Source organism: Ylistrum balloti, unplaced genomic scaffold (genome assembly GCF_031769215.1).
Source record: "Ylistrum balloti isolate Yb309-2 unplaced genomic scaffold, AGI_CSIRO_Ybal_v1 Utg371718, whole genome shotgun sequence".
Taxonomy (NCBI): Eukaryota; Metazoa; Mollusca; class Bivalvia; order Pectinida; family Pectinidae; genus Ylistrum; species Ylistrum balloti.
In genome coordinates, this window is record NW_026782865.1 from 74,950 (window position 1) to 201,803 (window position 126,854).

The following is a 126,854-nucleotide window of genomic DNA, read 5'->3' on the forward strand; positions in this document are numbered from 1 at the left end:
TATCAGCTGGGTACTGATCTTGTCTCCCGGTACTGCCAGCTGGGTACTGATCTTGTCTCCCGGTGCTATCAGCTGGGTGGTGATCTTGTCTCCCGGTACCCTCAACTGGGTGCTGATCTTGTCTCCCGGTACTATCAGCTGGGTACTGATCTTGTCTCCCGGTACTATCAGCTTGGTACTGATATTGTCTCCCGGTACTATCAGCTGGGTACTGATCTTGTCTCCCGGTACTAGCAGCTGGGTACTGATCTTGTCTCCCGGTGCTGTCAGCTGGGTACTGATCTTGTCTCCCGGTACTGCCAGCTGGGTACTGATCTTGTCTCCCGGTTTTATAAGCTGGGTACTGATCTGATCTGGGTTTTGAATGGATCTTTCTCTCCCGGCTATTTTGATATTCTCCGGTTTTATAGCTGGGTATCTGATCTTGACAGATTCTAAGTCAGCTGGGTACTGATCTTGTCTCCCGGTACTTCAGCTGGGTACCATTGTCTCCCGGTACTATCAGCTGGGTACTGATCTTGTTTATTCTGGGTATCTGAAAGCTGGGTAAAAATCTTGTCTCCCGGTGCTATCAGCTGGGTACTGATTTGTTCCCGGACATCATCTGCTAAAATATTACATCGGCGAATTTAGTGGATAACAGGCATATTATGTGATATATATAAGTATATGTGTTACAAAGAGAAAGTGTGATGTCTCCCGGTACTACCGAGGCTGGGTACTGATATTGTCTCCGATCCGAGGTACTATCACAAGGATATATATATTCCCCTACGGTAGGTTCACTTCATCATTCAACATGACACGTGTGAAGTACATCTCGTCTCAGTGAAATGTATTAGTGAAGATCTGTTATATAATTGCGTGTTATTTGCCCTTTAGATTAACAATGTTTGTGTATGTGTATAAGGTGTGAAATGTCATGATGTCAAATGGCAACAGATGCACAGAGATCAATTCCATTTTGTGTTGGTAATGGCTAAACAATCGGTATAATGTCACTGGGAAAGAGGTCGTTATATAATTGTCAATTTCATAAAACCTTTACTCTTTACTTTATAATGTTCAACCATGTACTTTAAAGATGATATCTCATCTGAGACATTCTCAGTACCGTATACTATCGGTACAGCAATATTCGTACATTGAACATTACAAATTTTCTACAAATATATTCCCCGTACCTACCCGTACATATACTGGCTACTTTTTGTATTAGATATGCCTGCAATACATTGGCACTCCGTAGGAAATAAAAGTACAAAAAGAATTATCAATGGTACGAGATTAAAACACTGAGTGTATTGGGTTTTTTTTTCAAAATAATGCTGTATAACTCTACCGAAAAAAAAAGAAGTTGAATTTTTCGAAAACATTATATATTGTTATCAATAATAAGTCTCCTCACGACCACATGGGGTTTTAAGGAAATTTCGCAATTGTAAACCTCTAAGAATATTAATTTGATTTTTTTTCAAATGATTGACGCCTGTGACCTTGAAAGTGGGTAAAGGTCATTTATATTACCAAACTCGATTGTCCATTATGTTAGCATGCTATAAATATGAAATATCAGGTCATCAGGCTTCACAGAACTCTAGAAGTTTCTAAAAGTTTGGTAGTCCAAATAGCACTTAATGAAAACTTTGACACCAAATGGAAAACGGAAGTTTAATTTCTCCAACAAAAGGAGAAGGAAAATTACCTAATTTTTTCACTGCTCTTCGGAAATGGCAAAAATGTCATGTAATGACTATAACATTATTATGTATCAGATATCAAGTCTCTATGTCCTTTCAAACTTGAGAAGACATTTCATATACATTGAAGTTTTGAACTTTGACCCCTATGGAAAACCGGAAGTTGGCTTTTTGTGGATTCTTTGCTTAAACAAATCAAAAGCAACTCTCTACAGGAGATTGTTAACCAAATCATGTAACTGTTTTACTCTTAAAAAGTAAGAAAACGTCATTTAATAATATTAATAAAAGTGACCCCTGTGTCCTTGAAAGTAGGTCAAGGTCATTCATATTAACAATCTTAATAGGCAATTACCTTAGCATTATGTGTGTGAAATGTCGAACGTCTAGACCTTTCCAAACTTGAGAAGAATGTCTGGTAGTTTGGTAACTTAAATTGCACTTTTGAACTTTGACCTCTACCGAAAACCGGAATTTGACGTTTTACACAAAAATGTCCATGAGAAGTGTCATTTAAATTTCAATTCTACATAACATATTCAAAGATTATTTCAAAATGTAACGTCATTATTGAGATATTGACGTTAGGGCAAAAATCAATTATGGCGTCATTGCAGCCGTTTGGTTTTTTCGACAAAGTTGAAAATCTCGTCAGAATTTAGAGGGCACGTTTCCAAACCTATTCCATTACAATTAACACAATGAACTATGGGATTTTTTTTTTTAAATGTCGTTAAACGTTAAAGAAAGACGTCACAGAAGAAATGTTCACACTTAAATGATCGGATTGACATTCTGCATTGAACTCTGGGAAAGAAAATCGAAAAATTGAATAACAATTTTTTTTCTATTTTTAGGTGACCTTGACTCCTTGGCGAGCTTTTTTATTGGGAAGAATTTATATTCACATGTATGAAAAAAATAGATATGACCCTCCTCTACATGAAATATAATGGTAGCACATTTGTAGAACAAAGAGTTTTCGAGTTATTGCTGTTTTTATCATTTCTGGTAATTGGGTCATGACGACCATATTGGATTTTTGACCTACTTAAAATGCGGCATTAACAGGTTCAGATGTACCTCCATAACATAATATATAGGTTGCATGCCAATCCCTTACCGTGTAAACGATTACGAATCCACAAATTCGGAAGAAAAACAACAAAAACAATATGGCCAGTTCACCTTCTGGTGAAAAGCCTTAATAAACCTAGGACATAATTTGAACAGAAGAAGGATTTCCTGTACAAGGAGAATAAGATCAGGTGTTTCCGAAGAATAAACGATCTTCTATTTCATCGATCACACATCACAAAATAAATATGATTAATCATGCTCTCGAAAGGAGACCCGAGACAGAAATCATTAACTAATCCGAAATACCTTAAAAATCTAATATGTTACAATTATCTTTCTTAATAATATGACACAATTACTTTCTTGTTCACAATGTAAGAGAACCCCATTTATAATGGTGTTTGTTGACATATCTAATAGATCAATCAGAATTTAAAGCTATGATGCCATTCTTATTCGTAGCTTATGGACAGTTTGTTTTTCCGATGATCAGATCCTTACGTCATTACATATGGATTAAAAAAATTCGGGTAAAAAATAGAAATAGCTAATAATCCTTTGCTACGAATACGAACTTAAATGTTGTGCTTATGAAGTCTATTTTACGACTTGTGTCAATATGCGCATTAACCAAAGCCCCGAAAGCAACAGCCTGAACAGATTATTTTCCGTAACTATATCTATACGGTAGGTGAATATTGAATATTTGATACATCCTTTCACGACCGGATTCACAATCGATACATATTTTTAGTGTTATTAGTAAAGGCCACACGCCGATTTCGGGTACATGTATATAAAAATGACGGTTAATTTTGCGCGGTACAATAACATCATTTGCATGAAAACCGTCTCAATATCCGTTTGGTAATACTCAGCATTTCCAGCATTTCTCGTTTTCCCTGTCGTTGTCCCTTACCGCACCTGTTTCCTATTGTCTCGTTGGTTATACTTTTTTTCTATTACTTTTGCATGTTGTATTTCAACGTTTCCTGTCGAGTAATTGACCGTTTATACCAACTTTCTTCTTGTCTTAATTTATTAAAAAAAAAATGCATTGATAAATATATGCATCAAAGGGGTTGAGCACAAGTTCTTACAACTTCCTAGGCACTCTCCTAATATTACAATACATAATAATCAAACATATCACGTGATGCTAATTCAGAGAGGGAAGTAAGGAAGGCGAGGAAAATGGAAAAAAGTAGAATAAGAAAGGATAGTTCTGGTTGTCGAGAATGTCCACGAATTAGTTTCAAACCTTTTTGCTGTTTTTATATAAGAAAGCACGGCATTGCTTTGGACAGAGTCTCTTCTGGTGTTGAGTTCGTACTTTATTTTCCATATGCTTTTGTTTCCTTCACTGTCATCATTTTCAGATAGCCTTTTTCTGATGATTGCTTGTTATTGTGAATCAAAATATCTAAAAAGTTGATTCCTTTGAGTAATTAAACAAATACATTACTTACATCTTTTTCAGGTCAATGTATTATAAATGCCGTATAGCTGCTCATTTTCCCTTGCCAAATTGTTCACTATTAAAAAAAGATCAAAGCATATTCTAACGAATTAAAACTTTGCGCTCTGTATGTAAAAAAGGTGTTTTAAAAGCACATGTCTCATTTTTTACGAACTGAATATTTGCGATCAATTTAATGTACTGTGAAATAGCGAAAATATCATCCGCTCTAAAATAGCCACCTGTACGGTATGTATTCCCTGTGTGTAATTGTGCTATGTATCATTGCTATTTAGTTACAGGCTGTAAAGAGGTAACGTCACAGCATGCTAGCTGTTGTCTGCCTGCTAGCGGTGCTATGTTCTACCTATGCCGAATCCGCTACCGCGTCATACTTCGACAGTGCAGGTATTAGTATCGTCCTTCCTCTATACCACTGTTAACAAATCTATGTCTTTTGAATATTCGACATAAAATTGTAAAATTATTGACGAATAGGTCAAGGTTTTTAAGTTTGTTTTACAAAACACTACGATAGAATGACTTAACTTCTACTGGCTTCTGACTAACTCAACTCTATTATAGAAATATAATATCAGTTAGAATTATGTCATTTAAATATCAAACTAAGATTGGAGAGTGGTAATATATAAAGGGTGTAAACCCCAATTTATTCCAATAAAGTAAAAGGTACTGAAGTCAAAAATAATATAAACATACGGTGTATATACAAGCAATTCACATTTTCTTTTGTTTGTTGATTTGATAAACGAATGTTTAAAATTACAAAATATTTCAAATTTGGGAATACTATTCTCTTATATCAAGGATGGTCGGTCCACATAAAGCACGTCATCAATGTAAACACCCCCAACAGAAGAAATTTGTATAGATTCAATTATATATCCGATACTTAGTATTCAAAACATTGTCGGTTTAAACCAGTACAAATCTACCCAAGAAAATCAATTTAAAGCCATTCTCAGTGACAGAAAAAATATTCATAATTACATGGATTATAAAACGGACAATAATTAGTCTTAAAGACAAACATTTTATCTCGAGGTGGCATATCAAAAGATTTGTCTGTATTTTTTTTTTTTTTTTTTTTTATAAACTGGCTTGAGATTATTTTCATCAACCGCATTATCAAATCTTGGGATGTAAGACGTTATTAAAACAGAACATGAAAATACTCATAATGATACAGATTAATCAGATTTCACACTAGACCCGAAATACTGACTTCGATAGAGATCACCCAGTTACATTTCTTGTTTTTGTAAAATAATCACCAGTAAGAAATCATTTGAGTTTAATCAGCCTATGTGCTTGTGTTGCCACAGACCACTGCAAGCCAATATGTCCCTGTCTTATGGATGGAATCTACCATGATCACGGGGACGAATGGACACAGAAAGACAAGCCATGTGTCAGATACAAATGTGAGGATGGATTTTATCAACCAATTTATCAAGGTAAGTCATCATTTTATATCTTATATACTCAAGTAAAAACGTCAAACATGATACCTATAGTATCTATATCTATCTCCAAAATCACGCCTCTTACATATATCAACCTGAGAGTCCTGATATCAGCCTGAGAGTCCTGATATTAGCCTCAGAGTCCTGATATCAGCCAGAGAATCCTGATGTCAGCCAGAGAGTCCTGATATCAGCCAGAGAGTCCTGATACCAGACAGTGAGTCCAGATATCAGACAGAAAGTCCTGATATCAGCCAGAGAGGATTGATATCAGTTACAGAATCCTGATATCAGACATAAAGTCTTGATATCAGCCTCAGGGTCCTGATATCAGACAGAAAGTAATGATATTAGCCTTAAAGTCCTGATATCAGACAGAGAATCCTGATATCAGCCTGAGAGTCCCGACATCAACCAGAGAGTCCTGATATCAGCCAGAGAGTCCTGATACCAGACAGACAGTCCAGATATCAGCATGAGAGGCCTAATATCAGCCAGAGAAGATTGATATCCCCCAGAGAGAGACCTGATATCAGCCAGAGTCACGATATCAGCCAGAGAGTCCAGAAATCAGCCTGAGAGTCCTAATATCAGCCAGAGAGTCACGATATCAGCTAGGGAGACCATGATATCAGCCAGAGAGTCCTGATATCAGCATGAGAGTCCAGATATCAGTCATAGAGTCCTGTTAAGAGCCAGAGAGGATTGATATCAGGCAGAGAGGCATGATATCTGACAGAGAGGCATAATATCAGCCAGAGAGTCCTGATATGAGACAGAGAGGATTGATATCAGTCAGAGTGTCCTGATATCAGCCAAGGAGGCCTGATATCAGCCAGAGAGGATTGGTATCAAACAGAGAGGAATGATGTCTGACAGAGAGGCATGATATCTTACAGAGAGGTCTGATATTAGCATCAGAGTCCTGATATCAGACAGAGAGGTCTGCTATCAGCATCAGAGTCCTGATATCAGACAGAGAGGTCTGCTATCAGCATCAGAGTCCTGATATCAATCAGAGAGTCCTGGTATCAGCCAAAGTGTCCTGATATCATCCCCAGAGTCCTGATATCAGACAGAGAGTCCTGATATCAGACAGAAAGTCCTAATATCAGCCAAGGAGGCCTGATATCAGCCAGAGAGGATTGGTATCAAACAGAGAGGAATGATGTCTGACAGAGAGCCATGATGTCTGACAGAGAGCCTTGATATCAGACAGAGAGGTCTGATATCAGCATCAGAGTCCTGATATCAACCAGAGAGTCCTGATATCAGCCAAAGAGTCCTGATATCATCCCCAGAGTCCTGATATCAGACAGAAAGTCCTGATATCAGCCAAGGAGGCCTGACATCAGCCAGAGAGGATTGATATCAAACAGAGAGGAATGATGTCTGACAGAGAGCCATGATGTCTGAAAGAGAGGCATGATATCTTACAGAGAGGTCTGATATCAGCATCAGAGTCCTGATATCAGACAGAGAGGTCTGATATCAGCATCAGAGTCCTGATATCAACCAGAGAGTCCTGATATCGCCCAAAGAGTCCTGATATCAGACAGAGAGTCCCGATATCAGACAGAAAGTCCTGATATCAACCTAAGAGTGCTGATATCAGCCAGAGAGTCCGTATATCAGCCTCAGATTCCTGACATCAGCATCAGAGTCCTGATATCAGCCAGGGAGGCCTGATATCAGACAGAGAGTCCTGATATCAGCCTCAGAGTCCTGATATCAGCCAGAGAGTCGTAATATTAGCCTTCGGAGTCCTGATATCAGCCCCAGAGTCATTATATTAACCAGAGATGCTTGATATCAGTTAGAGAGTCCTGATATCGGACACAAAGTTTTGATATCAGCCAAAAAGGCCTGATATCATCCCCAGAGTCCTGATATCAGACAGAGAGTCCTGATATCAGACAGAAAGTCCTGATATCAGCCTCAGAGTAATGATATCAGCCAAAGAGTATTGTTTTCAGCCAGAGAGATTCCTGATATCAGATAGAGATTCCTGATATCAGCCTCAGAGTTCTGACATCAGCATCAGAGTCCTGATATCAGACAGAAAGTCCTCATATCAGACAGAAAGTTCTGCTATCAGCCTGAGAGGCATAATATTAGTCAGAGAGGCTTGATATCAGACAGTGAGGATTGATATTAGCCAGAGAGTCCTGATATCAGCCCCAGAGTCCTGATATCAACCAGAGATGCTTGATATTAGACAGAAAGTCTTGATATCAGCCAATCAGGCCTGATCGCAGCCCCAGAGTCCTGACATCAGCATCAGAGTCCTGATATCAGATAGAGAGGATAAATATCAGGAAGAATGTTCTGCTATAAGACTCAGAGTCCTGATATCAGACAGAGAGTCCTGATATCAGCCAGAGAGGCCTAATATCAGACAGAAAGTCCTGCTATCAGCCAGAAAGTCCAGATATCAGCCTGAGAGGCCTATTATCAGAGGCTTGATATCAGACAAATACTCCTGATATCAGCATTAGAGTTCTGATATCAAGAGTACCTACTGATATCAGCCTGAGAGTCTTGATATTAGACAAAGAAGATTGATATCCCCCAGAGAGAGACCTGATATCAGCCAGAGAGGCATTATATCAGCAAAGAGTCTTGATGATATAATTAGGTATGTTTAGTTCTCAACTATCCTACATTTAGAGATGATGATATAATTAGGTATGGTTGGATCCCCACTTTACTACACTTATTGATGATGATATAATTAGATACCGTTCATTCCCCATTGTACTACACCTAGAGATGATGATATAATTAAGTATGATTGGTTCCCCACTTTACCTAACTTAGAGATGATGACATAATTAGGTATTATTGGTTCTCCACTTTACCTAACATAGAGATGATCATATAAGGTATGTTTAGTTCCCCGCCTTACTACACTTAGAGATGATGATATAATTAGGTATGTTTAGTTCCCCACTGTACTACACTTAGAGATGATGATATAATTAGGTATGGTTGGTTCCCCACTTTACCTAACTTAGAGATGATGATATAATAGGTATATTCCCCACTTTACTAACTTACAGATATGGTATGTTTAGTTTCCCCACTTTACTACTACATGATATTAGAGATGATGATATAATTAGAGATGATGATATATAGGTATGGTTTAGTTCCTCACTGTACTACACTTAGAGATGATGATATAATTAGGTATGGTTGGTTCCCCACTTTACTACACTTAAAGATGATGATATAATTAGGTATGGTTCGTTCCCCACTGTACTACACTTAGAGATGATGATATAATTAGGTATGTTTAGTTCCCCGCCTTACTACACTTAGAGATGATGATATAAATAGGTATGGTTGGTTAACCACTGTACTAAACTTAGAGATAATGATATAATTGGGTATGTTTAGTTCCCCGCCTTACTACACTTAGAGATGATGATATAATAAGGTAAATTTGGTTCCCCCCCACTTAGATGATGATATACTATAGGTACTTAAACTTAGAGATGATGATATAATAAGGTATATTTAGTTCCCCACCTTACTACACTTAGAGATGATGATATAATTAGGTATGTTTAGTTCCCCACTGTACTACACTTAGAGATGATGATATAATTAGGTATGGTTGGTTCCCCACTTTACTACACTTAGAGATGATGATATAATTAGGTATGTTTAGTTCCCCACTGTACTACACTTAGAGATGATGATATAATTAGGTATGTTTAGTTCCCCACTGTACTACACTTAGAGATGATGATATAATTAGGTATGGTTGGTTCCCCACTTTACTACACTTAGAGATGATGATATAATTAGGTATGGTTGGTTCCCCACTTTACTACACTTAGAGATGATGATATAATTAGGTATGGTTGGTTCCCCACTTTACTACACTTAGAGATGATGATATAATTAGGTATGGTTGGTTCCCCACTGTACTACACTTAGAGATGATGATATAATTAGGTACGGTTGATTCCCCACTATACTACACTTCGAGATGATGATATAATTAGGTATGGTTTGTTCCCCACTGTACTTAAATTAGTGATGATGATATAATTAGGTATGGTTGGTTCCCCACTTTACTACACTTAGAGATGATGATATAATTAGGTATGTTTAGTTCCCGGACTTACTACACTTAGAGATGATGATATAATTAGGTATGTTGGTTCCCCACTGTAAAACACTTAGAGATGATGATATAATTAGGTATGGTTGGTTCCCCACTGTACTACACTTAGAGATGATGATATAATTAGGTATGTTTAGTTCCCCACTGTACTACACTTAGAGATGATGATATAATTAGGTATGGTTGGTTCCCCACTGTACTACACTTAGAGATGATGATATAATTAGGTATGGTTGGTTCCCCACTATACTACACTTAGAGATGATGATATAATTAGGTATGGTTGGTTCCCCAATTTACTACACTTAGAGATGATGATATAATTAGGTATGGTTGGTTCCCCACTGTGTTACACTTATAGATGATGATATAATAAGGTATGGTTGGTTCCCCACTGTACCTAACTAATAGATGATGATATAATTAGGTATGTTGGTTCCCTACTGTAAAACATTTAGAGATGATGATATAATTAGGTATGGTTGGTTCCCCACTGTACTACACTTAGAGATGATGATATAATTAGGTATGGTTGGTTCCCCACTGTACTACATTTAGAGATGATGATATACATAGGTATGGTTGGTTCCCCACCGTACTATACTTAGAGATGATGATATAATTAGGTATGTTTAGGTTCCCACTGTACTACACTTAGAGATGATGATATAATTAGGTATGTTTAGTTCCCCACTGTACTACACTTAGAGATGATGATATAAATAGGTATGTTTAGTTCCCCACTGTACTACACTTAGAGATGATGATATAATTAGGTATGTTTAGTTCACCACTGTACTACACTTAGAGATGATGATATAATTAGGTATGTTTAGTTCCCCACTGTACTACACTTAGAGATGATGATATAATTAGGTATGTTTAGTTCCCCACTGTACTACACTTAGAGATGATGATATAATTAGGTATGTTTAGTTCCCCACTGTACTACACTTAGAGATGATGATATAACTGTACTACACTTTATGAGATGATGATACACTTAGAGATGATGATATATAGGTATGTTTAGTTCCCCACTGTACTACACTTATGATATAAGTATGATGATATAATTAGGATATATGTTTAGTTCCCCACTGTACTACACTTAGAGATGATGATATAATTAGGTATAGTTTGTTCCCCACTGTACTACACTTAGAGATGATGATATAATTAGGTATGTTTAGTTCACAACTGTACTACACTTAGAGATGATGATATAAATAGGTATGTTTAGTTCCCCACTGTACTACACTTAGAGATGATGATATAATTAGGTATGTTTAGTTCCCCACTGTACTACACTTAGAGATGATGATATAATTAGGTATGTTTAGTTCCCCACTGTACTACACTTAGAGATGATGATATAATTAGGTATGGTTGGTTCCCCAATTTACTACACTTAGAGATGATGATATAATTAGGTATGGTTGGTTCCCAATGTACTACACTTAGAGATGATGATATAATTAGGTATGTTTAGTTCCCCACTGTACTACACTTAGAGATGATGATATAATTAAATATGGTTCATTCCCCACTGTAGTACAGTTAGAGATGATGATATAATTAAGTATTTTTGGTTCCCCAATGTGCTACACTTAGAGATAATGATATAATTATGGTTTTTTTCCCATTGTACTACACTTAGAGATGATGATAAAAGTAGGTATGTTTAATTTCCCACTGTGATGATACTTATGTTTAAGATGATGATATAATTAGTGTATTTTTCGTCTAAGCCAATCAAGAAAGATATTGTTTTTAATTAAACATATATCCAACAGTATCACTGCACGAATATTGGCGTTTACTTTAAAATTTAATTTTTGGTAAATTTGTTTAAACTTCAAGTTTGAGGTTTATTTGGATTTACTGAAAAAGTTAATATATAAATAAACCTAAATTTACTTTTATGTTAAATCTTACATTTATTATTCAAATAAATGTGATAGTAAATACATTTCGATGCAGCTACAGAAAATAAGAAACAACCCTTATATTTACACTTGGTCACTTTGAAATTGAAAAAAAAAAAATTAAAAATCGCCTTATACACATTTTTCGAACAGCCGCCCGCTTTATAGAACAGCCAAGTAAATCCAAAAACACTAGGTGGCGCTGCCGTTGACAAGTACAGTAAACAAAATAGTTCTCAAAGAGTACAATCAACATATTTTATAATATTTATTTAAATATTTAGACATATTCTTTTAGTTTAAAGAATCAATAGTTCATCAATTACACAATATTCCTCTGTAATAGTAAACAAATTCATTATTTAACACCGCGCAGGTATATATCTATAAATACGTGATGAGGCCGCCCGATCACATGATCAAAAGAGCGAGAAAACGATGAACATGACACGCCATTTTCTCCACGTTGATAACGCTAGTGCGTGCTGTTGAATGTGAATGTGCATCCATGGAAGGATGAGTTAGATAGAAACCCTGATGACATGTTTGACTGAAAGGCTGCAGCAGAATAATTCATTCTTAGATTATGTTGTGTATTTTCTGAGGGCATCGGTACAGCCTGGCGACATTCGGTTAGGACATTGCAAATAGCACGTGCTACAGACACAGGTTTTTCAACATTTTTACCGGCCGCAATCTCGGAGAGTGAGATGGACATACTTTTCTTTTGTGTATCTGAACAGGATCGATTGCAACGACGATTCATTTCTGTGTCCAGACAGAAACATTATGGATCTGGAATCATATCCGAGATGGGACAGATATTCGGATATAAACTGAAATAAATCTGGAAATAAACAAAATATTATTAAAATTTATTTGAAGTAAATTTGAGATTTATTCAAATTTAACTCTTGAAGGTTTTATTTTACCTGAAATATACTCAAATTTACTCTTTGAATTAAATTTGACATTTACTCAAATATACTGATAAATGATTTTTTAATGTTTCAAGTTTACATCAGAAGTAAACAGAATTAAATTTGGAATTTAACAAAGAATATGCTAAAATTATTTGATAAATTTGAAATATACACAAGATTTACTCGGTGAATTAAATTTGACATTTACTGGACTTTACTTCTAAAATTAAATTTTATTAAATTCAAAAAGTAAATATCAGTTAAATTCCAAGTAAATCTCACATTTACTTGAGTTTAAAAGTTATGTATACTTAAGAAATCTCACATTTACTTGGGGGAAAATAGGGTTTTACTCATTAATTTAATGTCATTTTTCATGCAGTGTATGTCTCATGTCTCATGCTACAAGTGTTATTTAAAAAGCTTAAGTGATGTTAGACATTTCTATTCAGTTTATATAAATACAAGCAGCCGTTGGACACATTGTCATCTCGCTATTTGTTAACACTAGATCGATATGTTTAACTACAAAATACAAACATCTCGATTGATTTAAAAAAAAATATCAGAATAGATGTAATGAACGACAGTTTTCAATCCAAATGACGTAGATAAGGCATGGTGCCTATTTTTGTTTAAATACATTCCTCTCATGAAACAGTTATATGATATTCAAAACTTAATAAGTACGTATTACGTAACATCCGGGCGTGGACGATACAGAACATACTATATGAAATGTGAATATATGAAATGGGCGTGTAAGGTTTTAATCGATGATATCATTTTCTGTAACCGATAGGATAATTTTTATTTAATCCATATGATACTTATAAATATCGTGAATATAGTGCGATACCTGTCTAATTTTGTGGAACAATTAACCTTTGAGGCAGTAAGAATCATTAAACCTTTAAGATACTCATATTGTCACTGAAAGTTGTTGTTTTGATTAATATTGAGGTTTAAAGATGAGAACATATAAATATTAATAAATTAAAACGGCAATATTGCGACAGGTTGTGATTACAAAGGTCAATGCAAGGACGCCAACTCTACATGGACGGAAAAGTGTATGACATACAGATGTACAAATTTTGAAACCTACAACGACTACACACTTATAGAGGGAGGTGAGTTTCATCCAGACTTAAAGAATAGAACTAACAGGAAAATCTTGACTCCCTAACCCCACCCCTTTTTTGGCAATTATAAATGGGGTGTTGTGCACATACTGTAGAAATGTACATATTATCAGTGATAATATTACAGCTATCTTATGGAATTGCGCTAATTATAGTACATGTATGTTGTTAATATAGCAATAATTTTGAATTTTTTAATTCATAATTGCGCTAATTAGCAAAATAGTGATAACTATGGTTCATCTGATTACTATAACTCGATAACATCAAAAGTGATTATAAAAACATTGTATGTCATATTTTTATTTATTTTTTATTTTTTCTATTTTTTTTATATAAACGATTTTAAAATCCGGATCATGATTTTGCAACAATGATCGATAACGTAGCATTCTTTATATAAAGCAGCGCTATATTGAATAGCGACATTCAAAATGATAAATTGTATCTACTGATTGTCTACATGGGGTCCCCTCGTTACTATCGCTAGATATACTGTCACCTCGTTACTGTCGTGATATATACTGTCCCTTCGTTACTATCATTATATATACTGTCTCCTCGTTACTATCGTTATATAAACTGTCCCCTCGCTACTGTCGTGATATATACTGTCCCTTCGTTACTATCGTTATATATACTGTCCCCTCGTTACTATCGTTATATATACTGTCCCCTTGTTGTTATCGTTATATATACTGTCCCCTCGTTACTATCGTTATATATACAGTCCCCTCGTTACTATCGTTATATATACTGTCCCCTCGTTACTATCGTTATATATACTGTCCCCTCGTTACTATCGTTATATATACTGTCCCCTCCTTACTATCGTTATATATACTGTCCCCTCGTTACTATCGTTATATATACTGTCCCCACGTTACTATCGTTATATATACTGTCCCCTCGTTACTATCGTTATATAAATTGTCCCCACGTTACTATTGTTATATATACTGTTCCCTCGTTACTATCGTTATATATACTGTCCCCTCGTTACTATCGTTATATATACTGTCCCCTCGTTACTATCGTTATATATACTGTCCCCTCGTTACTATCGTTATATATACTGTCCCCTCGTTACTATCGTTATATATACTGTCCCCACGTTACTATCGTTATATATACTGTCCCCTCGTTACTATCGTTATATATACTGTCCCCTCGTTACTATCGTTATATATACTGTCCCCACGTTACTATCGTTATATATACTGTCCCCACGTTACTATCGTTATATATACTGTCCCCTCGTTACTATCGTTATATATACTGTCCCCTCGTTACTATCGTTATATATACTGTCCCCTCGTTACTATCGTTATATATACTGTCCCCTCGTTACTATCGTTATATATACTGTCCCCTTGTTACTATCGTTATATATACCGTCACTTTGTTGTTATCGTTATATATACTGTCCCCTCGTTACTATCGTTATATATACAGTCCCCTCGTTACTATCGTTATATATACTGTCCCCTCGTTACTATCGTTATTTATACTGTCCCCACGTTAATATCGTTATATATACTGTCCCCTCGTTACGATCGTTATATATTTTCAGTCCCCTCGTTATTATCGTTATATATACTGTCCCCTCGTTAGGATCGTTATATATACTGTCCCCTCGTTATTATCGTTATATATACTGTCCCCTCGTTACTATCGTTATATATACTGTCCCCTCGTTACTATCGTTATATATACTGTCCCCTCGTTACTATCGTTATATATACTGTCCCCTCGTTACTATCGTTATATATACTGTCCCCTCGTTACTATCGTTATATATACTGTCCCCTCGTTACTATCGTTATATAGTCCTCGCTCCTATCGTTACATATACTGTCCATTTGTTGTTATCATTATATATACTGTCCCCTCGTTACTATCGTTATTTATACTGTCCCCACGTTAATATCGTTATATATACTGTCCCCTCGTTACTATCGTTATATATACTGTTCCCACGTTACTATTGTTATCTATACTGTTCCCTCGTTACTCTCGTTATATATACTGTCTGATTACTATCGTTATATATACTGTCCCCTCCTTACTATCGTTATATATACTGTCCCCTTTTAACTATCATTATATATACTGTCCCCTCGTTACTATCGTTATTTATACTGTCCCCACGTTAATATCGTTATATATACTGTCCCCTCGTTACGATCGTTATATATACTGTCCCCTCGTTACGATCGTTATATTTACAGTCCCCTCGTTAGGATCGTTAAATATACCATTACCTCGTTATGTATACTGTCCCCTCGTTACTATCGTTAAATATACCGTTACCTCGTTACTATCGTTATATATACGGTCCCCTAGTTAGGATCGTTATGTATACTGTCCCTTCGTTACTATCGTTATATATACCGTCACCTCGTTACTATCGTTATATATACCGTCACCTCGTTTCTATCGTTACATATACTGTCAACTCGTTACTATTGTTATATATACTGTCCCCTCGTTACTATCGTAATATATACTGTCCCCTCGTTACTATCGTTATATATACTGTCCCCTCGTTACTATCGTTATATATACTGTCCCCTCGTTACTATCGTTATATATACTGTCCGCTCGTTACTATCGTTATATATACTGTCCCCTCGTTACTATCGTTCTATATACTGTCCCCTCGTTATTATCGTTATATATACTGTCCCGTCGTTACTATCGTTATATACACAGTCCCCTCGTTAGGATCGTTATATATACTGTCCCCTCGTTACTATCGTTATTTATACTGTCCCCTCGTTACTATCGTTATATATACTGTCCCCTCGTTACTATCGTTATATATACAGTCCCCTCGATAATATCGTTTTATAAACTGTCCCCTCGTTCTGATCGTTTTATATACTCTCTCATCATTACTATCGTTATATATACTGTCCCCTCGTTATGACCGTTATATATACTGTCACCTCGTTACTATCGTTATATATACAGTCCCCTCGTTACTATCGTTATATATACTGTCCCCTCGTTACTATCGTTATATATACTGTCCCCTCGTTACTATCGTTATATATACTGTCCCCACGTTACTATCGTTATATATACTGTCCCCACGTTACTATTGTTATATATACTGTTCCCTCGTTACTATCGTTATATATACTGTCCCCTCGTTACTATCGTTATTTATACTGTCCCCACGTTAATATCGTTATATATACTGTCCCCTCGTTACGATCGTTATATATTTTCAGTCCCCTCGTTATTATCGTTATATATACTGTCCCCACGTTACTATTGTTATATATACTGTCCCCTCGTTACTATCGTTATATATACTGTCCCCACGTTACTATTGTTATATATACTGTCCCCTCGTTACTATCGTTATATATACTGTCCCCTCGTTACTATCGTTAGATATACTGTCACCTCGTTACTGTCGTTATATACTGTCCCCTCGTTACTATCGTTATATATACTGTCCCCTCGTTACTATCGTTATATATACTGTCCCCTCGTTAGGATCGTTATATATACTGTCCCCTCGTTACTATCGTTATATATACTGTCCCCTCGTTGTTATCGTTATATATACTGTCCCCTCGTTACTATCGTTATATATACTGTCCCCTCGTTACTATCGTTATATATACTGTCCCCTCGTTACTATCGTTATATAAATTGTCCCCACGTTACTATTGTTATATATACTGTTCCCTCGTTACTATCGTTATATATACTGTCCCCTCCTTAGGATCGTTATATATACTGTCCCCTGATTATTATCGTTATATATACTATCCCCTCGTCACTATCGTTATATATACTGTCCCCTCGTTAGGATCGTTATATATACTGTCCCTTTGTTACTATCGTTATATATACTGTCCCTTCGTTACTATCGTTATATATACTGTCCGCTCGTTACGATCGTTATATATACTATCCCCGTTGTTGTCATCGTTATATATACTGTCCCCTCGTTACTATCGTTATATATACTGTCCCCTCGTTACTATCGTTATATATACTGTCCCCTCATTACTATCGTTATATATACTGTCCCCTCGTTACTATCGTTATATATACTGTCCTCTCGTTACTATCGTTATATATACTGTCCCCTCGTTACTATCGTTATATATACTGTCCCCTCGTTACTATCGTTATATATACTGTCCCCTCGTTACTATCGTTATATATACTGTCCCCTCGTTACTATCGTTATTTATACTGTCCCCACGTTAATATCGTTATATATACTGTCCCCTCGTTACGATCGTTATATATTTTCAGTCCCCTCGTTATTATCGTTATATATACTGTCCCCTCGTTACGATCGTTATATATACTGTCCCCTCGTTACGATCGTTATATTTACAGTCCTCTCGTTACTATCGTAATATATACTGTCCCCTCGTTACTATCGTTATATATACTGTCCCCACGTTACTATCGTTATATATACTGTCCCCACGTTACTATCGTTATATATACTGTCCCCTCGTTACTATCGTTATATATACTGTCCCCTCGTTACTATCGTTATATATACTGTCCCCTCGTTACTATCGTTATATATACTGTCCCCTCGTTACGATCGTTATATATAAAGTCCCCTCGTTACGATCGTTAGATATACTGTCCCCTCGTTACTATCGTTATATATACTGTCCCCTCGTTACTATCGTTATATATACTGTCCCCTCGTTATTATCGTTATATATACTGTCCCCTCGTTACTATCGTTATATATATCGTTATATATATACTGTCCCCTCGTTACTATCGTTATATATACTGTCCCCTCGTTACTATCGTTATTTATACTGTCCCCTCGTTAATATCGTTATATATAAGTATCGTTATATATACTGTCCCCTCGTTACTATCGTTATATATACTGTCCCCTTGTTACTATCGTTATATATACTGTCCCCTCGTTACTATCGTTATTTATACTGTCCCCACGTTAATATCGTTATATATACTGTCCCCTCGTTACTATCGTTATATATACTGTCCCCTCGTTACTATCGTTATATATACTGTCCCCTCGTTACTATCGTTATATAAACTGTCCCCACGTTACTATTGTTATATATACTGTTCCCTCGTTACTATCGTTATATATACTGTCCCCTCGTTACTATCGTTATATATACTGTCCCCTCGTTACTATCGTTATATATACTGTCCCCTCGTTACTATCGTTATATATACTGTCCCCTCGTTACGATCGTTATATATACTGTCCCCTCGTTAGGATCGTTATATATACTGTCCCCTCGTTACTATCGTTATATATACTCTCCCCTAATTATTATCGTTATATATACTGTCCCCACGTTACTATCTTTATATACTGTCCCCTCGTTAGGATCGTTATATATACTGTCCCCTCTTTATTATCGTTATATATACTGTCCCCTCGTCACTATCGTGTTATATACTGTCCCCTCGTTATACTGTCCCCTCGTTACTATCGTTATATATACTGTCCCCACGTTACTATCGCTAAATATACTGTCCCTTCGTTACTATCGTTATATATACTGTCCCCTCGTTACTATCGTTATTTATACTGTCCCCACGTTACTATCGTTATATATACTGTCCCCTCGTTACTATCGTTATATATACTGTCCCCTCGTTACTATCGTTATATATACTGTCCCCTCGTTACTATCGTTATATATACTGTCCCCTCGTTACTATCGTTATATATTTTCAGTCCCCTCGTTATTATCGTTATATATACTCTCCCCTCGTTACGATCGTTAGATATACTGTCCCCTCGTTACTATCGTTATATATACTGTCCCCTCGTTACTATCGTTATATATACTGTCCCCTCGTTACTATCGTTATATAAACTGTTCCCTCGTTATTATCGTTATATATACTGTCCCCTCGTTACTATCGTTATATATACTGTCCCCTCGTTACTATCGTTATATATACTGTCCCCTCGTTAATATCGTTATATATACTGTCCCCTCGTTAGGATCGTTATATATACTGTCCCCTCGTTACTATCGTTATATATACTGTCCCCACGTTACTATCGTTATATATACTGTCCCCACGTTACTATCGTTATATATACTGTCCCCTCGTTACTATCGTTATATAAATTGTCCCCTCATTACTATCGTTATATATACTGTCCCCTCGTTACTATCGTTATATATACTGTCCCCTCGTTACTATCGTTATATATACTGTCCCCTCGTTACTATCCTTATATATACTGTCCCCTCGTTACTATCGTTATTTATACTGTACCTAAGTTACTATTGTTATATATACTGTCCCCTCGTTACTATCGTAATATATACTGTCCCCACGTTACTATCGTTATATATACCGTCACTTTGTTGTTATCGTTATATATACTGTCCCCTCGTTACTATCGTTATATATACTGTCCCCTCGTTACTATCGTTATATATACTGTCCCCTCGTTATTATCGTTATATATACTGTCCCCTCGTTACTATCGTTATATATACTGTCCCCTCGTTAGGATCGTTATATATACTGTCCCCTCGTTACTATCGTTATATATACTGTCCCCTCGTTACTATCGTTATATATACTGTCCCCTCGTTACTATCGTTATATATACTGTCCCCTCGTTACTATCGTTATATATACTGTCCCCTCGTTACTATCGTTATATATACTGTCCCCTCGTTACTATCGTTATATATACTGTCCCCTCGTTACTATCGTTATATATACTGTCCCCACGTTACTATCGTTATATATACTGTCCCCTCGTTACGATCGTTATATATTTTCAGTCCCCTCGTTATTATCGTTATATATACTGTCCCCTCGTTACTATCGTTATATATACTGTCCCCTCGTTACTATCGTTATATATACTGTCCCCTCGTTACTATCGTTATATATACTGTCCCCTCGTTGTTATCGTTATATATACTGTCCCCTCGTTACTATCGTTATATATACTGTCCCCTCGTTACTATCGTTATATATACTGTCCCCTCGTTACTATCGTTATATATACTGTCCCCTCGTTACTATCGTTATATATACTGTCCCCTCGTTACTATCGTTATATATACTGTCCCCTCGTTATTATCGTTATATATACTGTCCCCTCGTTGTTATCGTTATATATACTGTCCCCTCGTTACTATCGTTATATATACAGTCCCCTCGTTATTATCGTTATATATACCGTCCCCTTGTTGTTATCGTTATATATACTGTCCCCTCGTTACTATCGTTATATATACTGTCCCCTCGTTACTATCGTTATATATACTGTCCCCTAGTTACTATCGTTATATATACTGTCCCCTCGTTACTATCGTTATATATACTGTCCCCTCGTTACGTTAATATATATCGTTATATATACTGTCCCCTCGTTACTATCGTTATATATACTGTCCCCTCGTTACTATCGTTATATATACTGTCCCCTCGTTATTATCGTTATATATACTGTCCCCTCGTTACTATCGTTATATATACTGTCCCCTCGTTAGGATCGTTATATATACTGTCCCCTCATTACTATTGTTATATACTATCGTTATATATACTGATATTGCTGATAAAAATATTGCCTAACAAGCTTGAACAATTTGATCGATAACACTGTTTGCCATCATTTCATATTATCTTTCAGGATGTCGCGCGCAGGGCGAGTGCAAAAAGTTAAGTTCGTTTTGGCATGATGGCTGTTCGATGTTTCAGTGTGTGGAGAAAGACGACGAACCCTTGTTCTACATGCTCACTGATGGTAATCAAGATCAAATGTGTATATCAGCTAGATTGTTCTCTAAAGATCAACAAATTGTGTGAGACAAAATATGAGTTTATTTAGAACTTTTCAAAAAATGTATCCAAAAAGTAGATTTGGCTATCACCCAACATGAAATAAAATGTTGCAGAAGATACGTATCTATGACATAATATCATGTCTTAGTTTTGTTAGCGACAGAAAATAAGTTGCCTACAGCAACACCTCAAACTTGGAATCTCGTTAACATATCTCATATTTTTTTTATTAATTAAGTCAATATTAACGTTTCCAATCAAATAGACAAATTACTTTGTAATAATATACAAATTCATTTCCCTTAAACCTTATTTCTCACGAGATGATGCATCCATATATGAAGTCTATCTTTTAAAATCGCTTTGATCTATCTCTACCATTTTCATTTTGTGAGGGTTTAAACTAACGGTAGAGATAATGACATTATATAGACATATCACGTTCTGTGTAGAAAAAGTTATATTGACAGACAACATTTGAAATGCAATGCTACTGAAGAAGCACACTTCTGTCCTTCAGGTTTTGATTAAGTACTGTAAAAGGTATTATTGTTTTCTTTAAAAAAAATACTTTTAACCTTTTTAGAGGATAATGAAAATCGCGAAAATAAAATACCTATAATCGAATACCAACATGAAAACATATATACTTTTGCTTTTGACTTTTTGGTATAAACAAAGTTTGCAGTAATTGATAGTGGTGTTGTTATCATCATTATTTACGTTTGTTTGTTTTGTTTGCTTATTTATCTATATTCCCGCTGTTGTCAGAGTTAATGTACTGGCCGACCGGGAACTACAGTTTATTAGAAACAGTTGGAGGATGTCCTGTTGATGTAAAGGAGGAATGGAAAACAGGCTCTAGATTTCATATGGGAGATGGTCAGAATTTTGTCTCCACACCCTTCAATCTTCATGGAAACTATACAAAGAAGTTTTTCGAGCACAGATTTTGTTCACATGTTGGAATGTCTGACACCACTCTCATTCCTCGTTATCAGACTTATTGGGACCCAGGCCGGTATTGTATTATGCGATTGAACGGGAATTGTCCAGAGGGTACGAATATAATGTTTGCTATTATTGATTTCTATCATCTCTTAACCATATTGTTGAAGTTTGCATTAATTTGATACAACATCAAAACATAGTTTCCCCTTAATATCATACAATTTGTTCCATTGGAGGAAACAGCCACTTTGGTTAGGAACTTGAAGACGATCTAATGATGGACTATCCATTCATTCTGTGTCTGATTTCCTGAAAATAAATCAATGAAAGAAGAATGATTCCTTAACTTTTCGAACGTTAACATAGTATAATAGTATAATGTATTTTACCCATTTAAAGAAATTTATTACCTTCGTTAACAAAATATCAGTGAATACATATGTGTCAAATTGTTGTCCTGTTCCAGGTTTTCATGAGGGGTATGTCGAAATGGATGACTTGAATGGTTTTGAACTTCTCAACTACGTCAATGGAACCGTTCCGGATGGCAAATATAAAACGAACACTGGGTTTGATTTCTGTTGTCGTACAGATGGGGATATAGATACTCCAATTATATTACCAAAAGAATTACCCTTCGCACTGTTTATGGCGTCTGAAGCGGACGACTGTCAGACTGTCCGAGGTTTGTTCGCATTTCGCACTTGTACCATTATTGTTTTGATAAAAGGGGAAATGTCTTCCCGTATGGTTAAATGGTATCACAAAGATGTCATTTACATGAAATCAGTAAATATTGTTACAGTTTGTGTTGTTATGTTGTAAAATATTTACCCAAACTTTTCAATTGTAAGGACTTGGTTCTATATTGCCTGGTATCAACAGAGAGTTTTGTTTTGTATATTATACAAACAGTACCAAAACAATGAACTCATACATGTCGATCGGGAAGCATTGGTATTTAATTGGCATGATGTGTAAGATGGACTTTCCATCTATGCTGCAATTGTTAATAACGTTAATTAGATATAATTTGTTCTTGTTTTCATTTCTACTCAGGGATGACCTACAAAAAAGAATTTTTTGTATTTGATGATGAGAATGTTGACGTCAATTTGAAGAAAACGGGCTCTACACCTGAAATTAAAGACTGTGACAACAATACCATGATGTACTTTTGCTTCTACACACCATTGGACTGCGGTAAATATTATGTGAAGCGATACATACTTATAATGTAGTTAACATCAGAGTTTCCAGCCTGAGATCGACATCTACATCGATCAAAACCATCACTACATTTAACGTACACTAATACTTACTGTAATCTCTTCGTTGATATCGTTGTTACTCAGTCTATTAATTAATTTAAAAACTAATAGTACTTAATATTACCATTTTTTGTACTTTTTTATATACGAAATCCAGTGCCCATTAGAAAATGGTTAAAACTTCAATAAAATATCCTAATAATTTTGGACATGCGACTGCGAAAATATTTACAGTGCGCGGCGGCAAAGAAAGAATCCAAATTTTACTAATATGAATGTTAATTACGAAATCTCAGTCTTTAGCTGATAGGTTTAAGTCACGAAGTCCCGAGACAAATGGCGTTGTCTAGCTAAGCTCTACATTATTCGAATGCGTTTCTCACTTGTGTAGTTTCAAAGTCGACTACGCCTGTCGTTCAGGGCAAAATATAGACTTGTTCTATATTTCAATCGTGAAATATCTGGCCGATACTACTAACTGATAACTATTTTAAAATGTTGTATTGCAGGCTGCAAGGATAACGACGGGAACTTTATAAAAACAGGAAGCAAGTTAACCACTGGTTGTGTGACTTACGAATGCAAAGAGATACAAAATATAGAGTACCTGGAGGTTTTTGAAGGCGGTACGTTCATGGATTTCATAATTTAAGGAATAGCAATGGTCAAATGTAACCACAAATTGTGTTCTAGAAAACACGTAGTGTAAAAAGTGATGACTATAGTTAGTCTAGTAAATGTCTAGAGTTCTGTTGAAAACATAGCAACTTGTGAACTTTTTTTATTTCTTGAACATCGATCAAAGCTCGTCATTTTCAGTTTCCAATGTAAGTCAGATTATGAATGTTCAAATTATTTCATTGTCAAAACACTTTTGTGCGCTGTCATTGGAAAGATCGGACAACGTAGAAATATTTTTAAGGATGGGGGTAGCAGGTCCTTGTTGTTTACGAAAAGAGGAGAGAGGTATCAATGTCGTATTTGCCTGTTATGCAATTTAATGTTAGTAAGTCGATAAAAAAAGGTATCAAAAGGAAGACAAATTGACAAAATAAAGATTATTGAATCAATATATTTGTGTCTGGTGCTTTCTTGGATATAGGTTGTAGTGTCGGAGACATCTGTAAGAAAGAAAATGAGACGTGGATAGAGACCCAGGGCGAGAAATGCAATCAGAAGATATGTCATAGGGATTTGGATGAAAGGGGACAAACGATCTTTGTCGTGAAATCAATTAAACTAGGTATACTAGATTGTTTACATCTAATAAGAACAGGTACATAATGTATGTTAGAGTTTTAAAAACATTACAACATGTGCATTCCAATAATACTACGTAATGTGTAATGTTATCAAATGAAAGAAAACACGTGACGTTTCAGAGCACTTGAATGTGCAATTTGGTTTGTTTACATCGTATTTTTCTATGATAAAATATTGGATAAAATTGTTTGCAAATAGCGTTTTACAATTTTAGACACGATTAGATTTTGACACCCAAAGTGTAATATGGGATATTGAGAACTTTAGTTTCAACTTAATAATAATGTTGATTTCAAAACTTACATAAATAAAGATAATATACATTTTTAAAATGCCGTTTATAATGTGATCGGTTTTTACTGATTTAACAGGATGTCAGGATGCTGAGCTATGTCGTGATCTAGGCTACAAAAAGGCACGCGGTTGTTACGTGTCGGAATGTCGACTGCACCCTACAACGTATATGCCCTATTTTTATCTGCAAAAAGCTGGTAGGTCATGGTTTCAAGAATAAGCAATACAATATAATGTCTTATTGATTATTGAGATTCAAAAGAAGAAGAAGAAAAAAAACTAAAACAGATAACAAAATAAAGTGATACATATTCTGTACCTTTGCCATATTTGGTTTTCGGTAATAATGAATGCTTTGTATGGACGAATACTGTGCCTATAGGAAACAAACCTCTAATAAAACTAATAGATTACGAATAAGCGAAATTGAGCATTCAAAAAAGGAATATCTCTCATCATACATATGTTTCGTCCTTTTTGGACTCATCAGCAATATCAAAGCTGATACTTAGGCAGCGACTGGGAAAAATCGCAGAAACATAGTTAGATGAGGAGGTGCACCAATAATTCGATAACTTCAGTGATTTTGATCAAGTACAAGAGAAAACCAAGACTCAGAGCATAAACTAGTTTCTCCGTTGTCGACCTTCAGATCTAGCGCCTTTGCAATGTAAAAATTGTCACAATATCCCTAAAACGATCTCAGTGAAATGCCAATCGAAGTGTTGTAATGTAATTCCGTGCGCTATTTCATCTCATCAGGTTGCAGTGACGGAACAGGAGGTTGCATCCCTATAGGAACAACATACACAAAGGACTGTATCACGTACAGGTGTCGAAGGCAGACCTCTAGATGTGGTAACGAGTTTGTAAAGGGAGGTAATTTATAGTTTATTTGACATGTCTTTGCATACGTATCTATTAGACATTGCAATAAATTAAACAATATTCCTGTTCAGTATTCAAATTTTAAAACTAATTTTAGAACGTGTGACAATTTTGAATGGTGTTAAAATCTCTATCAACTAATGTTATTTTTCATTTGTTTGACAATACACACATAATGATGGTTAAAAAATACAAAATGCGATTAGAACTACTTTTTGTAGTATCAGTATCAACAGAAATGATGCACTTCCTGGCGATACTATGGAACGTAGGATTAAACTGACGTATAATTACTTCTGCCTTTAAAGCTTGTAAGTATTATGGCGAGTGCAAAGACCCCTTCATGGCCTTCAAAGGGCACGGATGTAACATACTCCAATGTATGATGGAAAAGAATGGCACATCGATAAGATTATACGTAAAGACTTTTCTTTCTAGTAAGTTTCATATAGTCACCAAACCACTTATATTTTCAATTAAATTCGTTGATGTCCCCAAAATGTGAAAAAAACATCGATTCTCACCTTCTTCATATTGATACACTTGAACATTTTTTGAATACTTGTATACTTATCATATATAGTTTAACATTGGATATGATTTAATAACCTATACGCCTCGACTTCTTTTGTTATTATTACTATAAAATTTTATTTCTCTAAAACTTAAATTTTAAGTATATTCAACATCAATTGAAGCTCGTGAAAATACAACATACAATAGTATATCTAAATATTAACCGGGTAACATTTTAAATCATCACTCTGATATTTTCGCTTCAGTGTGTAGCTACAACAACCAGTGCTACAAAATAGGCCAGACAGTCCAAGATGGCTGCTTTTTGAGGAGATGTATGGCAGGTACCAATGGATATGCCTGTCACATGGGTCTCGACACAGGAGGTAAACATTCACATGGATTAAGTTATATTTCTTTCATTTATTTACGTACAAAATTAATACTATTTAATGTTAATGTTTTTGTTGAAAAAGAAAATTATTAGGATACAAGAGTTGCTTTTTGTTTAGGAGAAGACCAATAAACACAATTAAAACGAATTGAATGTATATCTTTCTTGTATAATGAATGTTGGTTTTCGTCAAATAGTCTAGAATTTAGCTATTGTCTTATATCTATGAAAAAGTATACAAATGTATCCGCTATACGAAAAAGACTGAAGGGATGAACAAAATGTTTGAAGTGAAAGTTTCCCAACATCCTTAATTTTTAGATTTCATCGGCTAATGCCTGGTGGATATTCGGTATATAACAAAACGTCAGATTTGATCAATGCTTAAGTTACAGGCATTTTCAGCATGGGATCTTCAGTATTGTGAAACTTTAAAAAGTTAAATAGTTGGCGATATCTTCGCTATCGCCAGAAAATAACACCAAAGTGTTCCTTTTCCTTTTTTATCAAAGGCGAAACAATACTATTATGACTTACCCCAATTCCACGAAAATGCGTGTTCTGTTACTCACGAGGATGAATGAGAGATATCGCAATAAAATCTGATTTTCTTTTCTGTTAGCTTGTGCTATGGGCGACGGGACCTGTTTGAACGTAGGAGATACATACGAAGATAGGAGACGCTGTGTTACCTATTACTGCAAGCAGGAGCAACGAGGATCAAGTTATACGTTTTCTAAAACAATCCAAAAAATGGGTACGAAAAATATCCACATTACGATACGTTTTGGCAAGACAGGCCGTTTAACTATGTTTATCAGTAATCCGCTTGTAAATTGTGATGTCATAATATGGACATTTACGTTACGTCATGAATTGAGGATGACGGAAGAAAATGGCCCCTTCCGTTTGATTGTGCTCTCCACATGAAAACTTTAATCCTGTAAAAAAGTAATTGTTCTTGGTAATGTGAAGAAAAGGTATTTTCAAATTTGTCTCATGACTTGCTAATAGAATACGTTTTTGGACACGTTTATGAAATCTCATATGAAGTGTAAACTCCTTTAGAATTCTATGTATATTAATGTCACAAAAACATATGAAACATTTACTATTCAAAGTACAAATTTACTTTCATATTATAATTCAAAGAGCTCAGTCTATTAGAACGTTGACCCACGTGATCCCAGACCGTGGTTCGACGCTCCCGTTTCCATTTGTGAGAATGTAATTTTCGCAGTCTACCTCGCAACTTTGAATAAAGTTCAATGTGTGTTTTTAAGATAATTTGACAGGAGTAGGACACTCTTTTTGCATATAGGTTGTTTGTTTCGTGGAACTTGTGTTCCGGAAGGAAGTTTTCAAAATAATTCTTGCTCCGAGTATGTATGCAGTGTAAAAAAGACGCCCGATAATAGGTACAGTGCCGCAATGAATCCTTACAAACGGGGTAAGTCTGATTTTTGTTTGTTTTTGTTTTTAATCAAATGACCGATACCTATAAAACCTCTTACTCAACATTTTTAACAACGATTTATACTTATCGAGAAAATATTTTTAATTTTGTAATTTGCGATGTATTCAAAACTAAGGATAATTTCTTACCAATGAAAATATTAAAATTGCAACATCAGCAAATCAAAAAAATGAACATTAAGTATTATTGAATATTGGGTTTCGTATACAGTGCATACCTTTTTTTAGGTTGCTAATTAAGGATATTAGATTTGTCCAAAAATTTAACGGATTTGTATTTCATAAAAATGCGTTTATTTTACAAAGTTACTGCCATGATATCACATGCATAATCGTTATTCAAAACTGTTATATGGCTTATTTGTGAGCCTTCATGATAGTATCCACATACTCACAGCTATTGCCAACTTGTTTTGACCTGCGCTATGGTTGATAATTGTTTTTCTTCATTTAGCATGTAGAGACTACAAAGGGAATTGTTTAGCCATAGGAGAGTCCATAGAGGAAAATTGCAGCACGTACACGTGTGATGACAACAATCCATCCCATACTCCTGTTCTCAAGTTCGTCGCACAAAGTATATCACTTCCACTATTCATTTGAGCATTTCAAAATTCATTTCATATCATTATTCGTTGCTTTTTATTTCGTTACTATATCTTCTAGGTGCCTTATCCTGGTTTATTGACAGTTCCTAATTATCTTTAATCAATAAATCAAGAAATTATAGCAAAATAGTGTTTCTTCTTCAAATCATACCCGTGTAGGATAAGCACATGTATATTACTAAAGTTTGACGCAAGTTATGTATGATATTTCCTATTTGTTTAATAACTTTAAACCAATATTAAAAACCGTTGATTTATTTATTGGAATTTCATTTAAGATTGAGACAAATTTTAAGTAAGGTATAACGAAAAATGATCACGACATATTTTCCATTTATGATAATGATAATATATTTATCAACTTGATCCATCAATCTGCTGTCAGTGTTTTTCCCTCAAACATGCAATGTCTCAAGCATTTGTAATTTGTTAAAAAAAATACAAGATGATCGTTCTAAGCATTACCTGATTCACAGCCTTGTAACATGTTTTACCACATTTATAGAATGCAAAGATAATAACAGAGTGTGCAGGTCCATTGGGACTGAATGGAACGACGACAAAAGGTGTATGGTGTTAAAATGTGATTCCTACAAGTTACCGAATGGCAAGCATGGTCTCCAAATCACGCCTTCAAAAATGGGTCAGTAAAATAAACAAATATTGTCAAGCACCGACAGTGCTATTCTAAACTCTATGTATATGTATTCAATATAGACAATGCGATAGTTGGTTATGGTTCCATATCAACAGCTCAGATATTTAAGGACATCCTAATTAGTTAGCAAAGGGATTGATGTATTTATGAGAGATTTCCCGTGCTTTTTATTGTTCATTTTACATAAATGTATACCATGCTTATAATCTTTTCTAGTTATCAATGACGCTTTAGTCTATAAAATATAGATTTTGAAAAATGTGAATTGTACACGACAGGTGAAATTGACATATGAAAAATATTCTGAAAATGACTCAGTCATTACAAGAATAGTAAATCTGAAAATAAAAAAAAGGTTTTGAGACCATATTTATTTCCGAATATTGTTGAACTTCCATGATAATCACAATTCCAAACTTTTAAGATCATTGTTACCTATATAGTTAGAGATGGTCTTCGTTGCATAAAAATGTCTATTTTCCGATAGAACAGAGTACAAAACTTCTCTATAGCCATACTTGAATACTACATTTCACTACTTTCCAAAAATGCCCAATTACTAATGAAGGAAACCCTGATCGGATTAATCTTGTAAGATTAACTAGAAAGCATGGCAACCATAGAGCTGTATTTAGCTATATACCCATATTTTCTACATAGCACATATAATGATGAAAACAACATCATCTTCCGTTTTGTTTAATGTTGCCTCGTTTTCGATTCACTTAGTCATTGTTATGAAGAAAGCTAATGATATCGCCATTTGTTAGGAAAGTATTCCCCTGGCAAAGCTGGACATTAAAAATCCGATACGGTTAAGGAAACGTAGACAGCTATCTGAATGCAATGCTTTTTTATATAGGGAAATTAAAAGTTCGCCTTTTATCTATTTGGAGAGTGACCACCGTCAAGGTATAACAGTAAATTTGTCGTTCAATTTTGATATTGTAATCAGTTTTCATACATACAAAATGCTAATTCTGCTAGTTAATCTTAGTTTATCGTGATAATCTGCATATAATGTCATATATCTGTCAAGGTATTTCATATATTGTCATATATCTGTCAAGGTATTTCATATATTGCCATATATCTGTCAAGGTATTTCATATATTTTCATAATATATCTGTCATTTAACGGATTCAAAGTTTTTAACGCTCAGAAATTATTTTCAAATTAGTTAAGTTTTAATACAAGTTCTGCAGAAGTTTTTTTATTGCAAGACAGTTTACCATTCAGTGTGTCGATGCTTGTATCCTTATTTCTTTAAGATAAAAAAAATAATGTGGACAAGAGCTTTTAAAAACAGGAATATTGTCTGAGAGGCAACGCCAACTTTTCTCGCGATTGTACTAAAGCTAACGCAGGGAAAACAACAAAGAAAATACTAGCATGTCATCAGAATCATTATCGAAACTCAATAACACTAGGAAAGAATAAAAGTAAAGATTCACTCGGAGACACCATGAAAATACCAGAAGAATAAGGCCAGGTGTTCCGGAAGGGTAGGTGTATTCATCGACGAGATCTTGGTCAATCAAAGTGAATAATGCCACTTTCTCAAACGAGAACACATAAGCATTAACAAAACCAATACGTATACCAACGAGCATCAAATACGCAGAACTTCATATCGTATACTCGAAATTGGGTAATCTGGGGGCATATTGGACCGCCCCCCCCCCACCCCTCCCGCCCGCCGCCGCCATTCCCCACCCAAATACAATGTCTGATTTATAATAAAATGATTTGTGATTTGATGTTGGTCTTTACTCATTAGCGACTCTTTACTCCAAAGGTTGCATGTACCGAGGAATATGTAGGCAATCAGGCGAAGAGTGGGCGGCAGGGAACTGCCTTGTAAGGAAATGTCTTGTTTCCTCTTCAAATGGCCGTTACAGCAGATCCATCCAGACTAAAGCTGCAGGTAAGACAATTTTGTATAGTAATTGTAAGTAAGTTAAAAGAATGTTTTCATTATATCGATTAATCAACTTCAAGGCTGTTGTTTGTTTTTTTATGTCAGGCGAGGAGATACGTTGTCACCCCTTTTCTTGAAATTGTATTTAAATTTGCTCGAATCGTGCCGCCAATTAGGCAGGAACCGAGTTACTCTTGCGGAGCTACTGCTCTAATTGTTTTGATGGTCCTCCTTTTTCACGTTGTTTTCTCGTTTGATTGATTGTATTGTTGTGTAAGGGTCTACGTAACTTGTTGCTTTTTTCAGGGTGTAAAGATCCCAGCACTGGTTTGTGCAGAAAGCCTGGAGAAGAATGGAAACATGCCTTTAGAAATGGATGTGCCATGCTTGTGTGTGTGACCTGTGAACGGGGAGGCTATAAACCTAGCGTTGCTCAATACTGTGAGTTTGATTATCGCAATTTGTTATTACATGGACATATATAACTGAGTAGTATTACTTGAATATCAATATAAGACACATTGATATTTTATCTTCCAGAAAATAATGTTTTGCCAATGGAATTTATCAATAGTATTTAATATTCATGGTGCAAACCACATAGCACAAACTTACTGCATTTTAAAATATGGAAAAATATATTGTGTTTTGTAGATCACGGTTACAAGTTGTATCCATGACTTTTGTGACTAGCAAAATGTTGGAATCAATCGATATTGATTGATTTGAATTTTAGCAAGCCAAAATGCGTGCAGCTTTCGTAGGCTTCCTTGATTTAACGTTTCTAGAGGCTAAAGTTTACTTCTGGCAATTTAGATTTGTTTTGTCTGTTTTTGCAGTATGTAAGGATGCAAGCGGGAAATGCCGACACATCGGAGATAAAGGTTTCACAGTCAGTTATAGAAACAGATATTATAGTGGATGCCAATGTAAAGCTTCCGGTATTCATGCTAGAGTTTCTTGTGGCGGGAGAAAATAAAATCAGCATATGTTTCTCATTCCTGAAATCGTGTTTTCTTTACGTAGCATTTGGACGAATATACGTAGTAGATGTTTTAAAAAGGTCAACATATGAATTGTAGTGCCAAAGTGTTACATGATTACCAGTCACGTCTTCTTTCGTGAGTCATTAAAACTATACTAAACGGATAAAGAAACGCAGGGCGAACTTTGAACCAGAAATTAAGTATGATATCGGGCTTCATTTAAAATGAAATTTTGTATACTTACAGATAAATTAAAGTTTAAAAATTTCCAAAGTCTGTATTTTGTATCTGACAATTGGTTTAGAGGTACTAAGGATTAAATTGAATGGACCCATAGGATTTTGAAATTTGAAATTGAACTGCGTCATCAATATCTTGTGTGTCCGCCGTTTGCTGTGGTCACGGCCCTTATTCTTCTGGTCATAGAGTTCATGAGAGCGTTAATCCGTCTTATGGGGATGTTGTCCCACTATTCAATCAGAGCTCGGTCAACTGCTCTCGGGTCGGAAGATGTCATCTCTATACTTAGCTGCTGTTAAATTGCCATCAATAACAACCAATTGTGATTATAACCCGTGTGAGATTCCTCCCCACACCATTACTGAACCGCCCCCAAACCTATCCCTCTCTACAACGCAAGCGTCCGTAAAACGTTCGCCACGACGTCGGTAGACACGTTGACGGCCGTCAGATCGATAAAGACAATATCGGGACTCGTCCGTGAAGAAAACTTGTCTCCACTGCCTCAGTGGAAACCGTCGTGGAGCAAGTGCAGCGACCCAGGCCATACGACACTGACGTCGAGCAGGGGTAAGGTGTGAACCTACGTAGGGGCGACGTGCTCTTACACCAACTTCTCGTAATCGATTCCTTACAGTTTTTGAACTTATAGGACGCCTATGATTTCCACGAACATTAAGTGCACTCTCAACGGCAGTAAGGCGCCGATTACACACATGAGAGACGACGATATAGCGATCCTGACGTCGTGACGTTACGCGCGGACGTCCTGACCTAGGTCGATCGGCCAATCGCCCAGTTTCCCGAAGACGTCTTACAAGACGTTCTATGGTGGAAACAGTAACACCGAAGTGCCTAGCAACTTGATTTTGCAGCTGTCCTTGCATCAGCATCTGAATGGTCTGACCCCTCTTAACTTCTGTGAGTCGTGCCATTCTTAAAACGTATCAAATTCTCAATTAATTTTAGGGAAGCAGTTGGTCTGTATAAAGACTAACGAAGAGTGACTTGACCAACGCTGCATGAGACCAGAAAAACACGGTGCACGAGATTCTTGTTTTTTCCTTCCTCCACTTACCTGAGCTGCGCACTCTACCGTGACTAAATTTTCGATACATGACAAGGTGTAATATGACCTAATCACTCATTCCACAAAGTTTCACTTTATTTGGAGAACGCGTTTTCAAAATATCGGAATAAATATTACCCCGCGTTTCTTTATCCTTTCAGTATATATGAAAAATGGAAGCCGTCAAATTAGGTTTAACTTATAAAGAAAAAGTTTAAGTTTAGATAAAAGAATCCTTTCAAATAAGTTTACATGTCAAAATAATGAAGCTCAATAGAATAAAACAGAAAATAAGGAAGGAAACTAATGAACTGTAATAAAAAATGTCATGTGATGTGTTGGTTGTCATGGAGTCCATTCCGTTTTGACGATATAATATATATATTACACACATATAGCTTTATACAGTCTGTTCATAGTCCTAATGCCAGAGAGCATAAAGGATTTAAGAATCTAGTCCAGAAAAGAAAAAAAATCAATGATGACTAAACACGTATCAGCGTTGTGTTGAAATAAGATCTTGTGATATGGAATGATACCAGCGGACTGTTAGAGGTGTTCTGATTCGAGTCAATCAGGAGAAGCAATATTTCTTCAACATCTGTAAAATCCTTTGAGTGTCTGTTCCTGGATAAAGCAGGAACCATAAGGTTTATAAGGCAATGATACAGGTACCTCTTCTGAACTTTAGATGTTTGGGTTTTATAACCACTGCCCAACAAGTCGTCTTTTTTAAATTTCATCTTGCAAGTAAATTCTATGTTAACTGAATATATGAGATATTTTTTTACTGTATTAGACCTGAGTTGTAGCATTAGAATGCATCCATCAGAGTGATGTGACCTTCCTTTGGTTCTACTGACACTTCAATTATAAGCCGACAGTGCCATTTTATAGGGGTAATTGTTTCACATTCTGTTGACCTTAACCTTCTCTGTCAGATTTAGTCTGAACGAAGGTATTAAATGATAAGAGATCCCAGAGGGATCTTGGCGCCCACCATTTGAGGATCTGTTTTCAGTTCTTGAAGATTTGTTTATTTTTTTTTTTTTTTGTTTGTTTGTTACAGGTGTTGTAAATGTTCATGAACTGGTCTTCATTGAATGTACTCAATGATGGCACAAGATATTTTTATTAAGCACCTATTAGCAAATATCATTTGAAAAATATCCCAAAGTATTATTAGATAGCAGTCAGTTACAGGTGGATAATGGACAATATGCTTGTGCTGTATTACTGTCGACATCCAAGATGGCTGCCTGTGGGCCACCTTGATTTCAAATCAGTCCAAAAAAGGTACAATGCACAACTAGGGACTAAGGGAAACCAATATCTATGAAATATCAGAAGGATCCATCCAGTACTTCCTCAGATATAGCAGTAACAAGATTTTACTCTCAAAATCCAAGATGGCTGCCTGTCAGCCATCTTGATTTCGGATCAGTCCAAAAAGGTATAATGCACAACTTGGAACCAAAGGGAACCTGCATATGAAATTTGAGAAAGATCCATCCAGTACTTTCCACGAAATAGCAGTAACAAACTTTTACTTCCAAAATCCAAGATGGCCACCTGTCTGCCATCTTGAATTCGAATCAGTCCAAAAGAGGTACAATGCACAACTAGGGACCAAGGGAACTGCATAAGAAATTTGAGAAAGATCCATCCAGTACTTTCAAAGAAATAGCAGTAACAAACTTTTACTTCCAAAATCCAAGATGGCTGCCTTTCGGCCATCTTGAATTCGAATCAGTCCAAAAAAGGTACAATACATAACTAGGCACCAAGGGGAACCTGCATATGAAATTTGAGAAAGATCCTTCCATTACTTTTCCAGAAATAGCGGTAACAAGAATTGTTTACGGACGGACGGACGACGGACGACGGACCACGGACGCAGGGCGATTTGAATAACCCACCATCTATTAGATGGTGGGCTAAAAATCAGTAACATCTAGTAATATTTTACCAACATCCATTACAGTTTAACCAGTCAAAACAGCATGAATGTTAAAAATACTTGCTTGATGGGTATATTCACAAAAACAAATATTTACAATAATCTGCATCTGATTCTGTTAATAGAAATAATGGTCATTTTGTCAAAAACTGTGTCCATTTTTATCAAAATATCGATTCATACTCAATTTCCTTAGGTTGCACACCCCTCAAACATTTAAATCAAAGGATCCTGGACAGAGTACAAAATTAGAAGTGCGTAATATTTAAGATTCAGCAATAAACATTGTAGAAGCATTACATTATGATCAGTTAAAGTACAAAACAAATATTTCACATGGATTTCACATATATAACACTGTTACAAATTAACTGTAAATTCATCACTGAATACAAGCGCTGAGACAGAAACCAGCTGACACAGAAACCAGCTGATTTCCAAATTGGCTCAAATTTTGAGTATTTGCTATGGAGAATTTTGCAGAAAGCATGTACAATTATGATCAAATAAAACCAATATGAGATATATGTGTCGATTTGAATCCTACGAAAGCAATTTATCCCACACTTTATACATAGAATGTCTGATGAACTACACCAACATGCAACAATATAATTATCTGATTAACAATGTACCATATTGACTGTAAGTCATGTTCCGTAGATACAACATATAAACAATTCAAATCATTAAAGCCATGAATAAGTTTCAAGGAACTAGGCGACATATTCGATGTCTACATACAACAATAACTTTATCTATCAAAATACAGTGTATTATATAGATTATAGGCAAAAGTATCTTGGATGTTATCCAGCGAAGTTAATAAGTAAATTACTCTGAGTCAAGCAGGTATTCAAATATAATTTTTGATATTTTCAAATTAAGTTGTATAATGTATATATATTACAATTTAAAACGATACTCCTGAAAACTAAGGGCATCCTTTGGGACCAAGTTATTCCAAAAGTCATTGATAGTTGCCTACACCATATATTTTCCTACAACTTGAGTGCCACAGCTCCTAATAATACCCAATAAGTGACTAAAGTGATAAAATTAAAATCTGATTTATGATATCTTACTACAAAGACACTTCAAAGACACGTACACTAAAACACAAAACATTTAGTCATATGATCATGCATGACAGGAATAAAATGATTGTGTCAAAGCTATCTAACATTTGCCGACTTTTTTCCTTTCCTATCTAAATGTATGACCATAACATTCCCATTAATAAGGTAAATTCTAGTATCAACATTCAAACATTGAATCTATGACAAGTCTTGATATCACAACAAAATCTAAATAAATTCTAGTATCAACATTCAAACATTGAATCTATGACAAGTCTTGATATCACAAAAAAATCTCAATACAATCTAGTAGCAACATTCAAACACTGAATCTATGACAAGTTTTGATATCACAAAAAAATCTAAATACTAAATGAGAAACTGCAATCAAAGATATCATAACATCAATGTTTTGTACATTCTATTGAAGACTTAATTGCATAATTTTTAATGCTACATGAAATCAATGTCAAACTTCCATCAATTATGTAACTCACATTTACACTGAATATATAACATGTATTTACTGATCTTCAATCAAACAAGCCGGCAAATGATACTACATTGTATTAAAAGATTTAAATGTTTTTCATACAGTTGAAAATTTCATTAAAACTTTCAAATTAAATTTCTATCAGTGTGTTTGATGGCCTTGAGGAGATAAGGAACATAATATCAAAATTGTTAAAAGCTACAGTAATACAGTAGCAGCTTCATTTCTTATCGCTTATCTTTAAAATTAGAATATGTCATAACAAAACCCAGTGACTAGCACACCAATAACATAGAACATATTTCTGTAAAAAGAAATCAATAACATTTATAAAATATATAGATTTTTCCAAAAACAAAGTAAAACTCTCTAAATGGTCTGAAGATGTTACTAGGGACATTTTATTTGATGATATAAATTGTGTTTTTGGGACCAAATTGTAATAAGTTAAAGCTAATTATTTACAGATCTTTAATCATGGATTTCTGTGGTTTCAACTTTCAAAAAGGGAATGTAAAACTTGTTTCAGCTAAAATCTTCTGTTTCAGTACATAATATCATTACATAATCTCCTGATCATTAATCATTGCTGACAAATGTCAGACAAAAAATTCAAGTATGGAATAATTCATCATATTTCATATAATTTTAGACCCATAGGAAAGATTTCCATCGGAATAATTTCCTCAACTGTAATGTTCCCCAATTAAGCCTCGTAATGTATGTAAGAAATTATTCTATAAAGCATATCAACAAAAATGAGAAACATACTCTGACCTGGTCCATTCATGGACATAAAAACATTTTGGCTACTCAGTTCTTCTTCTTTTCATCTTCATCCTCATATGATATTCCAAATTCATTCACTCTCTTTTTATCCACCGGATATAACCTGAAAGCAGAATATTCACTAGATTATGTATGACAGTAACAAAATCTTCATATAAACACATAGCTAAGTTGATCAAATGTATGATTATACAATTTCAAGTTCCACGAAACAAGTATAGCAACTTATACTAATCACTCTTGTTGGTGTAGATGTAAGCACACTAGGGGGAGGAAACCGGACTACACGGGGAAAACCCATATGGTTGGACAGGTGACCCCCTACCTTTTCACCTCCATTTCAGGAATCGAACTTCAGATTGCTAGCTGAAAGGCCAGTGGAAACATCCTCATCTCAAAGGCCCACATGGGGCATAAACCTTTCCTTAAATGTTATGCAGTTTTCTTATGTTATCAATTTGCATACTGAATCTATAACAGATGTTTAACAAGATAACATACAATGGAGACAGCACTCACCATCTTTGGTAAAGATAAACAACAAAAACTACATCGTCGCGGAAACAGGCAAGTCTATGGGCTGTTGGCATGGTGATGATGAAAGCAAATATATCATCTATAAAAGTGTTGAAAGCCTGAAAGAAAAAAAATATGTAAATTGATTTTAAAAATGTATAGTTTATTTTCATTATTAGACAATAAAAACAAAAAACAAAAAACAAAAACAAAAAACAAAACTCCCATTTGATGTCCAAAAGTGTCCAGCAATTTCCATACATGATGAAGGTGATTGAATCTTGACAATTTTATGGTTTGTCCCTAGGATAGTACTCTACAATTGGGGTGGATCCTGGGAAGAGTATAAAGTAGCATACTTGTGTTAATTTATTCATGGCTAATAAGTTGTTGTATAGTAAACAAGAAGACAATGAAATTATATCCAAGTAAAATACAGGCACTACCTTACATGGGTTAAATAAGCTGTTTTTATTTACAAGCCAAGTATTTATTGAAATGAATATTCGTTTCAAATCCTAAACTGTGCAACTGGTATATACATACCTTGTATGTGAAGGCTCTCCAAGGTAGATGTGCTACAGACTTCATCTGAATGATAACAGATGAACAAAAAGATTATTATAATTTTTAAGTTTTTCTTGTGTGACATTTATGAAATATCATGAGAAATTATATAGTGCTGATTGTCTCGGTAATTTAATGCCTATAAATATCTATCTAATTGTAAAATCTAATCTCAGTTTACTAAGTAGCAAATGTCTCTGTATTTCACCTGCTTCCACATATTAACTTCAATAAGTATAGATAACAACTTTCTATTAAAGACAGATGTGACCTGGTGGTGAGGGCTGCAGAAAAATTTCAGATAATGACACCAACCAATTCACAATAAAAAATATCATATAACTTAACCTAGTTATTCACAAACACAAAATTCACGAAACTTTACCTAGTGATTCACCAACAGAAAATTACCTATATTCACAAACAGAAAATTTATATAACTTTACCTAGTTATTCACAAACAGAAAATTCATATAACTTTACCTAATTATTCACAAACAGAGAATTCATATAACTTTATACCTAGTTATTCACAAACAGAAAATTCATATAACTTTACCTATCGATTCACAAACAGAAAATTCATATAACTTAACCTAGTTATTCACAAACAGGAAATTCATGAAACTTTACCTAGTTATTCACAAACAGAAAATTCATATAACTTTACCTATCGATTCACAAACTGAAAATTCATGAAACTTTACCTAATTATTCACACACAGAAAATTTATAAAACTTTACCTAGTTATTCACAAACAGAAAATTCATATAACTTTACCTAATTTTTCACAAACAGAGAATTCATATAACTTTATACCTAGTTATTCACAAAAAGAAAAATTCATATAACTTTACCTAGTTATTCACAAACAGAAAATTCATATAACTTAACCTAGCTATTCACAAACAGGAAATTCATGAAACTTTACCTAGTTATTCACAAACAGAAAATTCATATAACTTTACCTATCGATTCACAAACAGAAAATTCATATAACTTTACCTAGTTATTCACAAACAGAAAATTCATATAACTTTACCTAGTTATTCACAAACAGAAAATTCATATAACTTAACCTAGTTATTCACAAACAGAAAATTCATAAAACTTTACCTAGTTATTCACAAACAGAAAATTCATATAACTTTACCTAGTTATTCACTAACAGAAAATTCATAAACTTTACTTAATTATTCATAGACAGAAAATTCATATAACTTAACCTTGTGATTCACAAACAGAAAATTCATATCAGTTTACCTTGTAATTCACAAACAGTTGAGGTAGCATAAATAGAAATCCAAATGCATACACTCCTAAAAGAAGTAAAAACAAACAGATAAATGATAAATAGATATGATATATACTCATAAAATGTAAAACATTAAAACAAAATGTTATTTTCTAGAAAATTTTAACCAGTTTTACTTTCTACAACAAACTCACAACATCACTTTTAAGTTTTGGAACTACATTGAAATTTTTCACCATCCAAAACTGAAGGACATTTTCATAAATTTCCCAACCAGATAACAGTATGGTTTAAGTAGAAAATGTAGGTGTACATTAAGAAAGTTGTATGTACATACCATTTACAAGACTCTGAATACACCACGAATACCAACTGAAAAAATTGCATCAATAATACAAATATTATGTAAAAGGCAGCTAAGGCATTAGCTTAATTTATGTTATAACACTATACAAGATATTTTTATTGTCGAATAGATTCGAATAGCAACGTTATTTATTATAAGCAATTGTGGCGGTTTTTTTGTTAACCCCATATTGGCTTTTTATTATAATTACTTAAAAATAAATATTTTGTTCATTTTATGGTTTATGTAACTGTAAGATATGTTTTTAATTTCATAAATAAATACAAAGTCACACTCTCTGTAAGGGTGGCCTTTTTCATTCATATTCATTGTTGTGTCGTTTCTTTTCGTAGTGTGCAGATTCATAAATGTATATTATGTATAAAATACTATTATACTTACACTGTTTCATTATCATATTCAAATCAAAATAAACTTGCATCACTTTTTATTACATTTTGTTAACATACATTCCATTTAATAGCATATTCCATTTAATAACATATTCTATTTAATAACATATTCCATTTAATAACACATTTCATGAATAATTATAATTCACTTGTTTATAATAATTTCACATTTTCTCTGGCACATATGACATCAGAGGAAATTTAAGTTATCAGTTGTTTATTCTAACAGAGGTAATAATAAATGAAAAGTAATTTACCTTTTATGTGGAGTGTAGAATAGAGAATACACAGCTCCACACAAACACAGGGGTAGTAGTACATAGGAAAGGTATTTCATTGCCTATAACAACAACACATCAATACCAATTAGTGGTAAGAGTTTTCACATAAATTTAATGACAAAATCATAATGGGCAGAACCATGTCAGCATGACATCACAAAACTGTTTGTATATTTCACCAAATTGTGTTCATTGGTGAATTTTCCACTGAAAAGTCCAGACACTGTGAGGTTATATATAAAGCTGAGCTTATCATAAATCCTATGTGATAAGCTTAACCACAATGAGCATTGACTAGAAATTAAATACATGTCCACTTCCAAATATAACAGAGACATCATACCTACATGTAAGTAGAATGATGGCTTACACATACCTCAGAATCAAATGCTGCTGTTTCTTTCTCTTGGTCCGACGTCTTTCCAATCTGTGAATTGCAAAATCAGGTCACATTAATCTTTTATAATAATTATTTATAATAGCATCATGTAAGGGACTTTCTTTGGTAATTCTTTTAAACTGAATAGTTTGTAAAGTTTAATTACACAAAAGTTTTAACTTTCAAAATGTCAGGAAACTACAGTTGTGTCATTAATTTTCATGAGATTTTATTTTCATCGAATTTGAGTTTAGTCTTAATCCATGAATCTATCTGCCCAGGAAATGATAAACACATGAAAATTGACATTGGTTATTATACTAGAGGATTTCATGTCAAGGATTTATTCATGATTTCAAGTGTCAACACAAATATGTACTTTTGTAAAATCATAAAATTTGTACCCAACAAAAATTTCATGTCTATAAACAAGGAAAACAACTGGAATGTATATAATGTAACAATGTATCTTTTATGAAGTCAATATACATGAACAGCAAATCCAGTGTATAAAATAAAAGCTCCCTCAGGCTGAATCAAAATGGATGTTGGAAGGAATCGCTTACATCAAACCGCGGTCTTATTCCTCTCCATTGTATTGTTAATTTCAAAGCTTTCTTTACTTTCCAAATCTGTAAATATAATGAACAAGTGTACCGCAAAGCGGAACAAAATACGCCCATGAATATCCAAAACAAAGAAGATAATTCCAGAATTACAGTCCTCCACCAAGTCAAAGGTCGAAGGCAAGGTCACAGTGACCTACGTTTGGTACACGACACATCGTCTCACCATGGTGCACCCAGGTTTCAGTATCAAATGGTGTAGGACAAGGCTTTTCTTTGAAAGAGGTCAAAGTCAAGGTCACAGTGACCTACGGTTTGCATGGGACACGCTGTCTCACCATGGTGCATTCACATGCCAAGTTAAGTTCCAGTATGAAATTGTATGGGAGTAAGTACAAACAAGATTGCGGGGCGAACGGAAGGACAGATAGAATCGACACAAAACTATAGCCCCCTTCTTCTCATTGTAAGTGTACATGTGACTAGCAAAATGTTGGTTAAAATTTGGTAATAGAGAACTATGAATGGATCTTGGTGTCCACCAACAAAATCAAACAAGAGATCCCAGTGGAATCTTGGCGCCCACCATTTGAGGATCTGTTTTCAGTTCTTGAAGATTTGTTTATTTTATTACATTAATGTTTTTGTAACACCAACACTTAAATATTAGGAATTGTTAACATTTTTAATAAATCAATTCTTCTGTTACTTCTCATGTGTCAACCCATATGCCATTAACTCAATTCATTGCATGGTTTAGTATGCATACCCTAAACAGTGTATTTATCAATGTTTACTTAATTTAGAAAATCTGAAACTTGAGAATGACTGATCATGTAGGTAAGAAATAGCCATAAAACAATTACTCGCTGTTCAAATCCAAGATGGAGAGCTATAGGCCATTTTGTTTTTCAGATCATTTTAAATATGGGACAATGCTTAACTAGGTACCAAGAGGAAGCTAAATATGAAATTTGAGAAGGATCCTGTCACAGCGATAACAAATCAGTCCAAAAAAGGTACAATGCACAACTAGGGACCAAGGAAAACCAATACCTATGAAATATCAGAAGGATCCGTCCAGTACTTCCTCAGAAATAGCGGTAACAAGATTTTACTCTCAAAATCCAGCCATCTTGATTTCGAATCAGTCCAAAATAAGTCAATTAGGGACCAAGGGGAACCTGCATATGAAATTAGAGAAAGATCCATCAAGTATTTTCCAAGAAATAGCGATAACAAACTTTTACTTTCAAACTCCAAGATGGCCACCTGTCGGCCATCTCGAATTCAAATCAGTCTAAAAAATGTACAATGCGCAACTAGCGACGAAGGGGAAACTGCATATGAAATTTGAGAAAGATCCATCCAGTACTTTCCAAGAAATAGCGGTAACAAACTTTTACATCCAAAATCCAAGACGGCCACCTGTCGGCCATCTTGAATTCGAAGCAATCCAAAAAAGGTACAATGCACAACTAGAGACCAAGGGGAAACTGCATATGAAATTTGAGAAAGATCCATCTGGCACTTTCTCAGAAATAGCGGTAACAACCTTTTACTTCCAAAATCCAAGATGGCCATCTGTCGGCCATCTTGAATTCGAATCAATCCAAAAAAGGTACAATGCACAACTAGGGACCAAGGTAAACCTGCATATGAAATTTGAGAAAGATCCATCCAGTACTTTTCCAGAAATAGCGGTAACAAGAATTGTTTACGGATGGACGGACAGAGGGACCACGGACCACGGATGCAGGGCGATTTGAATACCCCACCATCTGATGATAGTGGGCTAAAAAACCAGACGAATAGGTATGCGAACTAATGTTGTCGTAAACAGTAGTAATGTGTCAAACCACGAGGTGATGCCGTGGACATTAATGCTAGAGACTTTATTTCTTCAAAAGACATACTTAATAATAGGTCTTCTTCATTATCCTGAAGTTCATTGTTTTCTTCTGACTCTGGTAGCTCAAGTTTGAAATTCCACAAGTTCATAGTTGCTTCAGAGACCAAGATTCTAAAGATGATGAATCTGAATCCATAGTTATCATTTATTTAACTCTGAAGCAGACGACGAATGAGGGGCAACAAATTCCGCAGCTTTTTGTTTTTATTTTTCAAAGGTATATTGTATGTGTAAAATATATGTATATCTTATTTTAGATTTATTGTTGAATTAACATTCATTGTATTGCATGTGTGAGGACATAGCATTACATATAATTAGTGTACATGTACAGGACTCCTTTAAAACCGGAAATGGTAGTCAGCCATGTTTGTTTACTTTTGGTGACACCTCACCTTGACTAAGAATGTGTATTCATACTCTTGGTCAGATGGGCATGTATAACCTAATATACTCCCATCTGGTTAACATAGAGTTACAGGGGGAAATGATAGTAGAATGGAAATATATCATGGTGATTAAGCATACAAACTTTCATAAAGATCAAGTGAAAAATGTTGGTGGAGATCTCTGGACAAGATTTCTATAGTGAAATAAACAAGGGGCCATAACTCTTATTCAAATCATCTAATCAAAACCCCGTTCAGGAAAACACAATTTCATATCATGGTGATTAAGCCTACAAAGTTTCATAAAGATCGGCTGAAAAATGTTGGAGGAGATCTCCGGACAAGGTTTCTATAGTGAAATAAACAAAGGGGCATAACTCGTTAAGGAAAACACAATTTCATATCATGGTGATGACGGCTACCAAGTTTCAAAAAAATCAACTGAAAAATGTTGGAGGAGATCTCCAGACAAGATTTCTATAGTAAAATAAGCAATGGGCCATAACTCTTATTCAAATCGTCTAATCAAGGCCCCGTTCAGGAAAACACAATTTCATATCATGGTGATTAAGCCTACAAAGGTTCATAAAGATCGGCTGAAAAATGTTGGAGGAGATCTCCAGACAAGATTTCTATAGTGAAATAAACAAAGGGACATAACTCTTATTCAAATCGTCTAATCAAAACCCTGTTCACGAAAACACAATTTCATATCATGGTGATTAAGCCTACCAAGTTTCATAAAGATCTGCTGAAAAATGTAGGAGATCTCCGGACAAATAAAAGTTTACGCCAGACGGACAGCGCCATATCATAATACATTCGTCTTTCGAAGGGCGTATAAAAACATAAGAAAACATTTGGTATCATTTTCTATCAATAACTAATTATCAGGAGGTTAAATGTTATACATTATATAAACATTTAAGAAACAGATGCATTCTTTAGTACTTGATCTGTGATCTAAATTTGAATTGGTCACTACGCCTTCAATCTTCAGGTGAACTATTAAGTTCTTCAATAAAAAGCTATTCAACATTTTCCATTTATTTATAATTTATAGCAATAACTATGTCCATTTATTAACTGGAAACAACTTATTAACCATTTTGTATCTTTATTACCAATGTTGTGAATAGAAGACCTCCCTCCCTTGTTATTCCCTCGAGCTCCTACTAACCTGATGATTTCTGATGATTTCTGAATCGCAAGTTTGTGTTAACTTTTGTGAAACAGACTATTTTACAATATGATAATAATTATTGATCAATCCTGTCTTCATCCTTGTCTTAACTCAGGGCCTTTCACAAATTTGTTCCTATCGCTTGTGAAAATAAATTGTTTATAAAATTCGTTTTCAGTATTACTTCCATGATAACTTATTGACTAACCTCAATGATGGCTCCTATCCCAGCTGGGATCAGTACGAGTAAACTAGTCTCCTCATCCATCAGGTAGAAAAATATGATTATAGTTGAGACACATCTCCACAAAACTGGAATAAAGATCACAATTTATCAGTTACTCCACAAAACTGATTTATCTCGCGTAAAATTCTCTCAGACACCACCAGAAAATTGAAAATGAGAATAAACATATATTCATATTGCCAGAAAAATGAAACAGGGAATACATTCTACAGGTAAATACTCATAGTTTTTTTCCCACTTCACACTTGAGAGAAAATACACATTATAATATGTTAATACATGTAATACTGTCTTGCCTGCTCTTGAAGATAAGCCAACCATTGACCTTCGACCTTTCCAATAACTTATATCATTCTTAAATGCAAGGAAGTCAAAGAGTAACTGAAAGGAAAATAAAAAACAGTTAAGTAGAGATTTTTAAAATATTATTTGATTTGTCATTCCATATAGTAATTTATTTTTTGTAAACTTAAGACCAAGAAATAAGATGCAGAATATAATTTATAATTAGATTTTGGGGTTATAGCACAAGTGTAAAGTAATACTTGATAAATTTCAGTGTCAGTGTTACAAAAAGAAGGTTCCCCACTCTAATACTGCAAACATGATTAAGTTGCAATTTTGTTTAAACTACAAGTTTAATGATTTATTTTTGACTGCATCGATCAGAACCGATAGAGAAAATAGAAATATACTTACAGAGTCTTAATTCCAACATAAATTTATCCTAAATATGGTAAAATATGAACAAAAGAAAGATTTACATGAAGACTCCTATAAAAACGCAAAGAAAATAAGACCAAGTGTTCTGGAAAAGTAAGCATCTTCTGCTTCATTGATGCCACATGCCACATGGTAAATTAAAGTAATTAATGGCACATTCCCAAATGAGAACAAGGTAAACTTTAAGGGAACCCACAAGGCATACTAACAAGTATCAAACACACCCAGAACAAGTTCTTCTTCATTATAACTAACATTTTTATGAGATGTGAAATGCACTTATCATGATCCAAAAAATTGTACTTACATGAAAGGCAGCCACAGCAAATGTAAGCATCAGGAATGTAACATTTGTATCAGCAAAGATTCCCTTCACTTCATCTGTATCCTTTTCAGAAAAACCTGAACATGTAAAATTTATCATCTCTATTCGCTGATAAAAGGCAATGTGTTTTTCTATGTCAATACCTTTCAAATCTTTCAAAATCCTACATAAATATGTAATTGACAATTAACTATGAAATATAAAATTAGCATACTAGCTAGGTATATTGATAGGGTCAGTATATACATGTATGTATAATATATTTTGTCTGATACAGGAAATAAAACAGTAAGTCGGTTTAGTTTCCTTTCTACAATGTAAATTTTTTTTTTAAATATATATCTATATGTTAATCATTAAACTGTAAGCACTATTTCAAACATATTCATGTAAAACATTATGATAACGTCTATGATTTGAATTTGATGTTTTTATTTCATACCAGCATGAAGTATAATTGCAGAAACTATTTGTGAGTACATTGAGACTTTATGCAATCATGGGTAATATGGAAGTTGTTTTTACTTGTGTTTGTTTGTATGCACACATATATAAAACCAGAAGAATTACACAATAACACTGGAGGGCCTGTTGAACTGTTTGGGGAACATTTGGGGGGACGGTTGGTGACCTATTTACCAGATAGCTAGTATAAAAAGTTTGTCTAAGGGACATAACTCTGATAGTATAAAAAGAAGAGATGTGTTCCACTTGTTTCAGCAGAAGAAAGCAGATATTATTTGTATTGAGAAAATTCATTGTGAGGACAAACTAGCAAATAAATGGAAAAAGGAGTGGGGTATAATTGTGTCTTCAGCAATCATAACTCTAGATCAGCTGGAGTTGCTATTTTGATGAGAAATACATTTGGATATACTATACATGGCAGTAGGATTCATAATTCAGGTAGATTTATTATGTTAGATATAACAGTTAACCAAAAAAGATTGACTTTAGCATGTGTTTATGGGACTAATAAAGATTTGCCTGTTTTTTTCTCAAATTTCCTAAATACTATTAGAGTATTCAATAATACTTCTATTATACTCTGTGGCGACTGTAATGTTATACAGAATAAGGACATAAATACATAAAATATTATTCACAATAATAACCCTGAAGCCAAACAGGAAATAAAAAAAATAATTAATTTCTATGATTTGATGCATCCCTGGCGAACGGCTTTTTCCTGATTCCAGGCAGTACACATGGAAACCAAAAAATCCTGTTCGTCAAAGCCGATTAGATTATTTTCTAATATCTACAGACATATTTTCAAAATTAAAGATACTAGTGTCATCCCTGGATATAAGACTGACCACTCTTGCATAATATTAGAAGTAAGTTTTAGTAACACTATAAGGGGAAAAGGATATTGGATGCATAAAGCATCATTGTTAAAAGACAGAGTTTATGTTAAAAAAAATAAAGAGTAACTATTAACAAATACTTTACAGAAGGTGACAAAAACAATAAACATTGGGAGATGAAAATTAGATCAGAAACAATATCCTTTTCCATTATGAAAGCAAAACAAAGTAGAAAAGCTGAGAAAGACCTAGAGACAGAAATAGGCAACATAGCAACAAGCATCAATAAGAATCCTACAGATAATTTAGCTAATCAGGAGTTTGAAGAAACAAAACAACAGTTAGAATCTAAAAGGAAAAACAAGGGGTTAATGTTAAGATCAAAAGCTAACTGGTATGAAAATTGAGAAAAAGCAACAAAATATTTTTGTAATTTAGAAAAATGAAATTTTGTTGAAAAAACTGTAAGTGAACTAATTAATGACAATGAGGATATTTTCAAAGAATAGAATGATATCATACAAGAGGAGGTCAGTTCTTCCCAACAACTGTATTCTTCATCACAATTAGATTTTGAGGATCTAGAAGAATCCTTCTTTTGTGAGCATCAGGTTAAATTAGATGAATCAGCTTTAAAAATTATGAAAAATGGGAAAAGTCCTGGTTCAGATGGATTTACCGTTGATTTTTATAAAATCTTTTGGGCAGATTTAGGTGTTTTACTGAAATCTATAAATCATGCATACAGGGTGGGGCAACTTTCAGAGTTTCAGACTCAGGGCATCATAACATGTATTCCAAAAGGAGAAAAAGGTCATAGATATTTGAAATACTGGAGACCTATTTCTTTATTGAATATTGACTATAAAATTGCTTCAGCTGCAATAGCTAAAAGACTGAAAGTTGTTTTACCAAAAATCATAAGTGATTCTCAAACAGGCTTTTTGAAAGGTAGGTTTATTGGTAACAACACAAGACTGTTATATGATACATTGCATTTATTAGAAGAAAATGATAAATCAGGACTTTTACATTTGTTGGACTTTGAAAAAGCTTTTGATTCTATCGAATGGAATTTCATCAATAAAGCTCTACACTCCTTCGATTTTGGTCCCTCTCTCTGCCATTGGTTTGAAATTTTATACAACATTCAAAACGTTGCAGAATAAACAATGGCCATCTCTCTAATTTCTTAAATTCAGGGCGTGGTTGTCGTCAAAGTGATCCACTCCAACCATATATTTTTTATAATAGGGGGTAGAACTTTTATCTATAGCTATTACAGCTAACAAAGATGTAAAAGGTATTATTATTAATAACAGTGATCTATGTTTGAATCAGTATCCTGATAATGCTTATTTACTAATGGATGGTTCTGAAAAATCACTCAGATCATTTGTTAATTTGTTTAAACAATCAATTAGCTAACATTTCAGGGCTAAAAATAAAGTTACAGAAATCAGGTTATATTGGATTTGAAATTTAAAAAATTCAGAGGAACGTATATGTCCTCATTTGTATTTAAATTACTTGGTATAAAATTATCTTTAAATCTGGAGGAGATGGTTGAAATAAATTTTCGCAACAAATACCTCAAACAGAAAAATTACTTAGGTTTTGGAACAACAGAGATATCTCATTGGTTGGTAGAATCACAGTGACAAAAACTTTAGTAGTTTCTAGACAAATTAAATAAACTTATTTTCAACTTAATCTGGAATTTTAAGATAGAGAAGATTGAAAGAGACATACTTATAGGTAAAAAAAGAAGGTGGTCTAAGTGTAATGCATATAAACTCATTTAATAAATGTTTAAAAATGAAATGGATAAAGAAAATTCATAACGAGTGTAGTACTTCTTGGAAACCAATAATGCAAAATATTCTTCAAGTTATCCCTGATATTTTGTTTGATCTTGATAGTGCAAAGTTAGTAGAAGTAGCAAGACATATAAAAAACTGATTTTGGAAAGATGTAATTAAGGCTCTAGCAGAATTACAGACAGAGCCAAAAACTCCTGATGAGTATCTTGGGGAAAGTATTTTAAATTGTCAACATTTAAATCTTTTAGACATTTCACACAATGGAAACAACATGGATTAAAGACTATATCTGTTTTTGATAATCCTTATGTGATTCCAAGTATAACACCAGATTTTGTTCTTACCGAAATGAAGCAAATGGCTGATGGTAAAGCAACAGGAATTGATGGTATTTCTGTTAAGTTATTGAAATTAGCAGGTGATTCTATTGTATCACCTTTAACATTTCTGTATAATATGTCTGTATCTAAAGGTGTTTTCCCTTCTGAATGGAAGAAGGCCAAGGTCACACCTATTTTTAAAGCTGGTGACCCTACCCTAGTCAATAATTACAGACCTGTGTCTGTATTAGGTGTTCTCAGTCAGATATTGGAGAAACATGTACACAATACTTTTTATGATTATCTCTCCAAGAATCAATTATTAAGTGACTGTCAGTTTGGTTTTTGTCCTCATCATTCCACAGATACAGCTCTGGTGAGCGTAGTAGACAAATGGTTACAAAATATAGATGAAGGATTTTTGACAGGTGCTGTTTTTATCGACCTGCGTAAGGAATTTAACACAGTTAATCACTCCGTTCTTTTACACAAACTCAAAGCATATGATGTGTCTCTTCTTTCACTAAAGTTCTTTTTATCATATCTATCAAATAGTTCGAAAGCTGTATGTTACAGTGGTGTGATGTCTGATTTTTCACCCATTAGTATTACCGGTAGTGTGCCTCAAGGCTCGATACTTGGGCCTCTATTGTTTATTTTAAATATAAATGATTATCCCAAATGTTTGAAACATTCCTCAGTAACTATGTATGCTGATGACACCTCACAGAGTGTAAGGGATAAATCAATTGATTCATTAGATATGAAAATGACAGAGGATCTTCAATGTACAATCCAGTGGATGGGAGATACTAAACTTAGTCTTAATCTTAGCAAAACTCAATGTATGTTGATTGGATCAGCTCAGAAATTAGCCAAATGTCGTGAGCTGAAAATTTCTGTAGACAACTTTTCTATTGAAACTGTACAATCCGCAAAACTTCCTGGTGTTTATGTGGATAAATGTCTATCTTGGAAAGAACATTAATTACATTTCCAAGAAAATTTCAAGGAAGATAGGTGTACTTAGATGGCTAAGGCCATTTATGTCAAACGATGTGCTTACCAAAGTTTATCAAAGTATAGTTTTCCCTTACTTCATCTGTTGTTTGGTAGTTTGTTGTGAAGTTAGTAACAAATCTTATATCCAGAAGATTTCTACACTACAGAAAAGGGCAGCGAGAATTTTATTGAATGTGAAAGATGTTCTCACTCCTTCTAAATTTCTTTTTAAACAGTTAAAATGGCTACCTATTGAAGAATATCACACTTTTAGGAAAGCAACTCTAGCCTTCAAAATTTTACATGGAGATACCCGAGGAGTCTTGTGTAGTCTTTTTACCTATGTCAGGGATGTCACTTCTAGAAACACAAGATCTTCAGTTTCAAACAAATTTTATATTCCTTTAGCTAGAACAAAGTATTTTAAACGCTCATTTGTATATACTTGCTCAGTTTTACTAAATGGTATCAGTGAAAATATTAGAAATTCTTGTAGTGTGGCTGTTTTCAATTGTAAATATCTACAGGAGCTCTTCTCAAAATTTTAGATTTTAGCTTTGAAACAATCATTGATATCTGTGATATCTGAATATATTTTACGCCTGTTTGATGTATCTTACAGTTACAATATTTCGATGACATTATAATATATCTTAGCCAACTATGTATTGTAATAATGTTTGTTCTACATTGTATCTCATAATTAATTAATATTCATAATTTATGTATTTTATGTACCGGTAACATCCAATGTATCATCTTTCTGTGATATGTGTATATAGTTTACGGCAGGGCCATATTGTAAACTAGACTTGTCTAAATATGTAACCCTGGATAAATAAAAGATATTATTATTATTATTATTATGATAAATGGCAATCGGTATTAAACTTGCAAACTTTTCCCATGGATTGGAGTAGTTTATACAAGAATATATTCATTATACACAGGAGACAAAATTAAAACATTTCAGTATAAGATATATCACAGGATTCTACCAACCAATGATTCGTTGTACACAATGCAGATTGAAACCTGAAACAGTGTAACACATCTTTTCTAAATTCAGTACAAATTTTGGAGGAGCTTTATCACTGGTATTCACACTATGATCCAATTGAACAATATTATTTTTGAGAAATTGACATCTTGTTTGGCAATAAACAGTTCAGTGCTTTAAAACCACTTTCTCCTCCTCACAAAACATCACATATACTATAGTCAAGTTAATCATTTGATACCAAATTATTGGTGTGTAAACCTATTTTCAAAAACGTAATGAAAGTTGGAAAATTTATTGCCTCAAAGAGCAACACTGAGGGATTTAGAGCAAGAATTGGGGAATTTTTCCAGGTCTTCTTCGAGATAATTCATTTTCATTTTCATCTACTGGTATCAGTTCTTAAGTTTTTTTGTTTTTGAGGTGTCACCATTTAGGCAATAATAATGGAGTTATGTCCCTTAAAAGTCCCCTTTAATCAAAAGATATAGAAAACCCAGCCTTTCCCCTTAAAGCCTCCATCAGTCCATAGGCCCTTGTTTGTTATTACAAGATATTCAGTGTGTGTTATGTGTGAAAAGTATGTGAAAATTTGATCAACTTGTATAAAATAAAACTATACAATGAACTGTTTGAAAGTGGTGTGAAGAAGTTGTGATAAAAGACTGGAGATATTTGAAAAAAAAACCATGGTGAAATAGACTATGTAAATATTTATATTTTGTACGTATGAATGGTGTGTGGTGCGTGAGAACCCTTCTGTGGAGAGGGCATTATTTGTAATGGACTGATCCAAGGGCCCCAACTCTGGCAGTCTCAATTATAGCTGGAATAATTAAATATTTGTGTAAAAAAAAAAAAAAATACAGCCATAATGACAAATATATCTGAAGTGTTACAGGACTGATATCTCCTGTCATTTATTTGTTGAATTATATCATATTCCGTCACAAATTTAAATAAATCGAAAAAAAAAATAATGATAAATAATATCATATAATGAGAAAGGCTTTATATATTAGATTATATGTTAAGGTTTGGTAATGGGACCTAAAGTGCTGTTAGTATCAATTCTACAAAAACTCAGGTTCAAAGTTAGGGGATGGGATGGAACCCATTCTACCGGGTTACAAGAAAGCAGTCTGTTTTATTGATATTTCTAATATGATATTAAAAGTTCTGGTCAATGTCACAGTTGAGTGACCCAGTCAATTGATGCCAGAGTCTGCTAACATTATGAATTCAACAAACATTTTAACATCTCTGTAAATCTTTTACTGAGTGATGAAATAGGACTTTGTAGGCCTGATACAGGGTCAATGTCAAAATGTGAATCATCAGCTTAAAGTGTGTAAAAGTCATGAACCAAATAAAACTTTGCTGTATATCTGACCCAAGATCTCGTGTAAAAGAATGCTCAGGCCATACATACATTTTAGGCATTCTGAACAGTTGTCTAATAATGAATTTTGATTATGAAATACAATACCGAATCCTTGCAGCATCTTCATGGATTCCATGATATTGTTCCAGAAGCGTAGTTTTCCTATAGTGATGGGAGAATATGTGATACTTAGGGGCATTGTACTCGAGCTCTTGTTGATAGGCTGAAAATAACAGCGTTGTACACAATAACATCAAATATTTTCCAAATCACAACATATATGCATCTCTAATTAAATTTTTTTTCATCTTTTAAAGTTTTTTTTTAAATAAATCTCTTTCATTCAATATATTCTCTGATATGGAAAGTTGTTACCAACAATGTCAATGTGTAAATGATACATAACCTCACTGACAAACAGAAGTCCACAATCAGGAAAATGTGACATGATTCATTTCAGGACTAATATACTAAACAAAAAAAGAAAGGTAATACTACTTTATTCTGTGATTAATCAATTAACCCCTTCATAAATCCTTACCAATCATGTACGAATAAAGTAATTGATCAATTCTGATAAAACTGCAGTCATGGTTATTATATAACTTTGCGTTCAGTTGATTTTATTGGACTGTAAAGGACGTTGGGGTCAATTTCAAAGGTAACACCATTAGTAACGGGTATGGCCACCGTTTGCGAAGTAAACAGCATTGCAGCGTCGTCGCATGGAACTCGTAAACGGGCGGATAATTCGAGGAGAGATGTTGTTCCATTCAGCGACCAAGGCTTGGGCCAGCTCCTGCAAGTTTGACGGCTGATTTTGACGTTCTCTCACGCGTCGCCAAAGAACCTCTCAGACATGCTCAATCGGTGACAAATCAGGTGATTTAGATGGCCAATCTAACACCTGTACGTTATTCTGCTGCAAGAAAGTTCTGCTGACGCAACTGGTGTGCACTGGTACGTTATCCTGTTGAAAAATGGCGCCAACGCCATGGCGTTTGAAGAATGGCAGAACCACTAGTCTTGAAATTCCATCCTGATATCGAATGCCGGTTAAATTGCCATTTAACACAACAAGCATGGTACGAGTCCCCCCACAAATACCACCCCAAACCATTACACTTCAGCCGCCTAAGCAGTCCCGTTCTGCAACGCAGCAGTTCGCAAAACGCTCCCCTCGTCGCCTCCACACTCTGCGCCTTCCATCACCGTGTTGCAGACAAAACCTGGACTCATCTGAAAACAGAACAATGTTCCATTCTCGTAAGGCCCAACGACAGTGAACACGGGTCCAGTTACGCCGATTATTACGGTGATGTCGCAACAAATTAGGTCCAGTGTAGGGACGCCGCGCTTTCGATTGGTAGGCCCTCAACCTGTTGCGGACTGTTTGGGGAGACACACAACGCCAAAACAATGTCCTTGTAGTCTCTACTGCGGTTACGAATCGATTGCGCAAGTGTATCAATCGCATACGACGGTCATCCCTGGTGGTTGTTTCGGATGTTGACCCAGTTTGGTTTAAACGACTTACCAACTGGCAAATTGTCTTAACACTGCAACCAAAATGCCGTGCAACTCGACGGCAAGACTCCCCAGTCTGGATCATGCCTACAGCCCTTTCTCTCTGTACTTGTGACAGCCGGGGCATAATGATAAAGTTGATTGATAGCAAGATTTGGTGATTTCTAAGTCCTAAGGATCTAAGGAACAGTTGTCAGTTTGAATGTTTATGAAATTCAAGCGAAGATACAAATTAGTCGCAGAAAACCTCGTGCAGCTCTTTTGCTAATACAGACTTTCACGCTTGAATGATTTTGGTAACCCCCTTGGATTTTGTAATGTAAAACATTACCATTTTCTAATATTGCACAAACGTCATATTGTTTTCACTCATTTACAGGTATTCGCCAAGGAAACGTTAACCTTTCTTTTTTGTTTAGTATATACTCAACAAAAATAGAAAGGTTAACATGTTTCCTTGGCGAATACATGTTCACCGTCGTTGGGCCTTACGACAATGGAACAATGTTCTGTTTTCAGATGAGTCCAGGTTTTGTCTGCAACACTGTGACGGAAGGCGCAGAGTGTGGAGGCGACGAGGGGAGCGTTTTGCGTCGCAGCTTTGGCGACGGAAGGGTAATGGTTTTGGGTGGTATTTGTGGGTTGACTCGCACCAAGCTTGTTGTGTTAAATGGCAATTTAACCGGCATACGATATCGGGACGAAATTTTAAGACCAGTGGTTCTGCCATTCTTAAGACGCCATAGCGTTGGCGCCATTTTTCAACAGGATAACGCACCAGCACACACCAGTCGTGTCAGCAGAACTTTCTTGCAGCAGAATAACGTACAAGTGTTAGATTGGCCATCTAAATCACCTGATTTGTCACCGATTGAGCATGTCTGAGACATTCTTTGGCGACGCATGAGAGAACTTCAAAATCAGCCGTCAAACTTGCCGGTTTACGAGTTCCATGTGACGACATTGCAATGCTGTTTTCTACGCAAACGGTGGCCATACCCGTTACTAATGGTGTTACCTTTGAAATTGACCCCAACATCCTTTACAGTCGAATAAAATCAACTGAACGCAAAGTTTTATAATGAACCATGACTGCAGTTTTATCAGAATTGATCAATTACTTTATTCGTACATGATTGGTAAGGATTTATGAAGGGGTTATTTAATTAATCACAGAATAAAGTAGTGTTACCTTTCTTTTTTTGTTTATCATATACTGGAGTCTATGGACTCCTGCTTTTCCAATAGGAGTCAACCACATTTTGAGAACCTATTACCAATATATATCTTTTAGCATTCCAATTCATAAAAATTGAATGAAAAAGATTAAAGCCCCAATATACGTAAAAATCACTATAAAAAACAAACTTTTTTCTTATTTTCCCCGTAATATATGTAACAAAACAAATACTTTCCTTTAATTAAAGAAAATAAAACGGACTGTTTTCAATTTAAATAAAAATTGAAAAAATCGGAAAATAAACAATGTGGGACCCACAATAATTCATACATTACCGCTCGTAGCAATGACATTGCGCATATTCCGCGTGTGTAAACATGGCAGACACAGTACCGAATTCCACCAGTCGCTTCCTTTTTTTCCAATCATACATCAGGCCAGTTCTCAATTCTTAAGTTATAGTTGTGTGTCATATCGTTTCTAAACTAATTATTCCTTCTAATAATTTCCTAAAAACTGAATGTTTATCACAGGAATACATCAAGTCTACGACAAGACTTCGCAAACAATGTTTGTAAACAAAAACTTACCGTAGACATATCTGCATGTGATTCCTCTATAAGTAGATACCTCAACTGTCTCTGGTTCGGCAACAATCGTAATTTCAATGGCGCGTGTTTAAAATGGAGGTGTGTTTACAAATAGCGAGTTTCAACTGCTCATACATCAATACTTTATGCACAAAGTCATGGTAACTATTGTTTGAATAACTTAATTTTAACTACATCTTAGAGAATATCTCAGTAATTATGTGTGATTCTACACTAAATTTTTGGTGAATGTTACGTATATTGGGGCTTTAAAAGATATTGTGGTGTAGATATCACACAAAACAATGTACAAAATGACATAATGGTAATCTAAGGTCTAGACATATCTTAATACCTGTGAAGTTATTGATTTCTGACCATAAATCCATTATGATCATCAACAGATAGCAGACCTGCGTTTCTTGTTATTTTCTATTTTGTTATATAAATCAAGTAATCATACCATACCTGGCCCCACTTGTATAAAACATCTCAACTTGAGATTTCCTCAAGTCGAGATTTTCCTCAGCTAATATCTCCTTGAAAATATCTTGTACGAAAATTCCTCAAGGAATTTCAGGACATCCTAGGCGATGCCTTCCTCCTGTTCCTTGAGAAAATTTTATACAAGCCGTTTTTGAGGAGATATCAGCTGAGGAATATCTCAACTTGAGGAAATCTCAAGTTGAGATGTTTTATACAAGTGGGGCCTGATCAAAGTTTGTTATATAAATTAAGTAATCATACCAAACTGTAGAGTTTTGTGTGACCTTACCAATGTTTCTTATATTCCCTGGGTTGTGAGCACTGCCTTTTTTGTATTGTTATGAGTAACAACACATCAGGAAGCAGTAAGAAGATGCGTATATATAGCTGCTTCAATCATTTTACAACACTGGTGACACAAGCAATCAGGTTATATCATCATTCTTATTGGTCTGGATAGAAGCATGCAAAGAGTCTTACTGAGGGAGGTATACCCAGGTTAAAGCCATGTGATCATGCAGGTAACCCCATACTTTTTAACAAAGTGAAGTTGGTAAATGGTGAGTATTGTGCCAGTATATATATATAGTGTACACCTTACCAGTAAATCTCTCACTCTAAAGCTGATTTGGTCAATGTATAAAATGGGAAGGTAGCGTTCATTTGGAGCGGGGCTGAAACAGAAACAAATACATATCAATCTAAAATTACTGAGAACCAGATACCATATAACACTATAGTCTGGTTTTGAAAAAAAAAATTCCAACCACAAATGACTATGACATATGACTTTTAAACTTAAAACCTGATAATGTTTTGTTCACTTGTTGGGCTTATTACCCTTTCAACAGGAAGGGTCATTTTAGGTGGAATCTCAGGGTAGTAGCTGGTACCTATCTCAATGAACAACTAGCAGGATGGCATGCAATCAAGAGCAATGAGGGTAAAGTGTCTTGCTCAAGGTCATACCATACTAAAAGACATACCAAATGTCATACTAAAAGACATACCAAATGTCATACTAAACAACATACCAAATGACATACTAAAGGTCATACCAAAGATCATACCAAAGGTCATACCAAAGGTCATTCCAAAGGACATACCAAAGGCCATACCAAAAGTCATACCAAAAGTCATACCAAAGGTCATTCCAAAGGACATACCAAAGGGCATACCAAAAGTCATACCAAAGGAGATACCAAAAGTCATACCAAAGACCATATCAAAGGTCGTACCAAAGGACATACCAAAGGTCATTCCAAAGGACATACCAAAGGCCATACCAAAAGTCATTCCAAAGAACATACCAAAAGACATACCAAAAGTCATACTAAAGGATATACTAAAGGTTGTGCCAAAGGACATAGCAAAGGTCATACCAAAGGTCATATTAAAGGACATACCAAAGGACACACCAAAAGTCATACCAGAGGAAATACCAAAAGTCATACTAAAGGTCAAAAGTCATACCAAAGGAGATACCAAAAGTCATACTAAAGGTCGTACCAAAGGACATACCAAAGGTCATACCAAAGGAGATACCAAAAAGTCATACAAAAGGACATACCAAAAGTCATACTAAAGGACGAACAAAAGGACATACCAAAAGGACATACTAAAGGTCATTCCTCAGGACATACTAAAGGACATATCAAAAGTCATACCAAAGGTCATACCAAAGGAAATACCAAATGTCATACCGAAGGAGATACAAAAATTCATACTAAAGGAGATATCAAAAGTCATACCAAAGGACATACCAAAAGGACATACCAAAGATCGCACCAAAGGTCAGTCATACTAAAGGAGATACCAAAGGACATACCAAAAGTCATACCAAAGGCCATACCAAAAGTCATACTAAAGGACATACTAAAGGTCATACCAAAGGAAGGTCATACCAAAGGACATACCAAAGGACATACCAAAAGTCACAGCAAAGGACATACCAAAGGTCATATCAAAGGAGATACCAAAAGTCATACTAAAGGTCGTGCCAAAGGACATACCAAAGGACATACAAAAGGACATACCAAAAGTCATATCAAAGGACATACCAAAGGACAAACTAAAGATCATACCAAATGACATATCAAAAGTCACACCAAAGGAAATACCAAAAGTCATACCAAAGGAAATACCAAAAGTCATACTAAAGGTCGTACCAAAGGACATACCAAAGGACATACCAAAAGGACATACCAAAGGTCATTCCTAAGGACATACTAAAGGACATATCAAAAGTTATACCAAAGGTCATACCAAAGGTCATTCCAAAGGTCATACCAAAGCGCATACCAAAAGTCATACCAAAGCAGATACAAAAAGTCATACTAAAGGTCGACCAAAGAAAATAACAAAGGACATACCAAAGGACGTACTAAAGGTCATACCAAAGGACATACCAAGAGTCATACCAAAGGAGATACCAAAAGTCATACTAAAGGTCGTACCAAAGGACATACCAAAGGTCATACCAAAGGACATACCAAAGGACATACCAATGGACACACCAAAAGTCATACCAAAGGGCCTATCAAATGTCATACCAAAGGTCATATCAAAGGACATTCCAAAGGACATACCACCAGACATACCAAAGTAGATACCAAAAGTCATACCAAAGGTCATTCCAAAGAACATACCAAAGGACATACCAAAGGTCATACCAAAGGACATACCAAAGGACATACCAAAAGTCACACCAAAGGACATACCAAAGGTCATATCAAAGGACGGTCATACTAAAGGACATATCAAAAGTCATACTAAAGGACATACTAAAGGTCATACCAAAGGACATACCAAAGGACATACCAAAGGACACACCAAAAGTCATACCAAAAGGACATACCAAATGACATACCAAAAGTCATACCAAAGGACATACCAAAGGACATACCAAAGGTCATTCCTCAGGACATACCAAAGGACAAACCAAAGGTCATTCCAAAGGACATACCAACAGTCATACACAAGGAGATACCAAAAGGACATACCTAAAGTCATACCAAAGGACATACCAAAGGACATATTAAAAGTCATACCAAAGGACATACCAAAGGTTGAACCAAAGGACATACCAAAGGTCATACCAAAGGACATACCAAAGGTCATGCCAAAGGACACACTAAAGGTCTTTCATAAGGACATGCTAAAGGACATACCAAAGGTCATACTAAAGAACATACTAAAGGTCATACCAAAGGACATAACAAGGGACATATCCAAAGTCATACCAAAGGACATACCAAAGGTCATACCAAAAGTCATACCAAACGTCATTCCAAAGGACATACCAAAGGTCATTCCTCAGGAGATACGAAAGGACAAACCAAAAGGACATACCAAAGGACATACCAAAAGGACATACCAAAGGTCGTACCAAAGGTCAGTTATACTAAAGGACATATCAAAAGTCATACCAAAGTAGATACCAAAAGTCATACTAAAGGTCATACAAAAGGAAGGACATACCAAAGGACATACCAAAAGTCACAGCAAAGGAGATACCAAAAGGACATACCAAAGGTCATACCAAAGGAAGTTCATACCAAAGGACATACCAAAGGTCATACCAAAGCACATACCAAAGGACATACCAAAAGTCATACCAAAGGACATACAAAAGGTTGTACCAAAAGACATACCAAAAGTCATACCAAAGGTCATACCAAAGGACATACAAAAGGACAAACCAAAAGGACATACCAAAAGGACATACTAAAGGTCGTACCAAGGGAGATACCAAAGGACATACCAAAAGTCATACCAAAGGAGATACCAAAAGTCATACTATAGGACATACCAAAAGTCATACAAAAGGACATACCAAAGTAGATACCAAAAGTCACAGCAAAGGACAAACCAAAGGTCATATTAAAGGACATACCAAAGGACACACCAAAGGTCATTCAAAAGGACATACCAAAGGACATACCAAAAGTCATACTAAAGGTCATACCAAAAGTCATACTAAAGGACATACCATACCAAAGGACATACCAAAAGTCAGACCAAACGACATACCAAAAGTCACAGCAAAGGAGATACCAAAAGGACATACCAAAGGTCATATCAAAGGACATACCAAAGGTCACATATCAAAAGTCATACCAAAGGTCATTCCAAAGAACATACCAAAGGACATACCAAAAGTCATACCTCAGGACATACTAAAGTTCATACCAAAGGTCAGTCATACTAAAGGACATATTAAAAGTCATACCAAAGGACATACCAAAGGTTGAACCAAAGGACATACCAAAGGTCATACCAAAGGACATACCAAAGGTCATAGTAAAGGATCTAACAAAAGTCATACCAAAGGACATACCAAAGGACATACCAAAGGTCATACCAAAGGACATACCAAAGGTCATACCAAAAGACATACCAAAGGTCATTCCTAAGGACATACCAAAAGTCACATCAAAGGACATACCAAAGGTCATATTAAAGGACCTATCAAAAGTCATACCAAAGGACATACTGAAGGTTGTACCAAACAACATACCGAAGGTCATACCAAAGGTCATATCAAAGGACATACCAAAGGTCACACTAAAGGACATACCAAAGGACATACCAAAAGGACATACCAAAGGTCATTCCTAAGGACATACTAAAGGACATATCAAAAGTTATACCAAAGGTCATACCAAAGGTCATTCCAAAGGTCATACCAAAGCGCATACCAAAAGTCATACCAAAGCAGATACAAAAAGTCATACTAAAGGAGATATCAAAAGTCATACCAAACGACATATTAAAGGTCGACCAAAGAAAATAACAAAGGACATACCAAAGGACGTACTAAAGGTCATACCAAAGGACATACCAAGAGTCATACCAAAGGAGATACCAAAAGTCAGTCATACTAAAGGACATATCAAAAGTCATACCAAAGTAGATACCAAAAGTCATACTAAAGGTCGTACCAAAGGAGATACCAAAGGTCATACCACAGGACATACCAAAAGTCATACCAAAGGACATACCAAAAGTCATACTAAAGGGCCTATCAAATGTCATACCAAAGTATATACCAAAGTCATACTAAACGACATACTAAAGGTCATACCAAAGGAAGTTCATACCAAAGGACATACCAAAGGTCACACCAAAGGTCATTCCAAAGGACATACCAAAGGACATACCAAAAGGACATACCAAAGGTCATACCAAAGGTCAGTCATACTAAAGGACATATCAAAAGTCATACCAAAGGAGATACCAAAAGTCATACCAAAGGACATACTAAAGGTCGTACCAAAGGACATACCAAAGGTCATACCAAAGAACATACCAAAGGACATACCAAAAGTCATACCAAAGGACATACCAAAGGACATACCAAAAGTCATACCAAAGGACATACCAAAGGTCATATCAAAGGACGGTCATACTAAAGGACATATCAAAAGTCATACTAAAGGACATACTAAAGGTCATACCAAAGGACATACCAAAGGACATACCAAAAGTCATACCAAAGGACATACCAAAGGTCATATCAATCTACATAACTCTGTTTTTAGTTAAGAAGTTTGCTATTCAGATACAAAAAGTCATATCAAAGGACATACCAAAGGTCACACTAAAAGGCATACCAAAGGACATACCAAAGGACATACCAAAGGACATACTAAATGTCATACCAAAGGAGATACCAAAAGGACATACCAAAGGACATACCAAAAGTCATACCAAAGGACATACCAAAGGACATACCAAAAGTCATACCAAAGGAGATACCAAAAGGACATACCAAAGGACATACCAAAAGTCATACCAAAGGACATACCAAAGGACATACCAAAGGTCATACCAAAGGACATACCAAAGTCATACAAAGGACATACCAAAGGATATACCAAAGGTCATATCAAAGGACATACCAAAGGACATACCAAAGGACATACTAAAGGTCATACCAAAGGAGATACCAAAAGGACATACCAAAGGACATACTAAAAGTCATACCAAAGGACATACCAAAGGACATACTAAAGGTCATACCAAAGGACATACCAAAAGGACATACCAAAGGCCGTACCAAAGGTCAGTTATACTAAAGGACATATCAAAAGTCATACCAAAGTAGATACCAAAAGTCATACTAAAGGTCATACAAAAGGAAGGACATACCAAAGGACATACCAAAGGTCACACTAAAGGACATACCAAAGGACATACCAAAAGGACATACCAAAGGTCATTCCTAAGGACATACTAAAGGAGATATCAAAAGTCATACCAAAGGAAATACCAAATGTCATACTAAAGGAGATATCAAAAGTCATACCAAAGGACATACTGAAGGTTGCACCAAACAAAATAACAAAGGACATACCAAAGGACGTACTAAAGGTCATACCAAAGGACATACCAAGAGTCATACCAAAGGAGATACCAAAAGTCAGTCATACTAAAGGACATATCAAAAGTCATACCAAAGGAGATACCAAAAGTCATACTAAAGGACATACCAAAAGGAGATACCAAAGGTCATACCACAGGACATACCAAAAGTCATACCAAAGGACATACCAAAAGTCATACTAAAGGGCCTATCAAATGTCATACCAAAGTATATACCAAAGTCATACTAAACGACATACTAAAGGTCATACCAAAGGAAGGTCATACCAAAAGGACATACCAAAGGTCACACCAAAGGTCATTACAAAGGACATACCAAATACATACCAAAAGGACATACCAAAGGTCGTACCAAAGGTCAGTCATACTAAAGGACATATCAAAAGTCATACCAAAGGAGATACCAAAAGTCATACCAAAGGTCATACCAAAGGACATACCAAAGGACATACCAAAGGTCATACCAAAAGTCATACCAAAGGTCGTACCAAAGGAGATACCAAAGGCATTCCTCATGAGATACCAAAGGACATACCAAAAGTCATACCAAAGGACATACCAAAAGTCACAGCAAAGGATATACCAAAGGTCATATCAAAGGACATACCAAAGGTCACACTAAAGGACATACCAAAGGACATACCAAAAGTCATACCAAAGGAGATACCAAAAGGACATACCAAAGGACATACCAAATGACATACCAAAGGTCATACCAAAGGACATACCAAAGGTCATACCAAAGGACATACCAAAGTAGATACCAAAAGTCATACCAAAGGACATACTAAAGGTTGTACCAAAAGACATATCAAAGGTCATACCAAAGGTCATTCCAAACGACATACCAAAGGTCATACCAAAAGGACATACCAAAAGTCATACCAAAGGACATACTGAAGGTCGTACCAAAGGACATACCAAAGGTCATTCCTACGGACATACTAAAGGACATATCAAAAGTCATACCAAAGGAGATACCAAAGGCATACCAAATGACATACTAAAGGTTGTACCAAACGACATACCAAAGGTCATACCAAAGGTCATACCAAAGGACATACCAAAGGACATACCAACAGTCATACGAAAGAAAATAACAATGGACATACCAAAGGACATACCAAAGGACATACCAAAGGTCATTCCAAAGAACATACCAAAGGACATATCAAAAGTCAAACCAAATTGTCATACCAAAGGTCATTCCAAAGAACATACCAAAGGACATACCAAAAGTCATACTAAAGGACCTATCAAAAGTCATACCAAAGTAGATACCAAAAGTCATCCTACTAAAGGACATACCAAAAGGACATACCAAGGGTCGTACCAAAGGTCAGTCATACTAAAGGACATATCAAAAGTCATACCAAAGGAGATACCAAATGACATACCAACAGTCATACCAAAGACGATACCAAAAGACATACCAAAGGACATACCAAAGTAGATACCAAAAGTTATACTAAATGTCATACCAAAGGACATATCAAAAGACATATCAAAGGTCATACCAAAGGTCATTCCAAAGGACATACCAAAGGTCATACCAAAGGTCATTCCAAAGGACATACCAAAGGACATACCAAAAGTCATACCAAAGGACATACCAAAAGTCATACTAAAGGACCTATCAAAAGTCATACCAAAGTAGATACCAAAAGTCATACTAAAGGACATACTAAAGGTCATACCAAAGAAAGGACATACCAAAGGACATACCAAAAGTCATACTAAAGGACATACTAAAGGTCATACCAAAGAAAGGACATACCAAAGGACATACCAAAAGTCATACTAAAGGGCCTATCAAAAGTCATACCAAAGTAGATACCAAAAGTCCTACTAAAGGTCATACCAAAAGGACATACCAAAGGTCGTACCAAAGGTCAGTCATACTAAAGGACATATCAAAAGTCATACCAAAGGAGATACCAAAAGTCATACTAAAGGACATACCAAAAGTCATACCAAAGGACATATCAAAAGTCATACCAAAGGAGATACCAAAAGTCATACTAAAGGTCGTACCAAAGGACATACCAAAGGTCATATCAAAGGACATACCAAAAGTCATACCAAAGGACATACCAAAAGTCATACTAAAGGACCTATCAAAAGTCATACCAAAGGAGATACCAAAAGTCATACCAAAGGATATACTAAATGTCATACCAAAGGACATACCAAAAGGACATACCATGGGTCGTACCAAAGGTCAGTCATACTAAAGGACATATCAAAAGTCATACTAAAGGACCTATCAAAAGTCATACCAAAGGTCATACCAAAAGTCATACCAAAGGACATACTAAAGGTTGTACCAAACGACAGTGAAGGTCATTCCAAAGGACATACCAAAGGTCATTCCAAAGGACATACCAACAGTCATACACAAGGAGATACCAAAAGGACATACCGAAAGTCATACCAAAGGACATACCAAAGGACATATTAAAAGTCATACCAAAGGACATACCAAAGGTTGAACCAAAGGACATACCAAAGGTCATACCAAAGGACATACCAAAGGTCATGCCAAAGGACACACTAAAGGTCTTTCATAAAGACATGCTAAAGGACATACCAAAGGTCATACTAAAGGTCATACCAAAGGACATAACAAAGGACATATCAAAAGTCATACCAAAAGACATACCAAAGGACATACCAAAGGTCATACCAAAAGTCATACCAAACGTCATTCCAAAGGACATACCAAAGGTCATTCCTCAGGACATACGAAAGGACAAACCAAAAGGACATACCAAAAGGACATACCAAAGGTCGTACCAAAGGTCAGTTATACTAAAGGACATATCAAAATTGATACCAAAGGAGATACCAAAAGTCATACTTAAGGTCGTACCAAAGGACGCACTAAAGGTCATACCAAAGGACATATCAAAAGTCATACCAAAGGTCATAACAAAAGACATAACAAAGGACATATCAAAGGACATACTAAAGGACATACCAAAGGACATACCAAAAGGACGTACCAAAGGTCATACCAATGGACATACCAAAGGTCATTCCTAAGGACATACCAAAGGACAAAGGACAAACCAAAGGTCATTCCAAAGGTCATTCCAAAGGACATCCTAAAGATCATACCAAAGGACATACCAAAGGTTGTACCAAAGGACATACCAAAGGTCATACCAAAGGACATACCAAAGGTCATGCCAAAGGACACACTAAAGGTCATTCATAAGGACATACTAAACGAGATACTAAAGGTCATACCAAAGGACATACCAAAGGTCATTCCAAAGGACATACCTAAAGTCATACCAAAGGACATACCAAAGGAGATACCAAAAGTCATACTAAAGGACATATCAAAAGTCATACATGTAGATTAAGATCATTATGAATTCAAAAATCTCAGCCTTGGCATACCCAAAAGACTGAGAGAAGACAATGTGTATCAAGAGCAAAAATCCTACGACTTTCAAGATGGCATCATACCCACTCAGTCATCATCTGTTCATGATTACTCTCCAAAATATTTTTGTCAACTAGAAAACTTTATGATAATCTTTGCTCTGTTTGGCTAAGGAATGCAAACGGGTATGGAAATATTTCAAAACAAATAAAAAATAAGCCCTAAAACATTTTGATATCTAAGTCATCAAAGAGGAAAATTAACATAGAAATGACAGATATATTACAAAACTACAGACTGAATGTTTGATGTATTGGACTGTTGTGTTACCTGATAAATCTATACAGGTCTGCCGGTATGGCATGCCTGTCTATAGCTAAAGGATCTGTCACCAGTGTCACAAACAATTTCTTTCTCCAATGACTGATGGGGATGTTTCTATCCAAAGTCTCATTCTAAATAAAACAAAAGAAAACATGGTTAATGGTCTACCTATCTTTGATCACATTGTCACTATGATAAATTTACCTCTAACTTTATACCTCTTGTCTGGCATAATTGTCAATGTGTCTTTTTCAATTGGGTGATTGCTACTACAGAAAGTCACGGGAATCAATTACAGTTTCAAGATCAATAATAGATTGCTTACAATCAAATTCTGGCAGTAGCATACTATTAGTTGGAGCTTTCTAATTTTTGCATTGAAAATATTGTAAATGTTCAAAAAAATTCTGTATTTGATAGTTTTAAATTTGAATCTGCTCCTTTACCTTGTATATGAAATTTCTACTATAAGTGACAATAGTAAATAAATAGTAGTAAATAACCTCTGTATGAAATATCTGATAAATTAAGGAATTAGACTTAATCTCTGTATTTCTGATATCTTTGAGATATTCCTAACTAATGATCAATTGTTTTTATAATTTTGACATTGATTAATTTATATTGTTTTCTTAATCAATTTTCAATTGATTTAGTAATTGCCTTATCGATAATTCAATTGATTAATTTATACTGTTTTCTTTATCAATCAATTTTTCCTTAATTTCAAATATTTCCCAATAACACACATATGTTACACTGTACCAGTTTACCTCATTTCTGTTATCACCAAGGAGACTGAAGAACCCTGCTTGTGGCAGAGCGTATGTCGTCATGGACACCAATGTATGTACACTGTATGTGCTCTCAAATGGGTCTTCCCCCTTGGGATGGACAAACACATGAATGTAGAGTGTTCCATTCCTTCTTGTTTTCCATGGCATGGAAACATTGAGCTCCCTGTAAAAGAAAATATCAACATCTTAGCCAAGGCTTCATTATCAAGTGCCTCAAAATCATTTTGTAGTGAGAAGCACTATTATCATGAAAACCTAAATAGCAGATTATAATAATATGTTGGATGAATCTCCCAGAGAAATCAATTGCTAAATGAAATAATTTGCATTAAAACTACAGATCATAATTCATAATGCAACAAGTTTCGCAAGAACTGGTACAGTAGATAGCAAGCATCAGTAACCAAAACACAACTAACAAATCTAAATACCAGGCCCTAATACACACCTCTAACTTCTTCTTGAAGGTATGAAAACTTGTTTGTGTTGACTATATATTGTTCTCAATGAGCCTTCTTGCAGTGAATGCTATTGTAAGGAAATAATTATTGAAAGTGTGAATTATTACTTTACAAGTGTCTCATCAATATCCAGACTGCCATTTCTCCAAATCAAATTCAGATCACTTTCGCTGACACCTTTTTGCTTTGTAGAAGTAAAAACTTGCAGCTGAAAAAAACCAGATTCAGCGTATAGCATGGTAAATGTTTTTGAACCTGAAGTGCTTGTGAAAACTACCTGCTATATCTTAAGTGTTTGATCTTGAAAGAATTAAAATGCTTTTGTGACTAGTCTGATAAATCAAGTGTTTGAATAAACATAATAGCCTTATGTCACTTTAATATTAATGAAAATATTCTTTTGTCATCCTAAGACCTATTTCCCATGATAACTAAAGTTTTTGAGGGGCCAAAATAATAGTTTTTTTTGTAAAGAATTCATTGTTTGAATTTTTCATACAAAATAACAAAAGATATTGCTAAAGAGCAAATGCTTTGAGAATAAAATAAGAAAACTAAGTTATATTATTTTTGTAAGGAATACTGTACATCCCATCGCTTCAACTTTTGTTAAGATAGCAAACCTTTGAACAACAAAAATAATTTGCAGTATTTTGGTAACTCTTGGATTTTCTTATGAGATATATAAGGCTATTTGATAAGAATATTTTATACAAGTAATTGTAAACCAACTTGCTCCATTTCTTAAATAATGATTACTTGTAGTTCTAACAATATTATAACTATTATCAAAACTTACCTCTAACTGTGGTTTTGGTTTCTGTTCAATAAATGGGTAAATGCATTTCCGACCTTTGGCACAAGGAGAAGGAAAAAATATCCCATATATAACCCACATAGAGTGGGCAATGTAGACAAGAAATAATGCAGAAACTACCAGGCTAAAGGACAGTTTCATCTTGTCTGTCTTCTTTCAAGTAAGGCTAGAAGTAATTCACAAGATACTGCTTTTTTTCAGCGTCATAACTAGATCAAAGTCAATCTGAAATGGAAATGACAAATATCAAATGGGGTCTTGGCTTGTACATAGGTACATGTAGTTTATTACCTAGCTGAAGGCTATATCAATGAACAATAACATATCATGTGAGGCTTGTTGCCTTCAAATGTAACTTAGCTATAGTTAGTAAAGAGTCATTCCCAAGGACAAAAAACTGCATCTGTTTCTCTCCTGAAAAGCACTGATCTCAGCACAGAGGGTTGCGGAAACATGCAACTCAGATCTTCAGCTGAGACTGCATAGTCTAACATGCAACTAACAGAGTTGTAGTGATTTTAATCCATTTGACTCAATTTAATTTTTATTCAGCAGTTTATGAAAAGTCAAAACCTATTCATGACTTAGTTTCCTGTAACAGGTGTTATTATTTCTTTCAATGGCCCCACCTGGATTAAAACCTGGGACCTCTAGTCTACTACTCTGGTGCTCAACCTATTGAGCTAAAGAGAAAATCTCTCTAGCCAAGTAGTATCTTGCAGCAAGTATTTTACTAGGATTACATACTCCTCCTTCAGGAAATAACTACAGCGATGTCTGTAGGACAATGCCAGGCATTATTCCCCCGAGTCCCTACATGGGGTTACATTCCTTTATCATATGCATGTTGATCAGTCAAGTAATATGCTTATATTTAAAATGTATGTGAATGGTATTTCAACACGCAATATAACTGAACTTTGATAACACTGTGTCTTTAGGTGGAAGTGTCTGTTACATTGTATGACTATTAAAACTTTTTTCTGGAAATTTGTGATCATGATGTCTTGATCACTTAATTTACAGTAATTTTCAAAGCAATGAGCACTCTCTTTAGACCCCTTGATAGCAAAACATGATTATTCTTTCTGACATTGATTGTCAGATAATAGAATTGCAATGGACATATGCTGAAAAGAAGAAGATGAAGTTACATAAAATGTGCACATGCAAGAACAAAACACATTGAATTTCTTTGTATCTGGAATTCAATACATATACTGAACAAAACTCTATAACTTTGCTTGGGTTGTTGAATTTAAGTTAAGAGCAGAGACCAACTTTTTCTGACTATAAGGCTTCCATCTACAATATATATTTGATATATAGCAATGAGCTATATGTGTATACCTGTCTATAACTCCATTAATTTCCTACTCACCTTAATTTTGCGATAGTATAAATGCCTGAACGGAACCTATTATGTAAATGTTACTTGTATATAAAACATGTCTATGCTTCCTTGACTGGTCTTAACAGGAATTTGATTTGAGATTTTAGTGTTAGTAATTGCATTGAAACAAGCAAACTATATCTAAACTATCAACTTTATCAAAAAGATTTTTTTAAAAAAATGGCTTCAATCACTGTCAACACGTAAATTCACTCAGCTGAAGAAAACCCCCTTATGCTAAGTGATTTGGCATATGAACCAGGCGAAAATACCGCTCTAAACATCATCAGTGTGACGCGGACTACTACAGGCTAAGTAGAATCGATCAAACTTGTATTTGTTGGTCAGAAAGCATTTAAATACAATAACACATTTTAGTATCAAACAATAAAGACAAAATTTGTATAATTATATGGTCCAAACCTTCCTACTCTAACTTAAAGATAAAATTTGTATAATTATATGGTCCAAACCTTCCTACTCGACTCCTGTTTGTGAAAGAACAAAATCGTCTGTTCACCGGAAATACGCCGGCTTGAGAATGAAAGCAGCCTAACCGTAACCGGAAGTGTAAGGTTTCAAAATGTCTGCGCCCATGGAAGAGACACGTTATATTCAATAATCATATGCGTATCGTTTCATGTGGGATTTTACCACTTACTTGCTATTATTTAATGACAGTTATTACATTTAATGGATTTTCAACGTTTGTTAATTAAAATAACACCCATTCTTCCATGAATCTTATGTTTCAGAAAAACTTGAAATCGTTCAAGAATAAGATTCCCTTTGGAAATTTTTGTTTTCGAGATTTTTCATTAAGTCACGTTATTAAATCAAATAGTGTTATGACGAGCTCTGGAAAAAGTAAAGTTGACACAGATGACACCGAAATGGAAGAGGAATCGAAAGTTGAACCTATCGCATCAAGGCTGGAAATCGACACACATGAAGTAAATTTGAACAATACTAACAAATCCTCTGGTTCCAAAAAATGCCAAAATGAGGCTGATGGAATGCTACCACACCTTACTGGACTCTCCAAGCGAGCACTTAAAAGGGTGAGTTCATTGTAGTATAGACCAAACTAGAAAATGTGGTTCTTTTAATTGTATGCTCCTGTAACAGAGATCATTATTTATTTCAATGCCTCCCTAAGGATTCAAACCCGGGACCTGTAGCTTACTTGTACAACGCTTAACCGATCGAAGAACTCTTTAGCTCAATCTACACTGTTACATTGCCGCCCATGTATTGACTAGGCAATAACACTTAGCCATACCCTACAAGCATCGCTGTAAGTCCTGGAAACTCGAAAACAAATTCTTTCTTGGAGGGGGAGTGCATGTAATCATGGTAAATACTAGCCTCAGTATACCGCTTGGCTAGGGAGAACTTTTCTTTGACTTGACTGGTTGAGCATCAAACTAGTAAGCCAGAGGCATACCTGCCCACTTTCTGATTCAGTGAGGAGTTCCCAATTTTCACTCCAGCCCCGTCTCCTGATCATATGGATCTCAATTTCAGAGATCCTGCTAGGTAGGTCATCAATAACCTTGCAATATTTGTCAAATTGATAAAGCTGATCACCTGCTCACATATTCAAGGCGTAGCTACATGTAGGTGAATAGACTGCCCAATTTTCTAATTAGTGTCTCATAATTCAAGTTAATCTTCGCTGATTGCTATGCTTGGGAGCACACTTGTACATGGCCGATTGTCCCTATGGAAGACCTTTGGTTAGGACTCAGGACTGGGCCCAGGTAAACGGTAGGTTAAGATGAGATAATTATATAAATAAATATGTAGTTATTACTCTGTCCCGGGTTTGAATCCTAATGGAGGCATTTAAATAAAGAATGACCTCTGTTACATTCCTAACTACATTTACAGGACAAAAATAATTTTGTATACACAAATGATAGGATGGAGCTTTGTAAAAAAAATTGCTACCACTGGGGTTCAAACCACTGTCATTTCAGTCTTTAGCAAGACACTTTACTGTTCGACTAAATAAAAAATCTCACTATCTGTGGCTAGTAATGTGACCTTTGTATGTACTCTCAAGTTCTATGCTACATGTATATGTATACTGTCTCTTTCATAAAGTCTTTGATCCTGATGACAGCAACAACACAGGTTCAATATCTCCAAGGAAGCATCCCAATCTCCTATATCTTCTACCCTTGGAGAAGTCAGGTGATTAATTAATCTGTGATAGGAAGGAATAATAAAAGATAATCCTGCACCCAGTGTGATACTTCAATCTACCAATGCTTCAGTCTGTTGCCAGGCACTCTACCAATAGACTAAATGGACGTTGCCACTTTTTTTTAGATGTTGCATAATAGTAACCGGCTTTTCAACTTCTACTTTTAATAATATACCAGTGCAATCACAGGGGTCTGGAAAAGCACTCGTCTGGTCATCATGGACGAGTGAAAATTGTCTTGGACAACCAGATTTATCTTTGTCAGTAGTCCGTCGGACGAGTATTTTTTTTTCCAATGGCATTAATGTTACAACTTAAATGTAAAGAGAATTTAAAACAAAGAAACATGTTTACGGTACTTCGAAAACAAAATATTCCAGTCTGCACTCTAACTTTTAATTACACTGGAACTCCCATGAAAACAAATATAGCATTCAGAATACCTTAGTCATTTTCCCGCAGTCATACTGACAGTGTGAGAACTTAAATATTTTTACTCGCCGAACCGGGCAAGTGCCTATAGAAATCAACTCGCCCAAAACAAAATTCTACTTGCCCAAATTATTAATGGCTACATTGATTCATTTTCATTAGGTTTAACAATAAAGAATTGAGACATGTTAACATTTGGTGAATTTTATTTATTGAAGTTGATGACAAAAGTCAGAACACATTTCTAGGGATAGTTCGTTGTCAGATATGTCTGACAGTGACATGTCATCAATGTCATTTTCTCATATTCTTTCAGTTTGGTTTTATTGTAATTCCCAATCGGCTTCACAACTGGCACTTTTGTGCCAGTGAAGCCATATTGTAATAGGGACGTTTACATGTTGAATTGATGAACCGGAAACACGCTGGATATAACACTGCTAATGATTAGCGTTCCATTACAGTGTATCTGCCAATCAGAATGCGGCTTGTATTTGTCAGTGGCACAACCCATCAACAAATGGTGACGTAAGAAAAAGAAAAGTGTTACGTGTACTTACTATAGGACACATTACGGACACATTACTACTGTACGATTAAGTTACTGTAAACTCGGATATATTACAAACTTACTTCAGCGTATTGGTCAAAGAAATTAAAAACATTATTTTGGAGAGAGGAATTTGTAGTACTCACCAAACCGGACGAGTCAGTTTATGATTTTACTCGCTCAATAATGATATACTCGTCATTGGCGAGCAGGCGAGTGCCAAGTTCGTTCCCTGTACTGATGTCAGGTGCTCTTGGGCAGTACCATCATGTACCGGTCTGTATTTAACAGCACTTGGTCCGTCAGATGTAAATAAACACTACAGCTAGGCCTAAGTTGCGCACAATGTCTATCACTGCATAGATTTTCACTGAAGCTAAAAAGGATGATGAAAGCGATGACAAAAGAATGACTTCATTATTCAATACGGCATACTACATAGCTGTAAATCATGAGCCTTTCTCCAAGTTTGGGAAATTGTGCAACCTACAGGAAAAAATAAAATTAACTTAGGTCACTTGTATTGTAATGCAGATAAGTGTGAAGAATTTGTCAGTTGCAGTGCTCCAGATAGCCTGCGTGAATGCGTTTTCACGCACAATATTTCTAATTTCACGCTAGGAAAAAAATAAGATTTGCGTCATTAACCCGTGCGAAATCCGGACTCTGCGTCAATGTCCGGCTCCAATATTACGTAGTGAAAACTCAATAATCTAAGTCAAACAGACACTTATCAAGTAAACGAAACTCGTAACAAGCGCTTTCTTGATCGTGATTATAAACCAGTCGCATAGCAAATATGGCGCTGTCAAAAATGTTCACAAATTCAGTGTTACCCTAATATGGAAAAACCCATACACTTGATGAAGGCAGGGGTGAAAAAAACCCCTCAATTTATAAAGGTAGGAGTGAAAACCCCACATGTCAAAAAGTTATCTGGAGCACGATACAACTGTTGTATCGTGCTGGTAGAAATGAACAAGCTGGAAAAGAATGTAAAAGAAAGCTGGTTTACTACTGTTTTCTCAGATGGTTCTACTGATAGTTCAGTTGCAGAACAAGAAACAATTTTTACACGTTTTGTTGGGAATGACGACCTTCCCCATACTGAGTTTGTCGGTATTATTACTCTGAAGTCAGCTGATGCTGATGGTGTTTTATCAGGTATACTGGAAGACTTAAAGGAAGTGAACATAGGTGTAAATTTAAGTTGGGTGTAAATTTGATGGGCATCAGTAATGATGGGAATAAAGGGTGGGGTGGCTATTAAGTTAAAACAAAAAGTTGAACATGATATTGTCAAAATTCATTGTGTTGAGTTAGTTGTTTTGGATTCAGTGAAAACAGTTCCCTACCTGAAACAGTTTCAGGATACTGTGAACAATATTTATAAATTCTACTATTATTCACTCAACAGAAGGCGGGAGATGAAAGCAATTGCAGCAATTATTGATGAAAATCCTGTGTCTTAAACAGGCATACAGAAAACACGTTGGGTAGCTTCCAGGCACAGAGTCATTCTAGCTGTCATAAAATCTCTTCTTACTATTGTCACCCATTTTGAGAACTCCTCTCAAGGTAAGGGAGAGGAGGCATATTAAGTGAAAGGGTTCCTAAAGGAAATCCTTTCAGAGCACTTCCTTTGGTTTTTATATTTCCTCAGTGATGTACTACAGATTCTCTCTGAGCTTAGTAAGCAATTCCAGGCTGAATCGTTTGTTGTAAATAAAACAGTACTAAACTTGACACTTGTCTGCTCAGACTTGAGGAGTTAAAGCATGCTAATTGGCAAACTTACCAAGCAATCATTGATTCATTTGACAAAACAAAGTCAGTGTAAAACTGTGGGAAATCATCTATTGATGACAAAACGTTATCAGCTATGCAGTTTGATAAAGTATTTACTGATTGTCTTGACAGTGTCAATCAGTACATAGATCAAGATTTAGATCTCTTAAGGATCACCCAATGGTGGACATGGAAGTATTTGATCATAGACTATAGAGTCTGGCCAATGAACAGGGTTGATCTGGCAAAACATGGCAATGAAACAATAAATAATCTCTGTAAGTATTTCAGTGCTTTATTGTCAAATGAAGAGCAAGAGAATGTCAAAGAGGAATGGCTAGAACTAAAAGGTAAGGATTAGTCCACTTAGGTCTGTTCAGCCAGTGGAAATTCTAGCATCACTTCTTCAGTCTAAGCCAGAAGGCATTGGCAATATTCTTCTTTTAGTACAAATAATGATGACCCTCTCCCCGTCAACAGCAAAATGTGAACGTAATTTTTCTGAAATGAAAAGAATAAAGAGTCAATTCAGATCTACCCTCACACAAAGTTCTCTTCAGGACACGATGAAAATTTGTGCAATGGGACTTACCATCTCAGATTTTGATAGTTCTGTTTGCCTCTCACTATGGATGTCGAAAACAAAAACATCACGGCACATCAAGTCAAGTTCCAGCAAAACACAACTGCACACAGAAAGCAGAGTCGCGTTTGACATGCCCTCCACCGCCACACATAGTGGAGATTCTGAGTCTACTTATAGTGATTTACCGCTTTCCCCTGAAGTGATGGACACTGGCTCAGCCTCAGACTCCAACTAAATGATACTATGTACACGAAAATTAAGATATATACTAAACAAAAAAAGTAAGGTAACACTACTTTATTCTGTGATTAATTAATTAACCCCTTCATAAATCCTTACCAATCATGTACAAATAAAGTAATTGATCAATTCTGATAAAACTGCAGTCATGGTTCATTATAAAACTTTGCGTTCAGTTGATTTTATTCGACTGTAAAGGACGTTGGGGTCAATTTCAAAGGTAACACCATTAGTAACGGGTATGGCCACCGTTTGCGAAGTAAACAGCATTGCAGCGTCATCGCATGATTTTGATAGTTCTGTTTGCCTCTCACTATGGATGTCGAAAACAAAAACATCACGGCACATCAAGTCAAGTTCCAGCAAAACACAACTGCACACAGAAAGCAGAGTCGCGGTTGACATGCCCTCCACCGCCACACATAGTGGAGATTCTGAGTCTACTTATTGTGATTTACCGCTTTCCCCTGAAGTGATGGACACTGGCTCAGCCTCAGACTCCAACTAAATGATACTATGTACACGAAAATTAAGATATATACTAAACAAAAAAAAGTAAGGTAACACTACTTTATTCTGTGATTAATTAATTAACCTCTTCATAAATCCTTACCAATCATGTACAAATAAAGTAATTGATCAATTCTGATAAAACTGCAGTCATGGTTCATTATAAAACTTTGCGTTCAGTTGATTTTATTCGACTGTAAAGGACGTTGGGGTCAATTTCAAAGGTAACACCATTAGTAACGGGTATGGCCACCGTTTGCGAAGTAAACAGCATTGCAGCGTCATCGCATGGAACTCGTAAACCGGCAGATAATTCGAGGAGAGATGTTGTTCCATTCAGTGATCAAGGCTTGGGCCAGCTCCTGCAAGTTTGACGGCTGATTTTGAAGTTCTCTCAAGCGTCGCCCAAGAACGTCCCAGACATGCTCAATCGGTGACAAATCAGGTGATTTAGATGGCCAATCTAACACCTGTGTGTTATTCTGCTGCAAGAAAGTTCTGCTGACACGACTGGTGTGCGCTGGTGCGTTATCCTGTTGAAAAATGGCACTAACGCCATGGCGTATTAAGAATGGCAGAACCACTGGTCTTAAAATTTCGTCCAGATATCGAATGTCGCTTAAATTGCCATTTAACACAACAAGCCTTTCTGTTCTGCACCGCAGCAGTTCGCAAAACACTCCCCTTGTCGCCTCCACACTCTGCGCCTTTCGTCACCGTGTTGCAGACAAAACCTGGACTCATTTGAAACCAGAACATTGTTCCATTGTCGTAAGGCCCAACAGCAGGTGAACACGGGTCCAGTTACGTTGATTATTACGGTGACGTTGCGACAAATTGTGTCCAGTGTAGGGACGCCGCGCTTTCAATTGGTAGGCCCTCAACCTGTTGCGGACTGTTTGGGTAGACACACGGCGCCCAAACAATGTCCTTGTAGTCTCTACTGCAGTTACGAATCCATTGCGCAAGTGTATCAATCGTATACGATGGTCATCCCTGGTGGTCATTTTATGGGATCGGCCGCTTCGGGGACGATCAGATGTTGACCCAGTTTGGTTTAAACGACTTACCAACTGGCAAATTGTCTTAACACTGCAACCAAAATGCCGTGCAACTCGATGGCGAGACTCTCCAGCCTGGATCATGCCTACAGCCCTTTCTCTCTGTACTTGTGACAGCCGGGGCATAATGATAAAGTTGATAGATAGCAAGATTCTGTGATTTCTAAGGATCTATAGAACAGTTGTCAGTTTGAATGTTTATGAAATTCAAGCGAAAATACAAATTAGTCGCAGAAAACATCGTGCAGCTCTTTCGCTAATACAGACTTTCACGCTTGAATGATTTTGGTAACCCCCTTTTATTTTGTAATGTAAAACATTACCACTTTCTAATGTTGCACAAACGTCATTTTGTTATTCAATGTAGTAGTCACCTATTCTTTCAAAGAGAACAAGTTGCCTCAAAATTACTCTGGTTGTTCACGGAACAATATACCATGCAAAACATTTAATTGTACATAAATAAGTATTCCTTGGTTTTCATGTGCGAGGCTCCCCACCCTTTGCATTACATGTGTTCTTAGGAAGTTAGAAAACAGGCTAGTCTTTGGTGCTGTCATTTTCTCTTTGGGCACTTAAGACACTTTACCACAATAGATTCAAAGAGAACAAGTTGCCTCAAAATTACTCTGGTTGTTCACGGAACAATATACCATGCAAAACATTTAATTGTACATAAATAAGTATTCTTTGGTTTTCATGTGCGATTTTTTCTTCCAACGTTTGAAGTTATCTTCACCGACCTATTTATGATACTATATATTTCCTCAAATTCATTTCAGTATATTTTTTTTATAAATTTCTTTCAGATGAAAAGAAATGCTATCAACAAGGAGAGAAGAAAAGCAGCACGTGTTACATCCCTGACAAAGAACTTAAATCCTGGTTTTTCTTCAGACTACTTTGGACTAACAGATTATTACTATGAAAATGGTATGTAAAGATGTCATTGGGGAAACATATTGTTAATAAGAATGAGGTTGATTTACCCATGGGAAAAGAAATGTACAGTTAAACATGTTTATAACGAACCTCTAGGGACCAAGAAAATTAGTTTGTTATAAATATAGTTTGTTATACATATATAACTAATTTTGGCAAACAGTCAGGCATAATTCGTAATAGGAATTGTACATACAATGAAAATAAAGGAGTCTTATTTCATGACTGTATTTTATTACATGTTTAGTATGTCCAAATAAACAACAATTCACATCGCTTCAGAAAAACTTGAATATTTACTTGAAAAAATCACAAATGACAGTGTGCATTTTGTTGCTGTCTCGAATCTTGTTAAGGGTCTTTTGAATGGTATGTAATACATTGAATGCAGATTCAGAAATATCTGACTGGCATTCTATAAAACGATGCAGTTTTGTCAGATATTCCTGTGCGTCCGCTACACTGGAGAGGGAGTCTTTATCAATGTCTATAGTTACGTCATCATCATCATCGTTCTCCACGTTCCCTACATCGTTGAATACCGAATCAACTATGTCAAAATCAGACATTTCCGCTGAATTCATAATGTTAGCATCAACATTTACGTAGTCTGCCATTGTCACCTTGTGCTCCAGTCCAGAATTACCACTTTTCTCTTTCAGTTTAGTAATTAGATTCTGAAGAGAGATGTCATCGTCTTCGTCACCAGTTAGTAAAAATAGAGGCAACTCATCGTCTTTGTCGAATGTTGTATGCCTGGCAAAACCTGCCTTACCAAAACACTTTGCAATACATGTAGCTGAAACATCTCTCCAAGCATTATAAAGCATACGGATGGCCATTGATATATTAACACCTGGATCTTGGTTTTTGTCATGACACTGAAATTAAATAATTTGTAAATATAACTTTACAAAGTCATGTGATATTGAAACATACATCAGAAATAATTAACAAACCAGCCATTGTGTGATAATACTTGTGTATGAAAGTGAATAATTTTGTAATGAGTTACTATGAACATCATGATATTCTGTGAATGAAACAGCATAATAACAAACCACTAACACTTACCTTCAAAAGATATGACACAAGTGCCAATCGGTATTTCACCTTGGTGTTGTAGATAATGCCTTGATCCATTGGTTGGAGTTTACTTGTGGTGTTTAGCGGGAGGAAGGCCAGTTTAATTGCTTGAAGATTTTCAACATTAGACTGTGCTGCGCTGTTATCTACGATCATAAGAATTTTATGGTTTTGTGCTATCATTTGTCGATCCAGAGTTTTAATCCAATCCGTAAAAAATGTTAGATGTCATCCAGGCTTTAGTGTTTGCCTTATATACAACAGGTAGAGATTTCACACCCTTAAAACATCGTGGATTTTGAAACTTTCCAATACCGAGAGGTTTCAGTTTGTCAGATCTGTTCATATTTGCTGTTAATAACACTGTCAATCTTTCTTTTGATGCAATAACCTTCACCTTTTAGTTGTAACATTTTATTTGGTAATAGACGATAAAAAAAAGTTTCATCAGCATTGTACACATCTCCCGCGGCATACTGTTCAATGTGTTTCGAAAGTTTGTTTTTACCCACTCATCTATTTCAGGACATACAACAGCACTTTCCCCACAGACAGAGCGACACATGATATTATGTCTCCAACCACCCATTGTTAGCTTTGAAATCACAGCCTCCTGAGCCCAGATAATGAAATGTTCTTGTTCCATTTTTCTATAAACCATTGATGGAGAGCTTTTTCAACATTTTCATATGCTGCACTTTGGTTTCGTTTCCTGCTTGGCGATGAATTTGCAGACCAATATTGCTTCAAAGTTTCATTTCGATTTTTAAAAATTGTACTCGGTGTTGTTGCTGGAATTTCGAAGCTATCTGTAATATCCTTTTTAGCCTTTTCTCCATTGTCTACTTCACAAATAATTTGGTGTTTGGTTTCAATTGTTAATGCCTTCCGCTTACGAGACAGCAACAACGAAGCCATTTCCTAAATGACAACATCAAGAACAGAATGCAAAGATTTTGTATCGATAAAAACAGTTCAGTAACTCAAAACTCAAAAAACAACAGAACGTAGGTATGTATAACAACTCACTTTATTCGTCAATCTTACCTGTACGTAATTGAAACTTACCTGGACACGGGTGTCAATGCAGGACACACAGCTGACTTCACTCAGGTGTGATGACTGCCTGAGGCCACTACGTTATATGATTATTATTTAGCACTGATATTCACCTGAGTGGACCCAAAAGCTGCTACATCATAAACATTAATTCGTTATGTGAAATTTGTTATATATTTTGATTTTAACATATAAATGATAGGGCAATTGATGGGGAATGAAAAACACTGTGTTATGACCATTAATTGGTAGTAAGCGTGTTTGTTATAAACGTGTTTTACTGTAGCTGGTTCCAAACAAATTTGACCTGAAACATAACTGGAGAAAGGAAATAATTTCTTACATAGATAAAGTTGGTTGGATACCTGGAGTCACATAAAGAGCAGCAGTAGGTCAAAGGAAAAACATAGATGGTCTGGTGGTGCAGTGGTAATTGACTCACCTTTTATCTAGCTGACTGAGGTTTGATTTCCAGATTGGATGTGAAAAGGTATAGGATCACCTGCCCAACCGTGTTGTTTTAACCTGATAGCTAGTTTTGCTATTGTTGTTAAGAGAATAAAATTTATATAAAAATAACTAGCTACTTGTATTTTAAATGCTCCTTACTGTAGGTTAACATCCAATTTTAGTCTGGAACATCATCAATGTCAGCTGATTATTTCTTGCTCTTGGAGACAAGTTTAGGGAAGGGTATCCCCTAAAGGGGACATTTGGTCAATCCTACTCCTCCTTTGTACTTGCAGTCTGTAACTTTGTTTTGTTGGAAATATCACTCCAGCAAGATATGCAATGTTGTTGCGACTCTTGGGGCCAGAAAGGCAGGACAAAATAATAGTAATATTTGAAAATCCTACTCTTTCTGAATCTTTTATCTAAGGCATTATGTTTGGCAAGGTGAACATAATGATTTTATAGGAAATGATGGTCATGTGATCTGTTTGCTCTCTAGTCACAGGCTACAATAATGGTGGAAGGAATTTGATCTCAATCTTTGCTTGCTTGTAATTAGTTGCTACCTGATACAAAACCACTGTGTTATGACAACTGAGTCACAGCTGCCTTCTTGTAACAGGTGGTTTATGGAATTTTGTAGAAGGTAGTATGTCAGAGTATCAGTGATTCTCTCCGTAGAAAGTGTTTTGTAGACAGGTGTCTGTTCAGACCCAGGGGTCTCTTGTAGCATTAAAACTGCAACATCCCTTGGTTTCACACTGAAAACAAGTTTTTAACTGTTTGATGTGTTGTATACAAGGGAATAAATATTGATGGTGCATTACAATATTTTATTTTTGGCAGGTCTAAGAAAAGTGTACCCCTACTACTACAGGTTTGAATCATACGTCAAGGAACGCTGGATAGGCAAAACTCTCCCTGATATTTTAGCAGAATTTCAGGTAGATCCTCAGGAACGAAGTAAAAGTGTGGTGGGTAGTACATGAAATTTTTACATAATATATTAAAATTACATTTATTTATTTATTACTAAATAGCTTCCCATTTATCAATTATTTTCATGATTTCTTACTGTATCATTTTTTTATAACTATTTTGAATTTTTTTGGCTGTGTGCCATGCATAAACTTTTTATCCACCAACCAAAAGACCCAGTAGCCTGTACCTGGCTTGAATGGATAGCTACCAAGTTTATTCAAATGTTTTACCTTGAGGTCACAGGGTTCAAATGCATTAAAATCTTCTCAATGACCAGAAGGCACAGGGTGCAGATAATGGACCTGAATCATTCTGGAATGACCTTGTAGGTCTTTATAGTCAGATGACCGCTAATGCCCATGGGCCTCTTCCTTATTTCTTGTCTCAGTGATTGACATTGATCAGCAAAACTTCAAATATTCTATTTCTCCAATAATATTTTTTAAAACCATAACAAATTGCAGTATTCAGGTAATACATTAAAATTGATCTTTAGAAGACATCAGGGTTTTGGAGTTCTGAAGTTGGTATACAGAAAAATGTAAGATTAAGATATAAATACTCTTGAAATATTGAATGTACATGTATGTTAACATTCATCAGAATTATGCCGTAACTGGAAAATGTATTCTGTTGTGACAGGAAGATATCCTGAGAGATGGTGACTTAATGATAAATGGTGAAGTGATAACAACTGCTGACAGAATACTAAAGTCAAATGATTTCATATCAAACAGAATACACAGGTAATCAAAATACAGAGATAACCAATAAACACAGGTAATCAAATCAATCAGGTAATCAGAATACACAAGTAATAAAAACACAGGTAATCAAAATACATAGTTAATCAAATACACAGGTAATCAAGTATACAGGTAATCAAAATAAACAGGTAATCAATGAATACAGGTAATCAAAATAAACAGGTAATCAAACTACACAGGTGTTCAATGAATACAGGTAATAAAAATAAACAGGTAATCAAAATACATAGTTAATCAAATACACAGGTAATCAAAATACACAGGAAATCAATGAATATAGGTAATCAAAATATGCAGGTAGTCAAAATACACAGGTAATTAAAATAAACAGGTAATCAAAAACAGGTAATAAAATACAGGTAATCAAAGTAAACAGGTAATCAAAATACACAGGTAATCAAAAACACAGGTAATCAAATACAGGTAATCAAAGTAAACAGGTAATCAGAATACACAGGTAATCAATATACACAGGTTATCAAAATAAACAGGAAATCAAAATACACCCGTAATCAAAATACACCGGTTATCAAAACACACAGGTTATCAATATACAGCGGTAATCAAAATAAACAGGTATTCAAAATACACAGGTAATCACAATACACCAGTAATCAATATACACAGGTAATCAAATACACAGGAAATCAAAATATACAGGTAATCAAAATAAACAGGTAATCAAAATACACAGGTAATCAATGAATTCAGGTAATCAATATACACAGGTAATCCACATATATATAATAAACACTGGTAATCAATATGTACAGGTAATCAAAATAAACAGGTAATCAATGAATACAGGTTATCAAAATACAGAGATGATCAATAAACACTGGTTATCAAAATACACAGGTAATCAAAATACACAGGTAATCAATGAATACAGGTAATCAAAATGCACAGGTTATCAATATACACAGGTAATCAATATACACCGGTAATCACCATACACAGGTAATGAATATGCACAGGTGATCAAAATACACAGGTAATCAAAAACACAGGTAATTAATATGCACAGGTGATCAAAATACACAGGTAATCAAAATAAACAGGTTATCAATATACAGAGGTAATCAAAGAATACAGGTTATCAAAAAACACAGGTAATCAAAATACACCGGTAATCAAAATACACAGGTAATCAATGAATACAGGTAATCAAATTGCACAGGTAATCAATATACACAGGTTATCAATATACACAGGTAATCAAAATAAACCGGTTATCAATATACAGAGGTAATCAGTATGCACAGGTAATCAAAATACACTGGTAATCAATATACACAGGTAATCAAAATAAACAGGAAGTCAAAATACACCGGTAATCAAAATACACAGGTAATCACAATACACAGATAATCTGTATACACAGGTAATCAAAATAAACAGGTGATCAAACTATACAGATAATCAAAACACACAGGTAATCAAAATACACAGGTAATTAATATACAGAGGTAATCAATATGCACATGTTATCAATATAAACAGGTAATCAAAACACACAGGTAATCAAAATACACAGGTAATTGATATACAGAGGTAATCAATATGCACATGTTATCAATATACACATGTTATCAATATACACAGGTAATCAAATTACACAGGTAATCAATATACACAGGTAATAAAAATAAACAGGTTATCACAATACGCCGGTAATCAATATACACAGGTTATCACCATACACCGGTAATCAAATTGCACAGGTAATCAAAATACACAGGTAATCAATATATATGGGTTGTCAAAAACACAGGTAATCAATATTTTATACTTGAAAAACTGGAACTTAATTTTCTGCTTTTTTTTATTTTTAGTTGAATATTTAAGATTATCAAAAGACAATGACATTACAATTATTTCAGGTATGTCTGTTACAGTATGTTTTTGTACCCAAAACTTTGTTATTTTGATAGACATGAGAATCCTGTCACTGGAAAACCACTGGAAATTGTTGCAGATGATGAGAATGTTATTGTGTTAAACAAACCGTCTTCAATTCCTGTCCACCCCTGTGGAAGATATCGTTTCAACTCCATCCCCTTCATTCTTGGCAAAGATCTGGGCTACGCTAATCTACGTAGTATGTCCAATATTTACTCTAGTTGTACTCTCTATGATTTGTGCCTCTATCTGCTAACAGCCAGGATTGTTTTGATGTGAGGTCTCTTTGTAAGAACTCTCTAACTTTTATTTATTGGCTAATTTTAATGACGCCTGTTACAAATATTCTTGATTACACATTGCAGAATTTTGCATTTATTATTTTACAGAGTTATTCCCCTTTTATTTGCAAATTATAGTTATCAATATACACAGGTAATCAATATACAAGGCAATATAACTTTTCAATTTATGCACAGGTAATCAAAATACACTGCATTAGTCCTTACACGTAATCACATCCTGTAAAATTTGGAATGATAAATACAAGGTTTAAGCTGTAGAAGGATGTAGACTATAAATACAAGGTTTAGTAGCTGTAAAAGGATGTAGACTATAAATACAAGGTTTAGTGGCTGTAAAAGGTTGTAGACTATAAATACTAGGTTTTGTAGCTGTAAAAGGTTGTAGACTATAAATACTAGGTTAAGTAGCTGTAAAAGGATGTAGACTATAAATACAAGGTTTAGTAGCTGTAAAAGGATGTAGACTATAAATACAAGGTTTAGTGGCTGTAAAAGGATGTAGACTATAAATACAAGGTTTAGTAGCTGTAAAAGGTTGTAGCTGTAAAAGGTTGTAGACTATAAATACAAGGTTTAGTAGCTGTAAAAGGATGTAGACTATAAATACAAGGTTTAGTGGCTGTAAAAGGTTGTAGACTATAAATACTAGGTTTTGTAGCTGTAAAAGGATGTAGGCTGTAAATACAAGGTTTAGTAGCTGCAGAAGGATGTAGACTATAAATACAAGGGTTAGTAGCTCTAGAAGGTTGTAGGCTATAAATACTAGGTTTAGTAGCTGTAAAAGGATGTAGACTATAAATACAAGGTTTAGTAGCTGTAAAAGGATGTAGACTATAAATACTAGGTTAAGTAGCTGTAAAAGGATGTAGACTATAAATACAAGGTTTAGTAGCTGTAAAAGGATGTAGACTATAAATACTAGGTTTAGTAGCTGTAAAAGGATGTAGACTATAAATACTAGGGTTAAAAGGATGTAGACTATAAATAAGGTAGCTGTAAAAGGTTTAGTAGCTGTAAAATGTAGACTTTAAATACAAGGTTAAGTAGCTGTAAAAGGTTGTAGACTATAAATACAAGGTTTAGTAGCTGTAAAAGGTTGTAGACTATAAATACAAGGTTTAGTGGCTGTAAAAAGGATGTAGACTATAAATACTAGGTTTAGTAGCTGTAAAAGGTTGTAGACTATAAATACTAGGTTAAGTAGCTGTAAAAGGATGTAGACTATAAATACAAGGTTTAGTAGCTGTAAAAGGATGTAGACTATAAATACTAGGTTTAGTAGCTGTAAAAGGATGTAGACTATAAAAACTAGGTTAAGTAGCTGTAAAAGGTTGTAGACTATAAATACTAGGTTTAGTAGCTGTAAAAGGATGTAGACTATAAATACTAGGTTTAGTAGCTGTAAAAGGATGTAGACTATAAATACAAGGTTTAGTAGCTGTAAAAGGATGTAGACTATAAATACTAGGTTTAGTGGCTGTAAAAGGTTGTAGACTATAAATACTAGGTTTTGTAGCTGTAAAAGGTTGTAGACTATAAATACTAGGTTTAGTAGCTGTAAAAGGATGTAGACTATAAATACAAGGTTTAGTAGCTGTAAAAGGATGTAGACTATAAATAAGGTTTAGTAGCTGTAAAAGGATGTAGACTAAATAAAGTAGCTGTAAAAGGATGTAGGTATTAGGTAGTAGCTGTAAAAGGATGTAGACTATAAATATAAGTACTGTAAAAGGAGGACTATAAATAGTTTTGTAGCTGTAAAAGGATGTAGACTATAAATACAAGGTTTAGTAGCTGTAAAAGGATGTAGACTATAAATACTAGGTTTAGTAGCTGTAAAAGGATGTAGACTATAAATACTAGGTTTAGTGGCTGTAGCAGGATGTAGACTATCAATACAAGGTTTAGTAGCTGTAAAAGGATGTAGACTATAAATACTAGGTTTAGTAGCTGTAAAAGGATGTAGACTATAAATACAAGGTTTAGTAGCTGTAAAAGGATGTAGACTATAAATACTAGGTTTAGTAGCTGTAAAAGGATGTAGACTATAAATACAAGGTTTAGTAGCTGTAAAAGGATGTAGACTATAAATACTAGGTTTAGTAGCTGTAAAAGGATGTAGACTATAAATACTAGGTTTAGTGGCTGTAGAAGGATGTAGACTATAAATACAAGGTTTAGTAGCTGTAAAAGGATGTAGACTATAAATACTAGGTTAAGTAGCTGTAAAAGGATGTAGACTATAAATACAAGGTTTAGTAGCTGTAAAAGGATGTAGACTATAAATACTAGGTTTAGTAGCTGTAAAAGGATGTAGACTATAAATACTAGGTTTAGTGGCTGTAAAAGGATGTAGACTATAAATACAAGGTTTAGTAGCTGTAAAAGGATGTAGACTATAAATACAAGGTTTAGTAGCTGTAAAAGGATGTAGACTATAAATACTAGGTTTAGTAGCTGTAAAAGGATGTAGACTATAAATACTAGGTTTAGTGGCTGTAAAAGGATGTAGACTATAAATACAAGGTTTAGTAGCTGTAAAAGGTTGTAGACTATAAATACAAAAGCTGTTGTAGACTATAAACCATAGGTTAAGTAGCTGTAAAAGGATGTAGACTATGAATACAAGGTTTAGTAGCTGTAAAAGGATGTAGACTATAAATACTAGGTTTAGTAGCTGTAAAAGGATGTAGACTATAAATACTAGGTTTAGTCGCTGTAAAAGGATGTAGACTATAAATACAAGGTTTAGTAGCTGTAAAAGGATGTAGACTATAAATACAAGGTTAAGTGGCTGTAAAAGGATGTAGACTATAAATACAAGGTTTAGTAGCTGTAAAAGGATGTAGACTATAAATACAAGGTTTAGTTTAAAAGGATGTAGCTGTAAAAGGATGTATGTAGACTATAAATACTAGGTTTAGTAGCTGTAAAAGGATGTAGACTATAAATACTAGGTTTAGTAGCTGTAAAAGGATGTAGACTATAAATACTAGGTTTAGTGGCTGTAGAAGGATGTAGACTATAAATACAAGGTTTAGTAGCTGTAAAAGGATGTAGACTATAAATACTAGGTTTAGTGGCTGTAAAAGGTTGTAGACTATAAATACTAGGTTTAGTAGCTGTAAAAGGATGTAGACTATAAATATAAAGTAGCTGTAAAAGGTTGTAGTAGCTGTAAAAAAGGTTTAGTAGCTGTAAAAGGATGTAGACTATAAATACTAGGTTTAGTGGCTGTAAAAGGTTGTAGACTATAAATACTAGGTTTAGTAGCTGTAAAAGGATGTAGACTATAAATACAAGGTTTAGTAGCTGTAAAAGGATGTAGACTATAAATACTAGGTTTAGTAGCTGTAAAAGGTTGTACACTATAAATACTAGGTTAAGTAGATGTAAAAGGATGTAGACTATAAATACAAGGTTTAGTAGCTGTAAAAGGTTGTAGACTATAAATACTAGGTTTAGTAGCTGTAAAAGGATGTAGACTATAAATACAAGGTTAAGTAGCTGTAAAAGGATGTAGACTATAAATACAAGGTTTAGTAGCTGTAAAAGGATGTAGACTATAAATACTAGGTTTAGTAGCTGTAAAAGGATGTAGACTATAAATACAAGGTTTAGTAGCTGTAAAAGGATGTAGACTATAAATACTAGGTTTAGTAGCTGTAAAAGGATGTAGACTATAAATACTAGGTTTAGTGGCTGTAAAAGGATGTAGACTATAAATACAAGGTTTAGTAGCTGTAAAAGGATGTAGACTATAAATACTAGGTTTAGTAGCTGTAAAAGGATGTAGACTATAAATACAAGGTTTAGTGGCTGTAAAAGGTTGTAGACTATAAATACAAGGTTTAGTAGCTGTAGAAGGATGTAGACTATAAATACAAGGTTTTGTAGCTGTAAAAGGTTGTAGACTATAAATACTAGGTTAAGTAGCTGTAAAAGGATGTAGACTATAAATACAAGGTAAAAGGATGTAGCTGTAAAAGGATGTAGACTATAAATACTAGGTTTAGTAGCTGTAAAAGGATGTAGACTATAAATACTAGGTTTAGTAGCTGTAAAAGGATGTAGACTATAAATACTAGGTTTAGTGGCTGTAAAAGGATGTAGACTATAAATACAAGGTTTAGTAGCTGTAAAAGGATGTAGACTATAAATACAAGGTTTAGTGGCTGTAGAAGGTTGTAGACTATAAATACAAGGTTTAGTAGCTGTAAAAGGATGTAGACTATAAATACAAGGTGTAGTGGCTGTAAAAGGTTTAGTGTAAAAGGATGTGTAAAAGGTTCAAGTAGCTGTAGACTATAAATACAAGGTTTAGTAGCTGTAAAAGGATGTAGACTATAAATACTAGGTTTAGTAGCTGTAAAAGGATGTAGACTATAAATACTAGGTTTAGTGGCTGTAAAAGGATGTAGACTATAAATACAAGATTTAGTAGCTATAAAAGGATGTAGACTATAAATACTAGGTTTAGTAGCTGTAAAAGGATGTAGACTATAAATACTAGGTTTAGTTTTAGTAGCTGTAAAAGGATGTAGACTATAAAGCTGTAAAAGGATGTAGACTATAAATACTAGGTTTAGCTGTAAAAGGTTGTAGACTATATAGGTTTAGTAGCTGTAAAAGGATGTAGACTATAAATACAAGGTTTAGTAGCTGTAAAAGGATGTAGACTATAAATACAAGGTTTAGTAGCTGTAAAAGGATGTAGACTATAAATACTAGGTTTAGTAGCTGTAAAAGGATGTAAGGCTGTAAAAGGTTGTAGGCAAATAAAAGGGTTTTTTTGGCTGTTGCTAATTAATTAATAATATTTAGGAATTTTTCATATGAATACATTTTGTTGCATTTTTTTCAAGGGTGGAAATTTGAATTGAAAAATGACTTGAAATACAGATTTCTTTAGAAAAATATTGAAAATTTATGTGTAATGTACAAAATGTAGTGTCATGTACAAAATGTAGTAAATTATTGTCTTATATGAACTATAGTTTTGGGGTTCTTCACATTAAGAGCACCATTGATGTGCTCCAAAATAATATAGTTCAATGACTTCTTTTTCTAGTTCCCAGGTGTGATGTTGATGTACACTGTGTAGATTTTTGGCATATTCAATGCACTATGATATGAAGGATTGACTTAATATGGATATTTCAGAGGTGTGATAGAGTGTGACCAACCATTAGGTGTCCTGTCCAGAAAGGACAGTCTGTATGGTGTCGTGCCAGAAGGGAAGGCTAGTAAAACAATATTTGAATACATCAGCTACAACGGAACATCCAGTTTAATTAGGTGTAAGTTTGGACTTCAGTATTTGCCTAACCAACTTTTTCTCTGTTTGAAAAATGATTGATGTGCTTAAATTACATGTGAAAGTATAATTCATATGGCAGAATTTTTTGTTTATTTTTCCAATCCAACTTTTGTTTTCTTCTGCAGTTTCATTTCTAAACCTTTCATCGTAATTACATGTAGTTTTTTATTACTCCTAAAGGGCAGCTTAAGGCATTAAAATGTCTGACTGCCTTTATCAATAGTCCTCTACCTCTAGGTCGCAGGCTCCAGGTCTATGTAGGGTAGTCACCAGCTAAACTGACCTCATGTCAGTGGTTTTACTCTGGGAAATCTGACTTTCCTCCACCACCCAAATCATGTCCTTGGAACTACCAAGACTATGATAGACTGGAGCAGCATCAAACTATTATTGATTAGCTCATCCTTTTTCATTCTCCAGCTATCTAATATAGATGAAGGTATATAGTGTAAGTGATGTCTACCCATGGCCATCCTAATCCATATCAGTCCTATCCCATCCTAATCCATATCAGTCCTTTCCCATCCTAATCCATATCAGTCCTATCCCATCCTAATCCATATCAGTCCTATCCCATCCTAATCCATATCAGTCCCATCCCATCCTAATCCATATCAGTCCTATCCCATCCTAATCCATATTAGTCCTTTCCCATCCTAATCCATATCAGTGCTTTCCCATCCTAATCCATATAGGTCCCATCCCATCCTTATCCATATCAGTCCTATTCCATTCTCAGTCCTATTCCATCCTATTCCATATCAGACCTTTCCCATCTTAATCCATATCAGTTCTTTTCCATCTTAATCCATATAGGTCCCATCCCATCCTAATCCATATCAGTCCTTTCCCATCCTAATCCATATCAGTCCTGTCCATTCTTAATCCATAACAGCCCCCTTTCCCATCTTAATCCATATAGATCCCATCCCATCCTTATCCATATCAGTCCTTTCCAATCTTAATCCATATCAGTCCTTTCCCATCTTAATCCATATAGGTCCCATCCCATCCTTATCCATATCAGTCCTTTCCTATTTTAATCCATTTGGTCCCATCCCATCCTAATCCATATCAGTCCTATCCCATCCTAATCCATATCAGTCCCATCCCATCCTAATCCATATCAGTCCTATCCCATCCTAATCCATATTAGTCCTTTCCCATCCTAATCCATATCAGTGCTTTCCCATCCTAATCCATATAGGTCCCATCCCATCCTTATCCATATCAGTCCTATTCCATCCTATTCCATATCAGACCTTTCCCATCTTAATCCATATCAGTTCTTTTCCATCTTAATCCATATAGGTCCCATCCCATCCTAATCCATATCAGTCCTTTCCCATCCTAATCCATATCAGTCCTGTCCATTCTTAATCCATAACAGCCCCCTTTCCCATCTTAATCCATATAGATCCCATCCCATCCTTATCCATATCAGTCCTTTCCAATCTTAATCCATATCAGTCCTTTCCCATCTTAATCCATATAGGTCCCATCCCATCCTTATCCATATCAGTCCTTTCCTATTTTAATCCATTTGGTCCCATCCCATCCTAATCCATATCAGTCCTGTCCAATCTTAATCCATATCAGTCCTATTCCATTCTCAGTCCTACCCCATCCTTTTCCATCTTAGTCCTACCCCATCCTTTCCCATCTCAGTCCTACCCCATCCTATTCCATATCAGTCCTTTTCCATCTCAGTCATGTTCCCTCCTAATCCATATCAGTCCTTTCCCATTCTAATCCATATCAGTCCTTTCCCATCCTACTCCATATCAGTCCTTTCCCATCCTATTCCATATCAGTCCTTTCCAGTCCTAATCCATATCAGTCCTATCCCATCCTATTCCATATCAGTCCTTTCCCATCTTATTCCATATCAGTCCTATCCGATCCTATTCCATATCAGTCCTTTCCCATCCTATTCCATATCAGTCCTATCTCATCCTATTTCATATCAGTCCTTTCCAGTCCTAATCCATATCAGTCCTATCCCATCCTATTCCATATCAGTCCTTTCCAGTCCTAATCCATATCAGTCCTATCCCATCCTATTCCATATCAGTCCTTTCCAGTCCTAATCCATATCAGTCCTATCCCATCCTATTCCATATCAGTCCTTTCCCATCCTAATCCATATCAGTCCTATCCCATCCTATTCCATATCAGTCCTTTCCAGTCCTAATCCATATCAGTCCTATCCCATCCTAATCCATATCAGTCCTTTCCAGTCCTAATCCATATCAGTCCTATCTCATCCTATTCCATATCAGTCCTATCCCATCCTCTTCCATATCAGTCCTATCACGTCCTATTCCATATCAGTCCTATCTCATCCTATTCCATATCAGTCCTATCCCATCCTCTTCCATATCAGTCCTATCCCATCCTATTCCATATCAGTCGTTTCCCATCCTATTCCATATCAGTCCTATCCCATCCTCTTCCATATCAGTACTATCCCATCCTATTCCATATCAGTCCTTTCCAGTCCTAATCCATATCAGTCCTATCCCATCCTATTCCATATCAGTCCTTTCCCATCTTATTCCATATCAGTCCTATCTGATCCTATTCCATATCAGTCCTTTCCCATCCTATTTCATATCAGTCCTTTCCAGTCCTAATCCATATCAGTCCTATCCCATCCTATTCCATATCAGTCCTTTCCAGTCCTAATCCATATCAGTCCTATCCCGTCCTTTTCCATATCAGTCCTTTCCAGTCCTAATCCATATCAGTCCTATCCCATCCTATTCCATATCAGTCCTTTCCCATCCTAATCCATATCAGTCCTATCCCATCCTATTCCATATCAGTCCTTTCCAGTCCTAATCCATATCAGTCCTATCCCATCCTAATCCATATCAGTCCTTTCCAGTCCTAATCCATATCAGTCCTATCTCATCCTATTCCATATCAGTCCTATCCCATCCTCTTCCATATCAGTCCTATCCCATCCTATTCCATATCAGTCGTTTCCCATCCTATTCCATATCAGTCCTATCCCATCCTCTTCCATATCAGTACTATCCCATCCTATTCCATATCAGTCCTTTCCAGTCCTAATCCATATCAGTCCTATCCCATCCTATTCCATATCAGTCCTTTCCCATCTTATTCCATATCAGTCCTATCCGATCCTATTCCATATCAGTCCTTTCCCATCCTATTTCATATCAGTCCTTTCCAGTCCTAATCCATATCAGTCCTATCCCATCCTATTCCATATCAGTCCTTTCCAGTCCTAATCCATATCAGTCCTATCCCGTCCTTTTCCATATCAGTCCTTTCCAGTCCTAATCCATATCAGTCCTATCCCATCCTATTCCATATCAGTCCTTTCCCATCCTAATCCATATCAGTCCTATCCCATCCTATTCCATATCAGTCCTTTCCAGTCCTAATCCATATCAGTCCTTTCCCATCCTAATCCATATCAGTCCTATCCCATCCTATTCCATATCAGTCCTTTCCAGTCCTAATCCATATCAGTCCTATCCCATCCTAATCCATATCAGTCCTTTCCAGTCCTAATCCATATCAGTCCTATCCCATCCTATTCCATATCAGTCCTATCTCATCCTATTCCATATCAGTCCTATCCCATCCTCTTCCATATCAGTCCTATCCCATCCTATTCCATATCAGTCCTATCTCATCCTATTCCATATCAGTCCTATCCCATCCTCTTCCATATCAGTCCTATCCCATCCTATTCCATATCAGTCGTTTCCCATCCTATTCCATATCAGTCCTATCCCATCCTCTTCCATATCAGTCCTATCCCATCCTATTCCATATCAGTCCTTTCCAGTCCTAATCCATATCAGTCCTATCTCATCCTATTCCATATCAATCCTAACCTGAGAACATCTCAACAATATTGTTTTATATCTACCCCATTACATGAAGTTCTAAAATTTTAATATTGAGATGATCAGTTTGTCATGTTATAGGGTCAAAGGTTAATTTGAGAGTTGTCATATACATGGATGTAGGTACATTCACATCTTACTGACATTTTTTAGTCATTGTGCATTTTCGTCGCTGTCTGCCATAAATAAGCTTTTGACATTTTAAACTTCATCTGAAGTTCCACCAGTGGATTGAACTCCAATTTGCATGAAATGATCCCAAGATGGTCTTGACCAAGTGTTGTTATTTTTTCGGGTGTGCCTGAAATCCGAGATGGCCACCATTGCTGCCATCTTGAAAAACATACATACTTTAATTTTTTTCTCCAGTACCACTTGTGACATTTAGCTAAAAATTGTTGAGAATGTTTAGGAAAGGTAGCGAACAACGTGTTAAAATTTTTCGACCTTGTCAAAACTTCAACATGGCAACCAGAGAGGCCATTTTTTAACATGATTTCACAATCATGGTTTTCCTGTGCAATACCTATTTCAAACGTCTTCTCAAGTTTCACCATTGGAATTGAGCTCCGACTTGCATGAAATGATCCTGAGATAGTTGTGACCAAGTGTTTTTATTTTTCATGTTGATCTGAGATCCAAGATGGACGCCATCTTGCAAAACAAATTGTAAACTTATTCACTAGAACCACTTGTGACATTGAGCTAAAATTTGGTTGAATTGTTCAGGAAAGGTAGCCAAAGAAAATGCAAGGTGTTGGTATTTTTCGACTGTGTCAAAACTTCAACTGGGAGGCTATTTTGTAACATAATTGTGCAAACATGGTTTTCCTGTGCAACACCTATTTCAAACTTCTCAATTTTCACCAGTGGGATTGAGCTCCAACTTATCTGAAATGATCCAGTGATGGTTCTGACTGGCCAAGTGTTGTTATTTTTTTGCTTGTTTTGTTTGTTAAGGAGAAGAAAGAGATGGTCAGCTGTTATTTTTCAGCCAGATCAAAACTTCAAAACATGGTAACCACAGTAGTAGTTTTGTAAAATGATTGTGAAACTTTTTTCATGAGCAGAACTAACCATTTATGAGTGTCTGATACTTACAAGAAATGTTCAAAATTTGAATTCATTAGATTAGTCAGACCACCATCAGCTAATTCTGTGATTTGTCCATCAATTCCTCAAGCCTTGGCCCTCTTGTTTTAAAATTTATTATTAGCCTTGGGGCCATCACATTAGCACTAACTCAAAGGCAGGGAATGTGCCGGACAAAAGATACAAAGGATAGTTATATTCTACCTGACAGCAATATAATATGGAATGGTTTATTACTTAGCATGAACTCGTCATCAAATAATTATTGACCATACTGTTTTATTGGTCTTGTCCATTGAGAATAACATCTTAATGTTCGCAGAAATATATTTGTTGATATCTGTAAAAATTTAGAAAAAATAATGAGATGAAATAATTGATAAAGAAAAAGAAGAATCTGAATTTAATGTCCATTTATTCAAGATTTGATTTTTATTTATTTCAGGTTTGCCTCAAACTGGTAGAACCCATCAAATTCGACTGCACTTGCAGTATCTAGGTATAACACACAAACACACAGATTTCAATTAACAAATATAAATTATACAAATACAATAGTACAATAGTGTATAAATCATTGATGTCATAAGCCAACCCTTGGGGTCAAGCTCTTGTTTCTTTTCACAGGCTTCCCAGTAAAGAATGATCCTTTGTACAATAAAGGCTGTTTTGGCCCAAACAATGCTAAAGGTGGCATTCTGGAAAAATCCTTGACAGAGGTAAATAGATGTTTCAGAATTTAGTTGTTATCAATTTTGCCTTTAAAATTAAAGATACATTCAATTTGTTTTGTAGATTGCTTACATATTAAAATAATTCTTGTCCTAAAGACTGCATCACTTTCAAATGATAGATTCATGCTAATTGATAATTTTCTGATGTACTTGCAGGCCTGAACAAATGTTCTAATATTTTTAACTTTCCAACATTAAGTTCTACATTCACTTAATGTGATTTCAAAGTTGGATTTTGTCTCAGATCTTAAATTATTTCTATTGGTCAGAAACTGATTGATTGTAATTTAAGCAGTTATAAAAATATAAATGTATCAGAAATGTATAATTTTCATTACAGATTGTAAAGTCCTTCAGAGAAAAGCACAACACTGGTTTATGGGTTGAAGGCGACAACCCATTGTTTCAGAAGAGACTTGATGAGATAAAAGTACAGATTGAACAAAAAGATGTCAAACATCAAGAAGAGGCACAATCTTCTCATGGTCACAATGAAGCTTGTGAGTCAAATCCTTGTCAGACGAAGGCTTGTGAATTGAATCAGAAAGAGATTTCTAGTTCCAGTCAGTGTGGGAAAAAGGCTTCTAACTCAAGTGTTTGTGAGACAGATGTGTCTGATTCACCTGTACTTCCTATATCAGTCCTGCCTGAAGAGGAACCCAAAGCTAAACGATGTAAACTTGTTGACAGTAATTCTGATGTTGATTCCCTAACAGAGTCAATAACCACTGACCAGTGTAGACAAAAAGTCAGGACATATATGAAACCTGAATTCAACCCACAGCAATGGGTACCTGATGAAAAATGCTTCTATTGCAGGAAGAGTTTCATGGACCCAAAGCCATCTGACATGATCATGTATCTTCATGCTCTTAAATACAAGGTGATTGAACTGAATTGTTTCATGGCTACTATTTCGGAATGTGTAAATGTGTCTTTGAAGCATAATTGTTTTTTATATATACTAAGCATATTCATTATTGACTCTTCATGCAATTTGATAACAGTTCTATATTTTTGGAACAATTTGGATTGAGTACCAAACATCTGACTGCCTGCAAATTGAAACGGTTTCAAACATTATAAAAATTCACCTGGTTTACCTTTCCCTACACATGAAAGAAGTCAGAAGGATTCAAGCCATCTATCCACAATTTCAAATTGTGTTATTTTAGCAATGATCACGACCAAGACAAAAAACTAATATCATGGTAGATTTTCAAAACCTTTTTGCCTAATGGTTGCAAAACTCAGTTATTACTGTTGTTTTATTTTGAATAATTCACTTACAATTTGAAAATGTTTCATTTAAGATTTTTTTCTTTGTTGCCAGGGACCGAAATGGGAATATGAGACACCACTGCCTGATTGGGCAAGAGACGATTGGGTAGAACCAATGTGATGGACAATAGACACTTTAGGCAATGATTGTGTCTATATGTCACATTGTGACAGATACACAAGTATTTGTACACATTGTCATCTGGATTGTGAACCAAGCAATGATGGGCTGTCGCCTTCACACATTGACAGTTTTTATTGTTTAATGGCATATGCTATGAAAATAAAACTTGAGTCCTGTGAAGATGAAGAAGAAAAAGACAATGACATGAAAAGATTCAGTTCAGTGTCATTGTAATCACCAATCTTCATCAAAGTAAAATAAAGTTATGTTATTGTGTTTATTATATTAGTTGTTGTTGTTTATGTAAAGTACATATCAGTGTCATGGAGACAAGTAACTGAGTAAGAAGTCTGACTGAAGCATTTTAGTTTTTTTATTTTCCGACGAAATTTTTCTCATAATAAATAACAAATATTGACACACAGAGCACTCACACCCGTCATTCTCTCATAATATAAATTACATTATGTCATCTGAAATTTTACAATTATTATTCGTAGATATCATTCACTATTATCATCTTCATGTTACACTCACTATTACATCATCATCATCATCATCATCATCATCATCAATCATCATCAATCAGCATCATCATCATCAATCAATCAATCAATCATCATCATCATCATCATCATCATCATCATCATCATCATCATCATCATCATCATCAATCAGCATCATCATCATCATCATCATCATCAATCAGCATCATCATCATCATCATCATCCTCGTCATCATCATCATCATCAATCAGCATCATCATCATCATCATCCTCGTCATCATCATCATCATCATCATCATCATCATCATCATCATCAATCATCATCAATCAGCATCATCATCATTATCATCATCATCATCATCATCATCATCAATCAGCATCATCATCATTATCATCATCATCATCATCATCATCATCATCATCAGCATCATCATCATTATCATCATCATCATCATCATCATCATCATCATCATCATCATCATCATCACCAATCATCATCAATCAGCATCATCATCATTATCATCATCATCATCATCATCATCATCAATCAGCATCATCATCATTATCATCATCAATCAATCAATCATCATCATAATTCAATCAATCAATCATCATCATTATCATCATCCTCGTCATCATCATCAATCAATCGTCATCATCATCAATCAATCATCACCATCATCATCATCATCATCATCATCATCATCATCATCATCATCATCAATCAGCATCATCATCATTATCATCATCATCATCAATCAATCAATCATCATAATCACCATCATAATTCAATCAATCATCATTATCATCATCCTCGTCATCATCAATCAGCATCAGCATCATCATCATCAATCATCATCATCATCATCATCCTCGTCATCATCATCAGCATCATCATCATCATCATCATCATCATCATCCTCATCATCATCAATCAATCAGCATCATCATCATTAATCAGCATCATCATCATCATTATTATCATCCTCGTCATCATCATTATCATCATCCTCGTCATCATCAATCAATCATCATCATTATCATCATCATCATCATCATCAATCAATCAATCATCATCAATCAATCATCACCATCATCATCATCATCATCATCATCAATCATCACCATCATCATCATCATTATCATCATCATCATCATCATCATCATCAATCAATCATCATCATCATCATCATCCTTTTAGGACTTTACTTGCTTCTTCTAAAGAAATTTTACCTTCTAGTTTGCTAGATTCTGCATTATTCAACTTGGGAACTCCACAACCCTGAAGATGATCATCTAAATCTAAATTGTCAACTTCTCTAATTTATATCAATTTTCGCAGAATAACCTAACCTCATTTGATATATCCCCCTGATTTGTAATAACATCCCCATTTTCTTTTTGAATTTTTGGAATGATTTTCGAAGTGAAATTTCTGTTTTCAAGACTTGAAAAATATGGTTTAGGTTTTTCACTCTCCTCAATCCATTTATCCCTAGATCTTATTATACTACCCTTTATCTTTCTTACTCGTAAAGACTCCAATTCTACTTTCTAATTATTCCATGTCTGTGTCTGAACTATTTTCTGATGTTTCTATTGATTTCTTTAAAATTTCCTCATGGAGATTCTGTTGTTTCTTCCTAAACCATGTATATGATAATTTCCAATAGTAATGTCTCCAAGAATAACTGATCATTAGTTACAAATTGAATTTCACTATCAGGAATAAGTGGAATAGAATTTAATGCATACACTGGCAAACAATATTGTGTCTTCAAGTTTCTATACAACCTTTAACAATTTTCAGATATTCAGGTTCAAGTAATAGGGCGTTATTCAGTTTCCAGAGACCCCTCCCTCTTTTAAATTCATTTAATTTCAAAGTTTTAACTGTAGCTGAATGGTCAGATCTACAACTGGGTTCAATACTAGATTTGTTTATACTGGATGATAGACAATCAGATACAGGAAGTTACGGAGGCAGATGAGTATCACACAAATTAAGATATTGAACTCTGTAGATTAAAGAAACTCTTAACCGTAGATCCACAATCTGATGCTTGTGAAATCACCAAAGTCCAACAAAATACGGAAATCAATTCAAATCTCAATCCAAATGCTAACTCGTTCATCAGGAAAATGTAAGCCACTCTCATCAGAATTTACACTCAAATACAGGCTCGCACGGTAGTAACGCCAGCCAAATCAGTATGCCATTTAGTGGATATTCTTCGCACAAACTCCCAAAATTAAGCTTAACAAAGTTTTCCGGAAGTTTATTAGAGTGGCAAAGGTTTTGGGATTCCTACAAGACTGCAATTCACAGCAATTACAGTCTGAGTGACGCACAACAATTTACGTATCTCAAATCGCTTTTAGAAGGCAATGCTTTAAAAGTCATCGGAGGATTTTCTCTCACAAATGCTAATTACAGTAAAGCGATCTCAATTCTTCTTGAAAGATTCGGTCAAGATCACAAAATCTCTCAAATCTATATGCAGGCCTTGTTAGAAGTATCATCACCAGAAAATACTTCACAGAGCCTAAGGAAATTTTACGACAAAGTTGAGGTATATATAAGAGGGCTAGAGTCTCTTGGTCATGTAAAGAGTTCTTTTGGAACGCTACTTACCCCAGTCATATTAAACAAATTGCCCGGAGAAGTGCGAAAAAATATCACCTGTGAAAATGGACCTACAAATTGGCAGTTACAGAAATTACGGGATTGTGTCCGTCACGAACTAGAAATAATGGATGCAGGTTACTCTATTGATGATGTTAATAGAAAACCATCGTACACAGCCGTCTTTATTACTCGTACCAAGTCTCGCAATGACAGAAAAATCGTTAAACAAGCAGAAAGACCATGTGTGCTTTGTGGAGATGTGAAAAAGTCAACTCAGATGCTTACCATTACTGAAGTAATGTACACATCTGCGGAGACAGATAGTTCGCACGTACTTCTGAAAACCGCGGTAGCACCAGTTTGGTTCGGAAACAACTGTATCGACGGAAACATTTTATTTGACGAGGGTGCACAACGCTCAATTCATAACTGAAAAGTTAGATGTGAAAACATAGGGAACGGAAACTTTAGATATTGCCGGATTCGGAGACAATGTGCGTCATCTCAAGTGCAGAGTAATCGAGATACAAACAGAATCAAACGAAATGATACCGATAGACGTCTTGATAGTATCGCCTATCACAGTTCCACTTAGCGTACGCGGAACACAGATTCGCGACCTGCCTCATCTGAGAGGTTTGAAGTTAGCACACCCATTCCCGACAGGAGATTCATTTGAAGTGTCTATTCTTATATGAGCGGATTATTATTGGCAAATCGTTCAGGACCACGTTATCAGAGGAAACGGACCTACTGCTGTCCAATCGAAAATTGGATATTTACTTCCCGGTCCAGTTGGTGTCAATGATCGTTTCGCAGTTTCAAAACAGAAAGCCTCCATGTTGAATGTTGTTTTATCACATAAACACGAAGAATGCGACCTTGAAAAGTTTTGGGAAATAGAAACGCTCGAAACCGTAATACTCGAAAAATCCCAAAAGGAAACGTATTTAGGTGAGTACAAAGAAACATGTAGGAAACTACGCGATGGAAAATATGAAGCAGATTTACCTTGGAAATCAGATTACAAGGAACTACCGGACAACAAGACCGTCGCAAAACGAAGAACTGAGAATATTGTAAGAAGACTAGCTAAAGATCCAGTTATGTTACAGACATACGGTAGCATCATCGCAGAGCAGGAACGCCGAGGATTTATCGAAAAAGTGGACGAAGAGGAACATGATGTCATGTTGTCAAACAGTAAAATCCATTATATACTTCAAATTGGATTTGATAAAAAATATCGTGACGTCACAAGGTTTCTGTGGTTGAAAGATCCACCCGACCCCGCGTCTGATTACTTACAGATTTTAATCAGTGTTGTTCGGCGTTACTTGCTCGTCTTTTATTCTAAATGCCACGGTGTTAAAACACTTAGAGTCCAATGCATCAAGTGAAACGAACATCATCAAGGATGATATTTACATCGACAACATCATCTCAAGTTTCGAGACACAGGAACAGCTCCTTGATTATTTTCAAAAAACGCGATCCTTAATGTTAAAAGGAGGATTCTATGTTCATGGGCATCTAACGACGACAAATTGAATGTCATTGCACGGGAAAACGCCTTACACGACAAAGATGTCTTAGTTAAGATACTAGGATTACGTTGGAGCACCAAAACTGATACTCTTTGCTTCCCTATTTAAGAAATTTCCACCGGTGAAAATCAGTTAATCACAAAAAGAGAAATATGAAAGCGATCATCGAAAATTTACGACCCGCGTGGAATATTGAGCCCAATCACAGTTAAGAGCAAGATGTCAATACAAGAGGTATGGAAAAACGGCTATGACTGGGAGTGCTCCCAGAGGAAATTCAGAATTCGTGGATCGAAATCAACAAAGATTTACAACGCATCAATGAAGTACAGATTCCAAGATTTTACTTTTCGAAAAATACGGATGCCATTCAGAACGAAGATGTTACATTGCACATATCCGTTGACGCCAGTAAGAAAGCGTACGGAGCCTGTTGTTATATATCACAAGGACAACAAACTAAGCTTGTCATTGCGTAAAATCGTGAACCCCCATTTAAGAGAAATTACACTATTCCTGAACTAGCATTGTCTGTTGCATTACTTGGTGCTAGGATGTCAGAGAATGTGACAAAAAGTTTTAAATGTTCAAAAGTTGTGTTATGGAGTGATAGCCAGATTTTGCTGAACTGGATTTCTTCGGAAAAGCCATTGAAACATTTCGTGAAAAACCGCGTTATGGAAATTCGAAATCTAACCAAAAACAATTCATGGATGTATTGCCCTACAAACGACAACCCGGCAGATATTCTTTCCAGAGGAACTACATGGAAACAGTTCATAAACAATGCTCTCTGGAGCAACGGTCCGAGATGGATACATAACGAAGGAAATTGGCCACGCTGGAATTCACCGGAAAGTCGAGTTTTAACGACCACTGAAATCGTGGACGTCGGACGCAGGGATGTGAGCCATACTACTCAAGTAAACTCAAAGGACAAGATTGTAACAAATGTAGAAGGTGTAATAAATTTGGAAAGATTTTCCACCCTTACCAGAGTGCTTGTAATGTAAAGGCTTACGTCAAGCGATCAACCGGACCATTGTCAACAACGGAAATACACAATGCAAGTCTTACTTGGATAGAAAGCGTACAAAACAGTGAATACAGAACTGTAAGAGAAACTTTAAGTTCAAATTCAAGCAACGCGCTGATACGACAGCTTAGGCTTTATCTAGATGAAGAGAAATTCATTCGTTGTGGAGGTCGCATAAACAACGCCCCATTTCCTTTTGACGCGAAATTTCCGTACTTACTTCCTCGAAAGCATAGATTTACAAGACTTTTGATTAAGGACATGCATGAAAGAAATATCCATGCGAGTAAAGGAACAACAATCACGCTGTTACGTCAGAAATTCTGGATCCTAGCTGCACGTCAGGCTGTTGGAAATGTGATAAAGAACTGCGTGATATGCAAGAAAATTACAGGAAACGTATACTCTACACCAGAACCATCCCCTCTACACAAGGATCGTGCATGTGATAATTTTCTATTCTCGGTTACAGGTGTTGATTTCACAGGAGCGTTACATGTTAATGAAAATGGACAGGACAGAAAAGCCCACATTTGTCTCTTCAGGTGCGCAAACATGTGTGCTTTTCATCTCGAACTAGTGAAGGATTTATCCGAAGAAACTTTTTTGTTGGCATTCAGACGGTTCATAAATAGGAAGTCGAAACCAAAGGTTATGATATCAGACAATGCAAAAACACTTAAGCAGCATCTAAGACACTTCAAACAAATTGAAACATAATTTCGGAAGTTCATTCCCAAGGGAACACCTTGGTATGGAGGGTTCTGGGAACGTTTAGTTGGACTCACCAAAACTTGCTTAAAGAAAGTTCTCGGATGTGCATTTGCCACTTATGATACGCTGACTACCATTGTAACAGAAGTGGAAGCAATTATGAATGATCGTCCTCTAATTTATGTTAACTCTAACATAGACCATTTATCACCGTTGACACCATCGCAGCTGCTATACGGAAGACAGGTCACAACGAAATATATATACAACGATATATTCAAAGAACAGTCACATGAGAAACTCAACAAAAAGTTGGAAAGAAAACGTCTACTCATTGACCAATTCTGGAACAGATGGCGGCATGAAAAACTCACTTCTTTAAGAGAGTTCTACCGAGTATCTGGAAAGCCGAAGGACAATGTGATACGGAAGGGAGATGTGGTTCTAGCTCAGGAGAACTGTGTTCCGAGGTTATCCTGGAAACTTGCCGTTGTTATTAACGTTATGTTGAATACAACTCGTTCACATGTTCAGCCTTTTATATAAATCTGGTACGGATATTTTTATTGGTTTCTTGTTTCATATTATGCAGGCTTTATATACAATCAGAGTAGCTTTAATTGTAAGACAAGACGATTGTCAAGACCTCAAACAAATGCCATTCCATGCTTCATTTGTTGAATGTAATTTGTAAAACCAATCGTTCCACTCATCGAAACCAAAATTGTCATCTAAACTAATTTTTGAGAAACTAAAAAGCAGTCTTTAAACCATTATCATTTTATGTAATGTTATTTTGTAGGGTCTTTATTTCGTAGATAAATGATACGCATGAAATGGAACTTGTACTCAGCGCTAATATCAATTTTAAATGTTTGGCGGACAAAAATGAACCACAAAATAAAAAGATGTTGATTGTAAAGTGAGATGCAGATATCCATGGGGTAAAAATACATATATAATAATATTATAGCAGAAATCTCTACATTTATAAAACTGATAACCACCACTTTGATCTTTCTACTTTTCTTTAACGTGTTTTAAAAGACTATCAATATATGAAATAAATAATAATTCGTTTACAGGATGCACTTTGCGGGGTCATACGAGGTGTCGGAAATTATATCTTTTGTGCAGTAACTAACTTTATATCTTACTATGTTGTGGCTTGCCGTTGTGTGTACCAGTGTTACTGCTGACCAACGTAGGAGTCTACGGTATGTAACTTTATGTGCTTAAAACATGGTCGTTCCTACGAAATAACACTCCCTAATATCCCAAATCATACGAATATTTCAGTAAAGTGTTCGCTCTTTGTAGGAAGCTTTTGTGTTCACTCCCCTTTGCCTAGTCTACATACTCGGCATTGTGGTAGTTTAATGAGTGGTTAGCCTGCTGTCTTGTATGATGTGACTGTGCAGAGTGTTTTAAAGAGTGCCTTAGGCAGTTTACCTCTGTATGAGAAGTACTATATATTTGAGATATACAATCACAGCTTTCCACAAACGCAAGTATTCAAAATATTTACTCACTCCAAAGGTAAGCTGACCTTAAATGACCCTAAAGCCATGCAAAACAAATAATGAAGTATATAACAATAATTTACCATAACGTCCTCTGATGGTATTGACCAATACTTCTTAGTTAAGACCTTATTTCATAATGTAGAGGAATTCGATGTTTATCGACCAATAACAAAAGTGCATGTTTCGTTTCATGGCAGCCAGCAGAATCTTTATACATTTTTTCTTGGGTTGATTTTTTTATTAATAAACCCGGATTTTATCTTTCAAGATAGCCACATGGCAATGAACTCGAAGTAATACTATTTATATAAAGTTTATGGTGAACACCGATAACTGGAAAAGTCGGAGCATTACCTTCTTTTGTATAGTTATGTTTTTTTTCCTCTTCAGTCTTGTGTGTGTTTTTTTAAGCGGCTATTACCTTAGATTTCAACACCGGGAAATGGAGAATTCGGCTTAGGAATAATAACATATATCCACAATAAAGTGATACACGTGCCTATAACGTCGATTTTGTTGTTTTTGTACATATTTATATCAGTGTTGTTCATAACATATTCACGTGCCAAACACTGGATTATAATCAATGACAGGCTGATACGTTATAATTATAGGGCTCACGTTAGGCTAACCAGCAGCTTCGCAAAGTCCGAATCCGTATTCAGATCCTCCTTTATCTTTCGCCATCTATCGATCTCCTGTCTAATATAAATTCTTGAATGACCTCTTTTCTGGTTTGGCTCCTTTCTTTAACGCTTTTTGGCATTTTTTGTAATGTAACTTTTAGGTCCTCGTCGCCTTTTCGTATTGGTGTCCGCCATATTGCTTCTTTCTAGGCTTATACGCATGCGCAGCATCAGGGTTACGAGCATTAATGTGTGAATTAGATCAAGATCGCACTGTTTACATTCTCTATTTTTTTTAGATATCAATAAAAAATGGTTACAGTGACTTTTAATTTTAGTTATTAACAGAAAGTCTTAGTTTTGTAACATACTTTTGGAAAATAGAGCGTTTTATATCGTTTTCTCGTAGTGTTTTTTTAACATTATAGTCGCTTTAAGTATTAACATAGTTACAATTAAAAACACAAAATTGTAAATCAAGATGACAAAATCCATTTTGAGCTCTGAATATTATTCAGGTGATGCTGTGTGTTCTTTTAGGTGGCTGTTGGGCAGTCATTGTCAGTATCAAACTGCGGGCGATTGTATATTTTGTTAAGATATTGTGTACATACTGGGAAAAGGAAGCAGAAAAGGTTTGCTAACGATAATTACTCCGTCAGTTTTTTTTATGATGAATAACAATATTTAAATGTTTTTTGTTGTATTTTTCGTGTTTTTCATTCGTAATGAAGTCAACAAGGTAAGAGCAGAGAAAATGTGGGTTTTTGAAAAAATTTAAATAAATCAAAAACGGGAATTCGCGTTTCGCTCTAAAGTCTTCCTAGTAGATCTGTATCTGCTGTAGTTTTAATTGTTTCACTTTGATTCGTTAGTTTTATATCTAAAACAATTTTTTTCATTCATAACATTAAATTGAGCATGGCTTTAACCATCGTAGACTAAAAGAAACCTTATAAAGCGATTTTCATCCTTTAATTTGAAAACGATAACAGTAAACAATATTATCAATTTTATATTTATCCATTTTATAGACTCAAAGTCGGACTGGATTGATGACTAATAAATCGACAGGTGAGTACCGCTCTGCAATGAAATAAATGAGATATTTCAATTTTCAGGTAGATTAAAGGATACGTATATTAGACACCCTGTCGATTTAGGAACCATATACAACACACCATAAAATCTTATCGGAAAAAACTAAACTTAATCAGATTAAACAAATACTTTGAGGTGATCTACAGGGAGGACCATCACTGGTTTGGGTGGATTTAGAAGCCAATTAAGATCCACAGAGGCTTATGATGATTGGGTTTTGGAGTGATATAGAAAACTGGTTGCCGCTTAGGAGGCCACCATGTTGGTTAGATATATGTAGAATTTTTGCCTCTAGATAGAACCACCATGGGAAGTATTGTAGAGACCTAGAATATTTGCCTCTACAGAACCTCATCATGGAGAGGGGGAGATACATAGAATAATATTTGCCTCTTTAGAAGCTTCTTGTAAGAAGGATGGAGGGGTAGATAAGGAAAAGACGGTCACCATAGTGGAGAGTTGCAGAAGACAATTGTCATTGTTAGGGTTGGAAAGATGCATACAGAAATACACCTAATGGGACATACCTTGGGAAAGTGATTTGGATCAAACATTACATCTCTAATGACCACCGTGGGGAGGATGCGTGGGGTGGTCTGGGTGAGGATGTTGGGTATGCATTCCATGATTGTGCCCCATTCCCTCACAGCGACAGGTCCCGTCGTAACAGTGTCGCATGTCGTTGGCACAATTCATCGAAACAGAATCCATCTGACAATCAGCCCTGGCAGAGCACGCTGGACGTAACAGATACAAGATTGTATTAAAAAAAACTTAAGTAAATAGTAGTTTAAAAAGATACCGTACAGCCAAAGCACGACGTAAACTTGCCGCATCGCTGTTTCGTCCCTGCAGGACTCATCAGTGAAGCTAACCTTGAGTAATGAAGTCTAGAAAGCACGAAAATGATCTGTTAACTTTGCTGTAAAACAGCGGTGTAGTTTATTGTCGTTACACTGAACCTTTTCACTGAATCCGGAAATTGATATTGTTTTAAGAAAAGTAAATATGAGACCATAAGAGCCCTTAACACTATCCAATATTAAACTATCAATGACTGAACGCACAGTATGCCTTTGAATACTGTGATGATATATGATTACTTCACCCTAACACATCGCATGTTTATCGTTTAATTCTGTCTTTGCATTAATACGTTATAAATGTAGTATACAAAGGACACAAAAGCAAACTAATTCGTTCAATACAAAATCTTATGTTCCTTTGCATAGAAAAGAAAGCAGTGAGATGCCAATAGAATCTTAATTCAAACTCAAATTCTGTAAAGACAGGAAACACCTCACTCTCTTGGATTATCTTCCGATGTTCCAGCGGAAGTCACAGATTGGGAGCGGGATAAAGATCATCTTAAGTTCACGTGTAATTTATGAAAGTCGCCATTACATTTTCATTTTAGTTCACACCTTTCTCTGTTTAGAATATACTTACTGATATTGTTCATGTTGTTGTGAATACACGTACACAAATGGTTGCCTGAGATCTCAGCACAAGTGATCATACCAGTAACACATTTTGTGTCAGCACAGTCTGCCTTATCTCTGCAAATTTCTCCGTAAACAGCGGCCGCTTTAGGGGAAAAAAATTCTTAAAACGTATTTGGCGTTTTCAAATAATTAAAGTTTTGAGTTATGTTAATTCATATCAACTATACTGAGACTGCCAGACTCTTCATGCTAGTGTAAAATACCGAAGGTCATGCACGGTTTTTTGGCCCCAAAATCTTTAAATTGAAACCCATAATTAAACTTTCAAATTATTAAAGTTCCATTGTAAGATACTTCACTGATGCACTTTTATATAATTTTCTTTATTGTCTCATTTTCGCATAGGTTACGGAAACTTGCAATCCATAGTAGCAATCACCAAAATAGTAACAATGAAAAAACAGTAAAAATTTGATGATATGATATGTTTTATGATTATATATCATTTTAGGTCACATAAATGCTAACCCATACACCTTTCTATGTAGACAAACTGAAACAATGCCGTATTAGTAATTTCCATTATTTCAAATTAGTTAAGATAGGATGAAGTTAGTGTCAAACTTGTGTAAGGAACAATGTGCGGGCTCTTTACACTATCTTTTACAATGATGAATGACAATGTTTTCCGAATGCTATTCCAGCGTAGGAGTGATAAATTATATCATTACGTCAATGGTTTAAGTATGAATACATGGCACTGCATATCTTGTTGAAAAATCATCCAAGATGTAAGGGTATGATCCGCTCTAGAACCGGCAACCCAGCCGACTACGTAATCATTTAGTTTGTCATTGACAATGAAATGCGCTCTACACTAATACTAACATTTGCACGAAAAGTAAAGTACTATAAGTTTACGGAAAATTTTACTAGTTCCAGATATACTACTTTTTATCATTTGACCACCGTTTTATTGATGTTTTTGATTCTGTGAAATGCTCAAACAAAATTAACAACAGTGTTCATTAGAGATTAATGATACCGTGAAAAGGGATCTTGTCGTCATGATTGAACACACCTCACCTTAAGAGAGAGGCAGTATCAAAATTTATTTTCCATTTCCGTCCATTCATCTTTATTGTGAACGGTTTATATCCGCGCTTAAGCAAAAGGTAATTAAGAAAAGCATTTTAAAGGTACCTTAGATGAGCGATGTGCGCAATATACACGAATGAAAATGATCGAATACACTTACCCATGAGGCTTGCGAAAACAAGAGCGAAGTTCATTGTCAGTTCGAGGTCTGTGAGAGATGGTATCAGCCGGACTAGTCGGCGGACTTTTATACCATTTCATTAACTTGCATTACACAACATTCTCACGACTTACAGAGAAGCTCCGTGCCGTGGAACCTTTGCCATGTGCGAATACTTTTGTGGGTCGTACGTATTCCAAATTGTTATGTTGGATTAATGCTGCGTTCACGACCAACACATTTCCCTTATTAGAAATCAGAAATTATGTTCTTATCATCGAAAGATTCATAAATGTTATAATTATTACTATCAGTAGTTACAAATACCCCTATCCCTTTACACATCGTTGGCCTATGTTTTGCAGCCGACAAGTTCTCAGTAAAGATTGTTTTAGAGAGAGATTAGCTTAATATAATGTTCAATCTGTGGGCAATGTCAAAATTATAAGTTGGGCGTTTATAAGGTTTGAACTTGTTTATTGCGGTTATTCTTCAGAAACATCTATATAAACTATCATATTAAGCAAGTCACTCATAAATACATTTTTCAGTTCTCGTGACCGCCAGTTCCGTGCGTGTGTGTCATGAACATGTACAAAACTAATCTAATTCTATTGAATGTGAATAAGCATTACCGCAAGTAATTTTCACATTTTCACTTTATATTTAGTTAAAGTTTTATTCTGTTACCTAGCAGTAGCTTAATAGTAATTTATATCGCTCTATATATTATCAATACGGAACACCAATTTATTGGTATTTATAACAGCGAAGTTATATATTCATGTCAGCTAATTCGTTTGACGCAATCTTATCCGTAGACCTTTTTCATCCAAATAGCACGAAAGCAAATGAACTGCTATCTTTAAAATACTGCAAGAATGTGCATCACTTTTTTAACATGAATGTTGAAATTTCCTCCATTCATTTAACACTTTATATATCTAAGTTCAAATCTATTTCACAGAATTAATAAATTACGAAGTTCGAATATTATATGTGATTGATGGCCAACGTCTTTGATGGCAAAACCTGAAAATCATTAATGTCTCTAGATGTCCTCCTTACATGAAAGTAGTCTGAAGACAACTGAATGCAATATTGACAGACTAAATTGTACTATGAAGTTTTGTTTTTTCTCAGACGGTTCTCTTTTGTTTTCTTAGATGAGGCATTCGTTGCTGTGATGAGCGAACTTCACGGTAGTAATACGAAATTAATAGATGGAGACTTCCTTCCTTCAGACGTAAAATCGAAGAGCTAAGGAGTTCTTTCAAATAATGAGTATATTTAATTAACTAAAGATAAATATGAATATTTCTCAGAGTCACACTCGGACATGTCGGACCACCACTCTAGGCAGGAAGGTCAGAATGGCGACTATTATGGGAAAATGTCAAATCGTTCACAGGACTGGAAATAAACATTGTTATATAGAATAATTTTAGTGCTTTTATTTGTAGCTCTATTTGTTGCTGGCGTCGTTATAAAATTATACATCGACCAATTCTTGGAAAGCGATGATAAGTGTCATGTTAGTGTAACAGAGTTATCCCCCTTCTCGGAACTCTTGTCTATATTTGGTTGCGGGAATTTCCATTTTCTGTGTCGTATGCTGAACGTTTCAAGATGTCGGACGTGTTTACATCGCTGAGCGATAAACACAGTACAATTCTAGGAATTTTACCGTCTCTAGTCCCCCAAAGATTTTTCACTACATACATGCTCACATCCGTAGTCTGATCTACATACATACATCGATCAACATGTTGTACTTCGTTTGACTTCTGCGTGTTTGCGACATACTTGAAGTATTGCTTTTTCTGGAATAAAATCGAAGCCAACATTTCTACATGCTTCAAGCGTTCTTCATTTTCATCGATCACAGGCTTGATAGTGAAAAATCTACTCGGTCTAGAGACACAAAATGATAAATCTACTCAGTCAAGAGACACAAAGTGAAATACCATCTCTAGAACATTTATAAGGTCAGCTCGACACAGAGGAACGAATTGTTTCAAACTATAGAGTTTCATCATGTCTTTTTCGGACCAACGAGACGAAATTAACCAGGGCTATTCTGAACAAATGGATTCAACATCCAAACGGCAACATACTCTGACAGAAAGAGGCCAGTCATTTTTCAGGGAAAGCTTGGATTATAATTTGAATAAACTGACAAAATTGCTAGGGCAAATGACAGTATTGTTGAATGTGTGGTCCCAACATACCATGATGCCATTGCTGATTTAGTCACGTTTAACCAAAACATATAATCGCTACGATAAACTCTGTGTTGAATTGTTGAACTTCCTGGTCAAGTACAATACCCCTGAAAGTACCAACGAACAGGCAAGTCTTGCATCTCTTAAAGAGGTCTACGTGAATAAAGCTTCGAAATTAAAAAAACAGCTTGAATACGCGACAGCTGAACTTCGTGACCAACATTCATCTGAGAAACTAACACCATCCCTTGTAAGTTCTAGAAGGTCATCTAAATCAAATTCTAAAAGATCTTCAGCATCGACGGTATTAGGTCGCCAACGAGCCAAACTGGATGGGGCTAAAGCTAGATTACGTTTCGCGCAGAAAGAAGCTGCTATGAAGCAAGAAGCTGCTCTACTCTCCATCAAGATGGAACTACTAGAAGTAGAAAAGGAGGCTGCAGTCGCGAGTGCAGAGTATGCCGGTATGAAGGAAGAGCTGTATGATGACCGCAAAAGTGGCTCGGATAACGTCAACAGAAGCGACACTATTGTAATGGACCTTACTAATCCGGATGTTTTGTTACCGGTTTGGTTTCGACTTTATTGTGATCTTTTGACCTGGGCGCGGCCATACTTGACTTGCAGCGAAACACGTTCTGTAGCTATACTCAATTTGACTCTTATGACGATACCAGCAAACAAATTATGGTAAATATGATGCAAATATGTCGATTTAAATGCCTTTATCTTGAAATATCCTTTTTGATTGTTCTGATGTTGATTAAGGTGTTTCGTTCTATTTTTAGATTTGTAAAGTAAACGATTGTGTCATGATTTGTGTATCGGGTACAGTAGTGCATATGTATAAGCATTTGGTAATTTTGATTTAGGGTAATTTCATTGTATCTGGAGTATTGTGATTTTATTATTCTAAAGCAAGAGTACTTTATTATGTTTGAAACTAATATTATCGATTGATACAAGAAACTTAGTATGTTTAATTTTTGTCCTCAGTTAATCTTTTCTGCTTATGGAATCAGTGATGATGAATAATGAAAGTAGAGACGAATTATCATATGAGCTGGTATGTTTCTTGAACAACGAAGCTACAACTATGAATCGGTATTTTGATTCCAGGAATCCAGACACTACAGGTAATATACAGGTCAATACTCAACCTGACCATTCGATCCACACTGTTCGTGCACAACCCGCGTATATTGGTAATCCTGTCGTGTCGACAATGAATGCACCGACAGCGATACAGCAACCTAGTCATTCCATCTCATCCCCTATTCCTACTGCATTTGACCAGAACAAAGCCCCTATGGGTGAGGAACATGTACATCAAACTGTTGAGTTCGAACCTGGTGTTCAATATTCTATTAACACGATAAATTCTGCACCTATCCCTCAGACTGTGGTTACTACTGCTCCGTGTTCTGTTATGGTAACTAATCCTACCAGCTTGATATCGAGTTTATTACGTACCAGCATGCCTGCTGCTCCATTACCCAGTTGTAGTATTCAAGAAACTCCTCAAGTCACTCACATACCCCCCGATGTATCCAGTGCACCTAATGTTCATGGGAGAAATCCAATTGCCAACGAAATGAATGCATTTTCCAATTATCTGATGAAGCGTGAAATGCTACCTCTGCGGCTGATAGAATTCGGCGATAAGCCCGAGACGTATCAATCCTGGAAGATCAGTTTCGACATCCTCAAGGCAGACCTGAGAACAAATCCTAGGGAGGAACTAGATTTGCTGTTGAAATACCTGGGACCCAAATTTAAACAGCATGCGATTGACGATACTTGACGATCAGAGTACCTCAACTTTAGCGAGAGCGGAGTTCTTCGATAGGATGAACATACCCATGTCGACAATGACAACTTATACTCTCACCTCTTGCGCAGGACAGACAACTATGAGTGGTAGGCAAGCGAAAGTATTTGTCATTGAGTCAGCTGATGGTACTTCTAAACAGGATCTGCCAATTATCACAGAATGTAGCGCTATCCCAGATGAGAGAAGCGAGATTCCTACGCCAGAAATTACTGGATACCACAATCATCTTAGAGATGTTCCGATTTCTCCTTACGACCCGGATGCCCCCATCCTTCTGCTGATTGGTCGAGACCTGCCAGAGGCGCATTACACAGAAGATCAACGTACAGGTCCTAAAGGTACGCCGTTTGCTCAGAAGCTTGCATTTGGATGGGTCCTTGTTGGTAATGTGTGCCTGGGTAACGTTCATCCTCCAGATAGGCTGAGTGTTTTGAAGACTTCCGTCACCAAAGATGGCCGAGTGAGTACCTTCACAGAATGCGACCTCTCCTTGAAAATGGATGACAGCAATCTTTTCGTTCGAGATTGTAATGATAATAACATTGGACCATCTATCGAGGACGAACAATTCATACATCTCATGGATAAAGAGTTCAAGAAAACTTCTTCAGGCAATTGGACAGCTCCTCTTCCTTTCAGGGAACCTATGCCTGTACTTTCCAACAACAGACAAGTAGCATTGAAACGAGCACTCATGTTACAATCCAGTCTTCGGAAGAACTCTGTAAAACGCGAGCATTTCGTCAAGTTCATGGAACGAATCCTGACTTCCGGTCATGCAGAGGTAGTACCACCAGTAGCAGATGACTCTGAAGTATGGTATCTCCCTCTGTTCGGAGTCTACCATCCGAAGAAAGTTGATCAGATACGTGTTGATTCTTCTTGCAAGTATGAAGGTATATCACTCAACAATGTCTTGATGCAAGGCCCTGACTTGATGAATCGACTTGATGGTGTTCTGTTCAGGTTCAGGAAAGAGACAGTTGCTGTGGTAGCAGATATACAACAGATGTTCTTCGAATTTTATGTCGACGAATGCCGACGGGATTACCTCAGATTTTTCTGGCACGCCGGAAACGACGTTGATCACCCTTAAATAGAGTACAGAATGTGTGTACATGTTTTTGGCAACAGTCCTACGCCGGCTGTTGCCACCTACGGTCTACGGAGATGTGCTGAAGATTGTGGCAATCCTTGTGACGTGGACTTGCAGGAGTTCGTGATTCGCAATTTTTACGTTGATGACGGTTTAATGTCCTTTCCCACAGTAACCGAGGCGGTCGACGTTCTTAAGAGAGCTCAGAGAGCACTGTTGGAAGGAGGGAACCTGAAACTCCACAAAATTGCATCCAGTAGTGAAGAGGTGATGTCACAGTTTCCTGCTGCTGATTTGGCGAAGACATTAGAGCCACTAGACTTGCCACATGATGAACTGCCACTCCATCATAGCCTGGGTATAGCATGGGAACTATCCACAGATACCTTTACTTACCACACATCTGAAAACCAGAAACCGTTCACAAAGCGAGGTCTTCTTTCAACGGTGAATTGGATTTTCGATCCATTGGGCTTCTTGACGCCGATTATCATCAAGGGCAAGATTATTATGCGTGATGCTGGGAATGAAGCAAATGGCTGGGACGATTCCTTATTGCCTCACACTGAGAAGGTTTGGAGGTCTTGGACTGAACAGCTGAGCAAGCTTTGTGATATACATATCCCTAGATGTTTCCTGACTGTGTCTTTCTCGAAGTGTGTTACAAGAACTTTGCATATCTTCTCTGACGCATCTGAGTTAGCAGTAGCTGCATGTGCATTCCTCAGAGGTATCGACGAGGATGGAGAGGTCTTCACTGGATTTGTCTTCGGGAAGTCGAAGGTTGTGCCGAAGCACGGCCACACAATACCACACCTCGAGTTATGTGTTGCTGTTTTAGCTACCGAAATCGGCGAGATGCTTTCGGAACAGTTGGACATTCCCCTCGATCACATGCGTTATTATACCGACAGCCGAGTAGTGCTTGGATATCTTACAAATGAACGTAGGAGATTCTATGTTTAAGTTTCCAACAGAGTCGCTAGAATAAGGAAAAATTCCTCACCAACACTGTGGCAGTGTGTAACTACAGAGGAGAATCCAGCCGATGAGGGGACACGTGGTTTCTCCCCAGAGCAGTTTGCTGACAGTCTGTGGTTTAATGGACCATCCTTCCTTCGCAATCACATCAGCCCTGATCTTGATGACGAATATTCTTTGGTGGAGCCAGAATCGGACAAAGAAGTACGACCTGATGTTCACTCGTGGAAGACTAGCAAACGTCCTACACTGGGAACATCTAGATTCAATCGTTTCTCCAGTTGGAACAGCCTTGTGCGTGCTATTCGTACTATACGAGTTCGGTTGAATAGTCGTTTCAATATCCAGAATGATCTTACCAGACGCGAGGTTGAGCTTTTCGTCATCAAAGAGCTCCAGATGACCTATTTCAGTAAAGAAATTCAAGCGCTTCGTTCTTTTAAGTCTTTGCCTAAGGATAGCTCTGTGCTTTGCTTGAATCCTCACCTTGATGAGAAGGGACTGCTGCGTGTTGGTGGACGCATTAAACGAGGTGACTTTCATGAGACCGAGAAAAACCACTTCTTGATACCAGGTCGCAATCATATTGCCAAGCTCCTTGTGCAAAATCACCACTTGCAGGTATAACATCAAGGACGCCATATGACCGAAGGTGCAATTCGTAATGGTGGACTTTGGGTGACCGGAGCAAAACGTCTGATTGCTTCCACGATACATCGCTGTGTGAAATGTCGCAGACTACGCGGGAAGTTTTCCTCTCAGAAAATGTCGGATCTGCCTGAAGATCGCCTGACTCCTTCACCGCCATTCACACTGATTGGTGTTGATGTATTCGGTCCTTGGAACATCATCACTCGACGTACAAGAGGCGGAAACGCAAGTTCGAAACTATCGGCAGTCCGCTTTACCTGTTTGTACAGCCGAGCAGTCCACATTGAGATCATCGCAGAGATGACGTCATCATCATTTATCAACGCCATGCGGAGGTTCATTGCCGTCCGAGGTAAAGTTTCAATGAGCTTGGAATTCACTCTATCAACGTGGGAGATCCTCAAGTGAAAACTTACCTGGACACCAACAACATGATCTGGAGATTTAATCCTCCCCATGCATCTCACTTCGGCGGAGTATGGGAGAGAATGATAGGAATAGCCCGACGCATTCTCGACGCGATGCTTCTTGACGTCAAACATGGACAGCTGATAGATGAAGTGCTAGCGACTTTCATGGCCGAGGTTGCTGCTATAATGAATTCTAGACCTTTGGTTGCTGTTTCTTCGGATTGCGAGATGTCTCATTTGCTGTCGCCAGGAAAGTTACTTACTCAGAAAACCAGTGACGACATAATCGTCCCGCAGGACTTAAGTATCAAGGATATGTACCGCTCGCAGTGGCGAATGGTCCAGGTCATGGCGAACACGTTTTGGAAACGCTGGAAATCGGAATTTCTGTTTGCTCGACAAGCTCGTTCTAAGTGGAACTTAGAGACTGTTAATCATAAAGTGGGTGGTGTTGTGTTTCTCCGGGACAAGGAATGTCCCCGTCTTTCGTGGCCGACTGGTCTTGTTACCAAAATCTTTCCGAGTGATGACGGACTAGTGCTTAAACTAGGGATCCGGGTTGTGAAAGACGGAAAACCTAGTGTTTTCATTCGACCCATTTCGGAAGTGATTCCGCCGCTTGATTCCTGTGAATAACTTTTTCGTGTATTAGTGCCAAGTGTGATGCGAACTGTTGTGACATTTAGATGCAGAGACTGTGCAATGTCAAATTATGAACTCAGCTATATTGATTTATGTGTTTTCAGTGTTTAGTTGTTGTTGACTCGATTCGTATTTCGATCTAAGTTATAGATCTTGTGAAACTTTTCATGAACTTGAGTGATTAGAAATCAGACGGGGAGTGTTGTGTTAGTGTAACAGAGTTATCCCCCCTTCTCGGAACTCTTGTCTATATTTGGTTGCGGGAATTTCCATTTTCTGTGTCGTATGCTGAACGTTTCAAGATGTCGGACGTGTTTGCATCGCTGAGCGATTCACACAGTACAATTCTAGGAATTTTACCGTCTCTAGTCCCCCAAAGATTTTTTACTACATACATGCTCACATCCGTAGTCTGATCTACATACATACATCGATCAACATGTTGTACTTCGTTTGACTTCTGCGTGTTAGCGACATATTTGAAGTATTGCTTTTTCTGGAATAAAATCGAAGCCAACATTTCTACATGCTTCAAGCGTTTTTCATTTTCATCGATCACAGGCTTGATAATAAGCTTTGTGAATCCTACAATATTCTTAATTGTATGTCCGATGTTCATGGTGATCTGGATTGGCGAAACTGAAGTGTTTGATAAATATAATTCATATAATATTGGTTGACAAGTTCTTGTTGATGACGTCACTAATAATAGTGTATTAATACATCCACGTACACATTCATTTGCTAAATCGTCAGAGAACTTAGAGAAGTGAATGTCAACAAATACCATCCACACACATTCGGTTGATGGTATCCATGATTTTAGTGACTTGAAGATAAAATATTTTCACTGTTTGATAAAGACCTTCACGTGTCATTTATTTGATGTACCATGTATACAAACTGTTGAAGATATTTTTTCTAATTTTCTCGATTTTGTTTAAAAAAACCTAAATAAAAGCTGATATCTTTCACGGAAGCTGAAAAACAAATTTGAGATTTTTTCAATTGATTTTAGTTTGAAAGTGTTGATATCATTGTTGGAAATATCAAAAGATAAACCTCTCAATGAAATATGTCATTAATATCCATGTATATCGTTGTGTGTCGTCGCGATGTGTACATCTGGTTGGTTTTGATGGCTGTGATAGCAAATGCCATGTCATGTATATTTTACTAATATTTTTTATTAGATAAAATGCGAAAACTTCTTTATTGTTAGTCGTCATTGCAAAACATATAGTTTAATAGAAGAATTTATTTGTAGACAGCATTTAAATAATATGTCATTCTCTTGGGGTATCCTCGAAAAAAGTTAATGAAGTTGGTAGAAATAAGATTACCTATCTCGCATCAAGGGGATGAAATATTATTTTCTTTTACCATTTTGAGATTCTGTACATATAATGTTATTTTCTCACATATGTCAAAAAGTCAAACTTGTTAAGGATGGGATAACGTCAACAACGTGTGTCTCTCTCCCCCTGTTTTTTCGTTATCGTTTTTCAAGTTGCATTTGTATTGTAGGAGTTATAGACATTCAGACTTCAAATCAATTTTCAACTTTTGGTGTATGTGCGAGAGGGTACTTATTGCGGTAGAAAACCCACATCCGTTCAGAGAACCGAACGACTAGGTGGAGACGAGTGTGTTACCACTGCGCCACCTGACCTTCGCCAAATGATGATGATGCATTGACGTCAAGAACAAGAAAAGGACAATAATGGTGACGTAGATACATTTGGATATGTCACTTCCAAGTGTGTCTGTTTAATGTTTATGTAATCTTCGTATAAAACAATTAAAAAATACGCTACAGTTAATCTTCTGATCACCTTTTAGCTTTCAGAGGGTGCCTTTTGATGTTATTTAACCTGTTACCTAGATACCATACTGTCATTATAAAGAATTATCATGTATTATCGTCTCCCCAGAAATAAAACTGTTCATTTCAAACGATGGACGGTCGACAAAGGCATTACGCAAAACGCTACCATTCATAGGATCACTGATGCGTAGGTAGACATATACTCAGCACAACATATCCTTAATGAAATCCATATATACTTTGCATATCTTTTTCATATTTTAAAAACAAATTGTTTCCGTTGTTGCTGGTTGTTTTTTCTCATATGCAACCAAAAGTTGCGGAAGCTAGATTTGGCAACAAGTAATGTATTTTTTTCCGGTGGCGATGGCAATGGTTACGATGGCGTCATCAAAACCTCTATGAAAGTTTTGCATTTAGATCCGTTGCTCAATAAGACTTGTTTTATTCAGTTCAGAGTACAGGCATATTGAAGCAAGTAATGTAAAACATCAGACAAGTTTTCCTCTCTCCTCTGCAGGAGTGATTTCTTTAGTATATGTTATATTTCAATGAATTCTGAGATGTGTGATTTATCGAAATTCTTATCGTAGCTCATCCTTTTTTGATGTTGAAACTGGTGTGTTCTTGTTTTTGTTTCCTGTTCATTTCAATGATGGTGTAGTCATACTTCTCATATTGCAAGTAGCATGACACTTATTTTAACAGACAGAAGTTTAAAATATGTGTTTTTCGGGGAAATAAGGATTACTCAATCATGCTACCAAAACGAAATGAACAAAACCATAGAAGATGCTAAAGTATTTAAGGATAGCATTCAGCGTTGAAATATGTGAATCAGGTATGTCGGTTCGGAAATCTGTTTAAATTCAAGGACGAGTTAAAATATGACGTCATAGTTGAAAATACAAATAACACTGAAGTCAGTCACACCTTTTATTACAAATTTAGAGTTAGATAGATAGAAAGATAGAGATAGATAAAGATAGAGTGGAGTTAAACAATAAACTGTATCATACAACTATTATGTTCTTTTACTTGTTAGTGATGCTAAGAGCCTAAATAACTATATTGTATTTCATAAGACCAAGATTGCACGGATATTAATGCTATATCAAGTATATAACTTCATCAGATAATGGATCACAATGTGCACTGTGGGGAATCTTTGATTAACTCACTTTATATCTTACTATGTTGTGGCACTACCGTTGTGTGTACCAGTATTACTGCTGACTACTAACTGAGTCATTGATATGTTGCTATGTATGCTTAAAATATAATAGCATACCCTACTAATGTCCATCCACCTTAACCAACACCAATCATGTTTTGCACTTCAGTAGAGCGTTCGATCATTTATACTTTTTTCCACTTGTTATTGTTCTCTGATATGTATTATTCTTAGCAATATACTCTTATTTATTACAATTATCAAAGTAACAACATCTGTGAAAATATTTGAATACGTGGTAAAATAATATTCAAATGGAAAAAAATGTTCTTTCGAAGTCACGATGAAGTTGATGGAAAATGTTGATTTTTAATTTTCCAGAACTAATTTGCTACGTTTAAATTCACTAGAATGGTGGCACGGTTAAGAAAATACACATGTACTTGACGCTACTGTAAAATTGTCTGGTGTATGAAAATTACAAATTTTATCTTATTATGGGACTGCTGCACCTCCACGTATAGATTTTGACTTTTCTTTTGATCACTTTGGATTTTCCTTAGCTGCCTCGTAGGCTTAAAATTTCAGGACCTTAGCATCACGGATGAGTGAGTCCTTAAAGAACGAAATATCTGTATGGTGCAGTTTAATACTGTAAATTATGAAATACCATAAGATACCGTTTACTGACTAGCGAAAGGAAGCAGTAGAGGTATGATAAAAATCATAATAAATTAATGAATAAATTATCCATTCTTCAAGCAGAGAAGAGCATCCGAAATAACGTTTGATTAATAAGCTTCCTCCTAGATATTAATAAATTCCTGTTTAATGATCTGTATTCAAAATGTTAATAGATATAAATTTCATTAAAAACATAAGAACATTTATTTTATTACAAATACAGATATCAATACTTCAGATTTATCCTCTGGAAAGCGTGTAATCCAAAGCAGCTGAAAAGTAAAGTGATTTCTCTTTCATTCTAGGATCTGAGACATGAATTAATTCATACCCCTGAGGAGGCACATCAAATTGGAGGATTGGGGAGTTAAAGAAGATTATGTGTCTTTAAAGAGGCATATCATATATATATATACACCTACTGATATCAATCTTGAGAAGCTGGATGGGGATGGAAACTCATCTTACCTCTAATGACCACCGTGGGGAGGATGCGTGGGATGGTCTGGGTGAGGATGTTGTGTAAACATTCCCTGGTTGTGTCCCTTTTTGTTTTAATTTTATAACTTTAAATTAGTGTGAACTCTTAAACAGAAAACGCATAGCATTACAAGCATTTCATTTTATGACAATAGCCAGCTCTTGTCAGTTGCATAGAAAACGGATAAGTGATAATGTTTTTACCTGATAATAACATCATTCAGCCGACATCTGTAATTTTGTGAACTACCAGATATAAATGAGTTGCAATGCTTGCATTTCGATGTTACTTTGACAGTCCATTAAGATTGAAAGTCTTCAGGAATGTCAAATCATTCTTCCCAATCTTGACATCTTACATATACCTGTATGATCCAAACAAGCGTGAGCTTCACACTGTGAAGGCCTTAATCAAACAAGAAAATTCAACTAGTTTAACAATCACACGGAGGATTAGAAAAACAGTCCATTATTATATATAGTCTACCTGGTTCCCATTATCTGACATGTTTATATGGTCTGGCCACCAGGTCAATACTTACCAGTTACATGTATGTATACCTTAATTAGGGCAGGTATAAAAACTACTTATTCATAGCACTGATTACTGAATATATCATCAGTTAGTAGATTAAGTACCCATTATTTCATCAAACTATTTTCACAAAAGGTATGATGTAATTGAAATATTATTGAATTTCACAGTACATTTTCACTGTAATCAATTACAATTATACAAGTAGTTGAAAAAGTCTTCAATTCAATTTTTTTTTAATACGAATACATAATCATAATCCAAACTCAAATTCCATAGAAATAGGGCAAAGTATAATCAAATGAAAGATTTTCATAGAGACTCCTGAAAACGTACAAGGAAAATAAGATCGTTCTGGAAAACTAAGCGTCTTCTGTTTCATCGATGACACCCGTCATGTAAACCTTGATAATGTCACGTTCTCATGTGAGAACAAGATATATTTCAACGGAACTTCCAGGCTATCTAACGATCATCGAACGCGTCCAGATTCACATCACACAAAGAAATAAAATATTTCTCGATGATATCACTATGTTAACCATAAAAAACTTTCCCATAATTTTCATCAACCTGTATCTTTTGAATACCTGTGATTTACTGTCAGTTGTTAAAGAACTTTAAATTGATTAATATCGATTCCGATTACAGGATTACAATTACCCCATGCCTCGTTATTGTATTTCAAGAATGCCGATTTTGTTTAACAGTGAATAATCCCAGCCATTTAAAAAGTCCCTGATAAGTCCCGACCAGGAGCCAGGACCAGTGACTTTCTTAAAATGGCGAATGCTCTTCCGAAATTCATAATAGTTGTTATTGTTTTGGTTGTAACTGTTTGATATTGAGTTGGACATACCATTGTGATTTAAATATAAATGGTTACATACCAAAAACTCCTATTTCAGTCAGGAGCAATACCGGTACACAACGGCAGTACATCAACGTAGAAAGATATGAAGTTAGTTACAGCAAAGATCTGATTCCCTACATCTCGTATGACAACGTGCACTCTGTAAACGATTACTTCGTTATCTGTTAGAATGATTTATACAGACATAAGAAGTAGTGTCTTATTTAATGGTTTAAGATCAAGATGGATAAAGATGGAAAGGGGAATCTTACAGGGGAGCGCATTATCTGCAAAAATGTATCTCGTCTTCATTAATGATTTACTAGATTGTGTTGAAAAATGTGGAATGGGTGCTATTATTGCCGATTTAAGAATTAATATACCAACACAGGCAGATGATATTTGTCTAGTCAGTACACAACATAAAAGTATACAACACATGTTAAGCGTGTGTGAAGATTATAGGCGCTTTGTGTTTTCTGCAGTGAAAAGTAATATTATGTGTTTTTCTAGAAGAAAGCAGAAAGGGTCAAGTATACAACTGTATCTGTATGAGCATCCTCTTCCAGTAGTAGAAAATATAACGCATGTTGGTGTCATGTTAAACAATAATTTCAACAGTACAGAACGTACAATACGTGCATGCAACAGATTAAAGAGTGGTGTGATGAGCCTCATTAAGTGTGGTGCTCATCCTTGTGCATTAAACCCCATAACAGTAAGTAAAATAATTAAAACAAGAATTTATCCAACAGCCCTATATGGCTGTGAATTATGGTGTCTTGCAAAAGCAGAAGTTTTAATGTTGGAAAGAACTCAACGTTTTATTCTCAAATCGATTCAGGGGTTCCATATGAGGACTCGAACGGATATGTGTAGCAGCTTGCTTGGTTGGCTTAGTTTAGAATCATATATAGATATTAGGAAGCTAACATTTTTTGGAAGATTGTGTAATTTAGGGAAAGAGAGTGTGTCTTGTACTGTATGTTTTACTCGCCTTTTTATGGCGGATGTAAGCACTAATATGCATGAAAGTAATTTGAATGATCGCGGATTCATGAATGATGTTGTTCGAGTTTTGAGAAAATATGATCTGTATGAAATGGTAAAAGAATGTTTAGCACGCGGATCTTTCCCTTCAAAGAGTAAATGGAAGAACAAAGTAAAATGTACAGTTCATTCATACGAAGAAAACTCGTGGAAAGAAAGAATGGATGATGACCGCGAGTTCTATAGATTTAAATTAATTCATAATAAACTAGCTCCACACATATTGTGGAAGCTATTAATTAAGTTTCCTCAGAATAAGGAATCCATAGGTAGTATTATGAAACTTATTGTGTCCATCAGAAATGTAAACACAGTTGAATTATGTCACAGATGTGGCCAAACGTATGAAGATGTGTATACTCATAGAGTCTTACAGTGCAATTTTACTGAAGAAATTCGAGATCAATTATGGTGTCAAATGATCAATATCAGTGATCATGAGTTTAGCGTATATTTACATAATCACTCAGATTTTGACCTATTCCATATCTTGATTGGTGGACAAGTAATGTATGAATTGAATTTAAAAGAAATATCACAGTTTTACCTTAATTCAGTCCATTATATTTCAAAAATGCTTAAAGCATATTATGGCTAAAATGTATATGATACAAATTACATCTAAAGAATTATCATTAAGTGCAATATATATATATATATGAGTAATGTAATTATGATACATCTTATATGTTACTTTGGTATTTTGTAACTATTTAATCATTATTATACTTATGTTATAATAATCACTATTGCAAAAATGATGTACTTCAATGTTCCGATGTGATTTTGGAACGACTTAATTACTATAATAATCCTAATGTTATAATATCTTGGTAATAATTTTGATTTGTATGCCAATTCAGCGTTCTCTTTCACTAAATTAATG

The 126,854-nt window shown here is 35.6% G+C and overlaps 6 protein-coding genes across 6 annotated transcripts; 4 read left to right on the top strand and 2 right to left on the bottom strand.

Moving 5' to 3' along the window:
• The first annotated feature begins 4,565 nt into the window (after positions 1-4,565).
• LOC132563432 (uncharacterized) lies at positions 4,566-32,889 on the top strand. Its single transcript, XM_060228191.1, has 20 exons — positions 4,566-4,647; positions 5,586-5,717; positions 13,735-13,848; positions 21,518-21,631; positions 22,441-22,728; positions 23,087-23,305; positions 23,680-23,823; positions 24,401-24,517; positions 24,994-25,134; positions 25,526-25,645; positions 26,211-26,327; positions 26,645-26,773; positions 27,119-27,238; positions 27,869-28,003; positions 28,568-28,696; positions 29,177-29,299; positions 29,836-29,973; positions 31,788-31,916; positions 32,217-32,351; positions 32,750-32,889. Exons 1-20 carry the CDS (start codon positions 4,566-4,568, stop codon positions 32,887-32,889), a joined length of 2,766 nt encoding a protein of 921 aa, XP_060084174.1.
• Positions 32,890-36,233: 3,344 nt separating this feature from the next.
• LOC132563431 (lipid scramblase CLPTM1L-like) lies at positions 36,234-72,336 on the bottom strand. Its single transcript, XM_060228190.1, has 18 exons — positions 72,298-72,336; positions 70,414-70,656; positions 69,722-69,822; positions 69,130-69,316; positions 68,363-68,487; positions 58,853-58,925; positions 54,574-54,691; positions 47,612-47,706; positions 46,878-46,962; positions 46,543-46,646; positions 42,851-42,916; positions 42,282-42,332; positions 41,882-41,964; positions 41,203-41,237; positions 40,874-40,929; positions 39,589-39,633; positions 39,046-39,161; positions 36,234-38,629 (listed from the first exon to the last, which is right to left on the bottom strand). Exons 2-18 carry the CDS (start codon positions 70,570-70,572, stop codon positions 38,551-38,553), a joined length of 1,578 nt encoding a protein of 525 aa, XP_060084173.1. The 5' UTR covers positions 70,573-70,656; positions 72,298-72,336; the 3' UTR covers positions 36,234-38,550.
• Positions 72,337-72,423: 87 nt separating this feature from the next.
• Positions 72,424-99,416, top strand: LOC132563433 (pseudouridylate synthase RPUSD2-like). The gene is made up of 10 exons (XM_060228193.1): positions 72,424-72,885; positions 80,013-80,136; positions 83,590-83,717; positions 84,367-84,470; positions 86,426-86,592; positions 91,864-91,998; positions 97,443-97,496; positions 97,625-97,716; positions 98,072-98,614; positions 99,065-99,416. Exons 1-10 carry the CDS (start codon positions 72,562-72,564, stop codon positions 99,131-99,133), a joined length of 1,740 nt encoding a protein of 579 aa, XP_060084176.1. The 5' UTR covers positions 72,424-72,561; the 3' UTR covers positions 99,134-99,416.
• A 9,967-nt stretch (positions 99,417-109,383) lies between these two features.
• On the bottom strand, positions 109,384-113,372 carry LOC132563434 (uncharacterized). Its single transcript, XM_060228194.1, has 4 exons — positions 113,282-113,372; positions 111,526-111,609; positions 110,272-110,409; positions 109,384-109,559 (listed from the first exon to the last, which is right to left on the bottom strand). Exons 1-4 carry the CDS (start codon positions 113,370-113,372, stop codon positions 109,384-109,386), a joined length of 489 nt encoding a protein of 162 aa, XP_060084177.1.
• Positions 113,373-116,692: 3,320 nt separating this feature from the next.
• Positions 116,693-117,646, top strand: LOC132563435 (uncharacterized). The gene has a single exon (XM_060228195.1). It carries the CDS (start codon positions 116,693-116,695, stop codon positions 117,644-117,646), a length of 954 nt encoding a protein of 317 aa, XP_060084178.1.
• A 1,097-nt stretch (positions 117,647-118,743) lies between these two features.
• LOC132563436 (uncharacterized) lies at positions 118,744-119,358 on the top strand. The gene has a single exon (XM_060228196.1). The coding sequence runs from the start codon at positions 118,744-118,746 to the stop codon at positions 119,356-119,358; it is 615 nt and encodes a 204-aa protein (XP_060084179.1).
• The last annotated feature ends 7,496 nt before the right edge of the window (positions 119,359-126,854 follow it).

Bases quoted from the DNA above. Each gene is read 5' to 3' on its own strand.
- LOC132563434 (XM_060228194.1), bottom strand. From the start codon at position 113,372: ATGTTGGCTTCGATTTTATTCCAGAAAAAGCAATACTTCAAGTATGTC. The intron at 111,610-113,281 runs GTATGTATGTAG...ATGGTATAAAAG, and splicing joins AGTACAACATGTTGATCGAT to TCCGCCGACTAGTCCGGCTG. The intron at 109,560-110,271 runs GTAAGTATATTC...TGTTACGTCCAG, and splicing joins CAACAACATGAACAATATCA to CGTGCTCTGCCAGGGCTGAT.
- LOC132563435 (XM_060228195.1), top strand. From the start codon at position 116,693: ATGTGTGTACATGTTTTTGGCAACAGTCCTACGCCGGCTGTTGCCACC.
- LOC132563436 (XM_060228196.1), top strand. From the start codon at position 118,744: ATGATCTGGAGATTTAATCCTCCCCATGCATCTCACTTCGGCGGAGTA.
- LOC132563433 (XM_060228193.1), top strand. From the start codon at position 72,562: ATGAATCTTATGTTTCAGAAAAACTTGAAATCGTTCAAGAATAAGATT. The intron at 83,718-84,366 runs GTGGGTAGTACA...CTGTTGTGACAG, and splicing joins AGGAACGAAGTAAAAGTGTG to GAAGATATCCTGAGAGATGG. The intron at 91,999-97,442 runs GTAAGTTTGGAC...TATTTATTTCAG, and splicing joins AACATCCAGTTTAATTAGGT to GTTTGCCTCAAACTGGTAGA.
- LOC132563432 (XM_060228191.1), top strand. From the start codon at position 4,566: ATGCTAGCTGTTGTCTGCCTGCTAGCGGTGCTATGTTCTACCTATGCC. The intron at 25,646-26,210 runs GTAGGTCATGGT...TCATCTCATCAG, and splicing joins TTTTTATCTGCAAAAAGCTG to GTTGCAGTGACGGAACAGGA. The intron at 28,697-29,176 runs GTAAGTCTGATT...TTCTTCATTTAG, and splicing joins AATGAATCCTTACAAACGGG to CATGTAGAGACTACAAAGGG.
- LOC132563431 (XM_060228190.1), bottom strand. From the start codon at position 70,572: ATGAAACTGTCCTTTAGCCTGGTAGTTTCTGCATTATTTCTTGTCTAC. The intron at 41,238-41,881 runs GTAAATTACTTT...CAATTTTTTCAG, and splicing joins TTCTACACTCCACATAAAAG to TTGGTATTCGTGGTGTATTC. The intron at 39,162-39,588 runs GTATGTATATAC...TTTTTCTTTCAG, and splicing joins GGAGAGCCTTCACATACAAG to GCTTTCAACACTTTTATAGA.